Here is a 144,179-nt window from a genome sequence, read left to right as displayed (position 1 = left end):
TCAGCCAACTACACAGCCTTATGGGCCAAATCCAGCCCTCCAGCCTGTGTTTGTAAATAAAGTTTTATTGGCACATAGCCACACCCATTCATTTGCATATTGTCTTTGGCTGCTCTCACAGCAGAGCTGAGTAGTTGCCACGGAGGCCATACGTCCCACAAAGCGTCGAATATTTATGATCTGCTTCCTTACAGAAAGACTTGCTGATCCCTGTTCTAAATATTTGTCTACACTGTTGACGATATCCTTAGAACAAACATGTAGCCAGGCAAGGCAAATTGTTTTCCAGGAAACTGGTTTTGAATAACATTGCCACCAGGAGTATGCTTGAGGGGTCCGCTTTCCACTCTTGCTGGCAATGCCCGTTATGCAAATAGATGTCAAGATATTCCACTGTTCCGGGCACTGGAGAGACACAGCAGTGACCCGAAGGCACAAGCCACTGTCCTCGTGGAGCTTCTAATTCATGAAAGGGGTGAAGAGATACGGTAAACTCTTTGACAGGTAAATATACCATTTGTCAGAAAGTGACAGGTGCGGTGATGACCACGAGAGTGGTAAAGGGGGTGGTGACTATGAGCAGAGTGGAGTGTGGTGCTGGTTTACACAGCGTGGTCACCACCTGTCACCGACAAGGCGACTGTTGAGCAGAGACCTTAAAAGAAGAGCATCCCAGGTGGAGGCAAAAGCAAATATAATGAACATGGTATTTTCAGAATTCAGGGGTGGGGGGTATTTTTATCTCCGTAGTGGAGCTGTGCTATGGCACAGTTACCTTCACAGCCTGGAAGTCAGAAGTCATTTCTATTTGACTCTGAAATCCCTTGAACTCGTGCGATGGCAGCAGCTGATTTGCTTCGAGATTAGGCTGTGCTGAAGCTAACACTAAAATTAGTGTTCATTTCCTAAGTAAACAGCAGCTGGCAGTACATTTGGGGGTGGAGAGCAGCCTGAGCGAGCCGGGGAGAAGAGTGGCATCAGCAGAGGGTTCACGTTTCCAAGGAAGGAGAAGCATTTTTCAGGGACTGAGGGGGAGTGTGTGTTCCAGACCCCCAGGTGAGGGGTCTTCTTTAACGATAGCACGTAAGAAACCTCACTGTCACGTGAGATGCTTCCCTTCCCCTCATCCCCATCACTCATTCAATCACCAGCTCCTGCTTTATCTCCTGCAGAAAGAGCACTTGATTCTGGCTCCTTGTCTCCCTCACCATTGTCACTCCTGATGGAGAGGGCTGGTTGTCCCTCATGACTAATTACACCTTCTTCCTTCCTGAAGACATGGCCAACAAAAATAAAGACTACATTTCCCAGCCTCCTTTGCAGCAAGCCTGGTCATGTGACTAGGTTCTGACCTATGAAATGTGAGCAGAAGGAATGAGCCATTTCCAAGTTGTGCTCTTAGAGACCAGGAACTTGTCCTCCATGGTCCCATTTCCCTCTTCTCTCTGGCTGGAATGTAGGCATGCTGGCAGGAGCTGGAGCAGCCATCTTGGCTCCTAAGGTCGAAGCTGTGTGTTGAGAATGTGAAACAAGAAGATGCAAGAAGCCTGGGTCCCCAACCCTCTCATTCCACAATCCCAGCCCTAGACCTCCAACATGGACTCTTATGTGAGAGAGAAACAAACATCTTATTCTAAGGTCTCTTTGTTATGGCAGCCTATCTGTCTCCTAACCATTTCATGGTCTCTCCATTTACATTATTGCAGTAGTTTCCAAAGGGATCTGCTGCCTTTGGTCCCTCACCTCTCTCTCCATCTTCTGGAGATATTCCAGGAGCACCAGCATCCTAAGACGCAAACTGATCGCATCACATCCTTGTAATAATATTGGTTAGTTCCCATTTAAAACTCTTACACTTGACTTATGTGGGTCTCAGAACCCTAGCCCCAAACTGCTTTTCCACCCACAACTCCTGCCACATCTGCCCCTAGATGTGCTATGTTTTCTACCAGACTCAACTTCTCCCCTGGAATGTGGCTGTGGTGGCCAGTCTCCAAGAAGTCCCCAGTGAGTGTCATCTCCTGGTGCTCGCCTTGAGCAGGGCTAAGGAACCAATAAGATGGTGGGGGAATGGCAGTGTGGGACTCCCAATCTAGGTGCCTTCCTCCTTGCTTTGTCTTGAATTTTGCTGAAGGAAGGTCAGCTCTTATGTTGTGAGGACACTCAAAGAGCGCTTTGGGAAGGACCCTGTAGTGAGAAACCAAGTCGTCCAGCCCACAGTCGTGTGTGTGAGCCTCCCTGGAAGGCAGACTCAGCCACGCGACAACCGCTGAGAAATCTGCTGAAGCACCTGGCTGTGGGCCAACATCCTTGTTTGGGGCTTACTCATTCCCTTGCCTCCCAGGTCCCTAGAAAGCAGCGGGGGACTCTCCAATCATGGCAAAGTGTTCAGGGTTCCAGCTATGCAACTGTCACCAACAAGGACTTACCCGAAGCTTGAAGTGACCTAGAGTTTCTGCCATATCTGCACTTCTGACTGTAAAACCCAGCCTCTTCAGTGAAGAATTAGTCCTGTGTAGAAACAGACTCGCAGACACAGTCAACAATCTTATGGTTACCAGGGAAAGGGGGTGGGAAGGGATAAATATGGGAGTTTGAGATTTGCAACTGTTAGCCACTATATACAAAAATAGATTTTTAAAAACTTTCTTCTGTATAGCACAGAGAACTATGTTCAATATCTTATAAATAATCTCTAATGAAAAAATATGAAAATGAATATATATATATATATATATGACTGGGATATTGTGCTGTACACCAGAAAGACACATTGTAATTGACTGTACCTCAATTTAAAAATTAAAAGATAATTATTCCTGTGTAATTTGAGATCATCTACTACAAAGAACTATTCTATGGCCCCTGAGTTTGGCATCATCTGATGAGCACAGAAGGTTCCTGAGTGGCAGTGAGTGCTTCGTGCGTACCCTTAAGAGTGGAGCTCTCACCTGGAATTCCCACAGCTGCTCCAGAGTCCACAGCCAGGTGAAGGCATCAAGGTACTCGAACATGGGGCGTGGCTACCCTGGGAACTGACTGCCCCTAGCACCAGGGCGGGGGGGGGGGGTGAAAGATGACTCAGGCTTCTTGGAAGTAAAAATGCTCCATAGCATTTGAACCCAATACAATCTCCCAGTCTGACCTCCCTCTGGAGGTCCAGGACTCACCGCTGGCGTCCATGCTTTGCTAGAGGACTAGATGGCTGAAGAGAGAGGCAGTGAACCTAGTGGTGAAAGGCACAACTCCTGGAGTTTAAGTCCTAGCAGAGATGACCGAATGATGGCCACGGGCCAAATCTGGCCTGTTGCCTTTTTTTTTAAATAAAGTTTTACTGGGACACAATCCGTTCATCTACATATTGTCCATGACAGCATTCCTGCAAAAGGACAGAGTTGGGGAATCAGACAGATGTTTGACCCAGAAATTTAAATTATTTACAATATGACCCTTTATGGAAAAGATTTGATGATTCTTGAATTTAGAGCACTTATTATAATAAGCCTTCTCGACACTCACCTGACACTTTTGGGGAATACAGCTTTTTTGTCACAGGATTTTGATGAACAACCCAAAATTGATCAAACGCAATTCGTAAGAGTGTGATAAGCTATGATATTGTCACCCAGTAGCAAAGGTAAATCTGATTTTTTGGGTTTTGCCTTTTAGAAAACTAGCCAGTCATGTGTTTAACTTAGCAATTTTATTTCTTGCGTCTTTTCCCCCAACTGATAAGTAACTTTTGTCCCTCAAATACTCTTCGGAACAGCTTTTTTGGCTGCTGATTGCTAGTAACTTAATAAACGTTGACACCTGCTAACGAACAACTGTGCATCCATGTTCGCCAACAGCAAGGTTCTCAGGCTTTAGTAAATCTAAAAAAGGCCTAGGGAATTGATCGAAAAACCACAGATTCCAAAGATCTGTCTCCAGATGCTTCAGCAAATCTAGGCGAGTCTTGGGAACATCCCATTTTTAAATAAAGACATCCTTCTCCCATACAGGATTCTGAAATTCGTGGTCTCCAGAGCCCACTCTGAGAAGCCTCGTCTACAGGATGAGACCTAGGCTCCCTGGAATGACTGGTAAAGCCCCTGGTTACCTGGCCCCACCCCTTTCCTGACTAGCTTCTCCCATCTCTCAGCCACATTTGTTGTTAAGACTGCAGGCGCCTCTCATCTCTGCACATGCGCAAAGAATTTTTTCCCCTTCTCTCTTCCCCTCCACCCCACTCCCCCGGCGCCCCATCCTAGAGAGTTTTTCTGACATCTAAGTCTTGTCACCTCCTCTAGGATGCCTTCCTGACTTCTCCCAGGCTTGATCACAGCTTTCTCTGGGGCCCGCAGTACACTGTGCTCCGACCTCTTACATAGACCATAGACTGTATTACATTACAGGTGCTTATTTACTGGCAGGTCCATGTGCCCAAATACACCGTGGGCACCTTAGGGTGAGAGGAACAGTTTGTGGATCTCTGTATCCTCAACTTCCAGCCCAACAACCAAGAGGTGCTCAGTAAATGCTTGTGAAAGGAAAAAAAGGGAAGGGAGAGGCGCTAACACCATTCCCAACATCATTTCATCTTTATCATTTCCACAGTAATGTGCCCACTGCCAGGAATATGTGCACAGAGATGCAAAGATACAAGGATATTTGATCCCACTCTTTCTCTTTAGAGAAGCAGCAGCAGCAACCATCTGTGTGTTCATCAGTGGGGGACTGTTTAATAAATTATGTACATCCATGAAATGCAAGATGATACAGCCATTAGAATGTATGAAGTCAGTCTGTATGTACTCACATGGGAATCTCGCCAACGTACACTAATCTTAAAAGGTGGGCTCAAGGACGAAGCAAAGTGCCAAACAATATGTGATCCCGTTTATGGGAGGAAGGAGGAATGGGGACATGCTTGACATGCGTGTATATGCAGAGGCAAATTCTGGAATTTTCTGAAATACACAATTGATTCCACATGGAATGGGAGAAAGCTGGTCGGCGAAACTGACTTTTCACATTATGATCTTCAAAACTATTTGAGATTATAACCATAATCATAATTAGCTTTATAATTACGATTTTTAAAGTCCATTGACCTAGACAGCCCTTCCTGCACCGCTAAGTGGCACGTGCTGAGACAGACTTTCCAGTCTGAGTGTGACAATTTGTGGATCCACCCCCAGCGTGGCTGAAATTGGTCCCTCTTTCTTGCCTGGACTGGAGAACGGAAGGCAACTGCCGAACCTTCCACATGTGGCCACGAGAGGGCGCGCCGGAGCAGCCAAACTCGCTCAGGAGCCGGACGCGCCCTTGGGAACCACCCTAAACAAAAAGCCGTCCAATTTTCAAAAGGCTGATAGGGGTCCCCACCGGGTGTTCACACTCGGTCTCCTCGTAAGTACACGAACCTAATTGCAATTTAATTTCTTCCAAATTACATCAACAATTAAAGAGAAATTACTCCCCTCGCCCTTTCTAATTTTTTTTTTTTTTTTTTTTGCAATAGGCTTCTGGTAATTTCAGCAATTTAATGAAGTCCTTTGTGGGGAAGCAATTGGATTTCAATGACTTTCTCCCTCTAGCTCGCCTGGTAGGTAGGATCTGCCTTCCCTGCCCGTTGTGATTTACTGTGAATCTGCCAACGTCTCAATGCATCATTTTGCCTTTGCTGTCTGATGATAACCTTCTTCCTCAGAACTGGGCGTATAAAAACGTCTCTCTGTGGCAATCAAGATGCACTTTCTCAAGTTCAAAAGGTAGAAAATAGAAAGTTTTTCTCCCCTTGGGCCCCTCCCTTCCTCCCTCACAGTGACTTCCACAGTCATTGCCTCTCTGGTCATTTATCCTTTTGCTCTCAATCTATCAGCCTTTTAGTAATGTCCATTATCTACCCGGAAGGATAGACATGACTAACCCCTGGACCACCCTTTATTCCTCAATTCTAGGTATTGGGGGAAAAGAGTGGACCAAAAAAAACCTACCTGTTCACAGTCACCAAAAGACCATTCACAAATGAATAGATAAACAAAATGCAGTCTATCCATATAATGGAATATTATTCAGCCATAAAAAGAAATCAGGTACTGATACATGCTACATCATGGTAAACCTCTTTTTTAAGTGATTCAATATTTTTACAGATTACACTTTTTAAAGTTATTACAAAATAATGGCTACATTTCCCTGTACTGTACAATGTATCCTTGGTGCTTATCTATTTTATACATAGTTGTTTGTCTCGCTCTGTCCCAGACCCCATCTCGCCCCTCCCCACTTTCTTCTCTCCACTGGGAACCACTAGCTTGTTCTCTAGATCTGTGAGTCTGCTTCTGTCTTATTATAGACATTCATTTGCTTCATCTTGTGTAAATCTTGAAAATATCATGTTAAGTGAAAATGGTCAGACACATATTATGTGACACATATTATTTATATGAAATGTCCAGAATAGGCAAATCCATGGAGACAGCAGGTAGATAGATTAGTGGTAGCTAGGGGCTGGCTGGAGGGGGTAATGGGGGAGGGACTGCTTAATGGGTACAGGGTCTCCTTTAAGGTGATGACAATGTTTTGGAACTAGAGGTGATGGTTGCACAATGTTGTGAATGTGCTTAATGCCACTGAACTGTGTACACTTTACAGTGAATTTCATGTATGTATTATGTGTCTATACTTCATATATATACCATATTTACATTAAATTAGAGGTCACTCTAATGACCTCATTTTACCTTAATTACCTCTTTAAAGGCGCTATCTCCAAATACTGTCACATTCCGAGATACTAGGAGCTAAGACTTCAACATATGAATTTTGAGGGGGCACAATCCACGCCATAACCCTTCCTACCATCCATAAGCGTCTGGTAGTATTAGGTCTTGAAAAACCAACTCAGAAAGATTTCTGACCCTCCTTCTCTTACCTCCTCCTGGTCCAGGCACATTAGCAAGGCAGTCTGGCCACTGAACACAGATGTCCCCAGAAAGGGGTCATCTCCTCTGGGCCACTTCTTGAGTAATAATCCAAATGAAAGTGGTCAGGGGTGGGTGATCTATTCTGAAGATTCAGAATGCCATCTTGTCCATTTCTAGGCTAACAGCCACCTAGGATAGCTCCTCCTGGAATGTACCAATGAGGCTTCTCCAGAGAAACAAAAACAACAGATGACACGTATATATGTGACATATATGGTACATGATTGACATATATGTATATGTAAGAGGGTGCCGAAGGAATTGGCTTGTACTATCATGGCTGCAGAAGTCCAAGACCTGCGGTCACGAAGCCGGAGACTAGGAGAGCCCTGGTGGTGTAGTTCCGGTCTGAGTCCGAAGGCCTGAGGACCAGGGGGGCCGATGGTATAAGTTCCAGTGTGAGTTCAAGTCCAGAGACCGATGTCCAAGCCGGAAGACAGTCAGGCCGAGAGAATGGATTCTTTCTTACGGAGACGTTAATCGCTTCAGGCCTTCTGTGGATTAAATGAGGCTCCCCACAGTGAGGAAGGAGATCTGACTGACTCAGTCTCCCCATGCAGATGGGCACAGTCACACCCAGAATAATGTTTGACCAACTGTCTGGGCTCCCCAGTGACCCAGTCAAGTTGACACCTAAAATCAATCATTACAAGAGAAACCTGGCAAAAGAGGGGCTGCGAGATCAAACTTCATTCTGCTTCAGCACCTGGACTCTCTTGTTGGATGAACGTGGTCCTAGATCGTAAGGAAAGTGAACACTTCATGGAGTACTCCGCTCACTGAGTCCCCCTCCTGAGGCCCCCTAAAGCGGGGCCACAGTGGTTCTCTAAAAGTTTTATTAAAATGTCCTTGTCCTCGTAACAGCCTTGCAGACAGAGGGCTGGGAACACTTTGGTCCCCAGGATTTATGGAGAAGGAAAGGACATTAGCAATCTTTTGTCCTTCAGAGCCACCTCTAGAGCTTTCCTTATAAAGGAAAATACCCTGATCTCAAACTGCTGCAAATGCCTTAAATCTGGCTTCTGGGTCTGCTGTGCCCTGCTCAGGGGCTCTAACCACGATTGGACCATCTTTCTCCTTAACCTCACAGAGAAGTCTATTGGGAACAGCAGGGGTTGGCCCCAGCTCCTGTACCTCCCACGCAAAGCACCTGTCAACCTCTTGTCCATCTCCATTCCCATAACCATTGCTCAGTCATTCTTTGGCCAAGTGCCCCAGTTGGTGGCCTGAATGAACAAGACAAATTGGACGGACTGTTCTCAGGCAGCTCCTTAATTATTCAAACTGAACTGGCACCTTTAGGTCTACCAGTTGGCCAAGAGAACATGTTTGCAATATTACCACCTTGTACCCTCTGATTGATATAGGTCCCACATGGGAGGCCCCAGCAGTTGAAAACAACACTCTTCTCTTTCCAGGAGCTCCATGAGCAACTCTGGAACTATACTTCTTGTGTGTAAGTCAGGCATTAACTCGTCTCCCTCCTGAAAACACCGTGGCTTACACCATAGGAGTGGTCATAAGAGATCTTCAAGTGTTTAAGAAAAGGCCAGGATGACTGGCATAGTTGCAGGGATCTCGCCAAAATGAGGCCACCCTCATATTCCCAGGATGATATCTGACTCACTATTTCCGACACCCTGTGGGCAGTTATTGCCGAGATGGAAGTCATCCAGGTGGAAGAGGTGGTATGCAACCGGTCCCTGACTTTAGCTAAAGTGATCAATGACACCACCTCAGCCTCAGCCTCAACTCACTGGCCTGGGATGTTATAGATGATGTAGTTGCTGTAGGCTTCTTTTTTGTGGTCCACAGTGGAACGTGTGCAAAAGCCAGTACATCTTCCTGTATCTGGACTGATGCTTTGGGCCAAGAGGAAAGGTCCACATAACAATTTAGGAAGAAAGCCATCTGGCTTTCTAAGATTGACCCAGATGGTTTATGGGATTTGTTCAGCTGGTTGAGTCCAGAACCACGAGTGCAGGGATTGCCAAGGCCAGTACCGTTGGCTGGAGTCCTATTGAGAGTGGCCTTAATCAAGTGCCGTGTGAGACAAAGTGAATGGATTTGGGTCGAACCTCTGTTGGTCGGATGAACTGATGTGGCCAATGGAGTGGCGTACTCATGGGAGAATTTGCCAAAAGCCAAGATAGTATAAAAACAAAAGGTAGATGTTGACAGAGAAGTCTTCATGGGTCTTCCTGTGTATCTGCATGTTTTATGAACAGAACTTTCCCGAGTTGTCTTTTTAAAGATGTTTGTATAGAGAACAGCCTTGGAAGATTGAGACAGTATCTCTTTCTGAAGCAAAGTGCAAATTAGTTTACTGTCCAGTATAAGAAGATAATGTCACAAAAAAAAAAAGAGAGAGAGAGAGAGAAGAAAGGAGGAGGAGGAAGAGGGAGGGGAAGGAGGAGGAGGAGGAGAAGAAGAAGAAACGTCTTTTTCTGGGCAAAGGTTACGCAGGCTTATTGCCCATCATAAAAGTTTCGCAGTCCCTAAGCTCAAGCTTCCTTTTCTATAATGCATCCCATTGTGCACCGGCCTCCATGTCCCTTTTGCAGCACCCTTTGGGAGCTAGGGCTTGGGGAATTGCACAAATACTGGTACACAGTCACCGCTGTTGCAGTGAGTGGTAAAGGTCCTTTATCTCTGACCTGGGAGCCTTGTTCCATGAAGCTGCCAGAGGACAGTTTGTTCGCTTGCAAGTAGAACAAGATCTCAGAACTTTTAAGGTTCTTGACAAATCCATCTAGCATTTTTTTTTTTTTATTGAGAACCTCCTTTCTTTCTAGGTGCTGTTGTAAATGCTGGGTCTAGGGAAATGAACAAAGTGTCTATCTTCAGAATAAAGCTTATATTCCAATGGGGTGGAATGTGAGAGGGTAAACTGGGGCATCCCTTGTGCAGAGTAGTTTAGAAGAACAAATTTAAAACCTTAAAAATGTGCCTACCTCTTGAGCAATTGTAAGAATTCATCCTAAGGGAAACATCAGACAAGTACACAGAGATGCGTGCCCAGGGCTATTTCTCACAGCATTGTTTTTAGAAGTTTTTCTAAACTTGTCTCATTCAAGCACTGTGTTTGTGATCTGTATTCTATCCACATGCTATAATACTGTTTTCTTAGTTTTCTAACTGACCCAGCATATTTAGTTTAACAATAAGTTTCGTTATTAAATTAAACCTTATATGACTATCAAAAGGCTAGTTACATTATTTCTAGTAAATATATAATATATAAGCAAATACATATAACATGTATACAAAAAAATACATAACTATTTAAATGTTTCATAGTACATTCATCAATGTGTTATCCAAAATCACATTGTATTACTCCAGTTATATGTATCACATTATGAGAAATTATTGCTTTTTAACAACAAAAAAAAACTGGAAGCAACAGTTAAACAAATTATAGTGTATCTGTATAAATTAAAGGAATGTTAGCAGGCATTGCAAGTAATGATATGATGTATATTGATTGTCTTGGAAAAATCTTTATGATAAAATATAAGTTAAAAGCAAAGCAGATCCAAAATAATGTTATCCCACTCGTGTAGATAGATATATATTGTACATATTATATGCATGTATTTTTGTACATGTATAGAAAATATTCTAGAAGCATTCATTGTCCTTGAGTGATTGGAACCACAGGCAAATTTTAACTTCTTTTGGTTTAGCTAAAAAGAAGTTTAGTTTTGTGGTTTTGTTTTTAAGACGAGAGAGAGGTAATTCATTATGTGCATATGCCCTGGGGGAAATATGATGTCTGTGTTGATCGCGACACCAATTCTTCCATAGTATTAATTTTCAATAGATTGCCAAGTAATTGAATAGAGCTGGAAGGAGCGCTCTTGAAAGTTAATAAATCTGAGATATGAAATTAACAAGCCATGATGGATCAACTTACTCTTCAATTTCAAATGTATAAATAAATGACTGAAAACACTGCAGGAAGGAAAGGTGTATGTCTTCATAATTTATGTTAGAAGCAGCACATAAAGTTACAGAACATCAAAGCTTGAAAAAGAACTCATGAAGTTATTCTGCTCCCACCTGGACATTGGGAAGATGCAGAAATTGAAACTCACTCACTGGCTGATACATCCAAAATTACATGTTTGCATTCGTGGCAGAGAGAAAGACAAGAACCCAGGTGTTCTGGGCCCCAGGCCAGTGGGAAGGAGTGATTTGTTGTGCAATGAACGTATTATGTTCAAATATCAGTCCTGTTACGTATCCTGGCTGAGGCAACTTGGATGAGTTAATTTAACTTTTCTGGACAAGGATTTCCTCATCCTTGGAATGGGAATAATGCTTATCTCAGAGAATTCTTGTGAGATTTCAACAGCATGGCAGACACTACAGGCTGCCTACAGGCTGTCCGCTCCCCCTTCCTCCTAGAAAGACCCCAGTTTTGTTTGGGGCAGTGGGCTTTTGTAAGCATGCACATTTCCATGATGCTGGAGTGACACAAGTTCTGCCAATGACTAATAAGCTGAGGGTTTCTGGGAATGCTTTTGCCTTATGGAGTCAGGCCCTGCCCCTTTCTGCTTCCTGCCTTTTCCCCAAGACAATACAGGTGTAGGGCTGGAAATGGAGCAGCCACGTCCCAGTCAAGGAAATTTAGGCATGAAGGCAGAAGCCAACATGCTGAAGACATCGAAGAGGAAAGAGAAACAGCCTGGGATGGCTTTGTCATCAAACAGCTTCACCAGCCGCAGATTGCCTGTTTCTAGACTTCCTATGGGAGGAGAAAATAAATCCCTATTTGGTTAAGCTCCAGAGGTATATTGGCAGGTTGGTTCCAATTATTTCCTGCTCTGCAGTGGAATTATCCATCTACACTCTTGGCCTCATGAAGGGCAAGGTATCCTTCCCCATGGCTTGATTTTGGGCTTGGTCAGGTGACTTGAATAGGCTATTGGGATATTGGCTGATGAAATGTTAAGGAGAACCTTAAAATAAATATGCTTGTGCAGCTGGGCTTGTCCTCTTGTGCCTCTGCATCTCCATGGAAGAATAGGCCTCAAGAAACCTGCTCGTCTCAGAAGAGACGAGGGAAGCAGGACGGAACCAAATCCATGGCCCAGTGCTAAGCCTAACCTAGAACAATCAAATCTAGCCAGTCCACAGAAGTATGAGCAAGAATAAAAATGTTTGCTATCATATGCACTGAGATTCAGGATTGTTTGTTATCCAGCAATAGCTGATGAATACACCCTGGTCAAGTATTCTGTTACTGGTACCCAAAAGCATTCTTAACAAATATGAACAAGGTAACACATGAAGAATGCCTGGTACCTACTAGATGTTAAATAAATATCAGTTGCTTTTTTTTTTTAATTCTCCCACACAGTTTCATTTCTGGAAAAGGAAGAAATTTCTCTGCATGTTAGTTGGCCTTTTATTTTAGTCTGTGGCTCTTTCAATGGGTTTTCACCTGGAATTCAATCATTCCTATTGTGTCTATTTTTCCAATATAACATTATTCCAGACTTCAAAAAAGAAATTAAAACAAGCCTTCAGCAACATGGTCTATGGACTTAATTTTCTAAGAACTGAGATTTCTGGCATGGAATTAATAACTATAACCAGAAGATTTATGGAAAGCATCAAAATACTCTTTGCTCAGTCACGAGACGCAGTAACTTAAACCAGCCTGTGAACTTTCTCTTCATTTTATTTAACTTGTACCTTTTATGTAGGTACTGAGGTTTTGATACCAGGCAACTGCTATGTAATGATCTCTTGCTGCTAGTAAATGCCCAGGCCAAGCCATCGTGATTGTTCTTATAGCAGGAGACACTGATCTCAAGAAACCGTCCAGTTACAGTGACTGTGTGTGTTATGGTGAGTGACGGAGGGGGCTGAAGTACACTGGACTTCCAAGTCCTGTTCTGGGGCAGCTGCCCTTTCAGGAGCTCCAGGGATAGAGCTGTTGTGTTTGTGCATGCTGAACTGCTAAGTCAAAAGCAGGCTAAAGCCTTCACTTACCACCACTTAGTATGGTCCAAGGACCAGCAGCATCTGCATGACCTGGGAGCAGGTTAGAAATGCAGGATCGCAGGTGCAGCCCCAGACCTACTGACTCAGAATCTGCATTTTAACAAGATCTCCAAGCAAGTTTTTTTTTTTCAGTTTAAAAAATTGAGATATAATTCACATACTGTACGTCAACCAGTTTAAATGTACACTTTTTAGTATATTCACAAAAATGTGCATCCATCATCACTAATTCGAGAAGTTTTCATTACCCCCGAAACAGACATCATTCCTATGAGCAGTCATTCCCCATCCATCACCCCTCCCCTTAGCCCCGGTCAGCTTCTAATCTATTTTCGGTCTCTATAGATATGCCTATTGTAGGCATGTCACAAACTTGGAATCACATATTCTGTGGCCTTTTGTGTCTGATGTCTGACCCTTAGCATAATTTTTTCTGGGTTCATCCATGTTGGAGTATAAATCAGTAGTTCATTCATTATTATGGATGCGTGATATTCCATTGTATGGATGTGTCACATTCTGTGTATTCAGTCATCAGTTGATGGACATTGGAATTGTTTCCGCATTTTGGTTATTACGAATAATGCTAGAGTGAACACTTGGGTACGAGGTTTTATGGAGGAATATGTTTTCATTCCTCTTGGGCATATATCTACAAGTCAAGTTTCTGGATCACATGGTAACTCTATGTTTGACCTTTTGAAGAACTGCCAGACTATTTCTAAACTAACTGCACCATTCTACAATCCCACCAGCGGAGTTTTGGGTTTCAGTTTCTCTGTATCCTCACCAACACATGTTATTGTCTTTTATTTTTAATTTTCATAAAATATGTATAACATAAACTTTATCATTTTAACCATGTTAAGTGTGTAGTTCAATGGTATTAAGTGCATTTATATTGTTCTGCAACCATCACCACCATCCATCCATAGACATTTTCTTCTTGCAAAACGTAACTCCACAGCCCATAAACAACTTCCCACTTTCCTCCTCCCAACCCCTGGCAACCACCAATTTATATTTGTCTCTATGATTTTGATGACTCTAGGTACCTCATATTAGTGGAATCATACAGTATTTGTGTGTATGTGTGTGTGTGTGTGTGTGAGTCTGACATTTCATTTAGCATATTGAATTCAAGGTTCAACCATATTGTAATAAGTGTCAGAATCTCCTTCCTTTTCAAGGCTGAATAATGTTCCACTGTATGCATACGCCACATTGTATTTTTCCTTTCATCCATGGATAGACCCTTGGGCTGCATCCACATTTTAGCAATTGTGAATAATACTTCTATGAACATAGGTGTACAGATATCTCTTAGAGACCTTGCTTTCAATTCTATGAAAGAACTGAAATTCAGAATTTCAGAAGTGGAATTTCTGGCTCATACGGTAATTCTATATTTAATTTTTTTGAGGAACCACCATACTGTTCTGCATAGTGGCTGCACCATTTTACATTTCCACCATCAATGCATAAGTGTAACAATTTCTCTACATCCCCACCGTCACTTGTTATTTTCTGTTTTCGTTTGTTCGTTAGCTTTTTGATAATAGCCACTGTAAAGAGGGGGCATCTTATTGAGGTTCAATTTGCATTTTCCTAATGATTAGTGATGCTGAGCATCTTTTTATGTCCTCATTGGCCGTTTGTATATCTTCTTTGGAGAAATGTCTATTCAAGTCCTTTGTCCATTTTTGATTTGGTGGTTTTGCTGTTGAGTTTTAGGAGTTCTCTATATATTCTGGATGTTAATCCCTTATTAGGTATATGGTTTGCAAATATCTTCTCCCATTCTGTGAGTTACCTTTTCACTCTGTTGCTAGTGCCTTTCGACACACAAAAAATTTAAATTTTCATGAAGTCCAATATGTCTGTGTTTTCTTTTGGTGCCTGTGCATTGTTGGTGTCATAGCCAAGAAACTGTTGCCAAATTCAATATCATGAAGCTTTTGTCCTATGTTTCCTTCTAAGAGTTATAATTTTAGCTCTTACGTTTAAATCTTTCATCCATTTTGTGTTAATTTTGACATGATATTAAATAAGGATCCAACTTCATTCTTCTGCACATGGAATTCCTTTTCAGAATCAGTGTAGTGTTAAGTGTTCTGCCTTACCCTTACCTCCACCCTCCCTATTCTGTACCTTCCTCTGCACTCCAACACTCCTCTTAAGCCTCCTTCAGACCACTTATAAACTTGAATTGTGATTGCCTATTTAGTTATCTGTCTCCTTCACCAAACTACAAGCTCAGTGAAGGTGGGACCCATGTCTTTCTTGTCCCCCACACTGCCCACTCTACCTCCAGCCCTTTACCCAGTCTCTGACACAGAAGTAGATAATCAGAAAACAGGTATAGTGTGACATAATAAGAAATATATCGGATCTTTGCCCTGGGTTCCTAGTACAGAGCTCCTAAAATCCTTGGAATCTCCTGAGTGATAGGAGTGTCTTTTGTTATTTGTTAACAAGCCCGCTTCCTTGCATCTGAGTTTATGCTAATGAAATTATTTAGGATGGAGCCTTTAGATAGTCTCAGGAGGGGGCTGGTTACCTGAAAGACCAAATACAGTCATCCCACGGAATCCTTGGGGGTGGGTTCCAGGACCCCCTCAGATACCAAAATTTGCAGACACTCAAGTCCCTTATGTAAAATGATGTAGTATTTGCATGTAACCTATGCACATCCTCCCGCATACTTTAAATCATCTCTAGATTACTTAGAACACCTAATACAATGTAAATAGTATATAAACAGTTGTAAATACAATGTAAATGATATGTAAACAGCTGTCAGAGCATAGCAAATTCAAGTTTTGCTTTTTGGAACTTTCCAGAATTTTTGTAATAGAGACTAGAGAATAACCTTTGTTTACAGGGACACCAAGACCTGGCCCACGTGGACGGCTGCAAGAACAAAGAATGCCTGCAGCAAGAAGTTTGCAACAACCAACCACACCCCCTCCCTTGTTTTTCGTAGAAAAGGAGCCTGTGTTCTGACTAGAGCAGGATGGTTCTCCAAGACATCAGTCTGCCATCCTCTCGGTCTGCCGGCTTTCTAAATAAAGTCACTATTCCTTGCCTCAACACCTCATCTCCCGATTTATTGGCTTGTCATGCAGAGAGCAGAACGAGTTTGGACTCAGCAACATTTTCTTTTAAAAATACTTTTTACCCACAGTTGGTCGAATCCAAGCTAGCAGAACTCGTTGATACTGAGGGCTGATGATATGTGTTTAGAGGGTGAGAACTTTCAGGCCCACTTACTGACCTCCGGGGATGGGGGGCGGACTGGAGATGAGCAGTGTATAAAAACTCTTTTACAACAAGATTGAGGTCCCATGAGTTTCTGGGTTGGCTCGGAGGTAACTCCCCCAGGGAGGCCGTGGAAGCTCAAAACTTGCCTGTGCCTCTCTTTCATGTCTGTTCCTGAGTTTTATCTTTTATGGTAAATTGGTGAATGTAAGTGGAGTTCTGATGCATTCTAGCAAATTATTGAACTTGAGGAGGGAGTTGTGAGAACCCCCATATTTGTAGCCTGTTGGTCAGAAGTATGTGTAGCCCAGGGCTTGTGACTGGCATCTGAAGTGGGGATAGTCTTGTGGCACTGGAACCCTTTAACTTCTGGGATCTGACTCTAACTGCAGGTAGGGTTAGAACTGAATTCAATTGTTGGACAGCCAGTTGATGTTGAGAATCAGAAAATGTGTTGGGAAAAAACCCCATGCAGCCAGGCATATGGCAGGTGTTCGGTAAATAGTAGCTATTTTTATAATCATTATTACCGTCCCCCTCCTCCAACCTTTGCAAACTTCTGCCGAAGTGTCTGAGCGTTTTCCGACTTCTATATTTCTGATTAATGAGCCAGAGATAATGATTGAAACTGGGGTCAGATCTTAAGATGGCTCTTTGAACTATTCTGAAATTGTCTACTTCGACATCTTTGGAAGGAAAATGCACTAAAGTGATAAAATCAAAGCAAAGAAATTCATATTCATTTCGTGATCAAAAAGTAGAGGATAAAAACACATCTCGAGATTAAAGCAGTCTTCTGAATATGGGAGAGGAGGGTGGGGTAGGGGAGAGCATTGCAGCTCATTTACTTGAATATTTTCTTTCCATCCTTGGGTGCTGAAGATTAGTGTTGGTTTTGAAGGCAGGACACAGCGGCTAGGAGAAAATTCAGCGTGAAGTTTGCTGGAGATAACTATAGAGAATGTAGAGACACCAATTTGAAGACCCTTGTGTGGGACCAGAGAAACAGAGAGAGAGATCATTCAACTCAAGGCTGCCTTAAGTCCTTCAGAAGACTTAAATCCTGGAAACATTACAGCGTCTGTGTGTCCTCCTGAGGTGATGCACTCAGACAGACACAACACCTCTGAAGGGTTCTTGTCCAAAAACAATTAGCCTCAATCACATCAAGCCTCTAGAACGTCCAGTTTGCCAGAAGAACAAGGTGGAGGGAGTTACTACCAGGAGGAAGCAAGTAGACAAATTCAGAAGATGGGATATTTTTCAGGACAACCTGAAAGTTGTCATCCATTTCAGAAAGTTCATTGTTAGTGTAAAGAGATGCTACTGGTTTTTTGCAACTTTACTGAACTGCAACTGAATCGGTCTATTAATTCTATGCAGCTGAATTGGTCTATTAATTCTAATAGTATTTTTGTGGTGTCTTTAGGGTTTTCTTCATGTAAGATCATGAACTGTACCCTTAAAAATGGTGAAGATGGAGAACTGCATGCCATGTATATTTTATACAATTGTTTAAAGTCAATGTCAAAAAAAAAAAAAAGGTGGAGAGAGATGAGTGGAATGTTCTGAGGAAAAAGAGACTAAAGAGACAACAATACAGGCCAAACCTGACTTTCAGGGTCATCCTGGTTGAGAAAATGAAGCAGTCATAAAAGGCATTCTGAGGACAACTGGGAAACTTTAAATGTGGACTGGACATTAGACGACAGCATAGAATTACAGTGACTTTCCTTAGCTGTGATAATGGCTTCAAGATTGTACAGGAGAATGCCTTTATTTCTACCAGATGCGTGCTGAGGTATTCAGAGGTCAACTGTCCACAGTGTCTGCAAGTTACTTGCAAACGGTTCAGAAAAAAAAAAAGTTATGAAAGAAAATAAATAAATAATAGAGAGCAAAAATGGCAAAATGTTCATGATTGCTGAATCCAGGTGGAAGGTATACATACTGGTGCTCATTGTATCATTTATTCCACCTTTAGGGATGTTTGAAAGTTTCCACAATAAGATGACAGGATAAAATGATTATGATTCCTCTCTATCCTTTTTCTTATGTAATTCAACATAGAAGCAAAATTGACAGCTAAGTGGGGAGAGGGCGGTGCAGAGGCATGGATGAGTGAAGCACTGGGGATTTGGGGGGATGATGAAACTCTTCTGAATGACACTGAAATGAATGCATGATATTATGCATTTGTCAAAACCCACAGAACTATACAGCTCAAAGAGTGAACCTGAACATAAGCTGTGAACTTTAGTTAATAACCAAGCATTTCTATTGAGACGTCAATTACAACAAGTGCACTACACCAGTGTCAGGTGTTAATAAGAAGGGAAACTTAAGGAGAGAAGGGAGTACGTGGGAATTCTCTCTACTTTCTGCTCGCTTTTCTATATACCTGCTGTTTCCATAAAACTTCTCTAGAAAATGAAGTCTGGTAATAAAAGAAAAAAAATGACAAAAAGCATATGATAGTTAAGTGCGAAAAATAAAGGTAAAGAAATCACAATGAAAAATAAAGGGTAAATAATCTGAGAAGCTAGTATTTAGAAATGTGTGCAGTGGGCTGCTGCGTAATTATAAAATATGGGCCACAGATTGAACGCTGAGCTTCATGGAAGCTAGACCAAGAGGGACATATGAGATTTAAAAAACATACATTTGTTCAATAGATGTTAAGACTGTGTTTGGAAAGAAGGGAAGAACTATGAAAGAGATCTCTCCTGTGGATCCTAATTGAAAAAGCTAACAACAAATTATATAATTTTCATATCCTCCGTATTCCAAAAATTTATTCAGAAGTAAGTTTCACATGTCAGTTATTACAAATGAAATGGAGAACATAATAGAAAACAGAAGCTTAGGCAGTTATAAGATAAATAAGTACTAAGGATTTCACATACAATGTGATAAATATAATTAACACTGGTGTACACATGAGAGTTATTGAGGGTAAACCCTAAGAGTTTTCATCACATGGAAAAAAATACCTTTTTTCTATTTCTTTAATTTTGTGTCTGTATGAGATGACAGATATTCACTAAACTTACAGTGATAATAATTTCATGATGTGTGTAGGTCAGATCACTCTCTGTACACCTTAAACTTGTACAGTGCTGTGTGTCAATTATATCTCAATAAAGCTGGAAGAAAAAATTAAGTAAAATGGAAAAAAAGGAAAAAAGAACCCTAGACAGCAAGAGGAATGTAAGGAAGTCCGGCAAAGTTCTCATTTCCTCTGTTTTCTCAGAATGATGGTTTCATGGCTTTTACTCAACTATCATATACCAAATTCTTTCCAAATAATTTGGGGGGAGTACCCATTTGCTACCATCCCTAAACTGGGTTTGGTAATCCAGTCCTGCTGTAGCTCCATTCTTTTGCAAACATTTATTTGCTCAACAAATATTGATGTTTTGATACCTGGTAAGTGCCAGGCATTGCATTTGGTTCTGAGACAACAAAGGTTAAAAACGAAAATTCCAGCCTTCAAGAAATTTACACAACGGAGAGGAAGAAGGGGACTGACCAGCACATCTCATCCTAGTGTAATGAGCCCAGAACAACCGATCAGGTGCAGCCAGGAAGAGGCTTCACCCTCAAGGCAGTGACTCCCTGAGGCTTGAAGTGGAGGTGCTACCTGCAACTAAGCAAAAGGAGGGAGGGAAGGAGGAATGCTTGGTAGAAGCTATGTGGTGGGGGTCAGCGGGAAGGGTGGAGAGCACCATGGCCTCGTGTGCCCTTGGGTAGAATGTAAGCTGTGTGGGAGTTAAAGCTAGGAAGGTGGGCAGGGACCAGGTCTGGGCGGCTCCAGAACATCTCTTCTCTTAGGTTTAGATTCTGACCTGATGGTGACTGAGGCTGCTCTGCAAGGATGTCTCCTGCACAGAAATGGGTTGTTTGGGGGAGTGTCCCTGGCTGTTTTGGAGGAGATCAGACTGCAGGCAGCTAGACCAGTTCTGGGCTGTTGCCACAATGAGAGCCTGACCTAGGAACGGAGCCAGACCAAGGGGTGGATTCATCGGGCACCTGGAGGAGAACCAAGGGGACTTACTGATGGATTACAGGTTGGTAGAGTGAGGGAGAAGGTAGACTGACTCCCATGTTCCAGGGGCACTGGGGAGATCCTGGGCGATGAAACCAGGTGAAAAGCTATGGGAGGAAGGAAGGACTTGGCCAGCAGGTCTGGGACACATTGAGCCCCAGGAAGCTGTGATGTCCAGGCAGAGATGGTGGGTTGGCCACTATGTGGGCAAGTCTGGAGTTCAAAGGAGAGGATGGGGCTGAGAGAAGACCAGAGAGCCCACCTGAATGCCCCAGCAGGGGACTGCAAAAGGACCACAGAGGCCCTTCCTCTGCAATGTGTGCTCACACCATCAACAGGTAGTGACCAGATACCCTCTGTGCCAGTCCCTGTCCAGGGGATGGAGGTTGTGGAACTAGACAAAGACAATCCAAAGGAGAACATAAAGAAGCTATTTATTCAGAGCTTGCTATGGCAAGGGAGTCACCCAACACCCTTTGCATTTTGGCAGAGACTCAACGGCAGGCAGAGGAGTGGGAAAGCTTACGTTAAAAGAGGAGGGTGGCAGGAAGGGGCCAGATGTGCCTGATTGGAGACTGTTGGCCTGGGGACGTTGGAAGCAGGCTAACCGGAGGCAGGGCATCCTGTGTGATTGGCTAGGGCTGCATGTTTGACGACTTTCTCTATTGGTCCCTCTAGTTAGAAGAGGGGACAAAAGTTAGGGAAACCGTCAGTAACTAATCGAGTCTTGGCCTTCTGGGGCGAGTTGTTACAGGGGTTATTATTTGGCTTCCTGGGCTGGTGGCTGGAGATAGTGGTCTGACTTCCTCCAAGCCTGGCTTAGAGATAGCAGGCGGGCTTCCTGGACCAGTTCCTGGAGACGACGGGTGGTTTCTTGGGTTGGTTGCTGCAGATCTGCGGATTGTGAGTCAGAGTTCTATTTTTATACCCGGTCTGGGCATTGTCTGTTTGTATATTCAGTCTCTCAAGGTGCAGCAGTAAACACACCTGCAGGCCTGGCTCTCACGGCCCTTGCACTCACAGAGGTCAGCCAGGTATTGTGCAAGCAAACAGATGCATTATTATGACCCTTTTGTCCCGGCCTCAGTCCTTTCACTCTCCTATCATCTCATTTGTTTGTTTTATGTTGTTTTTTTTCAGACACTTAGCACTGTCTCAAAATGTCTTTTAGTGAGGGGGTGGTAATTAGGTTTATTTTTAGAGGAGGTACTGGGGATTGAACCCAGGACCTTGTGCATGCTAAGCACGCGCTCTACCACTTGAGCTGTACCCTCCCCTTCAAGGGTCTTGATACTAGAACTTTGACAGGTTTTCAAACAAGGATATGGACAGGAATGCTCATCAGCCAGGCACACAAGGCCATGTACTGCGTGATGCCACTTAAATGAAATATCCAGAACAGGCAAATTCATGGAGAGAGAAAGCAGATTAGTGGTTTCCAGGGATTAGGGTCAGGGGAATCGGGAGTGACTGCTTAATGGGTACCAGGTTTCTTCTAGGGCTGATGAAAAAGTCCTGGAACTGGGTAGTGGTTATGGCTGCACAACATTGTGAATGTGCTCGAGGCTGCACAATCGTCCACTTTAAAGCGGTTAAATAAATAAATTAATTAAATGGTTAAAATGGTCAATGTTATGTGTATTTTACAGCTCTGAAGATTTAATTTGATTATAAACATTTATAGCCAAGTCAAAACTGATCAAACAGAAACATTTATTTTGGGGGGGAAAATAACAATATTAGCTCCTGGATAATTAATAAACTTTGACAGTAAAATTCACAGTGATGCCTTGGAAAATACAGTTTTTGCTCAATAAGGATTTTTCACTTTCTAAACAAACTAAATTATGATTCCTGCTCAATGGGTTATTATTTCCAAGACTTTTCTATGATAACAAAGCCAAAAATTAATCATGAGTAAAAGAATGATCTTGTATTTGCAGCTTGCACATTTGAAAGATAGGTAATGCAGAAGGGTAATTCAATTTGAATTGTTGCAAAGTGACTTTAATGACATAATAATGTAACCTCTTTAAGGGAACAGCAATGAGCATTTTTTTTGGTTTTGTTTTACAGATGCCACAGGAGACTGTGGGCTGTGCATAGTCACCTCATCTCCATCATCACAGTCCCCTGCAGGGTAAGATTTCTTCTCCGCATTACAGAGAGGTGATGGAATTTGCCCAAATTCTCTCCAGTAGCTAATAATAGATCCAGGTTCAAACCTAGCTTTCTTTGATTCTAAATCTTATTCTCTTAATCAGCAAACTTGTTCTGAAATAAGTAAGTAAATATTTGAGGCTTTGCCAACCACATGGTCTGCTGTTGCAGCACAAAAGCAGCCACATTCAGCACACAAGCAAATAAGCACAGCCATGATCTGTGTTCCAGTATGGGCACTGAAATTTGAACTTTATTTAATTCTTCGTGTGTCATGAAATGTTCTTCTTTCACTTTCTCCCTCTGCAATTTCAAAATGTAAAAAGCCATCCTTAGCTTGCAGGCCATACAAAAACAGGTAGCAATCCAAATTTGGCCCAAGGGCTATGGTTTGCTGGCCCCCTGCTCTTAATACCTGCGAGGTCCCCAAATCCAACATCTACAGTGGACAGGGAAATAATAAAGTGAGTGAAACAGGCTGGGCAAGACATTAGGGGTTAGTGGGGACTGTGGCCCAGGACTGCCAATCCTTCCAGGTTTCCAAAGGAAAGAAGCTGGTAATTTAGATTTGTATTTGCAATCTCCCTGTTTCAGTCTTAGCAGTGAATTCAAATTTCTGAAAGAAGACACTGTCTTGAATCAGATACGGTCCATAGGTCCTCTTGTTTGCAACCTCTTCACTTGGTTGCATGGATTCTCCACCCTGGCTACCCTTGGGAATCACTTTGGTCTAAAAAATACCAAAACCCATAGAGCTGTCTGGGCCTCAGCGCTAGAAATCAGATATAAATGGTGTGCAGTGGAGCATCCGTATATTTTTAAAGCCCTAAAGCTCTGTGCTCCCCCCAACCAGATGCCACCCAGCTGGTTCTGAACTGTAGCCACTACTGCCTCCTTTGGCCGGTTTCATGTACTCCTCCCAGAGCGCTGTCCATACATCCTCCGGGAAGGCAGATTTCCAGCTGCTCTTGGTGCAAAAGTCACCTCATTTAAACTGTTCCTGCGTCTACCCTAAAGCTACTGCATATAGACACCTCCGCCATAAAGGACTGGAGTCTCCTCTTGCACGTTAATCCTTCTGCTTGTTAGGCGCCAACACCGCTCTTCCTGATCGGACTGAGAAGCAGTACCCTAGTGACCCCTGGCCAGTGAAGCAGAAACGCACAGGGAACCAGCTGTGGGGCAAATTTGGGAAATAGTGTGACGGCAGTTTTTCTCTGCACAGTGCTCTGCTTCGTTTAGAGTCCCAGGCGTCTTGAACCCTGGCTGCAGTCAAGGGAGCCCCACCCATAGACACAGGCCACTACCTGGCTCAGAGGCCTTTGATTACTTTATTTGTTCTTCACCTTGGCCTTCGTGGTCTGGTCCATGGCATCAGTCAGGGTTCAACAGAGAAACACTATGGATTATGAGACGAGAGATTTATTCTAGGAATTAGACCTTACAGAGCTATGGGGTGGGGGGAGGGACAGTCCAGGAGGGGAGCTGGGGGAGCAGAGAAGGCACCAGCCAGTCCACCTGGGCAGCCAAGCACATCCGGCCACCAAAATAGGAGAGCCAAAGGAAGACCCTGGGGCAAGCCGTGCCCCCATGCAGTGCCACCACCAAGCATCTGATGGTGCAGAGCTGGGTGCGGAGCAGAGGAGAGCAAGGACAGGTGGAGACCTCAGGCCTCTCGGCATCTCATTGTCTGACCACAGTGACTTTTCAGTGGTGGCGGCTGCACTTGAGCATGCCTCTTTCAGCCGAGTCTGACAGGGAGGAGGATTCTAGGAAACATATTTCCAACTGAACCATTGACACAATACAAACCATACATCCCTGCCCACCTCTCTCGCCTCTTTTGGCCATCAGCCACTGTGACGGTTCATTTTAAGTGTCAGCTGGACTGGGCCACGGGATGCCTGGGTACCTCGTTAACCATCACTCTGGCTGTGTCTCTGAGGGTGTCTCTGGAAGAGATCAGCATTTGAATAGGTGGTCTGAGGAACGCAGGTTGCCCTCACCATTGTGAGTGGGCCTCATCTAATCAGTTGAGGGCTTTCATAGAACAAAAAATGGAGGAAGGGAGCATTCTTGATCTCTGCCTGGCTTCTTAAGCTGGGGCATTGGTCTTTTCCTGCCCTTCAGCTGGGACTTACACCATTAGCACTACTGGTTCTCAGGCCTTTGGGTTGGACTGGAACTACACCACCGGCTTTCCTGGGCTTCTAGCAGATTGTGGGACCTCTCGGCCTTCATAATTTCATAAGTCAATTCTTGATAATAAACTTCTCTTTCTCTCGCTCACTCCATATATATATATATATATACATGTACTATTGGTCCTCTTTCTCCGAGGACCCCAAGACACCCTCTCTCCTATACCATGCTTCTTTCAGTTTTCCAAAGTTGCCAAGATCTTTCCCACCTCAAGGATCTTTCATTTCTAGGTGAAATATTATTCTCCTCACCAACTCCTCGCCTAGCTCCTTTTCTCCCATCCTCTAGGGCCCAGCTGAAGTCATTCTCCCCGGACTTCCAATACAAATTATCTTCTAACTGAATTTCTCTCATACACAACTTGGGGTTATACGTACAACAAAGAGGCAAGTCTCAACACGCAGCTTGAGGTTGTATATTTACTTGCAGCGTCTCTTTCTTGGGTCAGTGCTGAAGCTCTCTGAGGGCGAGGATTGTATCTGTTTTGTTCACCACTGTAAACCCCGTGCCTGGCAAGTAGTAGGTCCCAAAACATTAAATGAACAAACATAGCCATTTTCAAGGCCAATGTTTCATTTAGTATTTTGAAGAAAGAAAAAAAAAATCTCTGGCCTAATCCATGGCTTCATTTTGCTGTGTAATTTAGGGTCTGACATATAACAAAACAACAAAAAATACAATACTTAAAGTCTCTGCCAGCAGGCAAAAATTAGCCATACCACCCAGCAGCCCTGAGGGACCTCACAGGTCTGGAGAAACCCTTGGAAGCAATTGCTAAAACTTTGTTGGTGGTGTTGTTAAATCACTCGCTCTCAGCAGGAATTTTAATGGCCACCACACGAGGTCCAGAAAGTTTCTATGCCTCAGTTACCCACATATATTTATAGCTATACATACTTGTTTAATGTTTACATCATTTTCTGTGTGAGGATGCTTTATCTTTAGTTTGCTTAAATTTTTTTTTCCAAAAAAAATTGCAGACATTCACAGTTTCAGTGATAACAGAGCTTTCTACTCCAATACATGAGCTAATAAACACAAAGAGGTTTGTGGTATTCCTGAGACATAGTAGGTACTTAATAAATAGTTTTTTTCCTACATCTCTAGGGCTGTTTTCGTCTAAGGATTAAACAAACTTGTAACAAATAGTAAATAAATCCTAGAGATCGAATGCATAGCAGGATGAATAGAGACAGCAATATATCATAATCACCAAACTTGCTAAGAGACGAGATCTTACTTATTCCAACCACTAAAAGGAAATGATAATTATGTGAGGTGCTAGTTAGCCCTACCATGGCTATCACATTGCAATAGATAAATGTATCAAATCAACAAATTGTGTACCTTAAATGTATACAATGTTATATATCAGATATATCTCAATTTTTTTAAAAAGTGCTACTTAACTCAGACTACTGTTTATGAAAATGTCCCTGAAAGAAAATAGACAGGTAAGTAAAGAAATTTTCTTTGGGGAAGATACAAATGAATTTTTGAAAAGAACTGCAGGGTCTTACCTCTGCTCCCTGTTGAAACGTAGTTATATATCTATAGCATGCTTCTTTCTCCCTTCTTTTTTAATGTAAAAAGATGGAGAAAACATTACACTAAAAACATTACATTTAGAAAATAATTCTTTGGAATATAGAGCTCAGTGTTTTCAGGGACAATCCTGGAGGTTGAACATTCTTTTATCTGGTCCCCATAAAAGAATTCTTTCTTCTTCCACCACATCTCAGCATCCCTGTGGTACCTGAGCTCTTCCACCCTTTGCATAAGAAACAGGGTAGCTAAACCGTCCATGTGGAATGGAATCATGGGCTTTTCCTGAGGCAAAGGGGGATGTTCTACCACCGTCTGGACTTGGTGGGCGACCTGCAGCTTGCCCCAGTATAAGACATTCATTCTCCCCATCAGCATCACCTCTCTGAGGATGAGGCCATTACCCTCTACTCCAGAGGGGCTACAGTGGGTCTGAACCATGGCAAAGGAGGTTGTCCACATGGAGCAGATGGACAGACTGGCTAGCTGGCAAGTCATGCAGCATGAAACAGGGGCCATAGGCTGGCTGTAATTGGTGGACAATCCTCTCCATGTGGTATGAGAAGGACAGCCACTGCAGCTTCCAAGCACTGGTAACTTATGCTTCCTTAAGTGGATAAGTGAAGATTAATGCCACCCCTTAGTGACACAGCTCTGTGTTCCTTCTCCTCTTCCTCAACCCACAGACAGTGGCTCTCAAAGTATAATCCCCAGCCAACAGCATCAGTAGCACTTTGTTAGAAAAACAAATTCTATTAAAAAAAAAAAAGAAAGAAAATAAAGAAAGAAAAAGAAAAAAATTTTTAAAAAAAAGGCACATTCTCAGGCCCCACCCAGACCAACTGAAACCCTGCAGGGTGGGGTCCAGCAATCTATATGGTTTAACAAACCACAAACCCTCCAGGTGACTTTGAGAACTATAGCTCTAGTCTAAGGCAGTGCTTCCCAAACTGCTTTGTACAAAAATCTCTTGGGAAGCTTTGAAAAATTCTAACACTGGGGCGTCACCCACACTAATTAAATCAGGATCTGGCAGTGAGACTCGGGCATCAAGATTTCTTAAAGATCCCCCAGGTAATTCGCATGGGCAAGTGAGTTTGAAAATCACTGCTCTACTCTAGGGCCTCACTGCTCAAGCATGTGGTCTCCCACCCTGCAGCATCCATTGACATCAACTGGGGGCTTGTTAGAAATACAGGGTCTCAGCCCCCAGGCCAGTCTGCACTTTAACAAGAACTCAAGTGACTCATAAGCACTTTAAAGTGTGACAGGGAGGGGCAAGGGTACAGCTCAGTGGTAGAGTGCACGCCTAGCACACCTGAGGTCTATGGGTTCAATCCCCAGCACCTCCATCAAAAAAGTGAGTGAACCTAATCACCTCCCCTCCCCCCAAAAGATAATAAAATAAGAAAACTTTAAAAAAATAGTTGGACAAAGTGATTTTAAAAAAATAAAATGAGACAAGCACTGGCCTGGGGTACAAAAAAATGCAATCTGGTGAGCGTCTGAAACTTTTTGACTTCTAGATCAATGATTCACTGAAGCAGGTCCAGAGGTTGCTGCTTTTGTTTTTCTCATTCTCTGGTGACACTCGCCCTCCCCCATCAATGGATGCTCTGGTTGGGGGGAGGGGAGAGTGACTGGAGCAGGGGAATTAAATTCAACGAGCACCTCAAGAGGGCCCTACAGAGTGAGTAAGGGAAGAAGAAACACTTCAATTAGCATTTGGACATATTCTGGACATATTCTGTTCACTATATTATTAATTACCATGTTGCCTCATAAGCAGCTACTCTCAGGAGGCCTCCCCATAAACCAGCTGTTTCTTACTCTCTCTCCTCCCCACCCGCCAATTTCTTATTTCATAATTTCTCAGCATCTCACCAGACCACTCCCGAATGATTTAGAAAGTGAAACCAAGGCTGATTCAGAATCGGAATAAATATTAACCTAGACTTACTGTTTCCTTAAAGAAGTAGAAAGAGGTCTAGATTAAACTAGAGCAACATCGTGACCAAAGGCAACCAAATAGAAACTTTACTGTCTTGCAGTGTTTTGAATCCATAAGATCATATTTTTATTAACCCAATTCACATACTTAGCCTTTGTCCTCATCTCAAAGGTAAGGCATGGCTGTACACTCATCTCTGTATCCATGTGTTTGTGTTGTGTAGTCACGACAAATATGAATTCTCAGGATGCCTGTGTCCAGGGCAGTGAGGTGTAGAAAGAGCCTACGGCTGGGAGTGAAGACACCTGGGTCCCTTACAGCAAGTCACTTTTCAGTGCTGGGCCTCAGTTTTCTTGCTTCTATATTAAGGGACTTTATAGTTGAGGTTGCAAATTCAGATGCCTACCGGGGCTTAGGTAAAAATCTAAATGAGGCAAAGGCAGCCCCAACTCAGCCCCTCTCTCTCCTTATCAACCTTGTGAAAATGTGGGCCCAGTGCTGCCAGATTTCAAGGGAAGCAAAAAAAAAAAAAAAAATCTGGATTTTTGTTTGTAATTTCTCAATTTTTGAATATTAGGAACTAATGTAACTTCCTTTTTTCTCAGAATTTGGAAACCACACCAAACACTCCTGAGGCTATAGTCCATCTGGGGCTAGCCAGGTGAGGACCTCTAGACTCAGTGACATCCCTGGGCTCTTTAAAAATTCCAATTCTACTCGTTTAATGAATTTGCTGTTCTTTGTGTAGTCATAAAGTTCATTCTTTCAATAAATATTTGAGTACCCATTATAAGCCAGAAAACATAGTTGATTGGGGGAAAAAAAAACAATGAGGCAAGGTTTTTACTTTTAGGTGAGCAAATGGGAAAGCTAAATGAGATACCCCAGTAAACGATAAGGCTTCGTGAATAATTAGACTTGTTGAAAAGTCTAAGGAAAGACAGATTCGATTCTTTAGCTGGATACACAATCTTTCTGAGGCTTGGCATTTTCATCTGCAAAATGAACAACATAATATGTCCCCATCAAGCCTGTGTGAAGATTAAAATTCTGTCACATACTTGGCACATAGTAGATGTTCAATAAATAACATCATCCAGTGCTAATACTTTAGTTACATTATAAACTCCTCGGAATTAGGGGTTGTGTCTGATTAAAATCATACGATGGTGGAAGGTATAGCTCAAGTGGCAGAGTGCATGCTTAGCAAGCATGAGGTACTGGGTTCAATCCCTGGTACCTCTTCCAATAATAAACAAACAAACAAACAAACAATCTTAATCACCTACCCCTGCAAAAAAAAAAAAATCATATGATGGCAGTTCTTGACTTGGAAACAGCAGGCTGTGTCCCCAGTGTATACCTTTGAGATTGTTTTCCAGTGGAGGCAGCATCAATTGGTTACTTCCGCAAGCAAATCCAAAAAAGCCTATTTAAACTGTAGGATGGCCTAAATATTGCACAATTGCCATTTAAAAAAAAACAAAACAGAAAATAGCCCTGATGCAATGCAAATGCAAGAGAAGAAGCTCTTCCGGGTTCTTTTCAACAAACAACGTTAAAGGCTTTTTGCTTATTGTGAGTGGTGCTTGACCGGCTAAGGCAGATTTAATTAAAAGACCAAGAGCAAAGAGTTGCATACTTGATGATTCTGAAGGGGGCTTCTAGGGATATTTAAGGGCCTTTAAGATGGATGATTCTACATTTGCTACTTTGTCTAATGGCACTTAAAAACATTTAACTTTCTTTTTCCTTGAGCCAATTATCTCTAACATTGTTTTCACGCTTACCCTTAAAGCACCATCTTTAGGCTGATGACTCTCAAATTTGTATCTCTGGGCCACATTTTCATATATCCAGCTCTTAGCCTGGCGTCCCTACTTGAAGATCTTCTGCATGTCTTAGATTTGACATGGACAGGACAGAACTCTTGACCCAAATGTGCCTCCTCCTAAGCCTTTCCTACATCAATAAATGGCATCACCATATGCTGGTTGCTCAGGTCAAACCGTGGGAAATATTCTTAATTTTTCTTATTCCTATCACCACATCCAGTCCCTCAAGTAGCCCTGTGTATTTTGACTCCAGTACTCCATGGCATTGTATGAAAAATGGGATCATTTCTCACCGTGTGCACTGTAAGTTCAATTCAAGCCACCATCCTCTCTACTCCAGCAGCCTGGTACCCTTCCCTCTGCCTTTCCCATTTCTGTCCTAACAGAGCAGCCACTGGAATCTTCTGAAAGCATAAACGACTTCTCTTTCTTGCTCAAAACCCTCCAAAGGCTTTTTGTTGCAAGTGGAATAAAACCCAGACCTGTTACCATACCCCACGCACAGGTCTCTATGTGACCTTGCCTCTACCCGTTCTCCCCCCGACTGGACTTACCAGCAGCTCAGAGCCCTCGCACGTCTCCATCTCCTACCAGTAACTTCTTTCATGGCACCCTGCCCCCTTCTCATCATAGTCTTTTCCTCAGAAGGGCCTTCCCTAACCTCTCTGCCAGAGCTTCTAGCTGTTTCCCAATACCCACTCTTCCCCTTTTCAAAGAAATGGAACCTCCTATTTTTAGCTGAGTCCATAATTAGTCTTCCTTAAACTGGTTATGGCTACACGACTAAGTTCTGTCCAATGCAATGTAAGTGGAAATAAAATGTAGCAGTATCCAAGAACCATCCTTTAAAAATCTTTGGTATATACCTTTTGATCTTTTTTCCTCCCCTTTTATTCCTTCTGCTGGCTGGAATATGACCTGACGGCTGGAGCTGGAGTAGCCACCTCAGACCATGAGGTAACCTTGGAAATGGAGGCCAATCACAGCAAAGCAACAGAATAGAAGGAGCTTGGAAGGAGGACTTCGTGGAATGAACTGCCATAACAGCCCTGGATTTCTTGCTTCTGAACTTCTACTTGAGAGAGAAACAAGTTTTTATTTTATTGAAGCCAGTTATTTTGAATTCTGTTACCAGCTTAATTCCAACCAATAGACTACTCTAGCTGAGGCGACCCTCTTTCATATTTATGTGTATTTTTTCTTTGAAGCACTTAGAACCTTAAATTACCCTGTATATTTATTTATGCTTTTATTTATGTTTTTATTATCTGTCTTCCCCTCTCTGGAATATAAACTTCTTTTTTGTTGTTGTTGTCTTTACTTTTTTTTTAATTGAGGTATAGTCAGTTTACAATGTTGTATCAATTTCTGGTGTACAGCACAATTCTTCAGTCATGGAATATAAACTTCTTCAGGCCAGGGATTATCTGATGTTCAGTGCTGTATCCCTGTCTCCAGCAAGAGTTCCTAGTACATAATAGGTGCTTAATAAATATTTGTGGAATGAATGGGTAAGTGAACACCTACTGTGTGCTAGAGAGAGAGATACAAAGATGATTGACACATGTCTCCAGAGTCCCTTGCCTCAGAAGCTCACGGTCTAGTGGGAACTGACTCTCCGTTGGAAGGGGCAGTCATTCTCATTGGGTTCCATCTAACCGTGGTTCTCAGCCAGGGGCAGTTTTGTTCCCCAAGGAGTGTTTGTCGATGTCTGGAAATATTTTTGATTGTTACAAGTTAGGGGATGCCACCAGCATCCAGTGAGTAGAGGCCAGGGAAGCTGCTAAACCTCCTACAATGCATAGAACAGCCCCCACAACAAGTAATTATCTGACCCCAAATGCCAACAATGCCGAGGTTGAGAAACCCTGACCTAGCAAAGGTCAGTGTCATTTAGATTTGCCAGGGGGAAAGTTGTTTGGGCTGTGTGAGAGTGGAAACCATGGAGTGTGGGGGACACGTGCCATGTGGCCTCTTTGATGTTATTAGTGAGATTGTAGGATTAAGCCCCAAGTAGAGGTCAGCTGAGTTGTCAAATTCTGCAAAAGCTCTCCATTGAGAGGCTGGCTCCAATCATTAATGTCACGGGGCTATGTTTTGGGGACAGTCAGTGTGCATCCAGAACAGGTAAAGTTATGTCCAGAACTCTAGAAGCCAAGCCAGAGAAGCTCTTTGAACAGCGTTTTTTTGTTTTGTTTTGTTTGGTTTGGTGGGGGAAGTAATTAGGTTTATTTACCTATTTATTCTTATAAGAGGGACTGGGGATTGAACCTAGGACCTCATGCTTGCTAAGCATGTGCTCTAACACTTGAGCCATACCCTCCACCCACTATTGTTATTAATATAGAGAAATCCTAGGTGAATTCTCAATTGGCCTGGCCTCAGGAAGGCTGAGAGAGCTCAGAGGCTCTACCGCTCTCTGCTGTAATAATTCTCTTCTCTATTTCTGTTCGGCTGAAAGGAGTATATCCACATTCATGGCTCTCCCACAAAATGTAATTTTCTCTTGCAGGTAAATAAACGATAGATGAGGGTAGTTGAAGGGACAGATTATGGAGGTGCTAGTTCTGGGCCACTTCATATTTTAACTTTTTTTTTTTTTTTTAGCTTTCCAATTTGTTGGACATGGATGTATTTGGTGACCTTGGGTAGGGCACTTAATCTCCCTGAGCCTCAGTTTCCTTATCAGCAAACTCAAGGGGTTGGGTCAGGCCATGGCTTAGTTGCTTCCATTCTAAATAACCATGACGACTCATTTATCACCTGTTAACCATCAGATAATTGATGGCAACAAATGCCTGGGTTTGAAGAAATAAATTTGAAAATATGGGAAAGACTAGAGTGGTTCTTAGCATCAATGTTCTTCTCCGCCACCCGCCCCTGACCTGTGTTCAAAAACAAAACATATCAGCATTAATCTCTGGAATGGTAGTTCCAGAAATACGTTTCTTAGAACATAGCTCCTTAAGATATGAAAATGGAACTCTATGTGAAAAAACAGAAAACAAAAAACAAAAAAGCTGAGAAGCATACTAGCTCCCATTCTTGGAAAGTAATAAAAAATCATTTTAACCTTTTATAAACCCAATGTTTCTCACTTACTTCACTAGAGAATTCATTTTTCCTTGAATGATTTTTTGCTTTTTAACATTCTGTAGAACTACAGAACTAGTATTCCTTGAAACTCACTTTTGGAATTTCACCTGCCTTGGTCTATAATGACATTACCCTTTGCTCTGTACCTGCTTGGAGGAGTGATGGTACCTGCTAAAAAGTATCCCAAAGAAAACAGAAAATGTGCTTCACAACTTCCTCGGCCTTCAGTACAAACATGGGCATCACCCATATACCTGATATCAGGCAATGATAACATGCTTAGACACACGATTAATAAAATCTACTTACTGGTCTCATTTTGTTTTTACATAGCCTACGATGCTAAGAAATAAAAATTTAAACTTATGCTTCTTTGCTGAATTTACTCCACCAGTCTTATTCACTAAGTGACTCTATTGCACAGATGGCAAATAGGTTATTTTCTCTCATGACAACTTTGCTAAATAGGTAGTAGCTGCCTAGAGCTCTGTATCAAAAATAATATTAAGACCTTGAATGGGCTTGGAGGGAAAAATATGCTGTAATTGATTCTTAATGTCTGTTGTGGGTGTACTGCTATGATTGATTATTGATGTCTGTTGTGGGTGCAGACTAATGGAAGGCATAGGATGCTTGTTGCATGTTTCCTCACCAAAAATCAGAGGCTTCTTACAAACTACCCACGTTGGCGTGGTTGGAGGGTTAATACACCTAAGTACCTAAAAGAGTGGCTAAGCTAATTCTACAGTGTTCGAAAAGGGAGAGTTCCTCCAGGTCTTGAGGTAAAGATAAATTGTATGCAAGAGTTGATTTGGGCCTTGATGGTTAGAAAAGTTAGGTCTTGTGAGAGAAAAGTTTTAGCAGAGACAGTGCAAGTGCTGCCAATGCCCCAGGGATGGCTTGTATCTCTGGAGCTGCCCAGATACAGTGTCAGCATCCCTTAGACAGTGCTCAGTAAAGATGCATTTTTACCCTTTGTCTAGCACAGCTCCGTCCAATAGAAATATAATTTGAGCCACAAACTTCTAAGCTTTCTGGTAGCCGCACTTAAAAAGTAAAGAAAAACAGGTGAAATTAAGTTTAATAATATACTGTATTTAACCCAATATATCCAAAATATTATCACTTCGTATAATCAATATAAAAAATCATTAATGAGATCATTTACATTCTATTTTTGGTAATAAGTATTTGAAAGCTGGTGTATATTTTACCAACAAATGTATCTCAGTAGGAACCAACCACATTTCAAATGTTCAATAGCCCCAGGTGGCTGGTGGCTACTGTGTTGGACAATGTCAATCTAAACTGCCACTCTTAGTCATATGTTGTGTTCTCCAAAAATTTGTTTGAATACAGTTAACTTAATTTCAGCAGTTTTCCCAAACTCTATGCTGATGGACGCAACTGGTGCTAGAAATAGTTTTTAATGTAAAAACTGTTCATTTAAATAGCATATAAGAAAAATCCATTAATTCATTACTTGAAGATAATTTAAATTATTAATTTAAAATTTGAGATTGTTATTTTCGCTTCCTGTTAACATTAGGAAGACAAAGTTATTAAGTAGAGAACAGTAAGAGTTCCTATGACTTGTTATTTCTCTCTCTCTCTCTTTTTTTAAATCATTTTTTGGCCCAGTGTGTAGATAGGGTTGTGTGCAAACTTCTTAGAAGGCATTTCATCTTTACGTGGCCGGAAGTGCAGACAGCTATCTTGCAAAAGAGATAGGGCAGCCATGAGGACAGCGGGAACTTGGTTCCGTAGCAGCAGCAAATCTTCCCGTCTTCAGGCCGCTGAGGAGCTCCTTGTTCTGCAGGAACCTCTCCGAGTCGGCCTTCACCAGCACATGGCGCACACCCATCACCTCCTCCAGAGTCAGAACAAGGCTCTCTACCTGGTGGCTGAACTCCAGCCACAGGTGATTGGCGTCTGGGACAGCGGAGGCCCCTGGCCTGTCTTCAGCTGAGCCCAGGTCACTGCGTGAGGGGCAGCTGGGGTCAGGTTAGGATGGGACACTAATTGGAAAGGAACCCTGCTGCTCGGTGCTCGGCCTCCAGGAGTGCACGCTACTCGCGCTGGGCCACAGTGGTGCCAACCCTCCTGGGGACCCAGTGGCCGGCTACAGGCCAGAGGTCGCTTCGCTCCAGAGCCAGGCCCAGGTCGTGCTGTGAGAAAGAACTGTCTTGTTTCAGTGTCACCTCCCCGCACGGAGACTCTTCCTCCTCGGACGTGTTCGTCTCCTCCGGCTCGGCCAAGGTGGGTGCCTTGAGCAGGACCTGGGGCCGCGGGCACAGGGGCTACTCCCTGCATCCAGGATGGATGGGTTGATACAGAAAGTGGACTTGACGTAACCAGAGCAGGTGTTGAAGATGCAAGGCAGAGAGCCAAACCGCTGGGCATCCCAGCACCTGCCCTCTAGAGGCCGCAGCCTCTGTTCCTGCTTTATGTCCTTAATTGAGGTGAAATGTACATAACATAAAATGTACCATTTACGTGTACAGTTTGGCGGCATTAAATACACTCACACTGTTGTTCTCTCAACAACGCATCTCCAGAACCCTGTCATTCTCTCAAACTTAAACGCTATACCTGTTAAACAATAACTCCCCAGTCTTCCCTCCTCCCAGGCCCTGACAACCACCATTCTACTTTCTGTCCCTAAGAATTCAATCACTCTAGGTTCCTCATATAAGTAGAATCATTCAGTATTTGTCCTTTTTGATAGAGCTTATTTCACTTAGCATAATGTCTTCAAAGTTCATCTATATTATAGCATATATCAGAATTTCCTTTCTTTTTAAGGATGAATGATATTCCATTGTGTTGCTATATTACATTTTATTTATCCTCTCATCCATCAATGGACACTTGGGCTGCTTCTATCTTTTGGCTGTGTGCTATGAATATGAGTGTACAAATATCTGTTTGAGTCCCTCCTTTCAATTCTTTCGGGCATATACCTAGAAGAGAAATCACTGAATCATATGGTAATTCTATTTTTTAATTTTTTCAGGAACTTCCATACTGTTTTCCAAGGTGTCTGCTCTATTTTACATGCCCATCAGCAATGCCAAAGGGGTCTAATTTCTCCACAGCGTCACCAACACTTGTTATTTTACGTTTGTTTATAGTGGCTGTCCAAATGGGTATAAAGTGATATCTTATTGTAGTTTTGTTTTTAATTTCCCTAATGAGTAGTGATGTTGAGCATCTTTTCATGTGCTTTTGGCTACTTTTATGTCTTCTCTGTTTTATTGAAGTATAGTCCGTTTACAATGTTGTGTCAATTTCTGGTGTACAGCATAATAGATCAGTCATACATGAACATACATATATTCATTTTCATATTCTTTTTCATCATAGGTTACTGTAAGATACTGAATATAGTTTCCTGTGCTATACAGTGTAAACTTGTTGTTTATCTATGTTATATATAGGAATGGTCAGAAAAAGAGTCCTCTTTTATATGCCCCTCAAGTGGTTTTCAGGTATGGGGTGTCTTATCTTTGACATCACTAGCCCAGCGTTCAAAACCAGGTTCTACCCCTTACCATCTGGGTGGCCTGGGGCAAGTTACTCACTAATCTTTCTGAGTGCAGTTTCTTCCTATGTAAAAAATCAGGATTTGATAATATTTACCTCCCAGAATTTGAGGAATGGTGGCAGTTAGAAATAAATATAATTAAAATTCTCAGTATGTAGTCATTATTATTTTAACAAAATGGTGATAAAGGTGGTCTCTACTTTAAAATTAGAAAGGGTGCTCAGGACCAGGCTTTGTCTTTTCTTAGCTCTTTTCCATACCCGGTATTTGCTAGGAATAAACACTTTCCAAACACTTGCTGATGACTTGGAGACTAGGCTATTATTTTCCTACAATCCTATTATTTTCACATTTTTCTGTTTCTCTTACCCAAGGTGATGTCATACTCAGCCATCTGCTTCCCCTGCATCCAAAAGTCACCTCAAGTCATGCTTTTTCTGAGAAGCTTCTTCCGGGGGCCCAGCAGGAGGGTCCTCTGCTAGATGGTATGTCTGGGGGATGGTCCAAACACCATGCGGAGAGCAGTGTGACCTTCAAATCACTGTAGCACAAAAGACCTCCCAGAATAAGCTTTCATTTGCCTCCTTGGCTCTGGACGAAGGTTTCAGTTACGACACATAGAGCAGTCTAGTAAGAGATTGAAGAGTTCTATTTCAGCAAGATACTCTGAATATTTATCCCTCCCTTACTTGGTAGGCTCTTTAACTCTTTAACCCTAGTGAATTAAATTTGTGGCAACTGATTGCATCTAAGAAAATGGCTATCACACAAATTGATAAATTAAGTTGATTGTTGGCTAAAAAAGTTAATGATAAGGGCAGCATGGGGAATGGCAACTGCATGTGAATTTAAGCTTCATCTCTACTGTGTCACCTTGGGCAAGTCATGTCCTCTGTAAGCCTCTGCTTCTTCATCTTTAAAATGGGACTAAGAGCAACCAACCTTATGTGGTCATGGTCACTGAGGATTCCATGAGCAAGGAGCTAGTTCTTGTAGAGACTTTAGCACCATGCCTGAAAAATAGCAAGAGCCCAATAATTGTTGGTTATTGTTACTATAAATTGTATCATCGTATCATTATCATCATCACCATTGTCATATTTGGGTGACTTCCAACAGTGACAACAAATGCTAAAGCACCACTCTTCTTTGCCCTGGGTTAACTTCCATCTGTACACGTCCTCTACCCACCCCCCCCACCATATGTTAATATCCTTTTTCTTCAATCCAATCCTGGTGGGCCCTGACATTAGGCAAGACGTTTGAAAGGCTGGAGTTGGGTAAGAGACCAGGAAATGACACTTAAAGCCACAGATTTAAAAATGAGGGAAAACCAAAGGCTACACTGATAGGAGCGTCTACTAAAAATTGTGAGTGAGAAAGGAAGATACACTATCTCTGGCCAGACAATGCTTGACATTTAGCATTGGAACTAAAAAGTTTTGCTCACCTACAATCCAATTCTTCATGAAGATATTTACTAGGTACAGGAAGGAGATATAAACAGGACATCTTTTTAAACTATTAAATGATAACTGTATAAACAAGAGACAGCAATGACTTGCTGGGGAGACTATTTACATAATCTGCATTTTATTTGCATATGAGCCTGATATTGCTTTAATCCTTTATTTTTTTTTTCCTCCTTTCTGATATTGCTTTAATGTTAAAAAGCAAAGGATCTGGCTCCTTTAGAATCACCATGCAAATCCCTGGGCACCTCAGAGCCAAGAATGGGGGAATCTCACCCTTGTGGTTTCTGCACTTTTTAAGTCACAGATAGCTTTGGATGAACATCATTGTCGTCCTATTTTATTGTTTGGAGTGTGCAGGAGTCACTGGGCAACATATCTTGTGCCCTGATTTATAGAAGCTTGGCCTTGCCTCAAGCTGAGGCAGCCTGAGTGGAGATTTCAAATGTGTCTAAAGGTTTCCCAGCCAAATTCCTGCAGCACCAACTTGAAAACTCGCTATAAAAATAGCCCTTGCTGAGGGAGCCTGACCTGTGACAAAGCTTTCCTAGCTGGGAGCAGGACTAAGAGGGCTGCTGTTTTTCTTTTCAAAAAATTTACCTTAATGTCTCTGTGATGTGGATTTGCTTTTAACATTGTGTTTTAAAAATCACCCTTGTACTCCAGTCTCTCGTGTGAGAATGAGGTCCTTCATTTTTGGAGACTAATTGCGGTTAATCCTGCACCAGGTCTGGGGATTATAGGAAACAAAAGAGCTTTATTGTTTGTTTACTCAGGATATAAATTTGAGAGTCTATCTAGGAAATTTGGAAGATCTATCTAGGAAAATCCTGGTGCCTGTGTTCAAATCTTGATGCCAGGGTCTTTCAGAAGTTAAAGGCTCAGGTCAACTTACAGCTTTTTGGGATTTTTTTAAAGTTGGGTTTTTTGGGGGGAAGATGATTAGGTATGTTTATTTGTTTATTTATTTTTAGAGGAGGTACTGGGGATTGAACCCAAGATTTCATGCATTCTAAGCATAAGCTCTACCACTTGACCTGTACCCTCCCCGCAACTTATAGTTTTTGAGTTTCTGAGTGTATTAAAAATTTAAGAAATGGCAAACAGAGCACAAAATTTTTGGTGTATTTTAAGAGGGAAAAAAACTGCAATGCAATAGAATTACCTACTCATCAGGTGAATAATATAATGTATTATTAAGGGTAAATGCAAAGCCCCCCAAGGTGTGTGCACTGGGAAGGGGACACTATTTTTAAAATCTGGGCATCTTTCCTGTCAGTGTGTCTCTGGGACTCTGTGTATAACCTCGTTAGGCAATAACGTCAAAGGTCTAATCTGAGGCCTTGACGAATGTGAAATCGGGACCAAATGTCCCTTCTGTCCCTGCCTGTGACAGTCCCTGCCTGCTACCAGCTGGGCAATTTTGGACAGTCTGCTCAGTTTCTCTTGGCATCAGAGACACCTACCTCATAGCGTGGTTTTGGAGAATTCCTTGAAGTAAATTGGTAAATTAGGCATTAGTAAATGCTCAATAAATATTAGCTAGAGTTGGTCACCACTATTAGAGCTAAGACTCTGTGCCTTGGCCAAACTTTATTTAATTGGTCTCTGTGGGTCACTGCCACATAAGAGTACTGCTTCTACTATTCATTCATTCGACACATATTTATTGAATGCTTTCTCTTAGTTCTTTTAAATTGTGCTTTCAAATACTACTGCTACTTTTTAATTCAAAAACTAGCAAAAAGCAGGGTGGAAATATCACCCATAATCCCGCTTATCACAGAACATCAATATTAGGTGAATTTAATACAATTTCTTCTAATCTTTTTTCTATGAAACCTCCCCCTCCCTTTTTTAACAGAGCTGAGGTCATAGCACATGTTCACATTTCAATCTCATTCTTTTTTTAAAACATGTAAACAGAATATTTTCCTGCTTCCATTAAAAATTCCTCTTAACTATAATGTTTAGTAATCTGCAGAAAATTCCAAGTACAAAAGTACTGTTTCCTAATCAGGTTTCTATTGTTGCGCTTTGAGATAATGCTTTTTTTTTTTTTTTTGGCTACTAATATGTAAAACTGAGACCCACATTTTTATATCAACCTTGGTCCATATTTGAGTTGATTTCTATTTCATCCCTTCCATTAACAACTGTTTTTTGAGTGCTTACTCTGGGTCGGGCGCTGTGCTGTGTGCAGGGGATTGAGGGCCTAGAGGTGGGACAGCTGTGGACTTGAATCTGACAGAGCTCATATCCTAAGGGTGAGACAGATAATAAATATGCAAAGTAACCCAATACTTGGAGATGGTGATGGGTGTTACCAAGGAAAGAAGTAGGGTGTGTGACAGCATTGGACAGCTTTTTGGGGCAAGGAGGTTGAGGAAGACCTCTCAGAAGACTTGACATAAGCCATGGAAAACAGGGCCAGGACTAGGGTAAGACAAATGGGTGCCTCAGGGCCCTCATGTAAAGAGGCACTCACTCGCAGGCCCATGCATTTGCAGGGTTGGCACTTGACCGACCTCAAGAGTGAGTGTCTCCTTGAATTTGGTACCAGAGGTACTCTGCTCTTTCAATCCCAGTCCCAACCCTGATGGGAACAAACGTAGGAAAGGCATTCCCAGCAGAGGGAACAGCAAGTGCAAGAGCCCAGGGTCTGGAGAGGCTCAGTGTGTCTCAGGAACAGAAATTCTGTCTCTCTGATTGGCATGGAACCGGTAAAGCAGAATCACCAAAAGAAATGAGAAAAAATTCTGGAAAGTTTTGATCATTGATCATGTTTGATGTATATATATATTTTAAGTATCCAAGTAGTTGCCAATGGGGAAAAAATGGGCTTTTAACTCCTTTTTTCCCAGTGGTTTAGAATTGTCTTCATAACCCACATACATTGAGAGGTAAGCTTGGGGTGGGGTCCCCAATAACTTTTTCAGTGCTTAGGGGCTCAAAAGTGGTGTTTCTCAATCTTGGTGGCACATTAGAATCCTCTGAGAAAGTCTTAAAAGTACTGATGGCTGGGCTCACAGAGTTCCTGAGTCAATTGGGGTACAGCCTAGGTGAGAGGATTTTACTATGAAGACAAAATTTAGAACCATTGTTAGAATCCTGTTTTGGGTATAAGCTGCTGTGGGAGGTTTGCAATGTAGGAGAAACCAGATTTTTACAGGCTCTTAGTAATGATGAGTCTGGATTTATCCTAAGAATGGGAAGTCATTGATGGGTTTTAAGTAGGATGGTCACATGATGTGATTTTTATTTTAAGAAAATCACTTTGTCTGTAGTGTGGCAAATTTCCTTAGGACAGATTCCCAGAAGAGGAATTACTGGGGGAAATGGTATTAATTTTATGTTTTTGGACACACACTTTAAAATTCCTTTCCAGGAAGATGCTGCCAATGACACACCCACTTGTGTCCTCACACCTTCCCAGGGACAACACTGTTTTTGAGGGTTAATTATTTCTATGAAAGAAGTACAAAAAACAATAACGAAGAAGCAATTATTTGAGCCACTGGGCACAACCCCTGCCAGCTCCTTTTTTTCCCCTCCTTCTTCATGGGTCAAATATTATCCAAATAGCCATTTTCTTCAGAGAAGTTGTAGATCTGTTTTTCAGCTAACATTTTTCGATTGCTTACCATGTGGCAGGTCCTGTAAAAAAGCACTTTATACGCAAGATCTCTATTATTCCTCTCAACAGCCTCAAGAGGTTAGTATTAGTACTATCACTTCCATTTTACAGATGAGAAACTGAGGCACTGTGAGAGTCAGGGGCTTTGCTGACGCTCCCTCAGCTTTCAAGTGGAGGAGTTGGAATTTAAATACAGAACCCTTCCTTGACTCACTCTGCTATTGTTCTGCAATTTGCAAAGGTTAAAGGACTCCTGACATTTTTCTCAGGGGTCTAAGTTCTAGTTACCCTGCTGCAAGTCATTTTGGAATCTGAACAACTGACATAATTTGGTCACTGCACCATTGTTGCAATCAAGTGTTGAAGGAAGTCAAAATGATTAATTGGCCATAAAATCAGCCATTTGCTCATGAGTCTCAGAGTCCCAAAGTGGAAGAAAGCATCAAATCACTCGGAGCACAAAAAGAAAAGGATCTGAGAAAAACGGGTCCAAGAAAGGTCAAAAATTACAAAAAAAAAAAAAAAAGGCTTTGGGAGAGGGGGCCTTTTTAGTCAGATCATGACACAGGCTGGCAACATGGTGGAGAGAGGGGAAATTGAACAAATATAAATATTTCAGTCATTTCCAATAAGAGAGCTATCTGTTTGATCTGTGCTCCCAGAGTTCTTGAGGACAGGGATTGAGTCTGGATCACTGTCCCTGTCCCCAGGGCTTAGCTAATAGATGCTCAAAAAATTTTCCTGAATGTAGAATGAAAGAGTAAATCATGATTAGGGTGTACATTAAAAACATACATGAGGACAACGTATTCACTGTTGTTTATGTAACTAGACATTAACTACAAATAAACCAAAATACCTTGTGGCAGGATTAACAGTTCCCCAGAGAGAACCATCCTGAGTGAGGGGACCCTAATCTTGGGACTCCATTCAAAAGGGACTTTTTCTCTTCATAGGAGACTAGGGAAGAAAGGGCATCTCTCATAGAGCTGCTTTTACAACTGATGGGACCCTTTATCACCAGCAAGTGTGGGGAACCTAGGGCAAATTTCAGGTTGGAGTGTGTACCTGCAGCATATATTCCTCTTCACTCAGGTATTTTATGAACATTTTTTTTTACACATGTGGGTGACCATGCTTGGGTCTGATATACTGGGACTTTCTCTGTTGAGTCAAATAGCCCCAGTTCAGAGAAAGAGTTTCTTTTCTTCTGAATGGGTGGAGTTGGGGAAGGGGAGAAAAGTTCACTTGAAAATCTAACTTTCCTTTAAAACTGTCAGGATCATAACTTAGTGGGGAGTTGGTGGGCATCAGCAAACAGCCCAGGGTCTAAGGGGGGATGTGTGGAACACCTCATAGTCGCAAGTACTTTTGGTAACAATTTTTAGTTACACAAGCAACATATATAAAGACTTCCTCCTTACAACATAAAACAGGTTAAGACCCTTGGTGCACATAAAGGTTAAGACCCTTTTGACTATCCCCTCCCCTAAAGGTTACTTGTGTTACTTGTTTGATGTGCAATCTTGCTGACCTATTCTCTTTATGTATGGCATCGGCATTATGTATCAGAGGCTTTAGTGAAGTCTTTTGGGGTGGTGAACTCTCCGGGGTCAGGGTGAGAGTGGTCAGGTTTGCCCACTCCTCCCTCTCCCTTTTTGGAGGGGAAGGTAGGTGTTGGGATGAGAGGATTTAAAGGAAATTTCAGGTTGCGGGGTACAGGCGTTGGTGGTCGTTGAGTACTCCACTTTCTTCCTCTATTTAGTCGTTTTTTGCAATGTGAAGAAATGGTGGTGTCAGGACTCCGTGGGCACTTTTCAGGTGGGGACAGGGCAGATGGGTATCCACCCCCTCTCTGTTATTTTCACTTTTCACCGTAGAAGGTGTGGAAGGTGGACGCACGTGAACCTAAGGGCACTCCTGTGTGCGAGCGCACACGCGCACGCGCGACCACAAGCGCACCCCAGGTTCTTGATTGGATGCCAGTTTACACCTGACTGCCCGGCCCTCGGGGGTCAGGTGCTTTCCCGGGCGTGTGTGGGAGGGTGTGCGTATGGGGGTGGGGGCGTGTGCGTATGGGGGTGGGGGCGGAGATCCCCTCTCCCGTGATCCTTCGCGGCGGGGCCCGCACCTCGGCGCGATTCGCAGAGAGTGGAGGCGAGCCCTTAACGCGGAGGGGCGGTCTGCCTGCCGCGCTCGGCCCCGCCCTCAGGCCCCGCCCTTCGGATCCGGCCCCGCCCCTCTCCTCTGGCCTGGCGGGCGCCGGCACCGCCCCTCGTTCCCAGCATGCCGTGCGGCAGCGGCGCAGCGGGCGGAGCCGGGAGGCGGGGAAGCCGTGGCTGTGTAAGCGTGAGGAACCGCTGCCACCGCCTCCTCCTCGCTGTCCTCCTCCTCCTCCTGGGCCCCGGCGTTGCGGGCCGCGCACGGCCCTGGAAGAGACGTCGCCTCCCCTTCCTCCGCCTCCTCGTCCTGCGCTGCGGGCTCAGGCGGAACCCGGAACGGCCGTCCACCTCCCCCGCCCTCCGCCGCCTCCTCCTCCTCCTCGGCTTCCTCCTCAGCCCCGGGCCGGAGCAGAGTGTCGGCTGCGGCCGGTTCGGGCGGCGACTCGCGCTTCTTCGGGCGGCGGCGCTTGGCCATGTCGTGTCGGGGAAGGTAATGAGCCGCAGAGCCCCGGGGTCTCGGCTGAGCAGCGGCGGCGGCGGCGGCACCAAGTACCCGCGGAGCTGGAATGACTGGCAACCCAGGTGGGTGAGCCGGCGCCCAGCCCGCCGCCCCGACCCCGGGCCCCGCCTCGGGCGGGCCGAGGCCTAGGGCCGCCGGGCTGGGAGGCGCGGCCTAGGCTGTCCACCCCCCCACCCCCCGGGAACCGGGCGCGGCTTCCTGGGTCCCCTCCCGCCCCGGCTGGGGGAAGAAGGCCGCTGGGAGGCGAGGCCTAAATGCCTCCCCTCTCCCTGCATTTTAGCCTCGGGGCTGGAGCCGAGACCCAGGGGCTCCGGGAGGAGGCAGTGGCCTAGGAGCTGGGTCAAGGAAGGTTAAGGAAGGGAACCTGGTGATGGGGGCACTTTTTACTTGCCACCTTCCCTTCAACTTGAGATTTGGGTTGGGGGATCTTGGAAGTACGGGACCCTTTCGGTTACCCATTCACTTCCCTGGTCCCTTACTCAGCCCCCACGTGAAAGACCTCCTAAACAGTAATCCCTTCGGTGACCCCCACGTGTTAATATTAAAAAACAAAAAGCCAAAAAAACCCCAAACACTCCAAGGCCTTACTCTGACTTTAGGCAGGGCAGTTGTGGGCCATGAAATGAGACTGTGGCCGGATTAATGAGGCCGACCCACTCTAGTTCTGGAATTTGAAGTTTTCCCCAAGTGTAGGGGCAGTTACTCTGGTGGAGATCAGTTCTTACCTGAACACTTGAGCGAGCACTCACTTAGGGAGTAGAGAATTTGATTTAACTTGTGACAGATTTGGGACCTAGTTGACTATGAATATATTAGGAGTTTCGACTTTTTAAAAAAAATTTAATTTTCGTGTCTTTCTGATTAATCATGGGGCACTTGTACCTAACTTGGGACTGATTTATTCTTACCTCTCTTACTGAATGAGTACTTGTAATACTCAGACTATTTTGGAACTTAGGCCAATACCTAGAAGAACTCCCTAAATGTATATAATATTTTAGGGTTAGTTGATTCATGGAGCTTTCGTATGTTGAAACACTTGTATTAAGATTGTCCAGAAACTGGCCAAGTAAGTGTGAGACACACACGTTGTTGGGATGACTTTTGCTTCCTGGTGGTTACATGTAATTCCAGTAGTGTTTGGAAATTGGTATGATGTTGGAATGTTAACACTGTAAGACTTGGTAGAAAAATCAGAATAATCTTTTGAATGATGGTTGGTACACCTCTTACTCTATTTAACATGTCTTCCCAAATGCTATGTCTGTTGAGAACTGATGTAGACCTAGATGACTTTAAAAGTTAATGCCTGAGTCTGGAATTGAGATGGTAAGTCATTTTAAAAAAATTATTCGAAAAGCATAGTTTTACTTTGCTTAGCAGCTTTTTCCTTTACCACTTAGGGTTTGTAAGTGCTTTAAATAAAATCAGTTGACTAGTTTTTGTATTTTTATCTGTAATTGGCATTCTTAGTTGTACAAAAGTACATATGTTGTAATATGTGATTTTTTTTTTTGCATCTAATGAATTAAGTGATAAAGGAGCTTGGATTTGGCATTTGAGAGCTTTTTGACAGTGGATTGTACATTATTTTTCAGTATTGTGGTCAACATTGAAAGAATGTACGTAGTATCCGTTTAGAGGACTAAATGAAATGCCCTTCACAGATAATCCTAGAGCTTTTGGAAAAGAATAAATTGTAGCTTGTGGTTCTAAATAAATGAAGTCGTACAGTTGCAGCCATGGGTTGAGAGCACCTGGCTGCTTTTGACTGGTATGAAGCAGAATGCCTTATATAGATAAGGAATATGTGTATGGATTACTAATATTATCTATGTTTTCTTTTTTTCATGTACTTTATTTCTTACCTGTGTGTGGGGGAGGATGAATGCATTCTTTGAAGCTGTGTTCTGTAACAAAGTCTCAGAACTTAATGCCTAAGTAGACAGATACTGTGAGATGCACTTGGTTACATGGAGTAACAGTTGATTAGGATGTTGGAAATACTTGACTGTTTTGTAGAGGAGGGAACAGAGAAGTATGGATAACATGTCATAGCAAAACATGATTTCTTCACACGATTGCCTAGTTGTTTTGTTAAAAAGCCAATAAAAAACCGCAAGTGTTTGCCAAGTCATACATTTTCATGAATTAAATTTGAGGTTGTTATTCTGGCCCCTATTCACTTCAGAAAGGTGACAGACTCCAGTTAACTGACAGAATGGAGCTGGATTTTTCCCCTTGCTAAAATGGGGGTTTATTTTTCTAAATGTCTTCAAATGCAGGCGGATTCCTTACGGTTCATTTGAATCATTTTGGTTTAAAAAAATTATTTGCCTTTCTGTACCATTCCTTCTCTGGTTTTTTTGGTTCTATTTTTGTAGACTTAATGCTTTGTAAAAAGTAGGACTTAAAAAAGTAATTCTTGTCCATTTCTTTTAGTGTTAGTTTGTCAGTTAGTCTGGAAACTGACTGTTGGATCAATCATGGCCACTCATGATACTTCACATATTGACAGGAAGTGTTCCACGTGGCTGAATAGATTAGTGTCATATGGCAACAGAGGAAGCCCACCTTTGCTAAAAGCATACCTCTAGCAGAAACTATTTATATAGCACTGGCTTACAGTCTTCCTTTTAGTTTTCTCCTTTTAGTTTTCTTTCTTTTAGTTTTATCCGTTAACATTTTAGTATTCTCTGTTAACATTTAAAAATGATTAGGCAAATGAGTAGTTTTTTATTGCCACTAGCCATTCTGTCCTTTTCTTGACTTTATTTTGGGAAGTAATCTTCTAGGGGCACCGGTCAAGATAGAGATAAGAATGATTTGTTTTAAAATTATATGTATAATTAGTTATATTGTTCATTTTAATACTGCAAAGTGACATGATTAATTTGACATTGGAGTTAAGTATAGATTAGTTCAACAAATAAGAGGAAGCATTTGAGTCAACAGAAAACAGATTTTACTTCTTTACTTGGGAATCTTAAGATTTATTCATTTAACAGATACATATTGGATGTCTTACTGTGCCCAAACTTAGGTTCTTTTTACAATTCTAAAAGGATGAAACTGTATATTAAAAATAGCTTCCACTTTTGGTTAAAATGTAGACAGATTAAAGTTCTCACAAATACAAATACCTTCATTCTCCATCACAGACTAGAAGATGGGGAAGAAATGGTGCTGTGAAGATAGAAAAGCCAGACACTAGTATTCTGACAATGTGAGAAGCTGGATTTTTGAAACCAGAGTTGTCTGTTCAGCCTTTTATGAATCTATACTGTCTGATGTCCATAAGTACATAGCATAGTGAAATACACAAAGGATAAATTAAGTAGAGTTACATATTTTATTAACTATAAATAGGGCTTTAGTTAAATAGAATTTAGTGTTTGCCAGTTCTCTACCACAGATTTCCAAGTATACTGAGTTTCAGATAATTGTGTATGGGTGTTGAATTTTGGGACAAAGTTTTTTTTCCCCATTACAGAATAAAGTATATTCCTTATGAAACATTTGTCAGTAGTATCTTTAAATTGAACCTTTTCCCCCCTTCCCTTTTGGATCCTTTCTAAGTTGGGTGTATAACTGAAGACTTTTTTAATAACAAGATTATGAAATATTCTAATTAAATGAAAATATTGTAATTCAAGAAATAGTGATGCTGTAAGGATTTTTATGACTAGTAGAATCACTGTCTTTAAGGTGGTTAGTGGTTAATACAGGAGATAAGAAAGGGCTTTGTAAAAGGCAAAACACTATATGGGTATTAATTGTGATAAAATTCTTGATATAATTATTTTTATATTTTATATTTGTGATTAGCAGAGTTTAAAACTTGGAGAATCAGGAAGGAAAGCTATACAGTTGAGTAGGGGCCAGTGGAGTCATGAAATTGATCCGTACTATTTTGGCAGTAAATTTGGGGGGAATCTCTCAAAAAATAGAAGAAAGTAGGGAGATGGCAAAGTGCAGGTTGTGGTTGGTAAAAAAAAATTCCCAATTTGGTTAGAAGGACAGATACAAAAAGGAGATGAAGCTCAAGAGCTGGAGTAGGGCTGTGTTGTAGGTCTTGAATCAGTGTGTAGGTGTCTTTGGAATGACTTTAGGGAACCATTGAAGTTTTACCAGCATGAAAGTGACATAATTGAGGAAGATTATAATTAGTTGGGGTGTGTGTGTATGTGTGTGTGCCTATGTAACCACACTAGGAGGCAGCTGGAACAGTGTAGACAAGAGACTTGAGGACCTGAATATTCTGTTTATAATTTTTGGCTTAAATTCAGACAAAAATATTCAGCTCAATATGTAGAATTTCCATAAGCAAAAGCCCCTCATTTGTTTTTTGGTGTTGCTTGCGGATAATCACTAAAGTGATACTTTTTGTCTGCTCACAATTAAATTCAGGTTAGTACACTTAAATTATATGGAATGATCATACCCATAAAATGGAGTGTGATTGCTAGTGGTATTTTTGTGTGAACACTGAATTCTCTGTCACAACGTTCAAATTTAGGATTTCCTGCTTTTGCTGCATGGCATATAATAGGCACTTGCTTATTCACTTTTCTTTCCCTATCCTAATCGCCTAAAATAAATCCCTGAGGCTCCTGCTTTCAAGGGACCTTCCTTTATGGATTCACATAAGCTGTCATTTGTTTGGTGTTTCTTCATATTGTTATTTTGGTTACCTGTCTTTGGCTATCTTAAAGTTTTCTCAGGATCTATTTTATTTTGGGGACTACAGAATAAAATATATCCCCTCTCGTATCAAAGTCTGTAACAGTGAATATTGTGGGCATCTTGTGGTTTAACTCCTATATGAAGTACTCTAGCTTATTTTATTTTATTTATTTATTTAAATGTAGAGGGTAACATTAAATTTTTATGGTGACATTTGTGTTTTTCTTTTCTTTATTGAGGTATAATTGACATACAACATACTAGTTTCAGGTGTATGTATGTTTTTATGATCTGCTCCATCTTGTATTAGTTGATTGTGCTTTTCCTCTCAGTTGAATTCTTTTTGAACTCCATTGTGTTACCTTTTTAAGATAAAACTTATGCATGTATAGGTCTTCAGTTCGGTGATTTTTGAAAAATGTATACACTGTGTAACTTTGTCCCCAATCAAGATACAGATACATGATGACTTTGCAGTTGGATTACTCCCCTTCCTGTTGCCCTCCCCCACAAAAAAACCAAAACCCAAAACCCCTGGCAGAATGTACAGGTAGATTTTGCCTTAAAACTTACCATAGAAAGGAAATCTTTGAATACCAAATTACGGTCTCTAAGGATTGATAACATCATCTTCAACATAGTTCTGTTATTTCTCTTTTGCTATAAACATACTTGGGATATCTGAAGATCCTTGTGAAAACGGTTTTATATGGTGGATCCACTGTTTACATTTTCAGGCGTTTTGAGTCCTGGAACACAGAGGAGCTCTTCTAAGTTTGGCTAGGTTGACTAAATTTATTCCTGTGAGCTACAGGTTCATGGGCCTTTCTTGAACCTCTAGCACCTACGGTTGGTTAGGTCTGTTTTTTGCGCTCGCCCCAGTCTAAATCTTGTGTTCCCTTAAGACCTCTACCCTGCTACCTCTGCCTTCTGTGATCCCTCTCCTTTCCATATCTTGCCACAGGTCTGCAGTAAAAACTAACTGTGCTCCAATCTTCAATGTTTTTGGTTCCCCCAACTAGTTTAAGTCCCTGAGGGATGAGCCTGAGTCATTTTCTGTACTGCTTCAGTGTATTTGCCCTAAAGCACTCTGAAAACTCATTTCTACTTTAGGGCCTTTGCGTATGCTTGCTGTTGTTGCATAGATTGCTCTTCTCAGAGTGCTTGGCCTGGGTTCTTTCATGCTATCTCAGCCTAAATGCCACCCCGTCAGTGAAAAGCAGCAGCCTTCTCTAATAACACTTCACAGTGGGCTTTCTTTGTAGCACATACCACTGTCTGAAATTTTTGTGTGTGTCTTCCCCAGTAAAACATAACCATTATATGTGCATGCATCTTGTGTAATGGTTTTACCTTTGTATCCCTTCTTCCTTACCAATGCATCAATAAATACTATACACTCTAGTGTGTTTTCTTAAGTAAATACATGAAAATGGAATTCTGCAGGTTTGTTTCTGCATTTATAGTTAACTCTAAGGTTTACCACACTGTTACTATAGGAGGCATTTTGAAGGAAACTATTCCTTGTATAACAGCCTCGTCGGCCTGAGGCAGCAACTTAAAGCTGATTGAACAGGTTCAAAGGAACAGTGTTGTAGTGGACTGAGGTGGCCAGATCTTTCATAGAAGACTTTAAGAGTCATAGGTTTTATCCATTTTGAAAAAATACCTTGCTCACATGTTTAAAATTACTTTACACATTGACAGTTTATCCCATATCTATTGTATCTATTTGTATATTATTTAAACAGTCTAATCACTAAAAAGTTAAGCACTGGATTGAACCTTTTTGGGCATTCCATTAGAATGCCCGAGGAAACAGCCCTTTTGCCAGTTGTGTGCCTGCTGATTGGGGAATGAGTGAAACCCTAATTTTGCAGAATCAACAAGTTTCTTTCATAGTGAGTTACTTCTTTTATATTGATCTTCATACCTTTTGAAAAAACAAGATTTTATTCCTGTTAAAAGTTATTCCTTTAGAGGTTAAAGTTGCTATTCGTAGTATGTCTAGGACCTTATGTTTGTTATTTACAAATCTTTTACAAATTTTTTCGTGTTTATGACTTAAAAACCTTTTTCAAAAGAGAAGTTTCTGGTATCAGAATTATAGATTGCTTTTTGATATGAAACTTACTAAATAATGCTGTTTCTTTCTTTATAAGGAAAGGCACTACTTTTTCCTATGACCCTTTTTTTTCTTAATCATCGTGAGGAACCTCAGTAGTGCTCTTACAGGTCCACAGGAAAATTATTAAAGGTTCTGTAGTGGCCTAAGGTCATTGTATGTATATGTCCACAGATTTAAAAAAAAATTGTTTAACTTAGTATTTACTAGATTTTATATATACATATATACACACACATACACCCGTATATACATATGCACAGATACTTCTTCTGTTGATTAGGCAAAAGCCTTCACTAATAAATGTCTTGGACTTTGTAGTGATGTGTATTAGTTTTTCCTTCATGTTTGACAGCATTGGCAACATTTTATTTGTTACTGAAGCTCTTTGAGTTAAAAAATTTCCCTCTTATTTAATTCTTCTCTTTAGTATTTTAATCTTCTGATTTTAGAAGGTGTGTGTATATGGTTGTGTGTATGTGTTTGGAATTTTAACTTTCATCTTGGAATATTTAGTTCTTTGAAGCAACCTACAACTCTTACTATTCAGCCTCTGAGGGCCTCCCTGGTTTATATTTCTGATAATATGAACCCTGGAATCCTTCTCTGAAATATAACGCTTTATTTCCAGCCTCTCTGGTTTGATTCTGACACTGAAAATTCAGATTCACTTTCCTAATAACAGAGTCTATGTTGACTTCCTGCAGTTTGCCAGAACTTTGCCGGAAATATCTATTAATTTGAGGAAAGATGTCAAGATTTTTTTGTCTGTCCTGAATAGAATGGGACTCTTTCCTGATTAGATGACTAAAAAGATACAAAAATGATCCCCTGTATCACATAGTACGGTGCAATTGATTAATACATATTTAATTGGAAAGAAAACACATCTTGAATTTTCTTTCCTGAAACCATCGATTGTTTTTCTTGCCTGTCCTTGTATTCTTTGGATGAATATGAAGAAAAGTGAAAATGGTTTCCCAACAGTAAGACTATGAAACTTGAGATTTAGTGTCTATTCATTAGCCTAGTTTAGAAGAATCTACCTTGAGACACAGTTGGTATCGTTTTTGAAGGACTTGAGTTAGGATTCTGACTATTTTATAAATGATTGTCATTATTTGAAATATTGGTGTCATTTTAATATGTGGAATCTTGTTCCTTTTTGAAAATTAAAGATGAACTTATGCTTAATAAAGGTGTGTATGGGGGTAAATCAGTTGACTGACTATAAAACAAATTTTTGTAAAAGAAATGTTTATTTAGAGTGGCCTATCTTGTATAGTTACTATAATAGTAGTATCCCTGTGTTTTTATTCTAATCTTATTGAGGATATAAAAATTACACCATAGTGCTCTTTTAGTCCATTTAAAAATCCACTTGTTGTCTTAGTGTAATTGCATTGGAGAAGTTAGAAGTAGAACCAGAGTGTTTTAGATTCTTCTGTAAGGTGTATTTATTTTTAAGCATGTGAGCATTTTTAGTATTGATCTGTCACAAATACTTATCTTAGGAGAGGCTGGTGTCATGAAAATAGCAGTGGACTAAGAATGGGAAGACAAAGGTCTTTTGTACTGACACTGCCAGCTGTCCCTCTGAGGAGGTAATTCTTGCCTTCCCTAAGACAAAGGGTTATGAAGGTTGAAGGTAAAGTTTTGGAAATTACTTTCAAAACTATAAAGTGCTACACAAATGCTATTTGTGTTGCCACACTTTAGATCAAATTTAGAATTTTAAAGAACCTCCCTCTTTTTTTTCTCTTCGTCTTTACAATTTACTACACACATGCATCCACATACTGGTTGAAATTTCACTTTTTTAGTACTCTGAGACTAGAGTGTGTATGTGTATTAAAAATTTCCATGAAAGGTATTTACATCAAGTCTTTTAGAGGATGCATAACTGGAAGCTCATGTAATTGTTAAATTCCTGTTAAGTATGATTTTTGCCATACTTAATAGCAACTTATATGCATTCTTTTAGAAGAATATTTGTGGAGATGCAGTTAATTGCTCTCCATTATAGTGGTGGTTCTCTTTCTACATTTTCTACTGTAGGGTTCTAGGGAGAAAATTTCCATTAAGCTGTAAGCCTGTTTCAAGTTAGGTAATAAGGAATTTGGCTGTAGATCTGCATCCTTTTTTATTTTTTGCCATATCTTATTATTCGCACTTTAAGAACTTGATAGTCAGTTGAAATTGTGAGCCAGCAAAAATAATCTAATCTTTGTGACTGCATTTATTGTAGGGCAGGTGCAAATGGAGTTAAATAGAGACAGAGTATGTTAAAAGGTAGCTTGTACCTTGCTTAACTTTCATTGTATAGTTGAAATTTAAAACCTAATTCTTATAAAAACGTCAGTTAAATGCTGCAGTGCTCTTTCTTCCCTAATGTAGAATGTATGTATATTTGTTTTAAAGGGAGTAGGGAGGATGGTCATTGATCATGGAAAGGATGTACTCTGCCAATATCATAGTTTGAAGTACTTTAAGAAAAGAAAACCACATGTATCTTTTAAATAGATAGGAATTAATGAAATTTTGCATCATTATATAATGTATATACAGTATTAAGCTGTCATGACTGCTTAGTACCAATAGAATTTTGGTGCTATTTTAAATTATGGTGCTATAAATTTACTCAAAATGAGTAAATGCTGTCTCCTGAGGAACTTCATATATAGAAACATTGATTTTTCTCTTTTGTTGCAAAAGGAAGTTATGGAAGGCACTTATTTTATACCACTTAAATCAGTCTATCAATCTGATAAAAGTATGTTAATATAAAATGTTACAGGAGAAAAAGATGGTTTGTATAGACCTTGTGAGTTTAAAGTGGCTTAAGTGAGGATTTTGAACTGTTTCGTGGCTTTCTCAAACTTACGGCTGAATACTTCAAATACCTTAGTATACTTCTGGCTACTGCTAAGCACAGTGGGCGCATTGTTTCCTGGCTCTTGATTGCTGCTTACTAGTATGTTTCAGTAACTACCCGAAACTGTCTTAATAGTCCTACAGTTAGAAGAATTAATAGAATTTTTCTACAAAATATCTTCCTTTCCCAACTATTTGACTTAGGACTCATATCTTTTGAGATTTATTTATGTTTAAGTAGGAGGAAATGGCTATTTCAAGATCACTTCTGAAAAAGAAGTCCCAATGCTTAAGTAGGAGGGTTTACCATACATATTTTACCGCAGGTAGTATGTTGGTGTTTAATAGTGTATTTCCTACCACAGGACACCTAAGGAGATAGGTCCTAGAGGAGTTACTGGAGATGTTGAAAGGAACCAGAGTCCATTTAAAAATCTACTTGTTGTCTTAGTGTAATTATGTTGGTAAAGTTAGAAATAGAACCAAGATGTTTTAGATTCTTCTCTGGGTGTATTCATTTGTTAAGAGAGTTGGGGTGGGGGTCATGTGTATAATTTGAGAATGCCCTAAAGATATTTCTGGTAATGTTTTTCTGTGTTGAGGATCATGTGTGGAATATGAAATATAGTGTCTTTTTAAGATGTGTTACATGATAAAGGTTACATGCTAGAATATAGATCTTTTTTGATGCCCAAATCCTTGACTGTGCCCAGGATTTGAAGGATATGCAATACCATTGTGGCAGTTGGGCCTAACTTGTTAATAGTTTTCTTTGAAAGTACTTATATCTAAATGGCATAGTATTTGTTTTTTTTTTAATGTGTTATGCGTGATTTTTGGCAATCACGTAATTTTTCTTGACTTGTTTAAATTAAAAAAAAATGGCGGTATTGTTGTTATTTATTACACTAAATTTGTTTTTAAAAGAGATCACAGTGCTTTTTAGAATAATCCTTTTTTAAACAAATTCTTTTTTTTTTTATTGGGAATTGAACCCAGGACAGCTTGCATGCTAAGCACGCACTATACCACTGAGCTATACCCTCCCCTCTTTTTAGAGTAATTTTTAAGGGAAGATGTAAAATATGTAATTGTTAGAGAATCTCACAAACATGTTAGTTCCTTGGGAATATGCTTGAGTCTATTAGCTAGAAGAACTTTATCAGAATAACTCTACAGCGTTACTCTCCTGTTTTCAGGACTTTTAAGAGATGGTTGCACACATTTCTTATAAAACACTGCCTTTTCCTTAATTAGAGTCGCACTCTGGTTTCAAGACTCGTCCTTTTAGGATTCCTTTAGTGTTTAACTCTTAATATTCTCTGTCCTAAGCGGCTATGTTTGGCATTTAACCTGGAGATTCTGGGTTGGGGAGTGAGGGTATGGGACTTGGTTCTTTGTGGACTTTTCAGTCTTTTTGTCCTTCCTCTGCTACGGAGGTCATGGAATAAGAGATTTCCTTTCAATCTTGGCAATTTCCCAGGCTGAATGGGATGTTTCTAAAGTACTTCCAGGACTTGCTGACAAAAGGGAAAGATAAGTGATGCAAATAGTAGCCGAAACAGGGTTTTGTTTAAGGCTGTAAACTAGCTTGGGTTAAAAATAAAGGCCAGGAAGAAAGTGAGTCAAATTAATGTGGAGCCTTAGATCCAGGAGCCTTTAGGTGAATGATTATTTAGCATAAACAAAATTATTTTTGTTAAATGCTGAACATTGAATTCATGTTTGTATCAGAGGTTAAAAGCATACCAGCCTTCTTGACTATCAATATTCTTAATGCCTAGTAAGATATAAATTTATGCCAGATGAGATATAGGACTTCAGAATACTTAAATATATAAAATAAATCATAAGTGGATTGCCAATCTCTCTTGGCCCATAAGCTTCTGATTTTGTCAGCTATAGTGCTTTGACTCTTTAAATTTTTTTGAAAGCTATCAAATGGCTAGGCAATAAAATATTAAGAATTTATTAGGTGTTTGTTTTTTTTTAAATAAAGTGCTATAAAGACTTACCTCAGGCATTGATAAAGAGTAAAATGGCTATTTTGCTGGAAATCGAGAACTTTTAATCTTAGTATAGGTAACAACTCTTTTACTGACATGAGTGCAGTTTTATTTCTTACTGTACCTTGGCTAGGTTAATCCTTCCCAAGCTTTAAAGTTTCAGCTCTTATGCCTGATTAATTTGGACACTAGCAGTCTTTGGTTTCATAGAAAGCATGGTGACTTTAAACCAGTGATACATTTCTGCTTTTCCATTGAGAATGGCTACTAAATATGTTAGACAATATAAGACATGAAACACTGAATTATGAAAAATAAATCAGTTATTAATAACTCAATACTTTTATGTGTTTACTATAAAGAAATACACTATTTCCTTTAAATCAGGTTTATTGAGGTATGATTTACATGCTGTAGAGTTCTTCAAGTTCTGACAGTACTGGATAGTATTGTAACTGTGACCACCACAGTCAAGCCATAGAATACTTCTGTCATCCCCCAACGTTTCCCTGTGCCCTTATGTAGTCAGCTTTTCCCAGTCCTTGGTAACCACTGGTCTTTTTTCTTTATAATTTTGCCTTTTCAAGAATGTTATAAATAAGGTTCTAAAAAATATTGGTAAAATACACGTAAAATGTAGTATTTCACAATTTAGTGGTATTAAGTACATTCACAATGTGTGCAACCATGATCAGTTCCAGAATTTTTATCGTCCCAAATGAAAACCCAGTACAAATTAAGCAGTCACTCCCTATTTTCCCCTCCTCTCAGCTGCTGGCGACTACAAATCTGCTTTTTCTATGGATTTGCCTATTCTGAATATTTCATATAAATGGAATCATATAATATGTAGCCTTTTGTGTCCAGCCTTTTGTGTCTGGCCTCTTTGATTTACTGTAACATTTTCAAGGGTCATCCATGTTGTAGCAGGTATGGCTGAATAATCTTCCATGGTATAGATATACCAGTTTGTTTATCCATTCCTTTGATGGACATTTGGGTTTCTGTCTTTTTGCTATTGTGAATACTGTGGTGATAAACATTCATGAACAAGTTTTTGTTTGAACACCTGTTTTCAATTCTTTTGGGCATATACCTAGAAGTGAATTTGCTGGATCTTGTGGTAATTCTATGTTTAATTTTTTCGAGGAACTGCCAACTATTTTCTAAAGTGGTTTGTGCCATTTTGCATTCTCACCAGTAATATATGAGGGTTCCAGTTTCTCTACCTCTCACAGTATTAGTTGTTTTCTGTTTCTTTAAAAAAATTATGGTTATCCTAGTGGTGTGATTTCTCATTGTGGTTTTCCTAATCACTAACGATGTTGAGCAACGTTTCATGTGCTAATTTTCCATTTGAATGTCTTTGGAGAAATATATTTGTTCCAGTCTTGCCCATTTTTAAATGGATTGTTTGTCTTTTTGTTGAGTTATAGGAATTCTTTATATATTTTGGGTACTAGATTCTTATGAGATATATAATTTGCAGATATTTTCTCTGAGTTTTCACTCTTCTTAAAATTTTATTTTATTAAGTTATAGTCAGTTTATAGTGTTGTGTCAATTTCCAGTATAGAGCACAATTTTTCAGTTGTACATGAATTGAGTTTTCACTCTTGATAGTGTCCTTTGCACAAAAATAAATAAGGCTTTTAAAATGCATATTAAGTAGGTAGAATTTTAAAATTCATTGAAATATATTGCTGAAGCCATCCTTTTCTATTACTGGATTTTTTTTGTGTTCAGAAAAGTTACTCTGAAGATCATGTACATAGACCAAATTTTAGTTATGGAAGTTTTAACTTAGAAGATGAAATTTTTACTTAATTTAAATGGATGTAGTGGATTTTGATCCAAGATCATTTTCTAGTCAGTTCCCCTTCCCTCTCCATGCAGCAACGACTGTGCTGTTCTCTTTTCTCTATGAAAGGTGTGTGGTACTAGGTAACTGCTTTTAATACTAACATCTCAAGTGAGCAAATTGAAGCTATTATATACCTACTAAAATGCAAGCTAGTGTGGTACACACTTTGAGTGCTGTAAGAGTTTGAAGAGGGAGCTGAATGATGGGATTTTTTTTCCCCTGAAATCACAGAGCATTTTATACTCCTGATTGGAACTTATGCTGACTTACAGTTCTTTTCATTTTAGATTGTAAATTTGAGAGGACTGGAACTATCTTAGTTCACCTTTTGAAGTCATTAGCTTTTAATTACTGCTTGTGTTGTAGAAAATAATCAAGAAAATATTGTTGATTTTATTTTTATGGAGGTACTGGGGATTGAACCCAGGACCTCATGTACTTTAAGTGTAGGTTCTGCCACTGAGCTGTATCCCCACGCCTTGTTGATCTTAATAGAACGTTTTGGAGAGGGAGTAGGGGTTCTGGGTTAAGAAAAGTTGGTGTTGGGTTAGGTTAGGGGACTGCATTACAGAGTCAAGAGAAAGGCCTCAGTTATGATAGTAGGGAATCACTTAGACAGTAAGTAATTTGTGTGCCATCTCGGGAGTGGGGTTACAATGATCAGCAACATTGACAGACTCCTGCCCTTCTGGTATCTACAGTCTCCTGGCAGAACACAGTTTAAATAAGCTTCTCAAATGATGTAAGAGCTAAGGAAACTATTAGATTCTCCAATGGCACTTATATAGCAGGGACTACTAGCCAGCCTCAAGGGAATCAGAAACTTTGCAAAGAAAAGCTGAAGCTTGAAGGACAAAGAAATTAGCTAGGGTCAGGGAGGGCTGAGAATGAGGCTGTGCCAGGCAGAGACTGAGCAAGGAGATTCTTTCTAGGGCACTGAAAGATTGGGATGGATGGGGCATGGAGTGTAAAAGGACTACGGGGATATAGAGATTTGGCTGAAAAGGGAAGTAAGATACATAAGATGATAAATGAAGGACATCAGATTTTATAAGAATTGTTTGTGTTGCAATATGGAGGAGAAATGGGATAGAGATAAGAATTGGAGGTGGGGAACATACTATGTCTGACAGACCAAATAGTGCCATTTATTGGAAAATAGCTGATGATGTTACCATTTTTTATAATGGGAGTTCTAAGAGGAAAGAAGCCAGTTGTTGTGTTTGAGGCATTAGAACATTAAGATTGTTTTTTTGAACTGTTGGATATATAGGTCTGGGCCTCAGAGTGGGCAACTATGGTGGAGGCCAAGATTTGGGAGTCAGTGTCATACAAGTGATGAGTACTGCCATCAGCATAGATTGAGGGAGAGAGTACCAAGTGAGATGAGTAGAGGGATCAAAGGCCAGGCTTTGAGAAACTCCAAGATTTAGTGGTTTGGTAGAGGAGGCTGAGCAAACTTTCAAGGTTCCTGAAAAAGCACAACTAGAGAGGTAGGAAGAAATGCAGAGTATAACATCCTATAAGCCAAAGGAAAAGAAGAATTTGGTTACTTTGAATTCTCGGGATCTGAGCACGGGTTATTGTAAGGATTTTAAAAAGAAATTCTCAGTCAGCTCACTTTATTCCTCTGCAGGGCACCTTTGTGCAGGCCACAACCTGCTCAGCCATTCTCCGCAGCCCTGTGAAAACTGCTGTGAGAGAATAAGTAAGAAGCAGCCTGAAATATATCTTGCATTTAGCAACCTGGAGGTCTCAGTTGGTTTTGCCAAAGGTGTGGGGGCTGGAGTTGAATTAGTGTGGATAGAGGAGCTAGTAGAGGTAAAAAAATGGGATGGGAAGTGGAGACAATTCTTAGTTTGACTGCAAAGAGCGAGTGCAGATTGTTTGGTTGGAGGGATGTGGGGTTGATGGTTTTCCTTTTTGTGTATGTGTGTGTGTTTAATGTGTGTGTGTGTGTAAGGGATTTAGGAGAGTACTTCGGAATGAAGAGAATGGCAAGGTCTGAATAGTGCATGTAGAGATTGGGGGATGAACTTTAGAAGACCTGGGAATGTGGTGCTTACTGGTGGATGATGGATAATTGATAATTGGGTTTTTCCAGGGTTAGGAGTTTGCCAGATCGGTGTGAAGAAAATATTAAGGGAGGTTAAAGGAATTGGCAAGAGTTATTGAATGATAGGCCATGACATCTAAACTGGTTAAAGAAGGAACTGAAGAAGAAAGAAAGTACTTGGATTGGGAAAAGTAGAGAAGGGCACTGGAATTCAAGTTACTAAAAAAATACCCTTTAGAGTGGCATTGAGAAAGAGTGTGAGTAGAGAGTTGTGAAAAGCAAGTCATCAGGGGGCATTGAGCAAAATGAACTGAAAAGGGCTTAAGGGATTTTAGAGGCAAGTAGGCCACCAGTGACAGTTGCTGTTTTGGCAGGAATAGTTTAAGTGGAGTGTTGAGGGTGGGACCCTGGTTACAGTTAGTTAAAAAGCGAGTGAAGGCAAGGAAGGTAAATTTTTCTCAAGAGGTTTGGCTGTGAAGAGTCTATGTAAACACTTAGATTTAGAAGGAGAAACAGAGTTAAGGTTTTGATTTCTTTCTTTCTTTCTTCCTCCCCTCCCCTCCCCTCCCCTCCCCTCCCCTCCCTTCTCTTCCCTTCCCTTCCCCTCCCCTCCCTTCCCCTCCCCTCCCCTCCCCTCACTTCCCCTTCCCCTCCCCTCCCCTCCCCTCCCCTTCCCTTCCCTTCCCTTCCCTTCCCTTTTTTTAAAGGAAAGCCCTGAATGTGTTCGTATGTTGAGGATATGATGAGCAGTAGGAAAGTTGGAGATCCAGGGCATGCCTCAGAAGAGTGTATGGATCCAAAAGGTTAAAGCAGATAGGAGGTTTACTTGTTCCATTATGTGAGTGTACTGGAAAGAAAGGCTGTGTTTCCAGATATAGGTGAATTTGTGGATTATTGGAAGGAAGTTGTCAGGCAGTGGTGGAGTGTTGAACAACTTGGGAGTTAGAACTGAGTTTGAGTTCTTGCTCTGCCTTTAAGTAGCTGTGCAACTCAAGGTCATTTATGGAATCTCTGTTACCTCATCTGTAAGATGATAGGTTATCATCTTTAATAATCACAATAGGATTGTGTTCCAGATTAAATGATATGATATATGTATGTAAACTGCTTGGGTAGGTTGCTTGCCAGACTTGATACAAGCTCAAAATTTACCTCTTACTATTGAATGTGCTACAGAACAGCTTTCTCATGTAGCAGGACTCTGTAGGATCATCACTGGTAGCGTGAGGGAAGGAGGAAGGTGCAGAAAGTTTGAAAGCTGTTTTGGAAAGCAGAGAACCCTGGGTAGGGGATTATGGGCAACATTGAAGACCCAGTTGTAGTCAGAGAACTACATGGGAGTGGTGTGTTCAGCGTTTTCACCAAAGACAATTGTGCACATGAAGCAAAGGTTAAAATCTAACATAGTACACTCCTAGTTACTTGGTTTGTTTGTCCCTTCTGGTCAATATGATTAGAGGTCTATCAGTAGGGATTGTTTGAGATTCCTTGGAAGGGAAATAAACTATACTGAAGTTGAATCTTTACTATGTTTTGTAGCGATATTATTTTAAAACAGTATTTACAACCTTTAAAATTTTGAGTTAGAGTGCATTCAGTGATTTTATTCATTTTTATTTTTATTAAAAACATTTTTTTGGGGGGGGAGGTTATTTACTTATTAATTTTTAATGGAGGTACTGGGGATTGAATCCAGGACCTTGTGCATGCTAGGCATGCACTCTACCATTGAGCTATACCTTCCCTCCCAGTGATTCTAAATATAGGTGCTGAGTTAGAGGGAGCATATCCATAAGACCACCCTTATTTCTGACAGCAGTTGTAAGTTTGGGGATCTCGAAGACCATTCTTGGATTAATTCACCGGAAGGACTTGCAGGACTCATTGAAGGCTGTTCTATTCATGCTTCTAGTTTATTACAGCTAAAAGATACAGATTAAAATCAGTCAAGGATAAAGGCACATAAGGCAGAGTCTAGGAGAGTTCCAAATGTGGAACTTCTTCTTGTGGAGTAGTGAGCAATATTACTTTCCTGGTATTGATATATGATAATACACATGGTGTATTACCACCCACGGAAGCCAGCCTTGGAACCAACCCAGCCTTGGTGTCCAGAGTTTTGCCTGGGGCTCCGTGATCAACTGCCCTAATGCTTGAACTTAGTCTCCAGCCCTTCTGGAGGTTGAGCTCATCTATGTGACTCAAAGGCCCCACCATAGATCACACTGGTGTGGCCCAAAGTTCCCAGGTAGACAAGGACACTCTTATTAGGCCTTATAATCCAAGAGTTTAGAGATTATCTTCCAGAAGTTGAAGCTTAAGTCCAGACCGCTAATTGGGCAAGGTAAAATTCTTCACAGTTTTACAACAGTAATTAAATATATTTTGATATTTTGAAGCTGCAGTGACTGTTGAGGTTTGATGGTTAAAAATTGGTAACAAAGAACCTATAAATAGAAAATTAAGGTTTGGTATCATAGATACTTAATACTTAAGTAGCTAAGGAAGTTTCATCACGAAATTATAGTAACTGTTAATATTGCATTATTGCATTATTGCAAAACTGAGGTAAATTCATTCATAATTTTGGCATGGTAGTTCAGTTCTGCTTTATTAAATTTGAACTTATAATTGTCTCTGGTGGGAAGAGTTTAGTATAATGAAGTCCTTGAGCCTCCCAAATGAATTTTTAGCCAAAGACTCACATTTTAGAGCAATGTTTTTAATGTGAAAGTGTGATGTACATGAGCCCCAGAATTTTGCATAGTTTCACTTTTTCTCTCATCCTTTTTAAAGCATGCCCGAATCCAGGTGAGTAAGAGACATCACAAGGATAACCTTGAATTTATTTCTAAAAGGCAAATCATTTTTAGTGATATTAACTGTTAGTATGAAAAACTCACAGCATATCCTACAACTGCTTTGTGACAGTGACAGTATCTTTGAATACCATTGCTTTAGAGAATAAATGCATTCCCAGCTCATTGGCTTTAATGCAAATCTCATTTCCTGGTTGATATCCATTACAAATTAGATCTCACCATGTGAGTGAAATCCCTTAATAAGCCTAGTTAAAAACAACTTGAAGCAATATGATGCTTATTTTGGTGGCACCACAAGGTGTGGTGTTTGCATCAAGTCATTTTGGGGTGCTTTATGGAAACCCTTCCTGATAGGGAATACCCTGACTTTATACTTCCAGGGTGGCTTTTTTCCTGCCCCTTAGTTGCTTTTCATAATGCTTATGAGAATTGGACCACAAGACCACATTTAGCCAGGAGATAGTATATATCCCCGAACATGTGCTAAATTGTTGATGTAAGCTCTGAGGGTTTGGGTCATTGAAAATTTATTACATTTTCTGTATATTGAGAATAGGTAACTAAAATGAGCAGTAACTATATTTGCGTGTGATTTGTATGTTATAGTTAACATTTAAATTCTCTTTTGTACTAAAAAATTTTTTGCTGCCACAGTAAGCCTCTATCCTCTAAGGCACAGAGTGGCGTTCCATCTCAATTTTCGCTTCAACATATGAACCCTGGAGGGCCATAGTGCAACTAGAAGCACCTAACCCATGAATGATATTTGCTTCATGTTTGAACAAAAAATGTTTTAACCCACTGTCTTCACTAATATTATAACTACTGTCTTACAGATTGACTTGATGCAAAAACATCACAAAGGCTCCATATTATACAGTATGCGATTTTTGAGGTATGAGCTTTAGAAACTTACCTCTCATGTGGCATGTACATCAGGCTTTAACTTCAGTTTAATCATTTTGGGGAATTTATGCGTTTCTTTTTTTTTTTTTTCCCTCTCTCTCTCTCTAATATTTTTAGTGTATTAAAGTGGCTGTGGAGGTATTTTTGGATCCTAGCTAGGATACTTAGTCTTAACAGATAACATTTTCTTTTATCACTAAATTGAGACACTAATTCTGGCAGATGGTAGCTTTTTCAGCCCTTACAACTAGCTTAACATTTATGCCTGCCTCTTTGAGTTCAAATTTTCATTTTCTATTTTGTGCCTTTGATTGCCTTATTATAAGTACTCATTTCCGTTCTTAACAATTTTCTGTTTATTGAACTGGGATGATCTTGTTGGTGCTAAAAGCCTGATACTGACTTTTTGAGAACTAAGCCATCTAGATATTATAAAAATTCATATAAATTCATATAAATGCTAAACCATTTTGTGCTTTTGAGTTCAGAATACCTAAAACTTGAATTCTGGTTAGAAATGTTTTGATCATTTTGTAATAAAAAGAACCCGGCAACCAGGGAGTTTTAGACAGTTCTGAGACAGTAGTTCTACCCTACTGAATTTTTTGTTGTATATCTGAAAAACCAGATTCTGGGGGAGGGAAAATATTCATGTTTATAATTCATGGGATTTAAAAACATATATTTCTAACAAATTGAGAAATCTTCCTGTTTTGTTTTATTTTGTTTTCAATTTAGATTGAAATCAAATGCTTCCTAGTTAGAAATGGATTTGTTGGTGGCAGTAGATTGCTAATTTCTTCAGTGAAGAACTTAAAATTAACTGCTGTATATTAGAGTGTAAAAACTTGTTTTGATCATATTCATAGGCTTATGAACTGCTTATATTTATTTATCTGTTAGATTAGAAACCTTGAGTATATTTAGTATTATGGTCATAATAACTTTGAGTGTACTTTCTAAGCTAAGTATTTCTTAAGAATTCATTATCTTTAAAGACTTGCAATAGCCTTACATGTTAGATGGGTATTATCCCCATTTTATGCAAGAGACAACTGAGGTTTGCTTGTAAATTAAGTACCCCCTGCAAAGTTGCACATACCTTTTCAGTGGTGGAGTTGGGATTTGAGCCCAAATCTTTTTTTAACCCATATTCTCTCTTGCCTTGTGTTTACTGCTGTGTCACTAGAAAAGGATACAGATATTTAACTCTTAATGGTAAGAGTGGTATGTGTGATATATAAGCATAATGAAAACTGGAAATACAGAATATTTTAGTATTCATTTAAATGTTAATAGACTTCAGTTATCTTGATGTTTCTCAATTATTTTATTCATTCATTTGCTAACAGCTTACTTTTCCAGGTTGTGTTAGATACCATACATACAGACAAGTTCATGTTCTGCCAGAAAAAGTTCACAAGTTCTCTTTTTATTTTTCAATTTCCTTTTAGAAATTAATGGTATGTTGTGGTTTATTACAGGGTGCTCATTTAGTGTACTGTTTTTAGATACACAGGGAATGTCATTACATTAGTTTTTAAAAGTTCTCATGCTCCATTTAGTGTAAGTTATTTAAATGCATAGAAAATATCCTCATACATTTTTTTGTCTTGAAATTCTATAGATTTTACTTTTTCATATCTTGAAAGTTCTGAGCTTTGTCTGCAAATGAACTCTGAAGATATTCCACTGTGAAGCTTTAGTTGTATTAATATGCTAAGGTTATGGAATTTTGTCAAGTTTCAGATTGAGAGCCTTTAGGAATAATTTAGACTTGTGCACTTAGGTACTTACGTTCAGTTGAATTTGTTTGTCTATGTCTGTGTTAACGGTTGCAGTGGGTACAGCTCAGGGTGTCTGAGCCTATGTAGCGTTTCATATGTAGTATTCTTGGGGGGGAACAAAAGGATGATAAACTAAATGAAATATATACACAAACACTGCAGTCTTTTTCACATGGTAGAGGGACATGGGAGTTGAGGAATAGCTTAGTTTCTGCTTTTGCTAGCATCCTTAACTTTTCTGAATAATTATGGGCACAGAAAGTGTTTCAGTAAGTATCATAAAGTGATTTTTTTTTCCAGAAAGATGTTCCTCTCAGAAGAAATATCAGTAGTAGAGGCACTTTTTTTCTTGGTATTTTTCATATGCTGACACAGAGTAGTTAATGTTGTCTTACTTTTTGATACCTTACAGTTGATGGAGGAAGAATAAAGCTTATGAAATCATAAAGCTCAGTTCCCTATTTTACTGATGAAGACGTTGAGGCATAGAGCTGATTCTTAGATAAAGATACTAATTTTACCCTGGGGCTGCACCACTTGTTTATTAATATCTAAGTATCAGGGATTATTCTAGGCTGTACTTAAATTTCAAATAGATTACAAACTGCAACCTTCAGCTTTATTGGATTCTTGATTCCTTACTTTTGTTTTCATCACTTTTTATAATTTTAATAGATACTCTTTATAGAAGGAATCTTCAATGAAGTCTTCAGTATTGTAGTACATTAAAATAATCTTTGCAGCTAATGTGTTCTTTCATTTTATCCTGTTTAGCTTGCTTTCAAATTTCATTCTGTAATTTATTTTCTCACCAAATAGTCAAGTTACAAACTTAGGTGAGAGAGAGAGAGAGAGAGAGAGAGAGAGAGAGAGAGAGAGAGAGAATGCCACATTGCCATGAGGTAGTACTTTAAAAATAATTTGGTAACGCATTGCCCCTGCCTATTAGGTTGCCAGTGTTTTTTTTATTTTTGTGACTGGGAAGACTGTAGTTTTCCCATGGATTAACCCTCTCCCGGCAGGAGGAGATTTAGGAAGAATTATTCCTTTTATTAAGTCATGTGAAAAGAATCCCAGACCAGGGTGACCAACTGTCTCAGTTTGTCTGGCAATGAGGGAATTCCTAGGACGTGGAAATTTCAGTGCTAAACCTTGTTTTGAGGAAAGCAGGATGAGTTGGTTACCTATTCCTGATAGTTACTCATATTTCTAATTGGGTCTTTAGAATAGCAGGAGGGACTAAAAAGCTGGTATTTCATCCACTGACAATCCCTTCCCTGTTGAAAGACTTCGTATTAGACACTGGAGTGCTTACTTATAATAGTAATGAGAAGAGAGACGCTTGTATAAAAGAAAGATTTGTAATTTGGGTTGTTAAAATGCTTGTTTAAAGTTGTAACCTTATACCCTTCTCTCTTTGCAGAACTGATAGTGCATCAGCCGACCCAGATAATTTAAAATATTCTTCATCCAGAGATAGGGGTGGGTCTTCTTATGGACTGCAACCTTCAAATTCAGCTGTGGTGTCTCGGCAAAGGCACGATGATACCAGAGTCCACGCTGACATACAGAATGACGAAAAGGGTATATATATTTCCTTCCTAGAGGCATTTTTGTGTGTGTGTTTGTTTTTTTAAACATCCTGCCTCTCCCTCCTTCACTCCTCTCTTTCTTCTAATATGTTTAAAATATAAATATTAAACACAGTGCCAGTTTTGAAACTTCATAAGTTTACTCCCTTAACTGAGAAAAACTTTTGAATGTACTTTTCACACGCGCAATATGTAAATGCAGTTTCCTTGTCCCCTGAAATACAGTATTATCACTAAGACCGTAGTCTTTCCTGACTACAGCTTCTCCTCTAGACTTCTAAACTTTTAAAGTGCAAAATCTGAGTTAATTTAGTTTTCATTTCCCTTATATAACTTCTGCTGAAGACAACACAGTGGAATCAAGGTATGCATCACAGGGAAAGAGTAGAAGCAAAGGCTGGTAAGCTGCAGATTGGATCATAAGAATCTAAACTGTCAGGAATTGATTGAGTGAAACCAAGAGCCCTATTGAAATAACGTAAATGTTGCTGTCTTTAGGTGGCTACAGTGTCAATGGAGGATCTGGGGAAAATACTTATGGTCGTAAATGTTGCTGTCTTTAGGTGGCTACAGTGTCAATGGAGGATCTGGGGAAAATACTTATGGTCGGAAGTCGTTGGGGCAAGAGCTGAGAGTTAACAATGTGACCAGCTCTGAGTTCACCAGTATTCAGCATGGCAGTCGTGCGTTAGCCATCAAAGACATGAGGAAATCACAGGGTAAGGCTGGGCCAACTGCGGGCAATCACACAAACCTCCACCGAGACGTTTCTTAAATGCCTAATTTCGTACCAATACCTTGCACATGTGTGAGTTGGTTTAGCTTACTGTGAGTTGAAAAACATGTGCAGGTGATAATTGTTTGCATTCCTTTTCCTGTGAACTGTTTCCTAGAGTAAATTCCCACAAGAAAGGTTTTTAATGCTTTAAAAAAGAGAATTCTCTTAAAGTAAGATTGGGAGACTGGGTAAGATGTTAAAGAAAGGATTTTCCTTATTATGGTGAATACTGTGTGGTGTATAGTAGGCTCTTACTGCAGCAAGTCCTTGAACTCTAGGGCATGGTGAGGGTATGGGTGTTTATGGAGTGGGCCTTTTTCTAAAGTTAAATACACAGTGACCTACTTCTGCCTATAACACAAGCCTCAATGTATAGGTAAAGGGTCTTGAAAATTCATGGGATTAGAGGTAATGATGATCATTTTTTTTTTCTAAAAGAGAAATTTGTTTTATTGGTAGAGCTGATTAAGAAATCAATATTTCTGGTTTATACACTCTGTCGGATATACTTACTCTTGGGGCATTTAGATTATGACCATTTTTTCCCAGTGAGGGGTATGAGTTGTGTGTATCTTGGTGAATATCTTTGGGTATATAGCTTTATTTAAATATAGCTTTTGAAAAATAATTTAAGTAAATTTTCAAAAGTGGAATGACTAGTCTAAGCTGTGTTTTTTTCTTTTTTCTTTTTTAAATTGAAGTATAGTTGATTTATAATGTTATGTTAGTTCAGGTGTATAGCAAAATGATTCAGTTATACATTTAAATATGTATTCTTTTTCAGATTCTTTTCCATTATATATTATTACAAGAAACTGAATATAGTTTCCTGTGCTATACAGTAGGTCCTTGTTTATCTGGTTTATATATAGTGGTGTGTTATCTGTTACTCTGAAACTCGTAATTTATCCTTCCCCCATCTATACTGTTTCTTAAAAGTGTTTAAAGTCTTAGATTTAGGTGTGATAGAGTTAGAAAGGGACTCTAAAGCTAATTTAGTCTAGTTCCTCCTTACAGGCTCAGAGTTACACAGTTTGCTAGTGGTGAAACTGTAAATAGAGCCTAGATGTCCTGACTAGTAACCTAAAGACATTTTTGGTATTCATCCTTACTGAAATACTCTGTAGGCTAGGGACTTTCAAAAATCTCATTCCTTCTCTGAGATGTTATACTTTCTTTTAGTATCAGTTTTCCTTTCATGCTTTAGAGAAAAATGAAACTGTCAGACCCTTTAATGTAGTTTGTGTTAACGTACACTGGTTAATTATGATAAATAGCACAGCTGAAAATTTAAAAAGAAAAATTTAGTCCTTAAATGCATCTTTATTAGCGTTCTTGCTTGTTCTTTTTATTAAAAAAGGGAAGAAAAGTTTGATTTGCCGCTTTCCTATGACAATGTGCCTTGCACATGGTAGGTGGTAATTAGACATTGGTTGAACTGAATGTGTGATTGCAGTGCACCAAAACTTTGTCCTAGGAAAATGATGATGATGTGAACAGGCGACTCCCCTCCAGTGAGAGACCTAGGTGAGAAATAGAAGCATATAGCATGTTTCTGCCTGATAAAGACTTTATCCCTAACCTATAGAAATTTCTTACCCATTCACACTTTTACATGGATGTTGAAAACAGTTTGGAACAGATCCAAAAAAATAATTTCTAAGCATTTTTTTCTCTGTCAGTTGATCCTGTGGAATGAGGTATTTGCTTAGGTTTATCTTTTTTGAGGATCTGTGCCTGACAGTGTGCTGGGGCTGGGTTTGTAGTGATGAACAAAAGTGTTATAGGATCTCCATTCACTGAGCTTTTATTGTCCAGTGGACTCTGATTTTTGATATACTTCGAAATATTTGGACTGTAAAATTTCTATGCTAATTCATACTCAGTGGATAAAATGTATATTATGTACAGAGCGATCGATGTCTTATTCTGATGAGTCTCGACTGTCGAATCTTCTTCGGAGGATCACCCGGGAAGACGACAGAGACCGAAGACTGGCTACTGTAAAGCAGTTGAAAGAATTTATTCAGCAACCAGAAAATAAGCTGGTGAGTATAATATGTTTGGAAATGTTGATAAGTTTTGTATTTCCGTAGTACAGTAGCTAATGTTATCTGGAGTGGTTTAAGAAGGGAAAAGGTTTGCTTCTAAGGAAAAAATAACAGGGATTTCATATTCAAGGTTAATTTGGCCTGTATTATGATGATCTATAACTTAATGCCCCTAAAGTGTAATTTATCTACAGATGTTGGATCCATGTTGGTTCCTTCTGCAATAAAGTGCTTTTAACCTTTAACACGTTTATTCTGCTGTCCTCAGAATTTTTTTTACCGTGTTCCAGGACAAGACTATCTCTTTGTTTTTCATATGTGAAATTGGGGTAGAGGGTACATACTTTATTCATGGGTAAGTTTGATCTGGTGGCCAGGGCTAAATAAACAGGAAAACAACAAAGTGCAGGAACAGTTGCAAATTTCTTTCCCCTCAAGTAATTCTCCTAATGTTAAATTAAGAACTTGATATGGAACAGGAGAAAATGAATGAAAATAGTATAGTGAATCAAATAACATATGGTCCAAAGCAAGCTTCTTCTATCTGTCCTTCCCCATTTTATTATGAAAATTTAAAAATACGCAGCAAATCGAAAGAATTTTACAGTGAATACCATAGCATCTAAATTCTGTCATTAACACTTTACCATATTGCTTTCTCATATATCTCTCTACTTAATCAATTCATGTTTTTAAAAAATCCATTTCACAGTAAATAAAACAAGCTTTTTGAGCTTATTTTTTTCATTGGTGATCATGGCTGTATATTTCCTGTGGATAAATTTCTGTTAGAGTCTGAAAGGAAACTTATGTCACACCTGATATATGCTGATTGGGGCCTGGGAATAATAAGGAAAGTAAGGTGCTGTGCAATTATAATTTGGAGGGGAACACAAGTTAAAAAAAAAAAAGTACACAATATTATTCTTAAAAGAATAGGAATCTGAAGTTTTTATTAATTTTTTTTAAGGTACTAGTTAAACAGTTGGATAATATCTTGGCTGCTGTACATGATGTGCTTAATGAAAGGTAAGTAATTTAAAAGACTTTAAAATACATTTTTAGAAATTACTAAACATATACAAGAAGATAAATTCATTGACTTTATATTTATGAACATCTATTTAATATTTCACTGTGTTCTTTTCTCATCTTTATTTGTTGTTTATACATTAATTACCACTGAATACAAATGGAATCCACTTGAAAGGGAAAGCCATTCTTTTTTTTTTTTTAATTTATCAGCATGACTGAATAATTGAGGATTGACTTGTAGAATGACATAAACTCTTAATGCAAGCATGAATGAATGCAATTAACTTCTGTAAACTAGAGCATTTTGAAACTGCTTAGAGAGTAGAGGTAAAAGGGAGCGTCCTTCTTTGGGCAACAGTGGATTCAAGCCAGCTATTCTCTGAGATTACTGGGGTTCTCCAAAGGTGTGCAGTCATTTCTTCCTATGCTGATTCCCAAAGAATTGCAGTGTTGGAAAGCATCCAAAACTCGTCTCAGCAGGGCATAACCTTACTGCTTTTTGATGGTTTTATTTTATATAGTTAATCATTAATATTATACTTAATTCAGTGTTATCCTTTTTAAGCTTATTGTATTTAACTATTACCATTTCCTATTTTATAATTCTTACATATTGAACATTACATAGTAAGAAATTATATAGTGTGTTTTATCTGATCACTTTTTGCTGCCCTTTTCTATGAATCCGTTAATGTAGTTGGAGATGGAATTTGAAGCCCAAGTTTTATATTTCTAGGCCTATCCTTACTATTTGTAAAGAATTGACTCTATAAAAGAAAATATAAAGTCTAAAAAAGGTACTTTGGGGTACTGCAGGATACAGAGAATACTTAAAGTGGCTACAACTTCAACCTTTTGTGTAGTTTGAATAGAAATTAAAAAATTATTTAAGACATTGTGTTGTAAGATGTATCTATCGTTCTTGTCATCTTGGAAAACTTAAGCTTTTTGTGTGTTTTGTTTCTTTGTGTTCTTGTTGTTTGCATTAAAATAAACACAGTAGCAAATTGCTTCAGGAGTTGAGACAGGAGGGAGCTTGCTGTCTTGGCCTTCTTTGTGCTTCTCTGAGTTACGAGGCCGAGAAGATCTTCAAATGGATCTTTAGCAAATTTAGCTCATCTGTAAAAGATGAAGTTAAACTGCTCTACTTATGCGCCACCTACAGAGCATTAGAGACTGTAGGAGAGAAGAAAGCCTTTTCATCTGTAATGCAGGTAAGAGTGGGCGGGGGGGATTGATGATTGGCTTGGGGAAAAAGTTGTCCTTAACATACAGCCTTGAAGGGGAGCTTGAAGAAAGGAAACTTAGAATAGGGGTTATCTAGTGACAGTACATATGATGTAAATAGAATTCCCTTTTCTGAATTTGAGGAAATGATACACATTAAAGGTAGATTTTAAATATTATTATTATTATTATTATTATTTAATTTTGTCTTTTAGGTTTTTTGGAAGCTTTCCTTTGAATTTACTTGGTACTAGAATCATTTGTAGATTTGGAAATAGAATCTCCATGAGGAAAGCCAGATAGACTGGGACTTCACATTTTTTTGAAGGAGACAAAAACTAAACATCACAACTTACTTCAGGCGTTCTTACGTTTGATAATATGTCAAAAATTCTAATTCCATGTGATATAAAATTGTGTATCTGAATTATTAAAAAAATCATTCCCAATTTAATTTTGAGCAAAGTTATAAGTAATTAATTTTTTATTGAGCCAATGTTTTTAAAAATTAAGATTTGGTATTTTTAGGTTTATTTGATATCTTTATTTTTGCTTTTTTTTTTAACAATTCATGATATATTTTATTTTGGTTAATTAAAAAACATGAGAAATTATTCTGCTCTTTAAAAATTTCATTTTTCCTTGTGTAAGAGATGATGAAAAGAATTTTGGGAAGGATTCATAAAATTATCTGTAATTAACAAGCATAACACCAAATTTGGCTTATTCTGCATACATTTTTTATATTATGAACATTTACCCAAGTATTTATTTTGAAAAATTTCAAATCCACAAGAAAACAGATGGGACACTACAATAAACACCTATGTATCTTTTACCTAGAACTGTTACTTACTAACATTTTGCTACAGTTTTATTTCTACACATACACATATGCACAATTTTTTGTTGAACCATTTGAAAATAAATTACACACATCATGATGGTTTACCCCAAAATACTTCAGCATACATCTCCTAAGATTAAGACTAATCTCCTGTATAACAACAATATTAAAATCATACCTAAGAAAATTAATTTTATCACATAATACAATCCATATTCAAATTTAGCGATTGCCACTAGATGCCTTTTACAGCTTTTGTCTTACCTGAGCCAGGATCCTATCAAGATTCATGCACTGATGAATCTTTAATCTCTGAAAGATGGCAGTGTGCCTCTTTAATCTCTCCTAAGAAGATCAGTTCTCTGCACCTATTTTGTCTCCCTTATATTGTAGAAAGTTCTACTTTTTTGGGTTTGTCTGATTATTCCTTTTTGATTAGATTCAGTTCAAACATTTTGGTTATGAATCCTTCATGGGTTCATACTTATCATTTTATCATACTAGCAGGCACATGACTTCAGATTCACATAACTCTGAGATGGACAGTTTCATCTCCTGCTTAAGGTGATGACCAACCAGAACTTCCCATTGTGAAGGCTTATTTTTTTCTCCCTTTGTAATTAGTAATCTGGGCATGATACTCTGAGCCCCTCTGAATATCCTGTTTTTCTTTGTAATATTTCACTTGATTTTAGCGTCTGTTCATATTCTGTGCCTTGTGTAGATTATAACATTGGCTGTTGCAAAATGGTGATTTTCTAGTTCTAGCAGTCCTATATTTATAAAATCATTCTTTTGTGAAGAAGAGATTTCCTTTTGGGGAAAAAATGGGTTTTAACAGCTGCAAAATATTCTATAAGCAGTATGCCATATATTTATTTAAAAAATAAATTTATATATGGTGATAACATGAACCTGCATGTTACATTCATCCATTGGGGCCATGCTAATCTTCTCTAAGTCATTCCAAATTGAAGCAAGTACTGATACCTTAAAGCACAAATTGTACAGCATTTGCTATTTTGAATTGGAAAGTAATTCTGGTACTTTAAAGATAAGTTTTGCAAGCACATCTTAGTTTTGGTACTTGAAATTTTAATCACATCCATTGTATTGAAGAGAGCACTTATAAATAATGTAAACATGTTACTTAGGAATAATGTTAACAGACATTAAAGAAGGAAAAAATAGTATTTGTTTTCAGCCTAATATATTAGTGGATTGAAAAGTATGGGGAACTGAAACCATAGAATTTATTTCTTTGATATCATAGTCAGTTTTGAATATAGTCACTCTTAAATAATGAACCTAATTTGCTTATTTTCTCCCCATTTTCTTAAATGTTCACAGTTTGTAACTTTTATTTTTTAGCTTGTAATGACCAGCCTGCAGTCCATTCTTGAAAATGTGGATACACCAGAATTACTTTGCAAATGTGTTAAGTGCATTCTTTTGGTAGCTCGATGTTACCCTCATATTTTCAGCACTAATTTTAGGGTGAGTTCCCTGACCCCTTCTTTTCAGATCATGAGGTGAGCGATTGGTTGAATGTATGAGGACTTGGGATAGTAGATAGAAAACAAACTTCTGTTCCTTCACATATAATCAGTGATGTTTTAGGGCCCAGGATTGAATGATCTAATAACATTGTTTTTATAAAAAATACCACTTGTACTTGCTGACACCAATACCTTAAGATATTAAAGAAAAAAAATAATTTCATTAGTGTCATAAACAAAATTCCATTCTTCTACCCTGTCCCCCAACCCTAACCCCCTTTAAGTTCGTATAATGTCTAGCAGGTAGGATATAAAATGCTCTTTCTAGGATCTCTGACTATGAAATGGTCCATAGGTGGAGTAGCAGTAAGACCTTAAAATGACTGGTTCCCTTCTCTTTGTCTTCATCCAGGATACAGTTGATATATTAGTCGGATGGCATATAGATCATACTCAGAAACCTTCGCTCACACAGCAGGTGTCTGGTGAGTCATTCAGAATATACCAGTCACTTAAATATTGTGGAAGGAGTGCTAGTCCCTTAAAGACCAGTGGTTAATTAACTGTTTTTTGATAATGCAAGAAAAATAATTGCTTCAGAGAAATATTTTGGTGAAGATTACTTGTTAGCTAAATGTATCTTTTCAAAGGAAAAATGTTCCAGGTGCTATAGTTTCTCATAGTTCATTTGGTACAATAAACTTCTGAAGTTAGGATATACAGGTGAGAGTAGTTCATTCAGTTCCGCTGGTGAGTGAGTGGTTCCATTTTCACTGGCGAGATGAATGTACACTTTTGGTGGCCAGGTGTGGCCCTGGAGAAGAAAGCCAGGCTGGTCGTATATTGTGGCATTCTAGTCTAAGCCATGTGTGTAGTGACAGTATGGATATTAAATCCGCTTTAAAAAATGAGAACATGAGGTTGTATTTTAATTTCTGGGGAATTTTTATTTCTGCAGCATTAAAAGAGGTAGTGATTAATCATTAGTATATTTAAGTTAACAGTCCTAATTTTATTTTGTAGGGCATATTTAAAGGATGGGCAACTTGAAAACTAAGATCCCTTTTAAAGGAAGTCTCAAATATTTTTTTTTTAACTTGGACTTAAAAATTTTTTCTACTCTTTCAAAATTTCTTACATGCTTTCTAGGGTGGTTGCAGAGTTTGGAGCCATTCTGGGTAGCCGATCTTGCATTTTCTACCACTCTTCTTGGTCAGTTTCTGGAGGACATGGAGGCATATGCTGAGGTGAGTAAATAAAAATACTAAGACATTTCCTAAAATTCAGTTAAGAAGAAAACAAAAATAGAAGTCTAAAGCAGGGCAGATTTATTTTAAAATAATTCAGATCACCTAACATTTAAGCAAAAATTGTAAGACCACTGCAATTAAAAATGTTTTTTCCAGATGCTTTGAAGTTACTAGTAAAATTACTGGAAGGACAAAGAACAATGCATGCCTAATTTCCCAAAGCTTGAAATAATTTTGATAGCTGGTAGTTTTCTGAAGACATTTTCTTCAGCTGTATTTCTCTTGTATTTTTGGTTATGAAAAGGGCGAATTGATGTTGTAGAAAAGCCCATAAAGACTTTCCTTTTTCTTATTTTGGGAATCTTGGATCTGGCTTCAGAGGACAAGGCTTGGCTTCAGCCCCCTTTTGAGTATGACACTTAACAGTGTTGCTGAAGTTTGTTACTGGTTCTCAGATTTCCTGGCCACCGTCATGGCTTAAATCTCATGTCTGAATCTCTTAATGTTTGTTCCTTACTCAGATGGTAATTAGCATGATTCTTTTTTGGTGATCAGGCCTTCTGTAAAGATTTAGCTTCATCTTTTCTTTATACTTTCGCTGTTTGTAGCAAACAATTAAATTCACTACTTTTAACTGTGCCTGTCTGTTTGCTCCCTTTCAGAGAAAAGTGAGGGAATATTTTGCTTTCCACATGCTTCTTTACCCCCACAGCTAGGATGTTTTGGTTCCTAGCTCATCTTTAAAACTGATCTGCTCATCAACCACCCGTTCTAGTTTGTCGAGACTTCCCTTTGATATCCCTCAGATCTAACTTTCTTCGGTTGTTTTGGTGCTTAATTATATGTAGGCATATATTAATTCTAGTACCTCATTTTTTGCTTATCTTTTCCTTTGAGTATATCTAATTTCCTCAACTAGATTATAAAACTAGGATAGTTCTTATAATGTTGTATAGTTTTTAAGACCAACCCTTTCATTGTTCAGGTTCAACGTATTGTTGAGTTGACTGGCTCAAAGAATACCTGGAATGACATTGTTAGCAAAAACCAATTCAGGAGTGGCAAAAATTTCTGACTTTATTTGTAAAAATCTATCATAAAGTTAATTGATTTAAAAATTGGGAGTTGCTTTTTGTTTGTTTTTTAAACAATGTCCTACTTCGGTAAGAATGCTGTGAATTCACATCTAGGACCTCAGCCATGTGGCCTCTGGGGAGTCAGTGGATGAAGACGTTCCTCCTCCATCAGTGTCCCTACCAAAGCTGGCAGCGCTTCTTCGGGTATTCAGTACTGTGGTGAGGAGCATTGGGGAACGTTTCAGCCCAATTCGGGGTCCACCGATTACTGAGGCATATGTAACAGATGTAAGTTTTAGTAGTCTTTAGTATCACCAGAAAATTGCTTTTTATTTTAAATTCTTCTCTTTACCTAGTGAACTATGTTATTAACCCTTCCTTTGTTTAGCACGTATGTATGTGTCTGGCTACTTTCTTAAATAGCCAGAAAAGTACAGAATTCCATATCCCACTCTCCCTCATCCCCCTAATCTCCCCATGAAAAAAAAGTCCACTCTGAATTTTTAAATGTCCATGAACTTTTCTTTTAGGGGGTCCTTTGTAGGTCCATTTAGTCTTGTTCTTAATACATACTTTTAAATCTTTAATTTTTTACTAATAATTAATTTTTGCTTTTAAATTATTGTGTCTCCTTTTAGTTTTCAAATACTAAGAATAACATGTATAGAGAAACTCCCGAAAAGTAATTTTCTTTAAGCATGACAGGATTAAATAACTTGATAGCCTGACATCAAAGGCTATAAAGATATAAGAACTTAAAATATGTAGTAGTCTGAGACCAATTATTGAGGTGGCTAGATTGCCACATTTCAGCAGCCCCAGGTGTCAGCTGTATGATATTACAGTCCAGTGAGTGGTTCATTATAATGGATGTGAGAAATGAACCTCCATCCTTAAACTCTACATGAATGAATAAGAAGGGTGAAACCTGTGTGATAAAGTCATAAAAGATTTAACCTAAATGATTAAACTTTTACGGTTAGAATAAAATTTTAGTTTTTATGACCATTTACTTTTGTTGAACACATTGCTAGATAAAGTAGAACATTAATTACATATGTAATTCTAGATAAGTTAATTGTGTTTTTCAGCAGAAATGTCAGATCCTGAAGATAATTAAAACCAGCATGTTGATATTTTAAAACTGATTAGAATGGCTTAATATTTTTACATGACTTTGTCAGTATTGAAATAAAAGTGGATGTAAACCAAAAGGAAAGAAACATACTATTTCTAGGATATTTTATATATTAAATGTACTCTTTTATGAAGGTCTTTTAGACCTTTTAAACTTCCATGTAGGTTTAAAAAAACTTCTGTGATAGTGGTTGTTGAATATTACAGAAAATTTTAAATACTTTTTGTATCAATTTGTTCTATTTTTTCCCAAGTTATTTTTAATAGGAATTTAGTACATTAATGTTGACTATTATAGTTTAGTGGGGTTTTTGGTAGGAAATGAAAAGATTTTCATAATCCTGAAATAAGTATTATATATTATGAATGAGAGTATTCATCTTTACAAAGAGACCATCAGCACATGAACTTTCATAAGCTAAAGCTGTCTTGGATAACTAGTTTTAAAGGATTGATTAAAAGCCCAAGTGCTGCAGGGAGCTATGTTCAGTATCTTGTAATAACCTTTAATGAAAAAGAATATGAGAGTGAATGTGTGTATGCATATACATGACTGGGACACTGTGCTGTACACCAGAAATTGACACATTGTAACTGACTGTACTTCAATTAAAAAAAAAACCCAAATGCTAGACCATGGAAAGTTATTCTCATGTCAGGTTACTCCCATGCTGTTCTGAGTGTATTTTATGATTATTTTAAGGATTCTCAAGTTTAGCCATTTAGTGACTTTGGTGGGGTGTAGGAACTGGGTATGAGGGAAGTACAGGATGGCAAATTCCATTTCCTGTCATTATAGTACTTGAGAATTCTTTAAGCAAGATCCTTTTTGCGTACTGTACCAATGACACCCTTGTTATCCAACCACTGAGAACTAGAATATTAAGAGACTATTGAGAAGGCAGACAGTTAATTTTCAGTTAAAATGGAATTAAACAGAAAATATTTTCTTACTCTGTGGAAGAATAAATGTTTTTAAAAAGCTGCTTGTTTTCCCCATTTGCAGGTTCTGTACAGAGTAATGAGATGTGTGACGGCTGCAAACCAAGTGTTTTTTTCTGAGGCTGTGTTGACAGCTGCTAATGAGTGTGTTGGTGTTTTGCTCGGCAGCTTGGATCCTAGCATGACTATACGTTGTGACATGGTCATTACATATGGATTAGATCAACTGGAGAATTGCCAGACTTGTGGTACAGATTATATCATCTCAGTCTTGAATTTACTCACATTGGTACATGAATTCTTTTTTGTTGCCTTTTAATATATTGATTCAGACCCTTAAATTTAAATTGATATGGAAGAAATTAAGACCTTGTTGGGTTTTTTGCATTAATTAGTCTTATTTGTATAACCTAGTTTTTTGCCCTATTACCTATTTACTTGTAGTGTTTAATAGCTCATCCCAGTGTAGCTTTATTCATTTTTTGGATGAAATTATCATCCTTCACAAGACTATCTAGCACTCCTGATAAATACTTTATAGAGAAGGTACTTGATAGCTATTTTGAAAAACCCTGTTATGTTTTGTTTCCCATATTAAACTTCTTTTTATAGTTTTTATTCTTTTTTAACCATAAATATTCCCCCTCTCTCCATCGTTTACTATGGACATTTTGAACCATTTTTTAGAAAATGTAGAATAGTGTGTAATGAATCTCTGCATACTTAATACTCAGTTTCTATAGTTAAAAACAAATGGCCCATGTGGTTTCACCTAGGCCTCCTACTCTCTGCCTCCTCCTTGCTCTCCCTCCATCCACAATGGGATAATTTCAAAGCAAATTCTAGAAGACATTGTGCTGAATGTTTCTGCCATAGTTAACACTTAACCTTTGCCAGTGTAAAAAAATAACCCCTGATTAAGTGTAAATATAGATACATGATTTAGGTATCTAAACATTTTAATGTCAACAATGTTAAGGCCTTAAAATATAACATTATTTTTTAATTTAATAATAGACCATTTTCCAGAGCTGTTTTTAGGTTTACAGAAAAATTAAGCAGAAAGTACAGAGTTCCCATATAACCTCTCCCCATAGTACTTTCCTCTGTTATTATTAATATCTTGCTTTACTGTGGTACATTTATTAGTACTGATGAGCTAAGTTGACACAGTATTATTAACTGAAGTCCACAGTTTACTTTAGGATTCACTCTCTGTATTGTGCATTTTGTGGGTTTTGACAAATGTGTGGTGCTGTGTATTCACCATTATGCTGTCATACAGATTAGTTCCACTGCCCTAAAAGTCCCTTGTGTTCCTCCCATTCCCTCTTCTCAGATGACTGACAACCACTGATCTTCTTACTGTCTCCATAGTTTTGCCTTTTCTAGAGTGTCATACAGTTAGAATGCTACAGTATGTAGCCTTTCCAGATTGGCTTTTTTCCTTTAGCAATATGCATTTAAGACTTGTCCATATTCTTTTGTGAACTGATAGCTCATTTCCTTTTATTTTGTTCTTTTAGATTGTTGAACAGATAAATACAAAACTGCCATCATCATTTGTAGAAAAACTATTTATACCGTCATCTAAACTACTATTTTTGCGTTATCATAAAGAAAAAGAGGTAAGTGACACACTGATTGGACTTTTGATGACTTAGGTCATTGAAGAATTTGACTTGTGTTACTTAATAGGCTGCATAAATCAAATTGAAATGATAAATATTTGATTTAAATATAGAAATTATAATGATTCACTTAATATTTGTTGACTGCATACTGTGTACCTGGATGGAGTGATGTGCCAGATAGTTTTTCCAGATTTCCATCATTTGTTTTTGTTAAATTTATTAAATTTTCATAAAGGCCAAACAGATGTGTTTGTGAAATTATAAATGCAGAAGTTCTGTGTATGTTTTAAATATAACTTCATTATTTCCTAACTGACTCCCAGTCAAAGCCATTATATAGACTTTCCAAGTAGCTGTAGTAACACCTATCTTAATGAACTGCTGTTTGTATATGTTTTGATACTGGCTTAAAAGAAAAAAAGACCTTTTAAGAAATTAAACATCATCATTTGTAATTTAGACGACCTTTTTTTTGGTAATAAGGCTTTATAGATTTTAAAAAGCTTACTGATATATGTAGGTACCCTAAGTTACTTTTTTAAAATTTAAGGTCTTTGGTGTTTTGGACAGTGAATTTATCAATCTTAAACTGATTTTCATCATCACCATTATGCAGATAGTAATTTGCTTTCCATTTAATTTTCATTTGCCTGAATTCTCTTTTTAAGGTTGTTGCTGTTGCCCATGCTGTTTATCAAGCAGTGCTCAGCCTGAAGAATATTCCTGTTTTGGAGACTGCCTATAAATTAATTTTGGGAGAAATGACTTGTGCCCTGAACAACCTGCTACATAGTCTACAACTTCCTGATGCCTGTTCTGAAATAAAACATGAGGCTTTTAAGAATCATGTATTCAATGTAGACAATGCAAAATTTGTAGTTATATTTGACCTCAGTGCTCTGACTACAATTGGAAATGCTAAAAACTCACTAATTGGGGTGAGTCTTTACTTGTAATGGCTTTGCTTTGTCCACATTTAAGCCTCTTCTCATTGCATGTTAAATGTTTCATTTGCTATCACGGCAGTGCGTCTACAGAATCAGAACAAATGGCTAATATTTTGGACATACCTGGATAACTAAAGTTGACAGGAATATTTTCTTGCCATGTTTAGCTCTCACCTTCCTTTATAGGTTTTTTTGTGTTTTTTTTTTTTTTTTTTTTTAGAAAATTCTTAATGCTTTCTCCTGTTTACTCTAGCATGCTTGTAGAAAATTTGTCAACATTTTCCACAGGACAGATTTGTATAGTTCTTTTAGTATGCAACCCCTTCTTCCTTTGGTATTTTTTTCCTGCTCCCCACTAGAGTTAGTGCTTGCATATGGTCCTTATTTTTTTACTACCTACGTTTTTCTAGGTGCATTCATATATTCTTGGGAAAAGATTAAAGATTTTATTCCTTTAAGAAATTTGAAGTGACCCTGCTTTTGATTTATAATTATTGGTATTATTGGTATATTTCTCCCTCCTATGGGACCTTGCAGGATTGAAAAACATATTATTTATAATGAAAAGTAATAGGATATAATTAAGAGGAATAATGTTTTCAAGAGAGAAGGAGGGAAGAGTCAAGATTTGATGTTTATACTTGCATGCTCTCCATATTGTTAGATTAGGTTGCCTTGTGTCCTTCCATAGCTGCTTTTTCCCTCTTTACTAGGTATGGCTTGTGTTGGAAGACTGTAGTAGACTCTTCCTTTCTTTGCATTCTAAAAATTTGATTGTTGAGGAATTCACATTGTGTTCATATTAGAAGAGGTTTACGTCCTTCTGGAAATGAGGAGGCGTGGGGATAGGGCAGTCAGGTGGAAAGGAGTATCTTAGCAATAGAAAGAAAAGGATGGAAAAAGCTTAGTGTGGCAGGGTGTGTCTTTTTTCTCATTGGACAGGGCAACTTGCCATTTGCAGTATATGGAAAATTAAGGAAGTTTGATCTGCATGGAAGGGTACAAGGGCTTTGTTTAGATCAGGGATTAGCAGACTACAACCCCGGACTAAATCCTGCTCAAGATCTTTTTTTTTTTTTAATCTTTATTGAGATAAAATTCACATATACAGTACCCATTTAAAGTTTACAATTCAATAATTTTTAAGTATATTCACAGAATTGTGCAATCATCACAAAATGTCACCCTTTTTTGTAAAGTTTTATTGGAACATAGCCACTTTCACTCCTATTTTTTTGTCTGTGACTGCTTTCTAACTGCAGTGGCAGAGTTGAGTTGGACATTGCAACAGAGGTGTCACGTGGCCTGCAAAAGCTAAGATGTTTACTCTTCACAAGAAGTGTTTGCTGATTCCAGGTTTAGTGTACCTAGATTGTTTTCAAATTTAAATATGTCATTTTAATTTTTCAAAATGTGTAGAGATGTTTTTTGAAAGATAAACTCTTTCTAAGCTTATGTATGTCTTGGAGGAGCCAAACATTTACTTTTTCATATCTCATCAGATGTGGGCACTGTCTCCAACTGTCTTTGCCCTCCTGAGTAAGAATCTGATGATTGTGCATGGTGACCTGGCTGTTCACTTCCCTGCCATTCAGTATGCAGTGCTCTACACGTTGTATTCTCATTGTACTAGGTAATGTATTTACAAATACTTCTTAAGGAAAACTTTTGTTTTTAAATTTTTTAAGGGGAAGATGGGCCCTTTAGAGTATACATTTTTTAAAAAAAGTGTTGATTTAACTTTGGAATTTCATTTTTTTAAGTGATAGATGAAAAGATTAAATTTTGTCTTGCAGGCATGACCACTTCATATCTAGTAGTCTTAGTTCTTCCTCCCCATCCTTGTTTGATGGAGCTGTGATTAGTACTGTAACAACAGCCACAAAAAAACATTTCTCAATTATATTAAATCTTCTGGGAATATTGCTTAAGAAAGATAATCTTAACCAGGACACAAGGTAACTAATATTTTATAATATATTAGTAACTGTTTCTAATTTTTATTAATTTGGCATTATAATTTGAGAAACGAAATGAAGACTAGTAAGGTGGGGTAGAGCAGATGCTTTACAATGAAACACTTTAAAATTTTGTTTTATTATTGAATCTAGAATTTCTTGTTCTTGAAAGAATTACATGAAACCTCTCCCTCCTGCAATATATTATAGACGAATGTTTCTGTAGAGATTTTAAAAGTTTTTTTGTTATAATATATGCTAGTTTGGGGAAATACTCTAAAAAGACAATTTTGACAAAGGGATTTCTATAGTTTTAATGTTTGTTTTTTATTGCTTGAGGTATTTAAAAAACCAAAAGAAAGCTAATGTAAAAATAATAGGTTTATTTAGGTTGTTTTTCTTTTTTCTTTTAGCTGTAAAGTCAATTGTATATTTTGCATTTCAGGAAACTATTGATGACCTGGGCTTTGGAAGTGGCTGTTTTGATGAAGAAGTCTGAAACATACGCACCTTTATTCTCTCTTCCATCTTTCCATAAATTTTGCAAAGGCCTTTTGGCTAACAGTAAGATTCTGTGTTTCTTTAACTTTGTTAATCAGTGCTTAAAAGGGATCTTTGATAATTGGAGAAAGATAGTCACTTCAGTGCTTTTCATGACTGGAAACGTATACTCCCCATTTTAATGACAGATGCGTAGTCTGTCTTAAATTTTTTTTTTGCCATTCTTAATATGTGAAAAAGAAGTTGTTTTTAAGTCGTTGTCACATTTTTAAGCTTATGTGAATGTTTATACGTTAAGTATACTTTAAAAACTTCCTTCAGAAAAAGGTTTGGGTGAAGGCTAGTCACCCTAAGTGGATTTTGTTGAATATATCATTTTCCGAAATGTTACCGCACGTGAGGGTTCCAGGCAGGAGTAGCCCCTCATTCATTGTAGACATTCATTGTTTGTTGAAATGAATGGGTTCAGAAAATTATGATATGCTGGCATATAATTTCTTTTGGCAATCTGAAAATATCTTTTAATTTTTAATAGCTCTTGTTGAAGATGTGAATATCTGCCTGCAAGCATGCAGCAGTCTGCATGCTTTGTCCTCTTCCTTGCCAGATGATCTTTTACAGAGGTATGTTTTTTTTTTTAATTTGAATTTTCTAAGATAATTTTTTTTTTCAAATGAAGGTCCTGGGGATTGAACCCAGAACCTCATGCGTGATAAGCATGCGCTCTGTCACTGTTCTATACCCATCCCCCTACAGAGGTATAGTTTAAGGATCCAATCTTTTGACCCTGGCCCTAATAACTTGGAAATATTGCCACACTTTTCATTTTTTTTTTTTCATTTTTTTTGTAGGTGTGTTGATGTTTGCCGTGTTCAGCTAGTCCACAGTGGGACTCGTATTCGACAAGCATTTGGAAAGCTACTGAAGTCAATTCCTTTAGATGTTGTCTTGAGGTATAACAGTTGTGTCGGGACAAAGACATCCTACTGTGTTTAGTTTAAGAAAAGACAAATTGCCTATCAGTGGAGTAATGTCACATCTTGTATACTTCTTAGTGATTGAAGAGGTGTCAAAAGATCAAATTATGCAGGTCTAGAAGAAAATAACAAAATTTTATAATTTTTGTAAACTTGTAGGCTTGTGATAATTAGTACAGAATAATATGTAGAGTGCCAGAATATGTTTCTCAGTAGCTCAGTTATTTGAAAAACTAAACTGTCTTCTTTTATAGTTTTGATTAGGTAAATTTTGGAGCTTTAAGAACCTGAAATTTCAAAGTTGTAATAACATCTCTATGTATTTTTAAAGTCTTAATTTTATATTTTTAACTTTCAAATTTAGTTGGTAAGGAAATAATTCATTTACAGTATGAGCTAACCTTTTAACTACAACATTTTGCATAACAATGTTTTTTATTTTCTGTCTACAGCAATAACAATCACACAGAAATTCAAGAAATTTCTTTAGCATTAAGAAGTCACATGAGTAAAGCACCAAGTAACACATTCCACCCACAAGATTTCTCTGATGTTATTAGTTTTATATTATACGGGAACTCTCACAGAACAGGGTAAGACATTTCTTTGACTCTTTCATCTGGGAAAAGTAATTGAAATATGCTTGAATATCTGAACCCTGTGCCCAGTTTTGAGGAGAAAATATGTTGGGTGGCAGAGCAGAAAATAATATTCTTCTCAAACGGGTTATTTTAGTTCAGCAGTGAACAGTATTGCTTTGAAGTTGGCATCTGAAGAAACAAAAATGGGCTTTGAAATTGATTGTGAAATGCGGTGACAGTTAAGTGATCTGACCTGGTCGTCATTGCTCTGGGGAGAGGCTTGGGGGCATAGGCATTCTGGAGATGTTTAGTTGCAGTGTGTGTTTTGTCCTGATGGCCAGATTATCTTGAGCCTTTTATCCTAATAATCCACCCGCATCATACCCCATTCTGTTTCACTTGAAAAGACCTCCTCAAAATGAGAGGTGGGGATATAATGCTTCCCAATTTTGTATGTTTTGCCTTTTTCAAATAGAGAATGTTGTTGTCCCTTACTCCCATTTCCCTTGCAAATTTTTTTTTAAATGAAGTTGTCATTGTCTGTTAAATATGAAACTGCTTTTCCCAGGAAGGACAATTGGTTAGAAAGATTGTTCTATAGCTGCCAGAGACTGGATAAACGTGACCAATCAACAATTCCCCGCAATCTTCTAAAGACAGATGCTGTCCTTTGGCAGTGGGCTATTTGGGAAGCGGCACAGTTCACTGTCCTCTCTAAGTTGAGAACCCCACTGGGCAGAGCCCAGGATACCTTCCAGACAATTGAAGGTAATCGACTCTGTGCTTTTTCAAACTTTGTTATGTGAATACTTTTAAGCTTATATTAAGAAATAATGGATTTTTTATCTTTGGTAAAAATTTGAGAGTATATAATTTTTTTCTTTAATACTTGAACAGTTAATCTTCTTAGATATATTTGTTAGAATAAGCTTTCATTGAGTAATTGTGTTGGCAACATTGTTACCTGTTTGTGTTCACAAATTTAGGAGATTTATGTGGGGAAAACATTTTTTTCCTCTAAAAATGAAAAGATTTTTCATGGTGGGAGGTTTGGTTTTAAATGATGGATATACAGAGGATACTGGATATATGTGAATTTGTGAAATTATCTCCAAGAACTTCTAGACTCTTTGAAGATTCCTTATAAATTTAGAATGTTGTCTTTGGTTTTAGGTATCATTAGAAGTCTTGCAGCTCACACATTAAACCCCGATCAAGATGTTAGTCAGTGGACAACTGCAGATAACGATGAAGGCCACAGTAGCAACCAGCTTAGACTTGTGCTTCTTCTGCAGTATCTGGAAAACCTAGAGAAGTTAATGTATAATGCATATGAGGGATGCGCCAATGCATTAACATCACCTCCCAAGGTTGGTTTCAGTCGGCTGAATGTTGCTTTGCAGCAGTTTCAGGGTCAAATCTGGTAGTGTGTGCAGAGCTGAAATCACAGTAGACATGTGTATATATGCTTTATGTGTATTTGAGACATCTCTGCCTGTAATTTGAACCAGTTCTGAGCTCTTTTCTCTTAATTCTATAGGTCATTAGGACTTTTTTCTATACCAATCGCCAAACTTGTCAAGACTGGCTGACTCGAATCCGACTCTCCATCATGAGGGTTGGATTGTTGGCAGGCCAGCCTGCTGTGACAGTGAGACATGGCTTTGACTTGCTTACAGAAATGAAGACAAATCCATCTCAGGTAACGTGTGTGTGAAGTTAATTGTAAACCTTTAATTAGAAAAATCAGGGCTTAATTCCTTTGCTGTGATTTAATCTATTATAAAATAAGTTAAAGGTTCTATTCATTTTTAAGGCGTTTGATCTAATATTTTTATATAATAATTAACTTCCAAAGTCACCTACTCATATTTTTTGCTCAGGACATGTGAAAATGCTCATTACTTGTGCTTAAGGTTGTGTATAGAAGACATTATTTTTATAGTAATTTGTAATAACTATAATGTATAAGAAAATATAACTTTATATGTGGAAGTATAATACTAATAATGTTATAGTGTACAGAAAAAGTGATGCCTTGTAAGTGGGCTCAATTAAGTGCAATCCAAAAATTGCAGATGTTTGCTGGTAGAGTAATGTCAATAGGCAATAAATCAAAGACATGCAATTAATCATTCTTTAATTCATGGTTATTTATATTTAATTTTTGCTTTATATTTATTTCACGTGCTATTCCTATAGATGCCACAGTTTAAATGTTAAGTACCTTTTTAAAAATTTTGTGAAGACTAACACCTTATGCTATTAAGGTGTGTCATCCTCCTTTTGTAGCTACATTATATATGTTTAGGAAATTCTAATAATGTAATATTGTTGTAAAAATAATTGTTAAATAAATTGGACTTTAAATAGGTTTTATTTTTAAATTTTATTCTTTTTTTTTTTTGGCATGGGGAGGTTTATTTGTTTATTTAATGGAGGTACTGGGGATTGAACCCAGGATCTCGTGCGTGCTAAGCATGCGCTCTCCCACTGAGCCATACTTTCCCCCTAAATAAGCTTTAGATTATGAACAGTAGTTGTAAATTTAGTAGAGACTTGAATTTAAAGGTATTGAGGTCTGTGATTGATTTTTTCCTAATTCCACTTTCAGGGGAATGAATTGGAAGTAACTATCATGATGGTGGTAGAAGCACTGTGTGAACTTCATTGTCCTGAAGCTATACAGGGAATTGCTGTCTGGTCATCTTCGGTCGTTGGGAAAAATCTTCTCTGGATTAATTCAGTGGCCCAACAGGCTGAAGGGAGGTAAGTTGGAGGGCAAGAAATGGATGATAGGATTTCTTTGTTAAAATTTATTACAGACTAACATTAAGTGTTAAAAATATTGTTCAATTTCAGCAATTGAAGTTTAGGAGGCATCTTCAGTCAAAATTAGCAAAATTTAGGTACTTTTCCTATTTATGAGTTAATAGGAAATCTTCGTTAAAACAAGATCTGCCACATTTGTTTTATAAATTCTTTTGAACTTGATTCTTATTTGATAACCTTTCATGTCAGAGTCTGTTACAAATTATCCTTTATGGCCAGAGTTCTTACTCATTAGCCTTGTGCACTCAACGTTCATATTCACTCGATTTCACTGGGTAAATGAGCATGTACCAAAAAAGCCTCTGTATATTTATGTAAATTTTACCAAATCTGGAAAATGTAGGGAAAAATTTTAAAATGGCTCATAATTCTATCTCCTACTGGTAACTTAGTTTTGGTGTATATGCCTTTTGAGTTCTTTTTTCTTTCATATAGAGTTTTCTACCCTCTTTTCACAGAAATAGCAGTGTTTCTGCTGGTCACATGGTTTTTACTTTTTCTACTCAGCAATGTTGTAAAAAATATTTTGCCGTGTTAAATATTCTGCAGTGTGATTTTTAACAACACATCTTTTTGGTGTGTGCACCATAATTTAACGTTCTTTACTGTTGGACAGTAAGATAATTTCTAGTGTTATAACTCATCTTAATGCACCATGGCACTTAATTCTTTGCTCATGGTTGTGATTATTTTCTTTGAACACATTCCTGCAAGTCGATTTACTAGAAGAAAGGCTATAGACCATAAGGCTTATGGTACATGCTATTGTTGATTTACCCTACATAAAAAATGGTTTCATTTTGTATTCCTAATAATAGAGTATCCCCTTCCCTTCACCTTTATGAATACAGAGGGCTGCTTACTGAGAAACAGGACCCCTAGCACCATATTAGTGAAAATACATGTTTTAATTTATAGTTTTTAAATTAATCAATAATAGGACTTTCCCCATAGGTTATTGACCATTTATGATTTTTTTTTAAAAACATAGATTATGTCTTTGTGGCTCTTATTTTTTTGGTTAATGATCTGTGAAATTTTATTACACACTAAGATTATTGATGCTGTCTAATTTCTTGATTTGTAATTTGTTTTTGTTTTTTTCTTCTGGGACAATAACTTTTTTCTTTTAACTGGAGTATAGTCAGTTACAGTGTGTCAATTTCTGGTGTACAGCATAATGTCTCAGTCATGCAGATATACATATGTATTCGTTTTCATGTTCTTTTTCGTTAAAGGTTATTACAAGATATTGAATATATTTCCCTGTAATTTGTTTTTAATGTATATGGTGTGGTTTTTTATGACGAGAAGTTTCAAGTTATGTTGTTCTTTATGTATTCTTTCCTTCTGTTTATTCTTCTGCTTAGTCTTTGTACACATTGGGATCAGATACTTGCTGATATTTTGTTAGTTATTTTATACTGTTTTTTTTTTAATATTTAATGATCTTTGTACTTATTTTCATTTTTTGTGAGAAAGAGATCTAAGTTTGTGCCTCAACCTCACACAGAATAATCAACTCATTGTCTCAGCCCAGCTTATTGAGTAATCCATTCTTTTTAGGTTTTTTGGAAATGAAATATGTGGGTAGTTGACAAATAAAGCTGTTTGAACTTGCATTGAAGGTTTGAAAAGGCCTCTGTGGAGTACCAGGAGCACCTGTGTGCCATGACAGGGGTCGACTGCTGCATCTCCAGCTTTGACAAATCTGTTCTCACGCTGGCCAATGCCGGGCGTAGCAGTGCCAGCCCCAAGCATTCTTTGAATGGTGAGCATTCAGGGTTTAAATAAAAAGTTACAGCCATGTAGTTGGTACGGATGATCTTACTGTATGTTTTTAGATATCTGTGCTCTTTGAAATATTTATAACTGCTTCAAATCTCTCTTTGACTTTATAAAAAACTGTCAGGTGAATCCAGAAAAGCCGTGCTGTCCAAACCAACCGACCCGTCCCCTGAGGTAGTCAACTACTTGGGGAACAAGGCGTGCGAGTGCTACGTGTCAGTCGCGGATTGGGCCGCTGTGCAGGAATGGCAGAATGCTGTCCATGACCTGAAGAAGAGCACCAGCAGCACTTCTCTCAACTTGAAAGCTGACTTCAATTACATAAAGTAAGAATTTCTTTTCACTTATAAACTGATCCTTAACCCTGTTAGACAAATTTTCGGTATCTTTAAGGTCTTCCTTTAGGACAGAAAAATACTAAAGTTGTCCCATATTTACTATAGCAAGATGGTTGTAGTTCTAGTAATACTTCCATTCTAAAGATGACTGCAATGAGAAACCAACATTTGTGGTGAGGAAGGTATTCATGCAATGAGGAAACAGGTTTGTAACTGTTGAAACAGTCATTTGGTGCCGATTCTCAGAGGCTGTCCTAAAATCATAATGAGTAGAAAGAGAAATTTGTCATTGCTTTAAAAGGGATAACATATGATGACTTTGTTCCTAAGTTAGGTGTGACTATATTAAAAACATTTGTTCTAAGGAGGACAGAGTTTATGACATTTGTAAATTAAACTCCCTTTCCTATTTTTTTCTTCTCATTCTTCTGTGCATTTATTAATCCCTTAATTCAAAATTTGAGTATAGGCTTTGTCCCAGACATTTGGCTGGAAATGATAAGGACCACTAGCTGTCCTGCCATCAAGGAGCTCAGCTTCTAGTGAGGAAATGAGTAGGGTAATTTCTCCATTGAACATGTGCTAAGTGCCAGCCAGTGGTATGCAGCACTATATAAAACAGACACAAATTCTGGTGCTTGAGGAGCTGACCTTCTAGTGAGGGAGAGACACACAAATAGACCAGGTTGGGAAATGCCATCAGGATGTCATTTGAACACAGACTTGAAACATACCTGATGCAAGAATGATGGGCTTTTGAAGGGAGGATATAGCTCAGTGGTAGATTGCATACTTAGCGTGCTCGAGGTCCTGAGTTCAATCCCCAGTACCTCTATTTTAAAAATAAATAAATAAATAAACCTAATTACTCCCCCAAAATTAAAATAAAAAAAGAAAGACTCGTATTAAGAAAAAGTAATTGTTATAAAAAAAAAGAATAATGAGCTTGGAGTGTTCTGGAAATACCTGGGAGGCCACCATGTTTGGAGCAGAATGAATAATAGGAGACAAAGGTAGAGAAGTAGGTGGGAACTGTGAAAAAGACTTGGGCTCCCAATAATTTAGAAAACTTTAGGTGGGATTTGAACAGGAGAGACATGTCAAGAGACTGCAGGTGAGGGGCCAGGGTGGAAGCATATAGACCACTGATCTGCGGGGGTGAAGGAAGAGGGAGGAAAACAGATGTTCCTGAAGTAGGAACACACAGAGACCAGCGAACTATATTTAAGTTACTTGAAACGTGCAGGTGAGATTGTTTTAGAAAGCAGTTAAGAATTGGATTTGGAACTAAGATGAAAACAGAGAGAGATTTAGGGATCCTTAGTATACAGGTGATAAAGGCCCTCTTCCTTTTCATGCTTTATACGTCAGAACCTTTGTAAGCCACAGGTAAGGGGGACAGTGAGTGAAAAAGAGAGAAGGCCAAGCTCAGAGTCCTTTTGAGCATCTTTGTTAAGGGATGGGAGAAGAAGCTGTTGAAGAAAACACAGTAAGGACACTGAGGAAGGACATGTCTGAGATGTAGAAGAAATCATCAGCCTTGTAGAGAGATACAGAGAAGCAACCAGGTTGAATACTACAGAATGGTGGAGAAGTTTGAAAATGAAAAGCTTTAGTTAGGTTGATTGGGTAATGAAGTCAAGGAGAGAGAGCTACGGCTAGAGGAGAAGATTGTGTGTTTATTTTAGATATTGGAGAGATTAAGTGTTCTTTTGAGCCAAGAGGAAGGAGCCACTAGAAAGCAGGGGTTGAAGAAGCAGGAGAAAGAACATTGAAGCATTTACTGGACCCCATCTTTCCTGTGCCTCAAGGAAAGCAGTTAAAGTTGGATACAGACAGTTTTGGGAATGGATGGGGGTGAGGAGGGTAAGGGTAGAGGAAATGAAAGTCTGTTTTTATTTCTAAGGAGTCAGTCAGTAGTGGAAAGTCTGAGGGCATCGTAGAGCATAATGGGGACACAGCAGACCTGCCATTGGAGAGGATGCAGACCCTGTGGTGGCAGAAATGATAAGTGTGCTGGTCACCAAACTGACGGTTCATCAGTGTCCAGCGATTATGGCTCACCTGAGAAGGTGATGGTTGTATTGACCGTAGCTTGGGGCTTATTAAGGTAGAAGCAGGCACAGTCAAGTAATACACATTTCTAGTGCTGTATTCAGGTTGAGTGGTAAGGGAGGTGACGCAGTGAGAGGGACAGGAAAAGATGAGAGATTAATGGAAAAGAGGGAGCTTGAGAAGCTGGAAGTCTTACTAGCTGGAGAGCAGCTGTAATAGGAATGGGAACTGAGTGAGAGATCTGAAAGTAGCAGTGGAGAGCTAGGAGGATAAGGCCTCTTATGCTGGCAGTGACACTGCAGACTGTAGAAGGAGGTTCAGAGGTGTCACCTTTTTCAGATAGAGAAGGTAAGGAAGAATTCTTTGAAAGAGAAATAGACGCCATGAAACAGTGGAAGGGAGAGGCCAGCAGTGAAAGAAGGCAGAATGAGGATATCAGGTCGAGATAACAGGATAGAAAACCTACTGGGGCTTATGCTTTAGGTGAGGAATGAGGCCATGATGGGGATTTAGTGGTAGCTTGGGGAGAAGTAGCTCTACTGTAAGTTTTTTGACATGCCCGGAGGATAACAGGCTGCAGAAGAGAAAGGAAACGTGGAGGGTTGAGTTTGCTAAACTGAATGTCTATAGCTATGACTTTCCAGTTTGCCACTCCAGTTTTAGTGCTAATTAAGACGGTGGTCACGTCTTCAAAATTAAAATAAAATGGTGCCTACGTGGAAGGAATTTCATCAAAAGAATGCTGTATAATTGCTTTTTTCCCCTAAAATTTGTTCTACTTTTTTGAATGTCTCCAAAGGCTGGATAGAGTGTAGTACAAGCTAACCAATATTTTAATTACAGATCGCTAAGCAGTTTTGAATCTGGAGAATTTGTTGAATGTACTGAGCAATTAGAATTGTTACCAGGAGAAAATATCAATCTACTTGCTGGAGGATCAAAGGAAAAAATAGGTATTTGAGATAATAATTTTAAAACGAAGGGTTTTAATGGACAGGTTGTTTGAATATTTTTGGCTTAGTGCATTTTACTGGAAAATCTGGAATTTTTTTGTATGTTAATTGGGGCAGAGTGTGAAGCAAAAAATTAGGGCTGTTCTCTACATTTGATTTGACAATTGAAAAAGTTTAATTAGAATTAAGCTAAAAAAGGCTACTGTAATACTTTGATATTTATCTAGCCATTTTCTTTGAAATAGTACAAATAGTGTTTAAATATTTTTCTTGCTTGACATCTTGATATGGTACATTAACTTTATCACAGGAAACATTTTGTAAAATGTTATACTGAATAGTTAGTATTGTATTTTGTGTGTTAGCATTGATTTGCTAAATTCAGTAAGATTTGCCAAAAATAGGTCTAGATTTGCCCTTTTAAATAGTAGGTTGACCTACTGATTTTTGAACCTTTGAAAATAAACTCATTTTTATGGGCCTGAGGTATTATTTTACGTGAAGAATTTTTATATATCTATCAGAAATGCTTAATCATAGTGACTAAACTTAATATGAAACTGCCTGAACTTAAATATGAAAGGAGGTATTCATTGGTGATTATTTGTTAAAACTGTTAAGATATCTTGTCCCTCTTGTTACAAGCAAAAGTAACTTACTGGAACCTATTTAATTTCTGTAGATATGAAAAAACTGCTTCCTAACATGTTAAGTCCAGATCCAAGAGAACTTCAGAAATCCATTGAAGTTCAGTTGTTGAGAAGTTCTGTCTGTTTGGCAACTGCTTTAAACCACGTAGAACAAGATCAGAAGTGGCAGGCTGTAACCGAGTAAGTTTACTCGTAAGGAGGTGAGTGTGTGCTCTGTGTGCTGCATGATGAATGTGCGCACTCTGGCGAGGGTGGGGCAGTTACCAGAGCACTGCACCGCAAGTCACGATAGCTTCATTTTAGTTGCAGAAGTCGTGGGATATGTGAATGCAGCTTGCCAACATACAGAGGTTGAAACTGAAATGAAACGTTTTATATCCCCAAAAGCATACATCTTGACTTGCTTACGTCATTTTACTTAGGAGCAGGCTTCTCCTTTTCCTTCCCCTGCTTTGGATGCCAGTGTAGTAGCGTCTTGTCAGACTGTTTTGTCCCTTCAGTGGTCACAAGTTGGAAAATCCTATTTATTGATTAGCGATTAACACTCTGTTTCAGAAACGTGGTGAAGTACTTGAAGCAGACATCGCGCATAGCTGTCGGGCCCCTGAGACTGTCTACCTTGACCGTGTCACAGTCTCTGCCGGTCCTGAGCACCTTGCAGCTGTACTGCTCTTCTGCTCTGGAGAACACGGTGACCAGCAGGCTTTCGACAGAGGTGTGTGTATGTCCTTCTACCAGGATAGTCTTCTGAACATTAATAGGTTTTAGGAACAGAGACTGTTTTTTGCTTTCCAGGTAGCATTTGTATCATTTGTTGGACAAGCTAGTAAACCTGGAAATCTAAAATGCCGTTTTCAGAAAATTTTCATTTGAGAAGTGTGTGAGGAAGATAAACTCTAAGATCTCAAGGATGGCTGATTGTCTAATTGTGTTGTTTTGTTTTTCTTTTTTTGGAAGAGGCGTTGGGTATGTAAATACATACCAGATGATATAAATTTCAGACTTGACTGAAATGAAGACACTATGCCGCCGCCTCCAAAACAGGTTAAAGTTTAACCAAAGATGGGCCCTTTCCAAGGGAAATAACCTTTGAGTGTCTGTTTATGAAGCAGTAGTTTTATGTTCTTCTGTAATTTAGCTTCTGCTTTATAATAAACATGCTGTTTATTTTTTATAAGAATGTGCCTATTTTGTTGATAAATGTATTGATAAGTTGGATTTAATCTGAAAAAAAAAGTTTTCTTTTGGCAAAAAAACAAAAAGTTTTTCTCTTAGAGTATCTTCTCTTGTGATTAAAAGGTACAGAGGAAAAAAGGAAGAGTTTAATTGGTAAACCTGGAATAGATAAAGTAGCTGACCTACAGGGATGTAAGTGAGCTCAATCTACAAACAAACAAGGAGCCGTTTATGTTAAACAGCTTTGGTTTTTATCTGGCAGGACTGTCTTATTCCACTCTTCAGTGAAGCTCTGCGTTCATGTAAACAGCATGATGTCAGGCCTTGGATGCAGGCATTAAGATACACCATGTACCAGAGTCAGTTGTTGGAGAAAATAAAAGGTAACTAGGTTGTTTTTATGTATTTATTTATTTATTGCTTTGTTAAGATATACTTACACATTTTAAGTGTATAGTATAGTTCATGAGTTTTCACATTTCTTCACCTGTGTAATCACCAATACAATCAAGATATAGGAGGTTTATCTCACCCCAAAAGGTTTTCTTAGGCCTCTTCCCAGTCGTTTCTCCCGTCTGCCCTGCCATGGGGAACTGCTGATTTGCTTCCATCACTATAGATTATAGGCTTGTCTTTTCTATAAAGTTGTGTATAAATGGTGCAGTATGCTCTGTATCTGGCTGCTTTTGCTCAGCATTTTGTTTTTTAAGGTTCCCTGTGTTGCATGTCAGTAGTGCCATCCTTCCTATAATTGAGTAGTGGTGTTCACTGTATATGGCAATTTATCTAGTGAGCCTTTGCTGGATGTTTGAATTGTTTTCAGTTTTGGGCTATTATATATAAAGCTGCTATGAAATTCATGTGCAAATCTTTGGGTGGGCATATGTTTGCCTTTCTCTTAAGTAAATGCCTAGGATTGGAATTATTGGGTCATATGGTTTAACTTTCAAAATAGTTGGGCAGTTTCTTATAACGTGGTTGTACATTTTACATTTCTTCTGACATCTACATACTTGCTATCGTGGGTCTTCAGTTTTAGTCACTGGAGTGAGTGTATGATAGTATTACTGTGGTTTTATTTGCATTTTCCTGATGGTTAATAATGAAGAGCATCTTTCCATTTGTGAAGTGACCACTGTAGATCGTATTTTGTAAGTGTTCAACTCTTGGCCATTTTTAATGAAGTCATAAGACTTGTTTACGAGTTCTGCATTCAAATTCTTTGTCTAATATAATGTTTTAAATATTCAGCTGAGTAGTTAGAGAATTGGTATGTGTATAAACATTTACATGTCTCATTTTTGAGAAAAATAACATGTTAAAGGGATGTTAACAATTTATTGCTTTAAAATGGAAACATTGCCAGAATTCTGTAGAATTTTAGTCAAAAATGTGATAGCTGCAGTTACTGAGTAAATGTGAGTATTGAATTTCTGGTAAACTAGTGCTGGGATATTGACTTACACTGCAGGTTGATTACTGGCAACTGTGACTCACCTGGACCCTCAGTGCCAGATAGACCTGGGTTTGGATCATTAGCTCAGCATTTGCAAATCGAGGGACCTTACGGCAAGTCATCTAACTTCTGAGTCATTTAAATTCCTTTTCAGTTATGGGGATTGCCCCTCTCATGAGATTCTCGTAAGGATTATAGGAGATGAGAAAAGGTATATAAAAGCCCTAGCACAGAGCATGGCATATAATAGGACAACAAATACCATCTCCTTTCCCGTTCTGAACAAGTTTTAAAATTGGGAAGGAAAAGTCAGCAAACCAGCAGTTACATGTGGAGACAGAACTTCACTGCTCCTCACTTTTCTTTCTTTATTCAGCAAGTGTTTATCAGGTATGTGCTTTAAGCCAGGTACAGTGCTTTAAGTTGAGATGTAATGGTGAATAAGACAAGCCTGTTTTCTGCATTCCTAGGAGTAAAGGGATTCTAGAATCTTGCAGGGAAAACTGTCATCAGACAAGGAACAGCAATATGGTGTGCTGAATGGAAGTGCACATGTATGGTGCTTAAAATAACACAACAAGGGCACTGATTTAATCCTAGAAATCAGAAAAGGACTTGGGGAGGAAGTAACATGTAAGCTGAGATGGAGGGGAAGTAGTGTAAGATCAGTTCAGTTGCAAGCTGGAGAATGGATTAGAAGAGGCTAAGACTTGGGGCAGAGAGACCAGTTAGGCTGAAGTCCTGGCTAAACGTAATCAAGGTAGTAGCAGTAGCGACAGAAAAAAGCAGATAGGATATGAGGGTTGAAAGTAAGGTCTAAGATGACTTCCATGCACCCGCTCAGGTAGCCAGGCTGATCATATGCCTTTCCTTGAGAAAGAGAAAACAAGAGAAGGAAGTAAAAGATTTGGAGGGTGGTGGAAAATGGATTCTACGTGACACAGGTTAAAGTACCCTTGAAATACCTAAATGTAGGTGACTGGGAGGTGAGTGGGACTCAGATGTCAGGTCTGGGCTAGAGATAAAGATTCAAGAGTCATCAGCATTTGTATGGTAATTGAAGCCACAGGAGCAGATGATATTGTCGAGGGAGAGTATGCAGAGTGAGAAGAGTAGAGAGCCTAGGACCGACCCCGAGGAACATCAGTTTTAATGGATGGGTAGTGGACGAGAAGGAGACTGAGAAGGATTCTTCAGAAAGGTAGGATTAAACCAGGAGAGCATGGCACGGTAGAAGGGCAGAGGGTACTTACTCAAGAAGGGGGGATGGTCTAGTCTTACCCTTGTCCCCCATCCTTTGCCCTAGGCACTTTACTAAGGAGATTCAGAAACTATAAAGTTGATTTCTTAGAGTGAACGATTTTTACTACTGTCTGCTCCGGTCTATACATTTATTTTAACAAACATTTGTTTATTGTATGCCAGGCACTATGCTAGCTGCTAGGAATTTAAAGATGATAAAAAAACAATTTATCTTTATTTAGGGAGGTAGTGGGGAAGGACATAGTTGGGGAAGAATTTTTTTGCCCATGTTTCGATTAAGTCTGTGATTAGACTGATCAGGGACTAATAAAACATTTTCTTCTCTCCAGAACAAACAGTTCCAATTAGAAGCCATCTCATGGAATTAGGTCTAACAGCAGCAAAATTTGCTAGAAAACGGGGGAATGTGTCACTTGCAACAAGACTGCTGGCACAGTGTAGTGAGGTTCAGCTGGGAAAGACTACCACTGCACAAGATTTAGTCCAGCATTTTAAAAAACTATCAACTCAAGGTCAAGTGGATGAAAAATGGGGGCCTGAACTTGACATTGAAAAAACCAAATTGCTATATACAGCAGGTTAGTAAAATGAATTATTGTTAATACTTGTCATAATAAATATTGTTATAATAAAAATCATGTGTATGAATGTTATTCTGTATGGTGTGAGGCGGTAGTGGAAAAGTTGATTTTTATTTTAACTGTTGCAGAACATTTTGAGTCCTGAATAATAAGTTATGTGTAATTGGCTTATCTCTATAATTTGGTGCTTTAAAAAGAGGTAATTTCGTTATTATTAAAGAAATGTTTTCAGAGATTATTGATTATCACTGAATTTATAATATTATTTTACCCTGAATGTCATTTGTTTGCTGGTAAGGCTTTTAAGGGCTTTTGGTATTTCTACAGGCCAGTCAACACATGCGATGGAGATGTTGAGTTCTTGCGCCATATCTTTCTGCAAGTCTGCCAAAGCTGAACATGCCGTTGCCAAGTCAATTCTGACACTGGCCAAATGGATCCAGGCAGAATGGAAAGAAATTTCAGGGCAGCTGAAACAGGTTTACAGAGCTCAGCAGCAGCAGAACTTCACAGGTCTTTCTACTTTGTCTAAAAACATACTTGCTCTAATCGAACTACCATCTGTTAATACAATGGAAGAAGAGTATCCTCGGATCGAGAGTGAGTCTACAGGTAGGATTTCATTCTATTAGCTTCAAAGTATTGATTTTAGAAGTTATTTTCCACTATATTAAAGTTTACAATGTTATGCTGGCTATAATTTGCCACAAAAACCGTCTCTGTGGAAATTTATTATATTTCCTCGAAGTGACTAAAGCACATTTCTCTAGCATCTAATACCGCTGTGAAAGTCACTGAACCTCACCTCCCAGGCCATACTTCCCGCCTCACTAATTCAATGTGACTTAGATGTTTTTGCCAGCAGTAAGGTCCTGCCCGTGATATCTGAAATTCCACCTTACACCAGGAAGAACAGCAAAGATGCAGAATAGTAGCCTCTGGTCCCCTTGACTGGTGAAGCACAGAAACCACAGAAAGATTCAAGTTTTACATTCTGGCACTAGTGCTAGGAACAGAAAGGTACTCAGCAAATAGAGCAGTTAATTAATTCCGTCTTTGAGTGGCCTGTTGTGGTGGACACCATTGTCCAGGTTTTACACATTGGGAGACAACTAACCTTTCTGCTAAAACACGAGGATTTTGTTCCTGTTGTTCATTTCATTGTTGTGAAGCCTGGAATTTTAAAATCTTAGAATGTTGATGGGAATGCCATTAGAAGCTTAGGAGTATAACATCATTTTTTTTTCTCTCCACCTTGGCAGTACACATTGGAGTTGGAGAACCTGACTTCATTTTGGGACAGTTGTATCACCTGTCTTCAGTGCAGGCACCTGAAGTAGCCAAATCTTGGGCAGCATTGGCTAGTTGGGCTTATAGGTGGGGCAGAAAGGTGGTTGACAATGCCAGGTATGTATGTTGAAATGTGTTCATTTATTTTAATGCATTGCAAAATAGAGATTTTAAAATGTCTGCTGGCACAGTAAAGTTTTGGTAGCTGAAATACTGATGACTTGTTTTATTTTTATAGTCAGGGAGAGGGTGTTCGTCTGCTGCCTAGAGAAAAATCTGAAGTTCAGAATCTGCTCCCAGACACTATAACTGAAGAAGAAAAAGAGAGAATATACGGTATTCTTGGTCAGGCTGTGTGTCGGCCGGCAGGGATTCAGGCAAGGAAAACATATGCAGTGTTTGGGGGAAATAAGTGTCAAGATCACTGTTCTAAATCATTGCTTTTGAGGAATTTGATCACATATTCTTGGTTAAATGTTTTCTTTCAAATAAAATTTTGATAAGATGAAAGTTAAAATATTTTTCTAAGAAGAATGATTTAAGAAATCTGTCATTTCCTTAAGGGTTCTGTTTAAAAAAGATGAACTTCCTTTTATATAAGGTAGATTTCTCTCTTAGTTGCTCTTCTGATCAGAAATTAGGTTTTCAGTTAGAAAAATTTTAATTGGAAAATTAGCTTGGAAGCTTTTAAAATATCTAATGCCAGTATCTAAGCTTCATCCTACATATTCTGGATGGAATGTTTGTGTGTAGAGGGTCAGGGGATGTCTTTAAGCTTGCTAGGTTATTCTAATATACAGCCAGAGTTGAAAACTAGCAGGCTAGATGATCTGTAGGATTTACTCCCTCCCCTCTCAAAGTTCTACCAATTCTAGAATGCTACAGTTGTAGACTTACAAAAGATTGGATTTTATTTGCTGAGCTGAAACCGTCTTGACTCAGTTCTTGCTCTGGACTTCAGCGTATATCACTGTCTGCCAAAGCTGGTGTTAAGTGCAAGTGCAGTACCGTAAAGAGAGTAAGGCAGATCTCTGCAGGCAGAGTATTATATTATAACTCGGAAGCATTTTAAGTCCCAACATCAAAATCTTTAATCTTTGTTCAATGCTTGTGTTCTCCTTCATTCGCTACATTAGTGAATATATCATAAAGAGAAGCATATTTAACACTGATTTAGCGTGTGTAACACTCTATGGAGTACTTGGTCTTTCAAAATGAGAATATGCTTACATATGACGGGAGAATTATGCACCCTTTTCCCTTTTCAGTTTGTGCTTAAAAATAGCATTTTTTGCCAATTTTTCTTCAGGATGAAGATATAACACTTCAGATAACAGAAAGTGAAGATAATGAGGAAGATGACATGGTTGAAGTTATCTGGCGTCAGTTAATATCAAGCTGCCCGTGGCTCTCAGAGCTTGATGAAAGCGCAACAGAAGGAGTTATTAAAGTGTGGAGGAAAGTTGTGGATAGAATCTTCAGCCTGTACAAACTATCTTGTAGTGCGTATTTCACTTTCCTGAAGCTCAATGCTGGTCAGGTAGGTGGCACAGTGTTCTGTTCAGGGAAATTTATTTGGAATTTCTTTTCTAGTGGGTGAAAACAGTATTCTGAATTGTTTTCTTATTTCTTCCTTTTGTCTTTCATCTTTAGATTCCTTTAGATGAAGATGACCCGAGGCTACATTTAAGTCACAGAGCAGAGCAGAGCACAGATGATGTAATTGTGATGGCCACATTGCGATTGCTCAGATTGCTTGTGAAACACGCTGGTGAGCTTAGACAGTATCTGGAACACGGCTTGGAAACAACACCTACTGCTCCATGGAGAGGTGATGATCTAAATAAAACGTTTCAGGGAAAATTATTTCTGGATGGGATTATATAAGACAAAAAAAATAGTTCCATTGTAAACTGAATATACTTCAATAAAAATACATATATACAAGAAAAAAACCAAAGAACCCACAACAATGTAAACTGACCATACTTCAATAAATAAGTAAATAAATAAATGTATACACGCACATACATATACGAAAAAAATAGTTCTTTTATGTTTACTCTTTGAATGTTATGGAATAGCTATATTAGTCCATAGGATACCCTGGACTGCTTATTATACCACTTCCCTCCCTCCTTTCAGAGAAATGAAAGGCTGAGAGGTAGAAGCTTTTAATTTACAAAAGGGATTTTGTAGAGGGTGGTAAAATAAGTTTCAAAAAATTTCATATACCCCTTGTAAAAATTGTCTATGTCTGCCTCCTTTTATAGGCATTCACAGTAAAGACATTTCTCTGTAACATTTTTGAATTGCCCTAGATTTTGAGTACAGCTCTGTACCCTAACTAAACCTGCAGATCAAGAACTGTTGTGTATTGTTCTTTGTTATCACAGGGAGAAATTTGTGGCTGTTGGAACTCATGCTGACACATACTAAATTTTATCCTTTTGCATCCACTGTATTGACAGTTTTTAATAACTTTAAAGTATTTTTCTTTCTTCTTATCCTGAAGGAATTATTCCACAACTTTTCTCACGCTTAAACCACCCTGAAGTGTATGTGCGCCAAAGTATTTGTAACCTTCTCTGCCGCGTGGCTCAGGATTCCCCACATCTCATATTGTATCCTGCAATAGTGGGCACCATATCGCTTAGTAGTGAATCACAGGCTTCAGGTACGGACTATTAAAATACTGCTACTTTAAGTATAAATTAGTTTGCAAATAATGTTTTGTTAGGTAAAATTTTTTGAGCTTTATGTTCCAGAATTGATAGAGCTTGTAGTTTTTTTCCAATAATAATACCAGTTATTGAGCGAGTGCCTGTTATGTCTGGTGGTAGGATACGTGCTTTACACAATATCTTCAGTCGCACAATAACCCACCAAGGCTTGGAGACGTTGACTCACTCTCTCAGGTTCGCTGAGCTGAGTAACTGGCAGATAAGGATTGAAACCAAGTTCTGGGGTCTGGATGGGAGAACACTTTTTTTGTTTGTTGTCATTATCTTTTCCCCTGTTTATCTCCTATTAGCTTATAATATTAATAAAGATAAAAGCTCAACCTGTAAAAAGTCAAAATATCAATGATGTTTAGTCAGGTTAGTGTACAAAAGACAAATTGGTTTAATGAGTGCTCTGGAACCAAATAGATTATTGATGTTTTCCCTAAATCAAGGTACGCGTGTGGGAGAAACAGCCAATGTATACCTTATTCTCCCATGTTATTGTAGGAAATAAGTTTTCCTCTGCAATTCCAACTTTACTTGGCAATATTCAAGGAGAAGAATTGCTGGTTTCTGAATGTGAGGGAGGAAGTCCTCCTGCTTCTCAAGATAGCAATAAGGATGAACCTAAAAGCGGGTTAAATGAAGACCAAGCCATGATGCAGGATTGCTACAGCAAAATTGTAGATAAACTATCCTCTGCAAACCCAACTATGGTGTTACAGGTACAGAAAACCCCAACTCTTTTTATTATAACGAACTCCTTCCTTCCCTCTAAATCAAACAAATAAACAAAAAAATCCCCACCTAAAAACAAAACCCTTAAAAACGATCCTGGAAATTATATTTGAGGACCAAAGCTTTAAAAAAAATTCAAAATCGATTTTACATATCTGTACTGGTAGAATTACTAATCAGGGTTCTCTACCTGGATAGTGAACAAAACATGCAAACATTTCAATTTCCAGTGTTTGCAGAACTGTTCTATGTGCAAACCTGTAGATGAGCATGTTTGAATGTGCCCTGTGTACAGGTTCAGATGCTTGTGGCTGAGCTGCGCAGGGTCACTGTTCTCTGGGACGAGCTCTGGTTGGGAGTTCTGTTACAGCAACACATGTATGTCCTGAGACGAATTCAGCAGCTCGAAGACGAGGTGAAGAGAGTCCAGAACAACAACACCTTACGCAAGTATGTTTCCAAACACTTACACTTCAGAAAAGTAGCTGCCCCCCACCCCGTGTAAAATGCACATAGCATAAAGTTTGCCATTTTAACCAATTTTAAGTGTTCAATTCAGTTGCAGTAAGTATATTCGGTGTTATGCAGGCATCACCACTGTCCAGTTCCAGAACTGATTCTTCATCCCAAACAGCAGCTCTGTATCCATTTAACGGTACTTCTCCATTCTCCTCTAACCCCAGCCCCTAGTTACTGCTGCTCTGCTTGCTTTATGAATTTGACTGCTCTAAGTACCATGTGTGACTGGAATCATGCAGTGTTTGTCCTTTTGTGTCTGGCTTGTTTCACTTACAATGTCTTCAATGTTCATTCCATGTTGTAGCATGTATCAAAATTTCCTTCCTTTTTAAAAATGCTGAATAACACTCCATTGAGTGGATGTACCACATTTTATTTGTGCACTCACCTGTCAGTAGACCCTCAGCTTTATTTTGGCTGTGGTAAAGAATGCTTCTGTGAACATTGGTCTACAAGTATCTGTTTGAGTCCCTGCTTTCAGTTATTTTGTGTGTGTGTGTGTGTGCACGTGCGTGCCAATGGATTTGCTGGGTCGTATGGTAATTCTGTGTTTAACTTGTAGAGGAACTGCCAAAATGTTTTCCACAGTGGCTGCACCATTTTATATTCTCACCAAGAGTGCACAGGGGTTCTAATTGCTCCGTATCTGGGCCAACATTTTTTTTTTTTTCCTGGTAGTAGCATCCTAATGTGTCTGAAATGGTATCTTGTGGCTTTGATTTTCATTTCCCTGATGATTAATAATGTTGAGCATCTTTTCGTGTGCCTTTTGACCATTTGTGTATCTTCTTTGCAGAAGTGTTTATTCGAATCTTTTGCCCATTTTTGAGTTGTTGCTGCTGTTGTTGTTACTGATTTTTATGAGCTTTCTGTATATTTTCGGTATTCTCTTATCAGATACATAACTTGCAAATATTTTTTCCCATTTTGTGCATTGTCTTCACTCTCTTGATAGTGTCTTTTGATGCATATAAGTTTGACTAGTGTTGATGTAGCCAAACTTACCTATTTTTTTCTTTTTTGTCTGTGCTTCATGTCATGTATAAGAAATCATTGCCAGATCCAGTGTCAAGAAGCCTTTTCCCTCTGTTTTCTTCTAAGAGTTTTAAATAAAGTCCTAGATCTTACATTAAGGTCTTTGATCCATTTTGACTTGTTTTTTGCATATAGTATAAGGTAAGAGTCCAGCTTCCTTCTTTTTTGTAAGTGGATATCCAGTCTTCCTAGTACCACTTGTTGAAAAGAGAAGCTGCTGCTTTTATATGCTGGATTCTTTACTGTTTGAGTAGTTATTTTGCTAATGTTTTATTACTTTATTTTGACAATTCTTTGGTACTGCTTACTTACATATGACAATTTAAATTGTTCCTTGTTTGTATTAAACTCTTCATGTCTTTCTGGTCAGAGAAGAGAAGATTGCGATCATGCGGGAGAAGCACACGGCTTTGATGAAGCCCATTGTGTTTGCGTTGGAGCACGTGAGAAGCATCACAGCGGCCCCTGCAGAAACGCCTCATGAAAAGTGGTTTCAGGATAACTATGGTGATGCGATTGAAAATGCCCTAGAAAAACTAAAGACGCCATCAAACCCTGCAAAGCCTGGAAGCAGCTGGATTCCATTTAAAGAGGTATGGAAAAATCTCAAGAATGCTACTGAAATGGGAAATTCCCTCGGATATAAAATTTAAGTAAGGGGTCTCTTTTCCTTAGAATATAAGAGAAGATTTTATAAGCCTGTGGAAGGCAGCCAGTGACCAGTTGCTTGTAAGGAATTCCTTATTTTGAGAATTTGAGGGTGAGTGAGCCTAGGGTGGTTAACTTTTATCTCTTGAGGATTCACTCCAGGGAAGGACACACTGTAAGAAATTAGACAAAGAAGGGGCTCTGGCTTTGAGCTAAATATTGACTGCCTGCTGTATTCCTCTCATAAAAGATTAAGAAATTTAATCTTGTACATACGTAGTTTTTCATGGCGAACAGGGATTTAGTATTTCTAACAGACAAAATACTCACATATAATGATGTCAGCTTCTATATATATATTTTTTTTTGACAGCAGTTCTGCATAGGCTATTTGGGAGATGATTAGTGTATTTAAATATTTGAGAATCCTTATCTTTTACGTTTTTGTCCCCTTAATTCTGTATTTCCTTTGGTTTTTGTCTGTTGAAGCAAAAGCACCACCAGTTGGGGGAGCTATTTATTACCTGTAACTTTTTCTTTTTCTTGCCTCTTCTTTTTGTATCCCATACTTTTATTTCTCTTAATTGATTTCCTTACTTTAGTAATGAGAAAACTATTAAAAGATACAGTTTAGAGACAAAAAGTACACCTGACTTTAACCAGTCTAGAGAAAAGGCTAAATTCAGAGGAAATGGCTAGAAGTACTAGACAAGAACACTGACATGTAAGATGAAATTTATTACGTGTTGCCTAGCCAAAACTTGTTTCCTCGTGTTTCAGCAGTAGGTTTTTGCTTCTTTGTCTTCTTAGTAAATCAACTAAGAAACACAGAGGAGGAGACAGGAGGAATACTTTTTAAAAAGTGTGTGTGTGTGTGTGTGTGTGAAATAAGTCATAGAGAAAAAATTTAGAACTCCCATGTCCCTCCGTAATTATATTTCCTTCTCCACAACCACTATTCTGAGTTTTGAATTCATCATTATATACTTTTTGAAAAATAATTTTTGTTGATACATTTTTAAGTGGTGTGTTGTTTAGATTCCCCTGTTTTTCAGCTTCATATAAATGAGCTTATGTTATATGTGCATGTCTGTGTTTATTACTTCCATAGTTGTTGGATCAGCATTAGGTCCCCCTGCAAATGATTCATCCATATTTTCTATGCAGCTGAACATTGATGAATTATGGGAAAATACCATAGTTTATCCACTGCCCTGTCAGTGGATATTTGAGGTATTTCCAGTTGTCTTTTTCCTTTTATGAACACAGGTTGTAAGCATTGATTAAAACATTTTCACATAAAAGCAGAGCCCAGAGCTCATTAATTGGGTGTAGGTTATTGGATTAGCTACAAGTAGGGATACAACTATACATGTGACCCACTCCCTGTGAGTTATTAGAAGGGATTGTGGTGGGTTTTTTTTTTTCTTTTCTTTTTTTGCACATTTCAAGTGGTCAGAGCTCTAAATTGTTAACAGCTTTTTAAATGGCTTTCTGAGGGTGTGTACCTGACAGCCATCAGCTGGCTATGGCTTTTGCTCTACTGCAAGGACTAAAGTGACTTGTTTTGGCATTGATTGGACATAGCTTAATAATGGGGAATTAGTGTGCCACAAGCCTTGAATCTTGTGATCACAGTAGTGATTTCCTTCTATCTGCCGTGATTTCATTGCTGTTTGTACAGAGGGGGAGGGAGAGGTCTGAACAAAGTAGGAATTACCTGGAGTGTATCAGCACACCAGTGTTTCCCCTCTCAGGATGGCTCAAATATGTAACATCAAGTTAAATGGAGAAGCTAGACAAGAGGTGTTTGGTATTTTAAATTTATCTTTATGCCAAATTCAATGCAGAGGAAGGTAAGTGTTGCAATGATAATGTAAACTTTTCTCATCTTAAATATAGATAATGCTGAGTTTGCAACAGCGGGCACAGAAACGTGCAAGTTACATCTTGCGTCTTGAAGAAATCAGTCCGTGGCTGGCTGCCATGACTAACACTGAAATTGCTCTTCCTGGAGAAGTCTCAGCCAGAGACACTGTCACAATCCACAGCGTGGGTGGAACCATCACAATCTTACCTACCAAAACCAAGCCAAAGAAACTTCTCTTTTTAGGATCAGATGGGAAGAGCTACCCTTACCTTTTCAAAGGTGGGATTTAAAAGAAGAACATTAGTGTGGTTATTAATGCTGTGTGTGTGGGGGGGTGGGTGGGTGGGTGGTGTGGTGTGAGGTGGACTTCTGTATGTCATAAACAGCCTGGAGTATCCTGTGTTTTGATGGAAGTTATTGGAGGCTGTGCAGTAAAATTTTCCATTCCCTCCTCTCTTTTGCTTATGAATTTATGCAAGCAGAGCACCTGAGGTACAGTTAATAATGCTAGTATCTAATACTTTGTGACTGAACAGAATGTTCTCTAGTGCTCTTAGAGTGCCTCTTTGGTTGTCAGTTCTTGACTGTTGTTGCTAATTGAGAGGGGCATAAAAAGTGGGGTTTCCAGTCCCATCCCCATTGCACTTCACCCCATTTGGTCACCTGCTTTAGCTACTTTAATTTTGTTTCCACAGGATTGGAGGATTTACATCTGGATGAGAGAATAATGCAGTTTCTATCAATTGTGAATACCATGTTTGCTACAATCAATCGCCAGGAAACACCCCGTTTCCACGCTCGACACTATTCTGTCACACCACTAGGAACTCGATCAGGACTGATCCAGTGGGTGGATGGAGCCACTCCCTTGTTTGGTCTTTACAAACGATGGCAGCAGCGGGAAGCCGCCTTACAAGTACAAAAGGTTGATTAAAATTAAAATAAGTACTCCTATTTGAATGTTCATAATCAAGTATATTTATTAGTCTGTTCTCTTATACATGAAATATTTCTAGGCTTGTTGCACTTGAGCATTTTTGCAAGTTTGTAAGAGTTAAGGAAGGAGTAGATACAACTTTAAATTTGGAGTTAATCATTGTGGCATCCTGTTTTGTACCTGTTAAATTTATACTTTGATTTGGACCAGTTTTTTAGAATTCGTTTTAGCTAAGTTTCTGAGTATTTAGTGTATGATAGGAGTAGTATTAAGTGTTACAGAGATGAAGATACGTTTTTAAATAGCCTCAACTTCAGGTTCCCACATCTAGACAAATAAAGTGATTCTAAGTAGGGTAAGTATGGGAAGGAGCAAGAATTTCAAAGGAGTCAGATTTTTTATGTAGGCATAGGAGACTATAGGACAATTACTGAAGGGTAAACTGGAGATGGAATTGGGGAAGGGCTATCTAAAATTTTGTCTAAGGTGTTTCTGAATATTTTATAATTGATAATTAAGTCACACTGGTGAAGAATGAACTTTGTGCATAAGTGAATGATAAATTTTAAACAGAATTGTATGTTACAAAGAAGAATGTAACTTGGATGTTGAGTTTGAATTGAACTTCAGGAAAGTAGAACAGTAGACCAAATTTTCAGTAAAGTGATAGTATCTAATTAAGAGAAGGATAATGTAGATGGTAAGAAAGAGCCATAGTTCAGAAGAATTGGCTGCATGGTGCATGAAATTTGGATGGCTAGGTGGAGAATGCTGTTGAAAAAATAAAATTTTAGAATACTGTTTTACATTCAAAGTGATCTTTATACTTATTTAGCTAAAGCTGATCTTTCCTTTAAAAATAAATTTTTTTTTAAAGGCCCAAGATTCTTACCAAACTCCTCAGAATCCTGGAATTGTGCCCCGTCCTAGTGAACTTTATTATAGTAAAATTGGTCCTGCTTTGAAAGCAGTTGGGCTTAGTCTGGATGTGTCCCGACGGGATTGGCCTCTTCACGTAATGAAGGCAGTGCTAGAAGAGTTAATGGAGGCCACGCCCCCAAATCTCCTTGCTAAAGAGCTTTGGTCTTCTTGTACCACCCCTGATGAATGGTGGAGAGTCACACAGGTATGTGTTTTGTTTTGGACTGTCATCAATGTTATTGTTTCTTAGCCTGCTTCCTGTTTTGTCTTTTTCACTCCTCTTGCTTTACTCCAGATTTGGTAGTTTAAGACGTGTATTTGAATGTTACATTATGCTTATTTTTATAAGGCTTGGCCATGACTGTATGAGGGCAAAATGGAGGGGGTTATGGATGAAATGAAAGGGAGAGTAGAAACTTTAGAAAGGGGAAAACTAGAGAGAGGCTGAAGAATAGTTGTTTTGTTTTTTTAAATCCTTCATTCTGATAATGATTAAGTAGGACCTCGGTGTTGTATGCAGCTGGTCAGTGACCACATGCTGCGTCTCTGAAGACTGCTAGCTATTTATTTAGAAATAGGGAGTAGGATTATGGAGATTTGTAAACACTTTAGAGAACAAGCCCATGTTGGAAGGAAATTTGCTAATGCTGCTTAACTTGCTCCCCCAACCCCTCTTCTTTAGTCCTATGCCAGATCTACTGCAGTCATGTCTATGGTCGGATACATAATTGGCCTTGGAGATAGACATCTGGATAATGTCCTCATAGATATGACGACTGGAGAGGTTGTTCACATAGATTACAATGTTTGCTTTGAAAAAGGTAAAATTAAACTGGATTTTTTATATGAGGTCAAGTGTATTTTGGTGAAAGGACAAAAATATAACGATTTGTCTTTTGAAGGTAAAAGCCTTAGAGTTCCTGAGAAAGTACCTTTTCGAATGACACAGAACATTGAGACGGCACTGGGTGTGACTGGAGTGGAAGGTGTTTTTAGGCTTTCATGTGAGCAGGTATGTGGTTTCTCTCACAGCTCTTAGTATACCTGTTAAAGTAACAAGTTTTGTGGAATGAAAAAGTACATTTTAAAGAGGAAACTTGTGATAAAACATTTAAAACTCTTCTGGAAACAGGTTCTACACATTATGCGGCGTGGCAGAGAGACTCTGCTGACGCTGCTGGAGGCCTTTGTGTATGACCCCCTGGTGGATTGGACAGCTGGGGGTGAGGCCGGGTTTGCTGGTGCCGTCTATGGTGGAGGGGGCCAGCAGGCTGAGAGCAAGCAGAGCAAGAGAGAGATGGAACGAGAGATCACCCGCAGCCTTTTTTCTTCAAGAGTAGCTGAAATTAAGGTGAAGCTAATGATAATAAGTCATCATTATCTTTCTGTTAATAGAATGAACATGTCCATAAAAAGTTGAGTAAAACTTTTTCTGAAAATTGTTTTTGCAAGACTGTAGTATATAATATTTAAATGGCAGTGCAATAGGGCAGTCTCCTGTCATCTTTTATTAAGAAATGCTCCCATGCAAAGACATACAGTCATACTCACACTTAGGAGGTGGTTAATGATTTGAAAAAATTATACCTTTTTTAATAGACTGAAATGTGTTTACCAGTGACTATTTTAAGTGTTCTTTAATTGGGTAGCCTCCCTGCTTCTTGATTTTAACATCCTGGTAGCCAGTGATGCTAATCTTGTTTTGTGTGGTTTGGTGGTAACTGTGTTATCGTGGAATTGAGTCTTCATTCATGGCTGTGCAAATTGAATGCATTAGTATTTTTGTAAAAATAGAGGTGATGCCATCCACTCCTCAGGGCTTTGTTGAGATTTAAATAGAATAATAAGTGCAGGATGTCCTTCTAACATAATCAGACACCATCTGACAGGCACCATCATATCTCAAAGTTGGCGCTGTAAGAATCTTCCTAACCATAATGTTTGTTTACAGGTGAACTGGTTTAAGAATAGGGATGAGATGCTGGTTGTACTTCCCAAGCTGGACAGCAGCTTAGATGAATACCTGAGCTTGCAAGAGCAACTGACAGAAGTGGAAAAACTGCAGGGCAAACTGCTGGAAGAAATCGAATTTCTAGAAGGAGCTGAAGGAGTGGATCATCCTTCTCACACTCTGCAACACAGGTTTAAAACAAGTGTTGAGCTCTTATTTCTAAATATATACCGTTAAGACGAATTTTCATATAAGTGTAAATATTGTCAACTTGAATTAGAATTATTATAGTAAGTCACATAGGTAGATAATCAAAGCTCTCCCAAGAACTGCAGTTTCATAGTGTTAATAAAGCAGAATTCACTTAAATTTTCTGCTTTATTGTACTTAATTGTTTGAGAAATGGGAGATGGTGGGCATAGTGGTAAGCATACTGGACTTGGATTCAGAAAATGTGGGGTTTGGTTTTCTCTCTACAGTTTGTATCTGGATCCTTATTCATTTGTACGATGGCAGTGATTTTGTCTACTTGGCTGAATTATTTTTGAGCACTAAACTAAGAGTGATGTAAGTGAATGAGCCTTACACAGAGTAGGCACTCAGTTCAATGAAGGGCAGTTAAAAGTGCGAGTGCCAAACTCCACAGAAGACTCTGAGATTGCAGAGATTTGTCAAGTCTCAGTCTTCCACACTTCAGATAGTTCGAATGCTGGCAAGTGTGGTAGAGTTTTGTTTAAAATGTTGTAAGTATATAGTTAGGGAACTGTAGGGTTAGGAAAAACCAGGGAAAGGAAAGGACATTTGAGCAGTGCCCTCAAGATTGAAAGGGAGCTTATCAGGCAGTCCAGGTGTGAGCAGAATATACTTTCAGGGTTATGAAAGTACACAGAAGGGAGAACAGCAGCTGACTTTTAAATCTCTCCCTCTCCCCATTAGGTATTCTGAGCACACTCAACTACAGACTCAGCAAAGAGCTGTTCAGGAAGCAATCCAGGTGAAGCTGAATGAGTTTGAACAGTGGATAACTCATTACCAGGCTGCTTTCAGTAATTTAGAAGCAACACAGCTGGCAAGTTTGCTTCAGGAGATAAGCACACAAATGGACCTTGGTATGGGTTGACTTACTTTAGATACACATGTGAGCATGTTGTGTATTTATGTGTGGGGTTCTGCTTTGTTCTCCTGTTCAGTGACTGCTGATTGGAAATGATTTCACTGTCATTAATAATTATCTCTTACCAAAAGGTCCTCCAAGCTATGTGCCAGCAACAGCCTTTCTGCAGAATGCTGGCCAGGCCCACTTGATTAGCCAGTGTGAGCAGCTGGAGGGGGAAGTTGGCGCCCTCCTGCAGCAGAGGCGCTCAGTGCTACGAGGCTGTCTGGAGCAGCTGCATCACTATGCAACCGTAGCTCTGCAGTATCCAAAGGCCATATTTCAGAAACATCGAATTGAGCAGTGGAAGACCTGGATGGAAGAGCTCATCTGTAACACCACGGTAGAGCGCTGTCAGGAACTCTACAGGAAGTAAGTTGATAGCTGTCTGTTTTCTTTACTTCTAATTGGGACTAGAAGCAAAGTTGTGTTCAGATTTTTAGCTGCATAATATTCTATTTTTCTGAAGGAAATGGTTGATAGATGGAATTTGGGTGGAGTTACTTTTCTCTTGATTTTAAGAGGATTTGAGCTCATGTTTTCCTTTATAAGACAGTGTGTTTCTTCCTAATTAATGAAGATGTATCCCAGTGTTAGAGTGGGGCATCAGGGTAAAGAGAGCTGAATTGAAACATTGACTCTGTCACTCACTAACAAGTCATCCTAGGAAGTTACCTTCACTTTTGAGACCTTATCTGTAAAATGGAAATAATAATTTCTACTCTTCAGGGATTGGGGATCAAATGCAGTATCACATGTTATCTTTTTTAATATTTTGTCAAATGTGAACTTTATTTACAAGCACGTCTTTCCATTTTTATAGATATGAAATGCAGTATGCACCCCAGCCACCCCCAACAGTGTGTCAGTTCATCACTGCCACCGAGATGACCCTGCAGCGGTATGCAGCAGACATAAACAGCAGACTTATTAGACAGGTGGAACGCTTGAAACAGGAAGCTGTCACTGTACCTGTTTGTGAAGATCAGTTGAAAGAAATTGAACGTTGCATCAAAGTTTTCCTTCACGAGAATGGAGAAGAAGGCTCTTTGAGTCTAGCAAGTGTTATTATTTCTGCCCTTTGTACCCTCACAAGGTGAGTTAGCTGACCTCATTTTGAGATGCTTTCACTGTCTTGTAAATATTGATGCTTATTGAGATTTCATGTGTGCTTTGTTTAATCCCAAACTTAAGATATTTTTTTAGTTTCATTAGTTTTGCCCAGTGTAGGAATGCTTAATTTCCCTATAGATTTTGAGATATCTTTTATTTGTGTGTTTAGCTAAGTCCGTTTGACTATACAAGTATTTATTGCATTCAGGCGTAACCTGATGATGGAAGGTGCAGCTTCGAGTGCTGGAGAGCAGCTGGTTGATCTGACGTCTCGGGATGGAGCCTGGTTCTTGGAGGAGCTCTGCAGTATGAGCGGAAATGTCACTTGCCTGGTCCAGTTACTGAAGCAGTGTCACCTAGTGCCACAGGACTTAGATATTCCAAACCCTATGGAAGCATCTGAGGCAGTTCACTTAGCTAATGGAGTGTACACCTCACTTCAGGTGAACAAACATAGCTTACATTTTATAAATTTGTTTTAGATATTGGATATTGTATTTCTTATCTCTGGTTCAGAAAAGCAGTTTGACTGCATCCCCCCCTCAAAGACTTTTTATTTTGAAATAATTTTTACAATTACAGAAAAATTACTAAAGTAATACAAGTTACTAAAGTAATACAGAATTCTCTACAGTTTCCTTTATGTTAACATCTTATATAACTATAATGCAAATACCAAAAGTAGGAACATCTTATATAACTATAATACAAATACCAAAAGTAGGAAATTAATCCTTGTACAATATTGTTAACTCAACCACTGACTTTCTTCAGATTTTGTCATTTTTTAATACTAATACCCTTTTTATGTTCCAGGGTCCAATCTAAGACCCCACATTGTGTTTAGTTGGCATGGCTCCTTAGTCTCCTCCAGGCAGCTCCTCAGTCTTTTCCTGTCTTTCATGATCTTTACACTTTTAAAGAGTCTTGGCCATTTATTTTGTAGAGTGTCTCTCAGTTTGGTTTTGTCTGATGTTTTCTTACGGTTAGGTTTATGTTGTGCATTTTTGTTGATACCACAGAAATGTATATGCCTTTCTCAGTAGTCCATCATATGAAGGGCTGCATGATATGACCCACTGTTTCTGATGTTACTCTTGATCACTTGGTTAAGGTGGTGTCTGCTGGGATTCTCTAATGTAAAGTTACTTTGTAGCTTTATTTTTTTAATTTGTTTTAGTTTTTATTTGGGAGGGGGTAATTAGGTTCATTTATTTACTTGATGGAGGTGCTGGGGATTGAACCCAGGACCTTGTGCATGCTAAGCATGCACTCTACCACTTGAGCTATACCCTTCTCCCCTCTAATGTAAAGTTACTTTGTAATTAATATCATGGGGAAGACCTTTATTAATTTTTTATTTTATTTGTTTTACAGTAGTCAGTTTATAATGTGTCAATTTCTGGTTTATAGCATGATGTTTCAGTCATACACGTACATACATACATTCTTTTTCATATTTTTCATTATAGGTTACTACACTGCATCCATTTTAATGTTGCTTTATCTAAACTCAGAAAATATTAACATATGTTTCTCACATATTTTTAGGAATTAAATTCAAATTTCCGGCAAATCATATTTCCAGAAGCACTGAGATGTTTAATGAAAGGAGAATACACATTGGAAAGTATGCTTCATGAACTGGACAGTCTTATTGAGCAGACAACTGATGGTGTTCCTCTGCAGACTCTAGTTGAATCTCTTCAAGCCTATTTAAGAAATGCAGCTATGGGACTTGAGGAGGAAACACATGCTCATTACATCGATGTTGCCAGGCAAGTGAATGCTAAGCTGTGCTCTCTTGTGAAAGAGATAAGAAGCCAGATAAAAGTTTCCTGAACACTTATTTTATTGTGAGCGTACTTTCAATTTTTGGAGCAAATATGTATACAAGCATAGATAAATAATATCTTAAAAAAACTTCTATGTGGAAATATTACAGATTCATAGGAAGTTGTAAAAAAAAGAAAGTGTGCAGAGAGGTCTTCTGTACACTTCATTCCTCCTCCAGTGTAGCATCTTGCATACCTATAGTACAGTAACAACTCCAGGAAATTCACAGTCCGTAGAGCTTACTCAGATTTTACCAGTTACTCATGTGCTCATTTTGTGTGTGTGGGTGCATGCGTGTGCATGTGTGTATAGTTTTTAACACATACCCACATGTATCCTTTTAGGGCTGTAGTTTTACAGTATGTTTGCACACACACAAAGTGGAGTGTGGTATTTTTTTAAGCCACCCCTTGGAACTCCATGGAAGCATCTGAGCCAGTTGGTTTAGTGAGACACCACACTTCCTCCCATTGGAAGATTCCAATATGGAAGACAGTAGAGAGAACAGTGTAATGAACCCCCATTTTACCCACTTCAGTAATTTTCTGCCCCTGATCAGTCTTGTTTAAATTGTACCACGTGCGCTCCCACCTTTGCCAAATAAATTGTGCTGCCCCAATTACTTTGAAGCAAATACCTTTTTGTTCTTAAGCTGCCAGAAGTATGTATCTAAAGTATACTTACTTTTCTCAATTATGGTGCTGTTATTTCACCAAAAAAAGGTAACAATAATTCCTTAATGTTTTTTGTTATCCTGCATTCAGAATTTTCCTATTTTCTCATGTTTCTTTAGAGTTGTTTTACCATAAAATTTTAAAAATGAGTATAATTAGTATAGCATAAATGTCAGCTAAACAGCGATTTAGATTATTTGCATTAAGAGCTTTATCATAAAATTTCAAGCATTGTTTGAAAAGTTAGATGCTAGATCTATATACTTTTCTGTCTCACAAAGTTTCAGCCCTGTCTGTTTTCCCTTAGTATCTAATCCACATTCCCTTTACTCTCAAAGAGGAATGTTTACTTTCATGTATGCACTGTGTGATAGACTTCATGTTTGGTTCTGTTACAGCCTGTTTGTACCTTCTTTCAGAGAAACTTTTTGATAATGTCAAGGAAAATTTTATACCATTATGCTCTTTTTCCAGTAGAAATTTCTCTGGTAGCCTAGCTTTTTAACTTTTCTCTTAATAGTTTTATAGTTATTTTTGTAAGTGTGTGTGATAAAGTTGAAAATCTAGTTAACATTAGTTTTACTGATAGTAGTTGTAAGTACTGGGAATTGTATGTTTGCTTTTTTATATAAAATACTTAGAATAGTGCTTGGATACATAAACACTGTGCAGCAAGTCTAAAGTTAATGATGTGAGGGGTGAATTTTTGAAGACCTACATTCAACCTGTGCACGATTCAAAGCTCAGCATGCCAGTAATGACAGGTATTTCCCTTCACCGTCTGTGCTTGGCTCTGCCACGTGACAGTAGTGTGAACATCCTTGACAGCCTTTGCTAGATCCACCAGCTTTAGAGTTGTGTGATTCTTGACATTAAAAAAAATATATTGGGGATTTATATTGGTTTACATTCTGTGTATAAAGTGAGACTGTAGTGTTTCATATAGTTCTTTTTTAAATTGTCATAAGTTAAATTTACATAAAATTCAGTCCCATGAACAGTTGCTAATACTGAATTGAAATCATTGACTTCACATGGTGATTGACTTTAGATACCATTTTATCATAACTCTCCTTCCTTCATGCAAAGATACTTTTTTCCTAGACTTTCCATTCTAGCTGTTGGACTCGTTGATCTTACATTTCCCCACAAAGCTATTACTCTTCAGCGAGGATTCTAACTCCCTTTTCTTTTCCTCTAGAATACTTCATGCTCAATATGGTGAATTAATCCAACCAAGAAATGGTTCAGTTGATCAAACACCAAAAATGTCAGCTGGCCAGATGCTTTTGGTAGCGTTTGATGGCATGTTTGCCCAAGTTGAAACTGCTTTTGGCTTATTAGTTGAAAAGGTAAATTGGGGTTTATGAAAATGCTGACTTGGCTTTATGAATAAGGCAGGTGTAGTTCAGTAGCTGTTCAGTGTGTGAAGAGCGGCGAGATGAACTCTCTACTCTCACTTACACAGCTAAACAAGATGGAAATTCCTGTAACTTGGCGGAAGATCGACATCATAAGGGAAGCCAGGAGTACCCAAGTTAACTTTTTTGATGATGACAATCACCGACAGGTGCTAGAAGAGATCTTCTTTCTAAAACGACTACAGACAATTAAGGAGTTCTTCAGGCTCTGTGGTACCTTCTCTAAAACTTTGTCAGGTAATATTTCACACTTAAGCTGGATTTAGTTGTGTAGTACTTTGGAGGGGGACAGTATAGAGTAGGCTTAATTGTAAATTAAATTAAAATCTTAAGTTTTTAAATAAGCAGCATTATTACCTTATTTTAGTTTTGCATGAAAATAGTTAAAGAAAAATTTCCTTTTTTAGGATCAAATTCACTTGAAGATCAGAATACTGTAAATGGGCCTGTACAGATTGTCAACGTGAAAACCCTTTTTAGAAACTCTTGTTTCAGTGAAGACCAGATGGCCAAACCCATAAAGGCATTCACAGCCGACTTCGTGCGGCAGCTCCTGATTGGACTCCCAAACCAAGCCCTGGGCCTCACGCTGTGCAGCTTCATCAGTGCGCTAGGAGTAGACATCATTGCCCAAGTGGAAGCAAAGGATTTCGGTGCTGAGAGCAAAGTTTCTGTTGATGATCTGTGTAAGAAAGCCGTGGAGCACAACATCCAGATCGGGAAGTTCTCTCAGCTGGTCATGAACAGGGCAACTGTGTTGGCCAGCTCCTACGACACTGCCTGGAAGAAGCATGACTTGGTGCGCAGGCTGGAGACCAGCATCTCCTCCTGTAAGACAAGCCTGCAGCGCGTTCAGCTGCATATTGCCATGTTTCAAGTAAGTATTTTTCTTCATTAGGTGTTTTTCCTCAATGTAGGAATTTGAAAAACTGGAGGATTTTAATATAAAGCAATCTAAAGAAGAAAAAAATTTAAACTTCCTGAATTGTGCCATTCCAGAGCAAACCCTGCTTTAGCATTTCTGTGCTTGCTTTCCCAGTATTCCTTGTTTCTTTTATGTAAGTTGAGACCATTTTGTGTTTACAGTTTGTGTCCTTTGAATTAGTTTCCGTCAGTGTTGTATGGTTCATATTATCATTAAATATGACTTGTAAATGTAATTTCCAATGGTTGAGCTTATTTGTGGGTGGGTATTTCCCCCTGTACTCTCTTCCTGGCCATCTCTTCCCCACACGGTGCCTGTTTCAACTTCTTCACTGGAGATTATATTTTAGAGGGGTTGTGTAATAGTCTTTTACGTAGACTAGGAAACTTCTTCAGACTTGAGAATTACTATTTAGTGTTGCATATCACTGGTCCAAGAAATTTATCAACCATTTTCTACCTCAGGAAATTTTTCATCTTGTTGATTCTTTTATGATGTTTCTTTTATTACACTTTCCTACCCACCCCACTATGCTACAGCTGGGTTTTTTCTTCTCTTCCCCCAGCCCTAAATCACACCTCCCCTCCCTTGTTTATCTAAAGGTCTTCTCTGTGTTTATCTTATTGCATTTCTTTTTCTTTGTACAGTGGCAGCATGAAGATCTCCTTATCAATAGACCACAAGCCATGTCAGTCACACCTCCCCCTCGTTCTGCCATCTTAACCAGCATGAAAAAGAAACTCCATACTCTGAGCCAAATTGAAACTTCAATTGCAACAGTTCAGGTGTGTTTTTGTCAGATCTTCCTTTTGGCACATCTTACTGTGGTGAAGTGTTAGTGCTCTGTTGTTCAGTCTGTCCTTGGCTTTTAAGCCAAGGAGCATAATTCTTTTTCACTTTTATTTTTAATTTATATCTTTTTTCTTACCCTCCAGGGTAACTGATTCTTAGCAGTATATTTTGAATAGAGACATACTAAATATTTCAGGTTTTTAATTAATTTGATATTACTATGCCTTTATAGATTAAGGGACCCCTGGTGATACTTAATTTGTTTTCTGAAATGTATATAAAGCATTTATATTTGGCTTACTACTAATACCCAAGAAATGTAGGTATTTCTCACTTCTATGTGTAGTTAATGGAATTTTGTAATGTCACAGGCAGCAGAACATTTTCCCAAACCATTACTATTGACTATTTCTTTGTCATTTCAGCAAAATACTTAATCTCACCTTCCTTTTTTAAATAAGAGAAACTGGTCTTGATGGTTTTATATGTACCTCTATAGTGTGTATTCTTATACCTCATACACTCAGTAGTAACTGACATTTTTTTGCTCTTTTTATAAATTAATATTGGTACAAAATCAAGTTTTATTACTTATATAATATTTTAAAACTTTTTAATAAAAATTTTCTGGTGCTCACTAAAGATTGAAATGCCTTTTCTTTAGACCATATTAGTCCTAGTTTTCAACTTAAGAGAATGAGCTCTTCCCCTTTCTTTCTGATTTTAGACGTGTATATGTATGAGAGAAAGAAACAGTGTGGGGGAAGACAATGTGAATGCTTCCACTTGAAATGTTGAAAAATATTGAAGTAACTTTGTTATATAAAACTTCCTTATCATAAGCTGGATGGATTTTTACCATTATTCATAAACTTTTGAATTTGTAGAAATCTGATTTCATCTTTCACAATCAAAAATGTAAATGGATTTTCTTGTAGATAGCACATGTAGTGTTCTAGGAATTTAGTGCAGCAGGCATTTTGTTTTGTTTTAGAGACTATTTAAAAATGAAAATGAAACTTCTGAAAACTTTAAGGTGATAAACTGAAAGCCAATCTTTACCTGTCCCCAGACAAGTTTAGCCTTAAAAATTCGAAGTAAAATCAAGATTAATTCCAAAAGGTGACTGTTAAAAATATTTCCTAAATTGCTTATGCTTCACCCTGCTTCTTTTGAATCCCTTAAATTTATATAAATTGCTCGGTAAACAGTAAGTGGAGAATGTCAAATATTCACTGAGATTCTCCTGGCTTTTATAGGAAAAACTGGCAGCACTTGAAGCAAGTATTGAACAGCGACTCAAGTGGGCAGGTGGTGCCAACCCTGCACTGGCACCTGTACTACAGGATTTTGAAGCAACAATAACCGAAAGAAGAAATCTTGTCCTTAAAGAGAGCCAAAGAGCAAGTCAGGTATGGGCACCCATGTGTGCCACTTTGTTTTCAGTTACAGGGTTATTTCACTGATTGGAAGCTACATGTGGGATAATTAGAGGTAGCCTGAATGCCCACCCTCTAGTTCACAGCACTAGGGGGAGGGACTGATAGGCCTTGTGAGAGGGAGAGGGGGCATCCTTAGGCTGACTCACAGCCAGTTATTTCCCTAGATGCTTATTGCCTCCCAGTTAAATATAAAGTGGATTCAGCCTCTTGGAAAATAAAGAGTTTAATTCCACATTTGTCTGAGATTCTCTTTATATGCAACTAATATGATCCAAAGATTTGAATATTATTTTTTCCACATGGCAATAAAATATCTTAACAACCTTGGGTTCTGCCAGAGGTTGTGGATTAACTTTGTTGTGATTGAGAGTAAAAACCCTAAAAACTTCTGTGTAGTTTTTAATCAGGCACAAAATTAGACTAATATGATTATAAGAACTATATGAGAAGAGAATCACAATGCTGTTATCATGCCTTAAAAGATGTGCTTAATATTGTCAAATATCTGGTCAGTATTTTGTGATCTTTATGATGAAGTTAGGCAGGAATAGAAGCAGAAGGCGGGGAACATTTCAGATTGGAATTTGGACATAGCACAAAGTGCAGCTGAATATGATAACAGTTTTACTATGGAGTAAATTTTTTGCATAAAAAACAAGCATGTAGAGGGAGGAGGTACAGCTCAGTGGTAGAGTGTATGCTTAGCATGCACAAGGTCCTGGGTTCAATCCCCAGTACCTCTGTTTTAAAAAAAAAAATTATACCAGCAATTGACACAACATTGTAAACTGACTATACTTCAATAAAATTTAGAAATTATTAGAAAAAAATTAAAATGATTCATAAATAAACCTAATTACCTCCCCCTAAAAACAAACAAAAACAATCATGTAGAAGATGTATTTCCTAATTCGGCTTAGGTGCTTTTGGCCGTCTCAGACTTAACAGCATCAGCCAAAAAATGTGCACCTGTTTACAGCCTTTATAAGGAGTAGTTCTCTTTCTCACGAGGATCATACTTCATACATTTTCGGGGCCGATTGTAGTCCTGAATTCTGGAAATGAATTGGTAGTAGTTTTTCATTTCATTAATTGCAAATTTTTTCCTCATTGTGGTGGTTCCATTCCTCTTTTGTGTCTTCACAGGTCACCTTCCTCTGCAGCAATATCATTCATTTTGAAAGTCTACGAACTAGAACTGCGGAAGCCTTAAACCTGGATGCTGCATTATTTGAACTAATCAAACGATGTCAGCAAATGTGTTCATTTGCATCACAGTTTAACAGTTCCGTCTCTGAGTTAGAGCTTCGTTTATTACAGAGAGTGGTGAGTCTTGAATCTTGGTGGGAGTAAAGACACTTGATAATTAAAGTAAGACCAATTATATACCCGCAAAATCAACTGAATATATTCACTCCGTTTACCTTTATTGAGCACATGCCATATATAAGATGCTATGAGGGATACAATGATGACTGAATCTTGCTCTGAGCCCCTGAGGAACTTATTTACACAAATAATACGATGAATGAAAAAGTGAAAACTACTCTCAGAGCTATAACTGGAAATACTGCGGAGGTTCCAAGGGGAGGAGAAAGTGAGCAAATGACTCAGGTGCACTGAGAACAGAGTAGCAGACAGAAGGCCAGCAGGAGATGAATACTGGAATATCAAGTGGATAGATTTGGCATTTATAATTAGGGGGAAGGCTTTAGGCTATGTATTGGGAAGCTATGGTTTCATTTTAAAGAGTGATTTATAGTAGGTTTAGGGTCTTGGATATGGATCATCATTGTTTTTCTAGATACATTTTCTTAGGTTTAAACTTTAAGCATTTATTCCCTGTATGGTTGTGCAGAAAAGTTAAAAATCTTTCGTCTGTATCTCATAGATTTTAAAAATTATTGTCAGGTACCATTTTGTAGGTAATTAATTCATGACTCAGCAACTGAGTTTCTTTGTGTCACCCTGAGTTATGAATATCTTTTGATGATAATGAAGAAGAGAATCTCATATTATTCCAGCTGATACTTAAACAAATGCTTGTTCTTTTTAGGATACGAATCTTGAACATCCCATTGGCAGCTCTGAATGGCTCTTGTCAGCACACAAACAATTGACCCAGGATATGTCCACTCAGAGGGCAGTTCAGACAGAGAAAGAGCAACAGATAGAGACGGTCTGTGAAACAATTCAGAATCTGGTTGATAATATAAAGACTGTGCTCACTGGTCATAACCGGCAGCTTGGAGATGTGAAGCATCTCCTGAAAGCAATGGCGAAGGTAAGACTAATACCACTGACACACAATTACTCCCCCTTTTATAAAATTACAAGTAGCTTTATTTATGAGGGGAAAACAGTTTCTCTCAGTTCACATCTTTCACTTTGTTTGTAACTGAGTTAGTTTGTGTTTTCATCAACTATTTTTTTTTAAACAGATAGTTAAGCAGTATTCTGATTTTGTGCACAAAGAAACCACAGCTTAGCAAAATTGATTCATCCAAAGTCACATAACTTATAGAAGAGCTGAAACTTGAACTTAGTCTCAGAATGTGTAGATCTCCAACCTCTCTTCCATCTCCCTGTACAAATTCATAATAGTTTGCTTCCAAAATAAATGAAATATTGCCTCTTCTGTCCAGTATTCTATAGACTGTAGATAGTAAGGAAGCTAAATCCCCACAAAGGGCTGTGTTACTTCCTCATTGCAAAATAGTAAATCATTTACATTTGGTATTTATTTTTACCTGGAGTTTTCATTTGTGCTGAAACAAGATTCCTGCAGAAAAGAAGTTAAACTGTAATGATCAGATTAAACACATTGATATTTGAAAAATACTTATTACCTGTTATCCAAAGGTGACTGTCTTAAGAGTAATTACTGACACAAATACCATTTTTCTTAATCATTAACATACTGATTCTAGGATGAAGAAGCTGCTCTGGCAGATGGTGAAGATGTTCCCTATGAGAACAGTGTTAGACAGTTCTTGGGTGAATATAAATCATGGCAAGACAACATTCAGACGGTGCTGTTTACATTAGTTCAAGCCATGGGTCAGGTTCGAAGTCAAGAACATGTTGAAATGCTCCAGGAAATAACTCCCACCTTGAAAGAACTGAAAACACAAAGTCAGAGGTAAGAATGCCTTCTGGCCTAAACTTAAAACATAAGCAAAACATCTGGTATAGTAAGTTTTGTTTATTTAATTCATTTAATTTTTTTCAGTTTTGTTCATGTTTATAAGTGGTTATCTGCTGAAGTATTTCATAAATGAGCCATTTATTTTGTATTTCAGTGTCTATAATAATTTAGTGAGTTTTGCATCACCCCTAGTCACCGATGCAACAAATGAGTGTTCAAGCCCAACGTCACCTGCTACTTACCAGCCATCTTTTGCTGCAGGTATGACTTCCCTCCTTCAGAAAGACCTGAATCTTGTTCTGCTGATAACCTATACACAGATATTAAGGTGTTTAATATGTTTATAGTCATCACCTTTTTAAAGGATTTCCCTAAACTGTTGTCATATCTCAAGCTGAACAAATTTTGCGTAATTTGAAAAGTATTTATATGAGAGAATAAAAATACCATGTGTTCAAATACTCTTTAAGTAATTTATTTTGTGATTATAAAATATATGTCTGTTAAGGAAATTTAGAAAATAATTAATATACAAATTTGTAGTTAGATTCCAGTAGAGGTAAAACCACTATGTATTTGTTAACTGACTTCTCTATGTGCATACACACACACAAATTTGGATTATTCTGTGAATGCAATTTTTGTTGCTTTTTCCCACTTAATAGTAAATTGATCATTTCCCCATCATTAAATAGTCTTTTAAAAAATGACTTAATGGACAAATTTAATGTGCTGTTTTATGACTTTACTGTATTAATTGTTGGGTATTTAAGATAGTTATACTTTTTTAATGCCACAACAAGATAGTGAACATGCATCATTGTACAAATTTGTATCTGAATATCCAGCTGTTTAGGCTGTATTTTTAGGAGGGCAGTTTTTATTTTAAGGGATAAGGACTTTAGGTTATAAAATCATACCTATTTTCATGGCTATCCATTTGTAGTTGGTGATTGAGAGAGCATTGCCCTGCTCCTCCATTTTCTGTCTACGTGTAAATTGAGCTACCAACTCTTTCTCTGTAGCAGTCCGGAGCAACACTGGCCAGAAGACTCAGCCTGATGTCATGTCACAGAATGCTAGAAAGCTGATTCAGAAAAATCTTGCTACATCAGCAGATACTCCACCAAGCACCATTCCAGGAACTGGCAAGAGTGTTGCTTGTAGTCCTAAAAAGGCGGTCAGAGACCCTAAAACTGGGAAAGGTAATTAGTTAGAATAAGGATGCCTTAAATATTTATACAAAGTGGTGATTTGACTTACACATGTTTCCGTTGCTTCATAGCTGTGCAGGAAAGAAACTCATATGCAGTGAGCGTGTGGAAGAGAGTGAAAGCCAAGTTAGAGGGCCGGGATGTTGATCCGAATAGGAGGATGTCAGTTGCTGAACAGGTGACTGTTTACTAAACTTAAGCTACACATTTTAATGCTGCCAAAACAGTATAGGTTTAAAGATCCCCTCACCCATATCCTTGGTGGTTTATTGGGAAATAAGGAACTTAAATCTGTTTTCAGGCCGCAGAAGATTTTGAGTAACCATTTCACTCTGACTTTACCCTATTAGTACTTTTCCTTTCTTCCCAGCCCTCTTTTAACAGATATTTAAGGTGTGACTTGACCGTCTCCTGCACCAGAGGATGGTTAATTTGCATTTTTAAAGAGGACTTTATGAGGGTTTCAGATGAAATGAGGATGACATTTTGGGTGCCATAGTATCTATAAAGTGTTCTTGGGTGTCAGTTTGTCTGAAGTTACTACTATGAAATTTTGTCATTAGTATTATTAAAATTGTATATATAAATTCTAGAACAAATTCTTTTCCCCACAGCTGTTTATTTTGAAAAATTTCAAACCTACAGAAGTGTAGGAATGCTCATTTACTGTTTACCTAGACTTGGTAAACCAGTTGTTAATGCTTTCCTACATTGGCCTTGTCTTTCTGTATCTATGTGTGTGCACACACAGCTTTTCAGAACCATTTGAGAATTAGTTGCAGACGTTGTGACACTTCATGCCTAAATTCTTTGTCTCTTAAAACATAAAACATTGTAATAATATACAGCTAGGATATAATTATATAGTTATCAACTCAGGAAACCTAACATTGATGTTAACATTGACTTACCCAACATTGAGTCCATATTCAGATTTCCTTAATTATCGTCTTAAGTCCTATATTATGTAGTCCTCCCTCATTTAACATCCACGCCCCCCAACCCCTCCAAGATTTAGTCAAGGCTTACCCTGAATATACTTGTGCTACTTTTAGCCTCCTTTAATGTCTAGAACAGTTCCCGAGTCTTTTTTCTTTTTTTCTTCTATGATACTTACATTTTTGATGTGTCCAGACCACTTGGTTTGCAGAGTGTGCCTGTTTGTATTTGTGTGATATTTTCTTCATAATTAGATTCAGAACCAACATTTTTGGCAAGAATACTTCACCAATTATATTTTGCATCAAGGGACACGTGTCTCTTTGTGCCGTCTTTGTTGTTATTAAGTTAGATCACTTGGTCAAGGGCAGTGTTCTCTTAAATTCTCCAGTACAAACACACCTTTTCTTTAGTGGGGTGAACACTCAAGACTGAATTTTCTAATGGTTTGACATCCACAATTCAGATTTAGAATTAGCAAGGAAAGTTTTTTATATTTTGAATAGTTACTTTGCTGTATAGGACCTGAGCATAAACTCTTCTTGGTCAAGAGTCATTCTTTAGAAGGAGTTTGTCAAAAACCGTGGATGATGTGGGCTAGGGTATCTTTTCTTTCAGAAGCTTTCTGGTAGGTTAATGGGTTGTGTGCTTTCATGACTGTCAATCTTAGATCTCTCTCCATGTTTTTAAAGGATGCTTGGCTATTGTGCTTTTTATTCTGATAGTTATTAAATTTCATATGAAAGAAAGTTAAAGGGCTCACAGGAGTGTGTTAAGTATAGAGTACTTTGCACACGGCTTTTGGCATAGGTTATAATTCAGCTGTATACTGAGCATTTACCACATAATTGGACCCTCATGGCTGCTTTGGATAGAGAGATGATTATATCTCAATATAAAAGGAAATTTAGCTGAGTCAGAACCAACAGATATTTAACACCAAACTGTATTCCAGAATCTGCTGGGCACTTTTTAAGACACCTAAACATTTACCCAGGGAATTCACTTGTTTTAACCCCAAGAGCACCTGTGGGCTCAGTGGCCCTCTCTCTTCATCTGAGCTTTCATAAGGCTCAAAGAGGGTTGTGGAAGTAGGGGGGCTCAGATACTTTACTCCTCTTCCCACCATAGTAGCTATGCGTCTTTGGGTGATTAATATGGGTGATTAGAAATACTCTTAAACAGTTCATATAACTCATATGAACCTTTTCCTTTCAAGTTTTAAGTGGCTTTAAATACTGTTCTGCCTATTTTTACAGGTTGACTACGTCATTAAGGAGGCAACTAACCTAGATAACTTGGCTCAGCTGTATGAAGGGTGGACAGCCTGGGTGTGAGTGGCAAGACAGTAGATGAGTCTGGTTAAGCGAGGTCAGACATCCACCAGAATCAACTCAGCCTCAGGCATCCAAAGCCACACCACAGTCGGTGGTGATGCAACTGGAGGCTTACTCTGAGGAAACCTAGGAAATCTCGGTGCGCTAGGAAGTGAATCCTGCAGGACAGCTGCACTCAGGGATACGCCCAACACCATGGCCTGCAACCCCAGGGTCAAGGGTGAAAGAAAGAAAGCTCACCGCCTGAACACGGAGATTGTCTTTCTGCCACAGAACAGCTGCAAACGTGTCAGGAGGTTAGCTGCAGAAAGAAATCAGGATGCCGCGGAGCACAGAGTGATTTGGAACTCCATTCCACCTGACCCTGTGTGTACAATCCAGGAAAAAACAAACCCCGCTCAGAAACAGAGAAAACTGGGGCCGCGAAGAAATCACAGCCAAGGAAGATTTGATGCATTCAGATTCTTGTGTAACACTTGTTGCTTGGCAACAGTACTGGTTGGGTTGACCAGTAAGTACAAAAAGGCTATGTGATATGAATTTCAGAAATGGACTGAAGAAGGAGAGCTGTGTAACAGATACACTACATTGGAAGAACTTACTTCTGAAATGAAGGGAGAAAACCCACCCCATCGTCCTCCTCCCCAACCCACACCCTCACCCACCACACCCTTTTACCTGATCTAGTAGATTAGCCGTCTTTCACATTCACTTTTATTTCAATCCTTATATTTCATAAACTTCTGTCTCGATGCTGTTAACAACTTACATTTGGAGTGATAAACAGAAATTTCTCCAAAACCACTGATACCATGGAAAATTCAAGGATTGTTTAAAGGTCTGATGATCACATACAAAATATAATTCTGGTTATTTTAAGTCATTTCTGTGATTCTATCATGTACAGTTTCCAGAATTGTCACTGTGCATTCAAAAGTAATGAATCTAACAGACATTTGATTTAATATACACTCCCCTTTGCTTATAGTGTGCGTTTTTGGGAGGTCATTCAAATTTTCCCTCTTTTGTGATTGCTGTAGTTTCTTTCATAGAAAGTAGCTAATCCAGTGTAATCTTTTACCTTTTTAAAAACCAGGATAGAGTACCTATTAGAATTTTACATTGTTGATGACAGATTAACAATAAAGTGATGTTCTGGTGGAGGTAGACTGAGATTTTTTTTAATTCAGTTTTCTCATTTGATACTTTTAATTTACAATTTACAAGGTGTAAATTAAAAGTGCTTTAGTTTACCTGGCATTTTAGGACATATACATGAAACAGCAGAAGTTTGAACCACCAACATCTTTTATTAAGTTAAATTATTAGTCTGTGAAGTACTTTACTTTTTGCACAATTTTAATAGTTTCCTGCTCAGTAATACATCATAGTGAAGTCATGATCAAGGTTTCCTTAAATTTAGCATTGCATTTCAGTACTCACTGGCTGTGTAAGCTCAATTGTTGACCCAAGAGAAAAATCCAGACTAGGATAGGATTCTTAAAATCACGTATGAACACAAAGTAAAACATGATTAAAATCTTGAGTACATTTTCCTGCATTTTAGAGATTAGAACTGTGATCACTTAACAGTTGCCAGTCTTCACAGACAAACTTGAAAGGTATTAAGGAAAAAAAAGTCCACATAGCTCTGGCCTTTTCTGTATTCTGATTGCCATGTTAATCTGTAATCTTTAAATACTCATGAGAGAATACATTTCAGTATCAATGCTTTTTTAATACTTTGATAAGTATTACAAGAAAGGCGGTATTTTTGAATACTCATGTGTCTAATAACAAGTTAAGGAAACTAGTGCATCGAAGTTTTATTTCTTCATTCACTTTGAACCTTATTTTCACAATCAAAACAACCTATCTGGAATAATAATGCCATATTGTGTTTTGCACACTGCTTTATTTCCTAGAGGCTGTGGGAGCTGTTGCGTTCAGCACTTGCTTACCTCTGCTCTCTCAAGATAAAAGTCTTTTCAACAACATTCTTTGTCAGAAGGAAAAACTTTTATCACGATGATAAAACCAGTTCACATTAGTTTGTCCCTATGGGTAGTATTCAGAAATTGCTTCCTCTGTATGAGATAGGTGCATTTTATTGCCTGTGACGTTCAGGCTTCAGAGGTCTCTGGCACCTTGTCCAATTGAAAACAAGACAGCTTTATATTGAAAACATGTGCCTCTGGTAAATTATTCATTGCTTTTATTTTCAAATGGTCCCTCAGAGAGTACTGTAGCATATGCACGTTTGGTTGTGGGCAAATAGGAATAACTGGTGATTTCCAAGCTTGCTCTTCACTGCGCTCTGGACAGCAAGACCCCAGTCTGTAGAGTTTGGCTGCTTCTGGGAAGTCATTTGGCAAGTAGTCTTTCCTGTTTTGAATTGTCGTAAGAGAACGTAATGGTTAGAGATTGAATCAGAGGTGAAAGGCCTTGGTGATAAAGCGGATTGAGAAGACAGGGCTATACATTGGGGATTATCCTGTAATGTGAAGTTCAGAGTGCTGTGGTTATGAGGTCATACACTTTTGATGATACAAAAATACCTGTGGAAAACCAGGGATCTTCTCTCTCTCTGTCTCTGTCTCTCTCCCCCTCTCTCCCCCCGCTCTCTGTCTCTCTCTCTGATTAGGGGGTACAGAATGACTTAGAAACTCTTCTTCAATTCAAAGTACCCTTGGAAACTGAAGTTTAAGTGTTTCGTTGTCTTTAATTTTCTACAGTTGCCTGAAGTTTAGTTGGTTTCTCTGCAGAGCTGTGGAGGCTTAGTAGTTTATGGAGCTGTCTGTGCTTTTTTTTTTTTTTTTTCCCTTTGGTGTTCTTGCAGTATCTCATTATTTCTGGTCATGATTTCTTAACACAGTTTGCTTGATGATAATTAAGATTCTTTTGTGTCTGATACTTGTGCGTTGTTTTTGAGACATGTGAGGTATCCGTGTGAGAACTGATAATTAAGCTCTTGATCTGCTTCCCCTAAATTGCTTTTTTAGAGCCCAAACCCCAGGTTCAGGGTTTGTAATACAAAGACAAAACTTCCATCACTTCTGCCCTTAACACTTGCCTCTATTACCTAAGCTTAATATGTAGTGTTCTTAATATTGTCCAGTGTTTGGTGTTATCTGCATTGTTTTTGTTTTTTAACTGTGGTTGTTCTGATGTGTGAAATTTAAGGAAAGAGCCATTAAAAAATGCCAAGCAGGGCAATGCAAGTACAGCCAAATATTAGAGTTGATGTGCAATCTTAGATCCTTTTAAATCTGGGGTAATATAGGCAGTACTTTAAAATGAAAAGTCTTCCTGGCCTATTTTCCTCCATATATTTGTAGTTGCTCTGGGGGCTTACTTGTTTTGGCAGTACTAAAATCAAAGGAGCTGGTTCTTCTTTTCTCCCAGTTCTCTTCATATTAAAGCACCTGCAATTAGCTTGTTAGTCCTATTCATATACATCAAAAATCAGTGAATACTTTACTATTAGCCCATTTAAGTACCTTTGTTTTACATAAAATTAGATGACTATGGAAACCAATGACCTTACATTTCTGTATCTTGAGCTTGCAAAAATGCCAGTAATTTAGAGCTAGGATTTCCCCCCACTAAAATCAAGGAGGTAGACTATGTTAATGTAAAGTTCACTTAAAGAAGGCAGATTTTGTTTTTGTTTTTGTTTTCACTTTTGGGTTGTTTTAGATTCCTCCTATTGGGAAAAACTAGCTCGCATTACAAATTTTCCAAACACCGGGGAAGGAAATTCACTGTATTATGAACCCCAAAGGGTTTGTTGCACTTTTCCTGCTCTTTTAGGTCTGGGTAACAATATCACCATCTCTTACTTACAGAAGGGCAAATGGACTCCAGTTGAGAGAAGCTTTGTAGTTTCAAGGGTTAGTTGTACAACATGAACTCTTTAGTGTCTTGCTTTCCATGGGGATTTGACTGGGTTTACTAGAGAAAAGCTGTTTGTTGTGCTAATGTGAAAGTGTGATACAATTAGCTCAACTTTTGAAGATGGTAAACTTAAGGACTTGCATGTTCTGAAATGCAGACTTGCAGAATGTTTTTCTTTCAGAACAGGCTGATTTTTTTTCCCTTTCCCCGACAAGTTTCAGCTCCTGTTCGAAGTTCGTGTGTCAATTATTTTTCTGGTTTAAATTTTCTTTATATTTTCACCTGTAATGTCAGTGGCAACATCATACTTCACTTGTTAATTTACTTTACCCTTATAAGAGCAAATTGAGTTGAACTGAATCTTCCTTGTTCTAGTAAACATTGTATAAAGTGGCTTCTCTGTACAAAAGGTTGTAATGCCTCCTGATGGGTATAATTTTGTGATTGTATTTAAAATTAAAAGTTGAATAAATCACACCAGCTTCCTGAAAATGTTCATAATGCATCTTTTGGAAAACAAAAATACATGCCTACTTTGTGCATATTTGCATTAACATGGCAAAGACTGTATGAAGTACCTGTTTTTCAAAAAATAAAGTCTTAAAAGACGTAGCATTAAAGCTCTGAATTTATTGGTCAAAGTAGGATCCAGAAAATTTTGGAATACAGATAGCTTTGTTTTTTAAAAAAGCATTAATACCTCCAAAATTTTTTTTAAAAATTTAAATCTCAAAAAATATTTTTTTTACCCTCAAAGTTCAATAGTATTTTTGAATAGCAGTGGAAGTTTTACTTCGACGGGAAGGTTCTTAGTATTAAGGCACAATTGATTAGGCTTAATTTTGTAAATCTTTAAAAACTGTAGAATATTATTGACATGAATATTCCCTGGTGTATGAAAGCTCTGAAGGAAGGCAACTAAAATGTCTAGCTTTTTTTAATACCTGGAAATCAGATTGTATTTGTTGCTGCTAGATTTTGTTAGGAGGATTACTGTTACTGTTTAGTCATCTGACATGTTTCAGAAGATTACGTCCTGCCTTTGTAGTACAAAAAAACCGAACAAAACAAAAAGCTCAAAACAAAAACTCCAGAGAACGCTACACTAAGGGTGGGTGGTTTTTAATAATCAGGGCAATTGGAAGGTTAAAGACCTTACAGCAGCGCTCCCAGGCAGTTAAATTGCAAATAAGTTTGGAAACACTTTCCCTAAGCAGCATACTCTATGGAGAACCTTCAGTTCCTTCAGTTTTTCTACTTAACCTTAATTTCACAAGCTGGTGGTCTGTCTTCTGAAGTTGTACCTAGGGAACTTGGGTGAAAACAAACTTGGGGGCACATTTTGTAGCAAGAAGTGATTTCCAAAGTACAAATGGCAGTTTTTAAAGTTTAGTAACACCATGCCCTCTCCTTGGGAAGTGGATGTTACTGTGCCCACAGCAAGATTTTTGCACTCAGTGCTCTATATATTCACTAACGATGTGGCTGCTGATTGGGACCTTTTGATTTTCTTTTGAAGAGGTAGCAGAGGGCCTGCTCCTAAAACTTAATCTTTAAAACCTCCCCCAAATGGGGTATGTCAAACAGCTGCATTTTACCTATACACCTGTTTTCCCTACAACATTCCCCTAAGTGGAACTTTACTGAAGAGTTTCTCTTCCCCTGCAAAGGCTTTTTTTCCCCCTCAAGTGTTATTACATGATCAGATGCTTTTATTTTTTTCCCAAAGATCCATGGCAACTTTCACAGCTTTCATGAAATTTACAATGCTCTGGTCTCCCCAGCTTTCTTAGAGGCAGCACATGGTCTGTAGCTGTGTTGTCTCACACTTCTTTATACATTCCCTGAACTCTTAAGAACCTGGTAGTTATGTAAGGAATGCTTTTAAAATAAATTCGATGGCGTAATATAGATGACTATAAAAGACTGGAAGTTAAAAGCTATATGATAAGTTTTCCTGAAAAAGACATCTGAACAGGTCAGCATTTGACATTATTTTGTGTTGAGTAATGAAAAAGAAACCAGTCCCTTTTAGGAGAGGGAGATTGTAGTTTCTTAAATGAAGTGCCCCACAAAGAATTTCCCCAAAGACCCCATGTAAATAAGCCGATTTTGTTAAGTCGGTATATTTTTCACACGGTCTCAAACTGCCTAGATTCCCCACCTCTACCCCCGCCCCATCAAACTAAACCCTTATTCCTAGTGGGTAGGAAGGAAACTGCAGAAAATCTACATAAATAATCCCTTGATTTGTTCTCAAAACCTCATTGAAATGGGCACGAGTCTCCGAGTCACAGATCTGGGCTCAGCTGCTCAGTGGCCTGGCTAGGGCTGCCAGAGCAGGGATTAAAGAAAGGTAAGGCCGACTAGGGGCACAGCGAGGGCAAGGGCCACCGGCTCAGTCTGGAAGCCGACCCCCCTTAATGAGCTTAGCATCACATGCACATCTCTGCCCTCCGCCTGATACTGCGTGGCATATTTCCTCGAGGACTAAATTCCAGAGAGGCTCCTTAGCTGCTTCGAGGTCCCCTAGAAGACTGTCTGAGAGCTACAGTGGCGGTGTGCCCCGGGGATGCTGAAGCCAGACCAGGCCCGGGGCAGCGGCGGTTCAACCGCTTCTGAAAGGCCTGGGAGGGGAGTTGCACACCTCCTGGTAGCTGATTGGTCATTCCGTATCCCCGCCCCCTTGGCCTGGGCGCGGTCTCGCTCTCCTTTGACCTCGGTTTCAAGACATGCGCTGGGCAGCGGTTGGTCCGATTGGCTCAAGTTTGATCTCGATTTGCCCAATGAGGAGCGAGCTTCGCGGGGTCTGTCGGGAAAGGTAGCGAACCTATATAAGCAGCCTGAGGGGGCGCACCCTCACGCTAGGGTCGCCGTGAGGGACTCTGCTGGAGGCCAGTTTTGGGGACGGCTTGCGCTAGCTGAGGCTGCACATCGGGGACGATGGCAGAGGGAGATAATCGCAGCACCAACCTACTGGTGAGTTCTGGCACCTGGTTGCGAGGGAACCGAGTAGGACCTCCGCACTTTGGTGGGGTCCGTGGGACGACACTGCACCCTCGCTCTTATCACCCGCGGTGGGTCCGGCCCTCCTCTCCCGGTTTTCAGATTCAGGCGACGGCTCCTGACCGTGGGACTTATTGGGTAACCCGTGCTTGGCGGGCACTAGTAATGTCGACTTTAACATCCCCTGGGGAAGATGCGTAGCGGCTCGAGGAGGGCGCGTGATCTTTCACCGGGAATACGGGTTCAGCGGGAGAAGGGAGGGGCTGTGACTGTTTGGGGTGTAGTCAGTGGCAGAGAGCCGCGAGGGGCCAGTCGAGCGATTTTGTGGCCCAGGTCCCAGCCGTATCCGGGTTTCCCCTTCCTTGATCTTAACCAGAATGCCCCTTCGTCCTTTTACCCCTGTACTTGGGGATGGGGGTGGGTCAAAAGTCTGCTGCCGAGAATTTCTGTTAGAGCTTGGCACAGCTTAAAACGGCAGGGAGGCTGCGAGCTCACCTCTGGGAACTGGGACTGGGGTCCTGCTGGAAGGACAATGGGAGGTTCTGGCGTTTGTCTAAAGCTTGTAAATCTTGGGGAGGGGGTGTCTACAGGACGACTTTAAAGTAAGCAGGGGTCCGAAGGAACTGCAGTGAGGTTGTATCACAGGCGGACAATTTTAACCTGACTACAAATCTCACCGCAGGATCTAGGCAAAAACGAGAGAAATACGTCCATATTCTTCGTTGCCTTTCCCCAGAGAAAGGCAAGCCATACACCACAACCACCACAATGAATAGAGAAACCACAATAATTTAATTTTGACTTTTGATTTTCCAAGAGCCGGGGTCCTAACGAATTAAGTGACTTTGCAGGGCACTTTTGATTGTGTGTGGTTTCATTTTGCTTTGTTTTTTAGAAATGCATACCTGGAAAAAAAAAAAAAAGAAAGAAATGCATACCTGCACACACACACCCCTTCTCTGTAGTTAGCCTAGTTAACCCCAGCCAGTTTCCTTTTAGAAATTGATCAAAGCACAAAGAAGTTGCCCAGGTTCACACAGCTATTGAAACAACAGATCATGGCCTGGAGCTGCTAATAGCTCTTTCGGCAGAGCAGTGTGACTTTAAGAACAAGGCCTTTGGCCTTTGACTTCCTGGATTCAGATCTGTAAACCTCTCTGTATTTCAGTTTCCTTATTTGTAAAATGAGGATGCTAACACCACCTTTCTTTCAGCTCGTTGGGAGAAGTAATGAGAGTATGGTATATAAATGTTTAGCAGAGTTTCTGGCACATGGTAAAATCTCTTATTTAGCTATATTAAATTAAGCATGATACACCAAGTCAGAAATAGTGAGGTCACTTAAGTGGTCAATGTGGCACAGATAAGCATCTTTATCAAGATTAAGCTTCACTGTCTCCTATCATTTGCAGATTTCTGTGATAACTGTTACAAGGACACATAGGTTTCTTGTTCCAATTTTTTTTTCCTCTACCAAAATCAGCTTAAGGGCTTTTTGCCACTTTAGCTCATCAAAGAAGTCTACTTTCAGCTGATTGTCAGATTTGTGGAGAAATTTGAAGTCTAACCAATGTCCTGATTAGTGTAAGAAACATTTTATTGAGATATATTGGGCTTAAAATGCCTCATATAATTTGTTGAAAGCACAGTAGTTTTCCTTAGTTGTGCAAACGATGCCAACATCTAAATGATTCCATTACACAGAGCTGTTTTGGAAATTGAATGCTGTTCATGGAGAGGCTTTCCTAATGGATTCAGAAGTCGAGGTTAGATCAATGAAATGACAAAACAACAGATCAATTGTAACCACCCAAAATGAACAAAGTGATCTAATTTTATACTCAGGACGCTGCCACTTAGTAGTGTATGGCTTTGAGAAAGTAACTGTTCTGAGCTCCATTTGTTTAATTGTAAAATGGAACTAATTATTCCCAGTTTAAGGGGCTCTATAAGGATTATGTTACATCTTGCATGTAAAGAGTGGCCCAGTGCTTGGACTTGGAAGGCGACCGTTAAATGACAGATTTTTTTTCTCCACCGATTTCTGTCTTTGGTATCAAAATTGCAGTTTTTTTTTTTTTTAAAGAAATTGACTTGTTTGATAGTGATTTGTAAGAGCTGTTTCACATACTTGGTGCCTTAGAAGAATTTAACTCTCCAGGAGCCACAAAAATGTTGAGATTAGTAAAATGATCACTTTAAATGTTGCCCATATGTAGGCTGCAGAGACTGCAAGTCTGGAAGAGCAGCTGCAAGGATGGGGAGAAGTGATGCTGATGGCAGATAAAGTCCTGCGATGGGAAAGAGCCTGGTTTCCACCTGCCATCATGGGTGTGGTTTCTTTGGTCTTTCTGTAAGTGAGCTATTAAATTACTACAGATTGTGTTTGTTACTAAGAAGAGCTCGGGTTCCATTTATAGAAATGCCTGAAGTCTTTCATAATCTGTAAAGAATGCCTTAGAGCAGTTTGCCTAGTTTTCAGAATTTGTAGTACTTATGTAAATTTGGTAATCCAAGGCAGTTAAATAAATCTGTGGCTCAGACTTTTTGGCGTTAGGACCCTTTACACTTCTAAAAAGCGTTGAAGACCCCAAAGAGCTTTTGTCTCTTGATGTTTATTTTAACCATTGCAGCTATGATGTCATCGTGTCTTGAAGCTTCTGGGAAACCACTTGCGAGAAAATTAGAGTGAAAAGGGCAAAATAACATCTTTGAGAACCAGAGGACCAAGTGGATAAACATTTTCAGCTAGGAATAATAATGAGTATGTTTTTATAACCTTTATTAAAATTTTTTTTTTTTAAACAGGACTATCTACTATCTGGATCCATCTGTTCTTTCCGGTGTTTCCTGTTTTGTTATGTTTTTGTGCTTGGCTGACTACCTTGTTCCCATTCTAGCGCCTAGAATTTTTGGCTCCAATAAATGGTAGGTGGCATATTGATTTGGCATTCTAGTTTCTGAGAAGTTACTGAACCTGGTGGCTGTGACTTGTATGCTGTAATTAAGCACAGAGAGTTGACTAACCATCACATACCTAGGGGTTAGATTATTGCTTTGATGTAAAGAACTTCTTACCTGCTTCAGGTATAAATCATGAATTTCCAGTACTTAATATCTCCATGGCTCTTTTATAATCTAGCATTTATTGTGACTTTTTTTCTTTCTAGACCTTATTGAAGTGAGTTTTTTTAAAGATAATGTTTTATCAAGGATTGCAGAATTCATAATGAGTGTTCCATTAAAGTTGTATGTCTACTTTTACATTTTCCATTGATATGTAAGATAATGTTAATTTCATAGATTACTTCTGAATAAATACAGAAACAGTAATGTAGATTTCTTGCCTATTAATTTAGCAACTGTTTATCAAATGCCTACTTTACGTTAAGCACACTGTCGTGGGTGCTGTGAAATACTTTGACTTTAAAGATTGATGCTGTGTTTCAGGTTGAGACGGTGAGTCAGTGCAGTGGTGGTTAGCAAAATGTGTACCAAGTGCTTTAGGATAGGTTCAAGCTGTGTACAAGTGGGTTGTCGATTTCATTTGTACCATTCTTTGACCTGGTTACTTATGAGTTGCCAAGATACAGTTAAGTGGCTGTGCATCCTGTTAAAATATTTTTTAACTTCCCTCTGGAACGTTGCATTTCTCACTTTCGATCCAGATAATGAATAAAAGTAGATGTTGGAATGGATTTTTTTTCTCCTACCTGCTATTCTCCCATGGCTGTTTATTTTAATTTGATTGTTGGTCTGCTTGTGCTTTTAGTTTTTTTGTTTCCCTGATAACAGTAAATTATAAAATAATTCTGTAAAAATAAGAATTTTACATGTATGCCCTCTGGATCTTTGGGAACAGATTCACACATTTGGGGGGATTAAGTTATGAGATAATTAAGCATGTTTATTTAAAGATGTTTCTGCCGTCGTCGAATGAATTATGTTAGGAAATGTCCTTTGAATTGTTTTTCACATGGAGTAATGATTTATGCTGCTGTTTTTTGGGCAAGTTTGTAACTGCAATGTAACAATTTAGCAGAGAATCAACCTCAGACTCTGACTTTATTGGCCAGATGACAGTTCTAATCTGCTAATTCATAACTCCTGGAGAAGAGTTTTCAGAAGTAAATCAATGTGTGGTTCAGTATTATTGATGGAGCAGTTTTATTTTTTGACCTTTATGAGGAAGGAAGAACACCATTGCATAGCCATAGCCCAGCCTTGACCATGGGCAGCATATGAGGTTTAATTATTTACAGGAAGTTCCAGGACTCAAGCAGAAACCATTCTACTGTGTCTGTCGCTGCAGGTTTACAGGGACAACAACTAGAGAAAAGAAAGCAAATGTTTGTACAGGAAAGACAGTATAAAAGCAGTTCTTTTTTTTTTTTTTTATCAGAACCCAGAATACATTATAAGTTAAAAAGGGCTTTCTTGGAGGATCTTTCTGTGTTTTCACTGCTGTTTTGTTCATGATTATATTTTCCCTCACTGGGACTAAATTTATAAGGAATTTGGATTTCAGCTGTTTGTTGCTGCCTTGACATCAATTGTATGCAGCCCAGTTGAGGGTTCTGTGCTTTGATTGTTCGTAGTTATTACCCTACTGAAGAGTGCTTACATACAGCTGCTTGGCAGAAACTTCACATCTTCCTCAAAAAGGTGGGACTCTGATGGGCTACAACCCCAGGATTCATTGGAATTTGCAAAGTAATACAGGAATAGAGAAATTAATTCATACTGATTTCTGCATGGCTCATAGTAGTCATGAGTCTTTGGTTACTGTCATTGACCAAACATGGCCTTAGAACTGTAGATACCCATTACTTTGTACACACACGTGTCTGGACACTGTGCTGTACACCAGAAACTGACACGTTGTAATTGACTGTGCTTCAGTTTAAAAGCAGCAACAACAACTTACTCCTGTTCTATAAAAGGAGTCTGAATGGTACAAGAACTTTTCTATGAGATAATGGTGAATCGTTTTTTAATTTAGATTTTCTTTAGAAGATAACTTTTTAAATTTGAGAGAATGGTTTGTTTCTGTTTACTGTTAAGATTTGCTTATAGTGAAGGGGAAAATTCTTTTTCTAGGACCACTGAGCAACAGCAGAGATTCCATGAAATTTGCAGCAACCTAGTAAAAACTCGACGCAGAGCTGTGGGCTGGTGGAAACGCCTTTTTACGCTAAAGGAAGAAAAGCCTAAAATGGTACTTTTTTTGGTTTTGAATTATTTAAGTAAAGCAACATTTTAAGGTTGAGTCAAGTTTTACTTCATTGTAGTGTAAAGCTTTTTTGCTTTACTCTAGTTATAGTTTGATGTTTATCATTATCTGTTGGTGTAACTCCTGAGTGCATTCATAAATATTTATCTGTATTAGTTAGGCCTGAAGTTAAAATTACATTTCACATTTAATTTTTTACTCTAGTGGAGTGAATTTTTTTTTTTTAATTTACTGAAATAAATGTAAAAGACATATACCTAGCATTTGTTCTCTTTTCTCTTAGCTTCACTTGAGTTTATTATGTGACTTTTTAATTGCAAAAGTAGTATAATTTATAGTATAAATTATTTTATATTTATATTATATATATACTATATATAATTTTTATAAGGAATTACCGTTATTCTAGGAGAGAATGTATCTAAATTCTGTAAAGTAGTTGTAAGGGAGTTTTCTATGGGCTTTGTATAATATATAGATACTATTTTTAAAGAAAAGTGATCATAAAAACTGAGTTATTTTCCAACCTTCGAAACAACCTACTAAAGTGATGCCTCTTAGCCTGTTTCTAGGAGTTGACACATTCTTTTTTTTTTATTTTTTTTTATTTTTTACATTTTTTATTGATTCATAATCATTTTACAGTGTTGTGTCAAATTCCAGTGTTCAGCACAATTTTTCAGTGACACATTCTTATTATTTTCATTGTCAGTACTTCGTGACCATGATCATTTCTCTTGCTGCGGTTGCTTGGGTGGGACAGCAAGTCCACAACCTTCTTCTCACCTACCTGATAGGTAAGTCTTTGAGGAAGAACTACACAGGCACATCCTGGCCAGTGAAGTCTACCTGGACTTTAGTAAACAGTATATTCGTGCTCACTAAGTTCCAGGCAGTGATCAAGGAACTGTGTGAGTACAGAAGATGACAAAAGCCCAGGACTTGTTTTCAGTTAGTTTGTGGTCTTAGAGGAGATTAAGACCAAGAACTAATGTCCAAGGTAGAAAGTAATGTGCACAAGGGAAAAATAAGCAGTGTGTGTTATCTGAGGTTGGGAGGCACGATAGCGGAAGCTTCTGGGGATAAATACCAAAGGAAATTATGGATTTTATGTTGCTTCATCCCATTAGAGTGTGTAATAGTCCAAGAAACTAACTACCTTCTTTAAAATGTAATAATCTTTAGGAAGTTAGTTGTTGCCTCCTTAATTTTGTTTGTTTGTTTGTTTTAAGTGACTTTCTTACTGTTGCTTCCTGGACTAAACCAACACGGAATCATTTCGAAGTACATTGGAATGGCCAAAAGGGAGATAAACAAGCTTCTCAAACAAAAAGAGAAGAAAAATGAATAAAGCACCTGCTTTATTCAGTGTGATTAATGCCGCATACATTGTCCTTGGGAATTGTGTGTGTTGTGTTGTCTGGATACTAAAATGTTACAGAAGTAGCGCTTTGCTCTCCCTCATCCTGCCCTTAGTAGAAATTCCAACTTGCCAAGAAAGGCTTTGTGTCCAGTGTCTTCACCGGTGCGTTCTCATCAGCTGGCCCCATGTGAACAACTCACTCGTGAGTAACCACTTCTCCCGGCTTTTCTCACCCAGGGTTAGTTGAACTCTTCTTTTAAAAAAATACAGTGGTGAACTTTACTCTTTAGTACAGTTTACAGTGACGTGGGATAATTGTTTCAGTTGCTCTTTGCTTTAGCTGGATACAAGATAGTGGTCTCTGGCTATAGGAAGCTGGTTTTGCCACAGGTTAAAAAACTGGCTTCGTGAATATAGAGACCAAGTTTACCATTTCTGATGAAGAGACCATTTCAGATTCATTCCTCATTCTGTTTCGATAGCATGGGAGAAGTTTCGTCATGGAATAAAATGAAACTAATTCCATGCGCTAGAATGTGTTGTGCAGAATTTAGCAATTTGTAAGAAACATTGATCTTTCTTCCCAGATGGAGAATCTGAGAGGCTTAGAACACTTGTCCCTTTGCACTTAAACTCGAAGTTAGTGTATCCTTGAAGGCTTTTTAGTAGCAGGCTTCCAAAAGTTGATATTTAGGATTTTTAGCATACTTCTAATTTCAGATTTTCAGCTAACTGAAACTAAAGTACATAATAGGTTAAGACTCAACGTCTATGACCCTCACTCCAAGACCAGCCAATGAAGGACGAAAGTCTTCCTGTGTTTACTCAAGATTCATTTCAGTAGAGAATAGTCTTATCCTACTAATTGTTCAAGACCAGAATAAGCCTTTAAAGGTAAGCCTCAAGATTGTCATTTTATGGTAATGCTGGCTGCTTTTGCTCCCCATAGATTTAGCATAGGAGGTGGAGAGGAGCTAGCAGCTGACTTTTTCGTCAGCTATTTCTCTGAAGAATGCAAGGGCTGTTGGTGGGAGCAGACTTGTGGTGATAGTTGGCCTCTGGTTTGCAGAGACTTGTCATTCTTTGGAAGGCATCTTAGAATCATTCTCCCTTTCAGTAGCTAGAGATTTAGAGTAGTTGAAATCTGTAGGAATGAACCTCTGAGGACTAAAAATGTGACGGATTTGGGAACAGTTCTTAAACTCTGATTAACTAGTTGTAATATAGTTTTGTGGATTTATTGCACTGATGCTGTAAAACCTGGACTTTGTGGTATATCTGTCCCTAAGTAAGTGTTGTTTTCTCTCCTTCAATATTGCTGTAAACAGTGGCACCCATGTAGCACATGTTTGATTTTTCTTTTTTAATGTTTCTATGAAAACTACAAACTACCTTAATTTACATGTTTCCTTATTGTAAATAAGCTTGTCTTCCTATCCGGATTTTTTTGTGTATGTGTGTTCTACCGATTAACAACTTTTGCAGTTTTAATCCTATATGATTTCTTCTACTTTGTCTTGTGTAAAGGGGTTAAAATAAAAAAGCTGGAATCTCTCCTTGTGTCCTACTTTTTTTATAGCTTAGCCAATATAGTGTTTACGTGACTGGGTTTATGTACCCAATTAATGAACTACCCTGTGTGATCATTACATGGCCAAAAAGCTCTTTAAGAACAAAAGTAAGTAAAAGGTTTAAATTCATTCATTCAGCAAACATCCAGGCACCACACTAGATGGAAAAGGAGATACAAAGAATAAGTGATGGCCAAAGGTGACGTGTGAGGGGGCCTGGCTGGAAGAACAGGCAGGGAATAACGCGGATTCGGGAGATCACCTGCCCCGGGCCTCCCAGTACCCGACCTGGGCCTGGCTCAGAGTCCCGTCCATGAGGTGCTTAGTAAGTAACTGCTGGGTGACTTTTGTCTGCACTTAGAATTTTTTAAAAAGTAGCCCAACCCCTACAAAATGTCTGGATCCTTCTCTGGGGCCTCCTGGGGTTTGATGGTGTCTAAAAAACGGAAATCTCAAACCAAAGTCACCATAGGTCTCCCCTGGTCACCCGATGCTCTGACATGCCATCTTCATGTGCAGCTGTGATCACTTTCCAGGTCAGCTTGACTACTCCTGTGCCAGCTCTGGCCACAGCATGAGTGCCCTTTCAACTCTTGCCTTGGTACCACCTCTGGCAGAGGTCCTATCATCCCAGAGTTCACAGGATGCCAAGAGGCAATTTATACACAGCCCTCTGCTCCATTTCCCCTCCTCTACCCTTTTCCCACATCCAGAAAACCATTGAGATTTCTATCCATCTTTATATGATACCATGCCCTCCTGGCTCTTGGAGTTGTTATAATATCTATAGGCCCAAGCACCCTCCCTAACGTTTCAGCATCAGGTAAGCCCAAAACCCCACCACAAGGAATTTATAGCTTAGACAAGTTACAAGTGACCACTTTTTTTTTTCTCTTTCTTTTTAACTTAAACTCTCAAGATTGAGTTAACTTCAGATTGAATTTAGTTTGCTTCCTCATTTGTCAGGTGAGGATAAAAGTACAGATCTTACAGGGGCATTATGTAATTGCATGTGTTGGTTTGAGGAGTCAGAGTTCATCTATAGGAAGCGCTTAGTGGCAGTTAGGAATTGGAAATTGTTAGTACCCTTCATGATACAGATCGAATGACAATTCCTCTGTGAAAGCTTTAGCAACTTCCAGGCCACTTCTCCGTTCTCACAGCACTTCATATTGCTGTCCTATATGGTACACACCTCGGTATTGTGCTGTTATTTATAGAGGTGTCTCTACTGGGATCTGTACCTCTTGAGGGGCAGGAGCTGGTATTTTTATCCTCTCACCTGGTAAAACACCTGGCACGGGATAGGCACTCATGTTTGCTGAATGAAGGGATGAGTGAATGAATGAAGTGTGTAAAGAGATAGTGGATGGTACTATTTTTCTGTTTACAGTAGGGCTCTTGAAGTAACCTGGGTTACTGGTTTAACTCCCCACTGTTGGGGGGAGGGTATAGTTCAAATGGTAGAGAGCAGGCTTAGCATGCACAAGGTCTTTGATTCAATCCCCAGTGCCTCTTCTAAAAGTAAAATAAATAAGTAAACCTAATTACCTCCCCCTGCCCAGAATAACCCCCCACTGTTGCTAACGTCCTCAATGAAGGTAAATGCCAAACTTTTATTAAACGGAACGTGTTGTAAGTGTACAGGGAAACAGTTCTTCAAGGAAATTTTCATTAAGAAAGCCAATGTCCTTTTGTAATGTAAATTATGGCTGGAGAATTTTATATCCCTGAGATGTTCAAATTGGGACTTTGTTCTCAAGGTTCACTCAGGATCTGAGAAGTGGTGGGGGTGGGTGAGG

At 38.7% G+C, this 144,179-nt stretch overlaps 2 protein-coding genes, 1 long non-coding RNA gene and 1 pseudogene across 7 annotated transcripts; 2 read left to right on the top strand and 2 right to left on the bottom strand.

Moving 5' to 3' along the window:
* Positions 1 to 34,710: 34,710 nt before the first annotated feature.
* Positions 34,711 to 37,021, bottom strand: LOC102540416 (protein spire homolog 2 pseudogene; annotated as a pseudogene).
* A 7,022-nt stretch (positions 37,022 to 44,043) lies between these two features.
* On the top strand, positions 44,044 to 131,816 carry SMG1 (SMG1 nonsense mediated mRNA decay associated PI3K related kinase). 5 transcript variants are annotated; one of them, XM_072942677.1, is made up of 64 exons: positions 44,084 to 44,490; positions 63,698 to 63,756; positions 66,978 to 67,138; positions 67,710 to 67,865; positions 69,836 to 69,972; positions 70,946 to 71,004; positions 72,011 to 72,224; positions 74,456 to 74,581; positions 74,996 to 75,068; positions 75,733 to 75,830; positions 77,024 to 77,197; positions 79,053 to 79,277; positions 80,515 to 80,616; positions 81,291 to 81,560; positions 83,072 to 83,202; positions 83,366 to 83,527; positions 83,973 to 84,091; positions 84,564 to 84,651; positions 84,880 to 84,981; positions 85,458 to 85,598; positions 86,155 to 86,354; positions 86,760 to 86,956; positions 87,127 to 87,288; positions 88,201 to 88,355; positions 90,047 to 90,189; positions 90,331 to 90,532; positions 93,443 to 93,552; positions 94,235 to 94,382; positions 94,758 to 94,917; positions 95,641 to 95,761; positions 98,427 to 98,675; positions 99,006 to 99,290; positions 99,941 to 100,085; positions 100,207 to 100,345; positions 101,278 to 101,508; positions 101,622 to 101,799; positions 102,484 to 102,645; positions 103,202 to 103,419; positions 103,728 to 103,882; positions 105,357 to 105,579; positions 107,537 to 107,783; positions 108,200 to 108,429; positions 109,319 to 109,567; positions 110,045 to 110,183; positions 110,265 to 110,374; positions 110,495 to 110,713; positions 111,314 to 111,504; positions 112,250 to 112,422; positions 112,559 to 112,838; positions 113,290 to 113,562; positions 113,788 to 114,022; positions 115,131 to 115,357; positions 117,291 to 117,441; positions 117,558 to 117,747; positions 117,918 to 118,387; positions 119,083 to 119,220; positions 120,487 to 120,639; positions 121,816 to 121,995; positions 122,726 to 122,953; positions 123,600 to 123,811; positions 123,972 to 124,078; positions 124,843 to 125,022; positions 125,103 to 125,209; positions 127,230 to 131,816. In XM_072942677.1, exons 2-64 carry the CDS (start codon positions 63,707 to 63,709, stop codon positions 127,305 to 127,307), a joined length of 10,938 nt encoding a protein of 3,645 aa, XP_072798778.1. In that variant the 5' UTR covers positions 44,084 to 44,490; positions 63,698 to 63,706; the 3' UTR covers positions 127,308 to 131,816. The 5 variants fall into 5 exon arrangements, with proteins under 5 accessions (XP_072798777.1, XP_072798775.1, XP_072798776.1 ...); XM_072942676.1 differs by lacking the exon at positions 63,698 to 63,756 and having other exon boundaries at positions 44,044 to 44,490; XM_072942675.1 differs by having other exon boundaries at positions 44,083 to 44,490; positions 110,045 to 110,374.
* LOC140687075 (uncharacterized) lies at positions 122,990 to 127,637 on the bottom strand. Its single transcript, XR_012061136.1, has 4 exons — positions 127,548 to 127,637; positions 124,738 to 125,013; positions 124,060 to 124,127; positions 122,990 to 123,791 (listed from the first exon to the last, which is right to left on the bottom strand). It is a non-coding gene; the product is annotated as an uncharacterized lncRNA (long non-coding RNA).
* A 2,211-nt stretch (positions 131,817 to 134,027) lies between the features above and the next one.
* ARL6IP1 (ARL6 interacting reticulophagy regulator 1) lies at positions 134,028 to 142,360 on the top strand. Its single transcript, XM_006212095.4, has 6 exons — positions 134,028 to 134,183; positions 136,430 to 136,563; positions 137,019 to 137,138; positions 139,311 to 139,428; positions 140,156 to 140,240; positions 140,676 to 142,360. The coding sequence occupies exons 1-6, from the start codon at positions 134,148 to 134,150 to the stop codon at positions 140,792 to 140,794; spliced, it is 612 nt and encodes a 203-aa protein (XP_006212157.1). The 5' UTR covers positions 134,028 to 134,147; the 3' UTR covers positions 140,795 to 142,360.
* Positions 142,361 to 144,179: the final 1,819 nt, after the last annotated feature.

This window comes from Vicugna pacos, chromosome 18 (assembly GCF_048564905.1).
Source record: "Vicugna pacos chromosome 18, VicPac4, whole genome shotgun sequence".
In the NCBI taxonomy this organism is placed as follows: Eukaryota; Metazoa; Chordata; class Mammalia; order Artiodactyla; family Camelidae; genus Vicugna; species Vicugna pacos.
The sequence above is the reverse complement of the archived record's forward strand: the minus strand, read 5'-3'. Positions and strand labels throughout refer to the sequence as shown.

Excerpts from the sequence above, each read along its gene's own strand:
- SMG1 (XM_072942678.1), top strand. The coding sequence starts at position 44,402 with ATGAGCCGCAGAGCCCCGGGGTCTCGGCTGAGCAGCGGCGGCGGCGGC. Across the intron at positions 67,139-67,709 it reads CATACAGAATGACGAAAAGG|GTGGCTACAGTGTCAATGGA; the intron begins GTATATATATTT and ends TGCTGTCTTTAG. Across the intron at positions 93,553-94,234 it reads AGGATCAAAGGAAAAAATAG|ATATGAAAAAACTGCTTCCT; the intron begins GTATTTGAGATA and ends TAATTTCTGTAG.
- ARL6IP1 (XM_006212095.4), top strand. The coding sequence starts at position 134,148 with ATGGCAGAGGGAGATAATCGCAGCACCAACCTACTG. Across the intron at positions 137,139-139,310 it reads ATTTTTGGCTCCAATAAATG|GACCACTGAGCAACAGCAGA; the intron begins GTAGGTGGCATA and ends TTCTTTTTCTAG. Across the intron at positions 139,429-140,155 it reads AGGAAGAAAAGCCTAAAATG|TACTTCGTGACCATGATCAT; the intron begins GTACTTTTTTTG and ends TTTCATTGTCAG.